At 44.2% G+C, this 144179-nt stretch overlaps 1 protein-coding gene across 2 annotated transcripts; it reads left to right on the forward strand.

Annotated features, from left to right (window-relative positions):
• Positions 1-41651: 41651 nt before the first annotated feature.
• JAG2 (jagged canonical Notch ligand 2) lies at positions 41652-111594 on the forward strand. Of its 2 annotated transcripts, XM_039552693.1 has the most exons (26): positions 41652-42011; positions 42292-42615; positions 68230-68284; positions 75157-75411; positions 76362-76422; positions 87205-87335; positions 87719-87838; positions 89823-89936; positions 90771-90884; positions 91443-91556; positions 92094-92140; positions 92409-92582; positions 94951-95101; positions 95391-95555; positions 96124-96237; positions 97246-97359; positions 97733-97846; positions 98792-98908; positions 99566-99593; positions 100455-100540; positions 102736-102849; positions 103042-103157; positions 104370-104615; positions 105046-105177; positions 106216-106372; positions 109264-111594. In XM_039552693.1, the coding sequence occupies exons 1-26, from the start codon at positions 41667-41669 to the stop codon at positions 109734-109736; spliced, it is 3981 nt and encodes a 1326-aa protein (XP_039408627.1). In that variant the 5' UTR covers positions 41652-41666; the 3' UTR covers positions 109737-111594. The 2 variants fall into 2 exon arrangements, with proteins under 2 accessions (XP_039408627.1, XP_039408628.1); XM_039552694.1 differs by lacking the exon at positions 91443-91556 and having other exon boundaries at positions 41916-42011.
• Positions 111595-144179: the final 32585 nt, after the last annotated feature.

Genomic DNA, 144179 nt, shown 5'->3' on the forward strand with positions numbered 1-144179 from the left:
TGGCAGCCCAGTTGCTCCCACTGTGGCAGGTTAGCAGGGTGTCAGCAGCACAGGGGAGCCCTGAGCCTGCAGGGCCTGAATGCAGCCACCAGAGCTGGGACCTTCCAAAACAAATCTCCTTGGTCTTTGGGACTGGCATCAGGATCTGTCCCATCTCTTCCTGTCATTTTTGGGGTAGTTGAGGGGCCAGCATCAGGGCAAAGCAGCCAAAATCACATTCAAGGTTTGTGCTTAGTCATGGAAATGCTTGAGAAAATCCCATTTGCTGCAGTGAGCAACCTTTTGTCTGATATTTATGCAGTATCTTAGAGAGCGGGAAGAGGAGTTTGCAACAGGCTGCCAGGGAAAAAAGGGAACAGGGTTAGGCTGGTGTGGGATGTGTATGAACATTGCACAGCCTCAGGCTGGCCTTCAAAGCAGCCACCACCCTTTACATCCCCGACCATCTGATTTTGTAAGGGTGGAGACTGTCCCATCTGCAGCAGCAGCATCACGCTGAGCAGCTTTTGGGCTGCCCAGAGCCAGAGCAGAGCACAGCCAAGCCAGGTACCAGCTTTGTACCCAATGTTCTCGCCTGCTGCATCTTCCCAGTCATGCTGCCAGCTTCATTTTTCCAATGGCTTTATTTTGCCTCTAATGTCCTTGTTCGGGGTAATTTTTTTACTACAATTTTTTCTTTGTTTTATTGCTTTTCCACGCAGCCTGATCCCAGCCTCTCAGATGAGCACAGCCAAAATCACACCAATACATCACCATAATCAGATCTGATTGCAGGGGCTCTCTGGGAGCCAGGGCACTGAGCGAGGGCTAACGGGTTTATTGATCACAGCAGAGTGACAGCTCTCTCTAGCACAGGATTTAGCTCCTAGGTGGGCTCTAATATGTACATGTGTTTTTTCTCACTGGCAAAAGCAATGTGTAAATATTCTGCTGTTAATGATACAGGTCTGTTCCTGGTTAATAAATGGAGAAACAAAAAGATTGAAGAGAATGTCTTGCCTTCTAAAGCCTCATGACTGATCCTAATGCCCTGTCCTTTTTCTATCAATCAAGGCTGATTGGCAAAGCTTTTTAATTCAAGTCTCTAAGCAGGATGATCAGCATTTACTTAGCTAGTGTTGATTTCCACTTGACCAGGCTGCTCTGGAGTAAGGTATCACCTTATAGTGCAAACCCTCTTACAAGGGATAAAGAAACTGAGACCACCTCCATCCTCCTCGTTAATGATCCTCCTGAGCAGCTCTTGGTGTGGGTTGGGGAATGGGGTCCCACAGGAGGTGGGCAGGCTCCCAGTGAGGACCGTGGCTCCGAGGGCAGAGGGAAGAGCACAGGGCACTCCTGTGGCCCCAGCCCAGCTGTGGTGCTGGCTCGTGGCAGCCCAGCCCCGGCCCCCCCGAATCCCCAGCGCTGGTTCCAGGCATGGTGCGTGGCCTGGGACTGAGTCCCAGAGCTGCTGCAATATAAAACAAACCTGGCAGCAGGAGCCTGCAGCCTGTGGCACATCCCCCCTGGCTATTTTTAGCTGCTTTTCCAGAGAAACAAGGCTTATGCAACCTGCCTGCAAGTGCAAGGGCTCTGGCTACTGCTCACCGTGGCACCTCCACCTCTTGGATGGGATAGTTGCTCCAGGATGAGTTTAACAATGCTACTGGAGAGGGAAAGCCTATGGAGCTGCAACACAAGCAACCCACAGAGCTGGACCATGAGCTCTGCCACTTGCAGGGTGATGAATTCCTCCCAGTGTTTCTTCTGTCACCTGTATCTGAGCAGGGAGACGGAAACATGGAATGCAACTAGGCTAACATTTTAAAAAATGACTCAATTTTATGGACTGAAGTTGTTTGCTTACAAAATATTGTTCTGTAAGGTCCTGTTTCTGAACAAGGTGGAAGCTGAGAGTGGTGGTTTGGCATTGCAGGGATGATGCTCCCAGGGCTGGTTTTGCCTCACTGGCTTCATAAAGCACATCCAGAATGTGCAGAGAGCACTGCAGATTTTACACAGAGCATTTTCACTTGATACAAAAAAGAGGAACTTTTTTCCTCAGGTACTATATTTAGATCTTTTATGTGGAATAAGAGTTTGTTTTGTCTCTTCAAGAAAAGTAGAGACTGCTGAGCCCCTGGGAGCAGGGGAGCCTGGAGCTAGGCAGGACCACTGTAGATGTTTCAAAGGGGTTCAGGACCCATCTCCAGCCAAGACTTCCATGGCATGAGGAAGCCTTCAGTGCCTGGGAAAAGCCCACAAGGCTGTTGGGGCAGTAGTCTGATGCCTTGTAACATTCCCTACTGCTACAGCCATGCTCCAGCTGCAAACATCCATCCTATTTGTACTTCAAAACAAAAGCAAAGCTCTTGTCTGCAGGACAGCAATCAAAGGCAGCTTGGGCCATTTCTCAGCCCCTCTAGTTTTGCCAGGAAGCAGCACACACTGCTGTGAAACTCCAGACTGAGCCATAGGGGTGAGACAGGAGTTAACAGGAGCCATCTGTGCAGGTTAGGAACCATTTCCTTCCCTTTAACTAGTTTTGGGACAGCTGGGTTGTTCTGAGATACAAGGAAGAGTGCCTGCCTCTTTGTGCCACCTGGAGATGTCAAATCCCACACAGCAGCATCCAATATGGAGTAGCTCAACAGTATTTCAGGTCATTAAACTGATGCAGTGCTCAGCCCTCCCACCAGCCATTTGTGCACAGATCACAGGTGCTCTAGATCCAATAAATTCTCCTAAAATTTCTGAAAAGTGAAAAGTTTCTGCTGCCAAACAATAAAAATATTAGACAATTGTTCCAAGCCTCTGTGTACACTGATATTCCTGCTAGGCTACAAAACACATTATTAAGCACAGAAAGGATATTGTGCTAATGCTACAAAAGCAATAAAACCAGCCTGAGTTTGAGTACTCAGAAAGCTGCTTATCTGCTCCTTTGGACTAAGAAGACTCAATGCCTTTCAGGTATTAAAAGGGCTGAATTATATCTCAGTCTAAACTTGGAAGTCAGAGAAGCCACAGACCTCTCCAAGACCTATGAAGGAAGTAAAGCCCTTTAAACCCCAGCTCAGCTTTTCAGAAAGAGCATTTGACTCCTCGTTTGTTTGTTTGCTTGTTTGTCTCCAACCAAGCTTATTCTCAAGCGATTTGCACTGACACCCAGCATGGACTTGGACTTCTCCAGAGCTTCAAGAAAGGTCCCATTCCAAAGGATTGTGCCATCCCGGGTGAGGACAGATGGACGTCCAGGGAGGGACTCAATGCCAACCCCATGCTTGACTCCCTCCCATCATCAAGCCACCAAACAGCCTTTTACAAGGGACATTGTTTTCACCTGAAAATATGGAGACTGGGAGGCTCCGTCTCCAACCTAATGACCAACCTAGTGCAGCCCTGGAATCTTAGAGGTCCCGGCATCAGAGCCAATCCTTCCACTGGCAAGCTGCAAAAGCTTTGTAAATCAAGTGTGTGTTTGTGGAACACCAGCCCTGGGTAACAGCCGAGGTCCTGAAGGTTAAGGGATGATATGGGAATACAGCAGACCTCAAGGATCCTGGATATATTTTCTATTTGCAGATTTATGTGCCTGTCCTGGCATGTGTTTTTTGTCATGCATGCAGCATGAGCCCTGGATTTGACACTTTAAATCGAGGAACAAAGGACTGTAACAGTAGAGGGGGCTAAATTGAATTGAATTAATTTGTTTATCCTGCAAATCAACATCTGCTCAGACGTATTTCTTTCAACTCTGAAGTTGTCATAACGGAATATTTTGCCTTCTGCTCAGTCTAATTATAGATGCATGAGCCAAAAGCTCTTAATTTTGCTCACAGCCATCAGTGGGAGCTTTTCTGTAACACAACTAAACCAAGGCTCTTTCTCGGGAAGGTGTTTTCCCCAGGGAGTTGTGTGTTGGTACCCATCTATGGGGACATTTTTGCACTGAATTCATTGAAAAGCTGCTTTTCAGCACTGATGGAAACCATTACAGAAGAAGACACAGCATCCCAAAGGGTCAGTTCTGCTCAAGCAGGGATGGGAGGAAGTGCTTGGAGGCACACAGCTCTGTCATCATCACTCTGCAGTGCCCAGGAGGAGATGGACTTGTGCCACAGCACAAAACAGAGCACCCCCAACCTCTGAGGGCCCCAGAAAGGATCATAACTCCGTAAGTGTCCAGCATGAAAACCTTTTCTCTATCCTCATATCATCATAGGATCCTAGAATGGTTTGTGTTGGAAGGGACCTTCACGATCAGCCAGTTCCAACCCCCTGCCATGGACAGGGACACCTTCCTCTAGATCAAGCTGCTCCAAGCCCTAGCCTATCAATTCCAGGGATATGGCATCCACAGACTTTCCTGGCAACCTGTGCCAGTGCCTCACCACTCTCACAGGGAAGAATATGCCAGGGTGGCTCCTGCAGGATGGAGGTGCCCAGGCTGGGGCAACCACGGGGCTGGCGAATCCCCCCAGCCCACACAGACATGGCCAGAGGTTCAGTGGCATCAGCCTGAGGAGCCTGAGCCAGGTGCAGCCTTGTCCCCACACCTTTGACTCCAGCAAGTGTGTGACCTTAGGAATCACAGTTGCATTTCTGATCACTTCAAACTATATATAACCTTTTTCTGCCACCACCTAAAGAAGTCCAGGTATCCCACTCTGTAATAATAGAGAATTGTGGTTTAATCCTTTCAGGAAATATGAGGCATCGCCACTTCAAAAGGTCTCTGAAAGCAGAGGGGAATTTTCAGCTACTCGCTGATGGAAATTACATGGTTTTATTTGCCAAATCAGGGCCAAACCAGGTTGGATGCAAATAAATACAGCTCTGTTGTTTCCAGAGAAGGGTCTCTGTTGACTTACTCTACACAGAAAGATAGAATGACTTTTCTTTGCCTTGATTATTTTGGCACAGCTCCGGGTGCAACAGCTTACTAAGAACTGTCAACACCAAAATCCAGATCTGCTATTGAGTAAAATGAGCACTCGCAGTGTTTCCAGGACTTCTGGCCACAGACCCCACAAGAAAAAGGACATGAGGATAGAAATGTGAAGAGAAACTACTCTTCCCTCCCTCCAGAGCCATACCTGTCTCTGAGGTCCCTGCAGGACCTTTTTTCCGCTCAGGAGAATGTCTCCAGCATCTGTCAGTGGTTGCTGCCAGTGCAGTCCTGCCCTGAGGCTCCTCAAGATGTTGTCTGCCTGCCTATTGCTGCCGCTGCTTATCAGCAGCCCTGGCTTGAGGCTTGAGCAGTGCATGGCCATTATTTCCTCTGTAGAGTTGCAGAGTTGGGTAAAACAAGAAGCTTTTTCCAGTGTTTGATATTCACAGCTGGGGATTGCAAAGTAATTAGCTCCCCTATCTGAAGTCATCTTCAGAGAACCAACTGGGGCTTCTTTAAGTAAGGCTCATTTAAAAAGACCATCATTAGCAGCACTGGGCCTCACACCATTTAAAGTATTTTTCAGAGAGGCTTGAGGAGGTGAAGAGTTTTTGCCCTTAAGTCACAGATTTGAGTGTTTTTCTCTCCTTTAGAAATATGGCCTGGAAAACACAGCTGCTGAGGGCAATCCCAGTGCAGGGTCTGTATTGGCTTACACAGAGGAGGGATCAGGATGGATGTTTAACTTCTCTCCATGTGCCTAAAGCACCTTCCTTACCAGCTGTCTCTGGATCCTCTGTCAGAGTGGTTGCCTCAGAGGTTTCACACTTGGGTATGATATATTGGACCAGAACTTACAGCAAAACTTTAATATTGCCACTTAAATATAAAGACAATATTAAAAAATAAAATCCCCTGAAACCAGCCCACCCATTCACACCAGGTAGCTCAGTTGCAGTTTCATCCTCCAGAAACCTTGGAAGGGCTCAAGACCCTGAGTGAGAGCAAATGCAGGGGCAGTCCAGATCCTGTAAAATGTGGAATAAGCAGCTGGAGGGCAGTTAGTGCTGTAGTTAACAGTACAGCAGATTCTGCCTGGTAAATGGGCACGAGAGACCCAGAACAAAGAGACATGGAAAACCTCCTTGTTCCTCCAGACACCGGAAAATCCATTTCTCTGACCAGTGCCTGGGTGGTCTGTTCAGTTGGATTTTAAGTTCTAGTGAACAAGGATAAAAGGTATGAAGTTGAGCAGGAATGTGCCTGGTGAAACCCTGGCCTACGCCAGACAATTCACAAGTTTTTGTGGGGCCAGGATTTGGCTCTCTGCCAGCTGGCCTGTGTCTGTACTCCTGTGTTAGGAGAGTAGCAGTGGCTGGATGTAACTGGTGTGCCCCAAATATCTGCAGGACTTTCTCTGCAAGTGACACAGGCTTTCTCCAAGATGAAAGGCTGGGGAAACCAAGGTAGCACTTAATCAGTATCCTCTCCCAGAGACTGAGCAGGAATTTGGAGCACTTGAATAGTCCATCCTCAAAGAATCCTTTCCAGGTCTGACTCTGATCCTGGTGCATGCTGAGACAGGACTATGTGAATTCGTAATCAGTGCTGTAGACATGATTTAAGGCCCTATAATATGTATCTCACTATCACATCACAATGCTTTGCATTGAGGAGCTCCAAGTACTGTGTTTTCGTGCATATAGCCTGCATCTCAGATAATTCACTCCACTGTAAAAGAACTGTCCTTTCAAACAATTCCTTAGCTAATCTGCATCCCCAGATAACCCAGGGGTCATCCCAGAGTATCAGTTATGTGTGTGGAACCATGGGGACAGGGTGGCAAGTATCCAGTCTCCTCCTTCCTTGAAGCCTCCACCATCCCTTCCTGCTCCCACTTCCTTCCACAAAATGCCAACTTTTCTGCAGTCCCCATCTCCCTTCCCGTGTGCAGCAGATGTGAGATGGCACAACAGAGCCGACAGCATCTCAAGCTGCTCACAGTTACCTTCTGGTCCAGTTTTGTTTCTACATGTAACTGGTGCTGAGCAGGGCTCATTGCAGGGACTCCAAGGGACAGTCAGTGTGGTGGCAGCCTGCAGCTGCCAGCAGCTCATATGGGGAGGGTGGAAAGATGGGAAAAGTCACAAGCTGGGCCCTAAAACTGTGCTGAAAAACTAAATAACTAATTCTTTCTCTACTGCTCATGTTGCCCTCTCAGAGCTAACTCTGTCCAGACGGTCTTCCTGAGTCTTTTTTTCTTGTTTCCATTCAGGATGCAAACAGTAAAGCCTTCCTGATGCCAATTTCCACTCCAGCCTACAGAAGCCTGGCAGAGAAACTGAGCATTTACAGGGATGCTTCCTGCAGCCAGGAGCCTAAAATTAGACTTTTAATGCCACTGCCAGCACCTGAGAGGTGACCTGGTTTTCAGAAGTGGGGGGAAATGTCAAAGCCTGGTCCATGTAAGGCTCAGTACTCCATGACAGCAGCTGAGTCTGCAGCTGCTCCAGATCAGCTGCTTAAAGCCTGGTCTGTGCCAGTCAGACAGGCCTGCAGCACAGAAAACCCAACTGTCCTCTCCTTAGGGGACCTACCTGCAGAGCTGTGTCATCTGTGGCAGATTTATACACCCACCTTGCCTCCTCCAACCCCTTCTCGCTCACAAAAATGTCCGATCATCCCTTTTAAGTTCTGCTGTTGAACAATATGGCACACACGTTTGTTCTGCTGGCGAGGTAATGGCATCATGTATTTGCAAACATCAGCTCATGGGCATTTCCCCAGCTATGGGGTCTATTTAAAACCATAAAATGTATTTCAAGACTTCCAAATGAGCCAAAGGAATAGCTCCCTGGCCAGCAGCAGTGATGCTGCTGGGTATACACAAGGCCAGCCAGCTTTGGCAAGACAGTGACACATAAAACCTCTTTTATAACAAAAAAACAGTGAGTGTATCAACCCCTCTGCACATGCTGCACCTTGGGGCCTGTGTTTGTTTTTGGCCAAGGTCATCACATGAGTTATGTCCTCATTGCAGGGTTTGTTAGAAAGGTCTTTGAAAGCAGATGGGATTGTGAAACACTCCTTTAATACACCTAATGCATTGCAAATAGCAGTGAAAAAACTGACAGCAGGCTGGAATGCTGAGAAAATTGCTTTGCTAAACTAAAGTGTTTAAAATAAACTTTAATGTTATTGATTTTAACCCATGTCGGGAAGCTGAAGCAAGAAACATTCTTTCTAGTGTAAATGAGTTCTGCTTCAAGTCTCTGTGAAATTGAAAAAAGCCACAACAGAGGGAGTAAGAATTAATCTGTGAAAAACTGGAGATGTGTGAGCACGTCAGGAGAAAATAAACACAGGCTGGGCATCCCTTACTTGCTCTGGTTTTATTATTTTCTTTCACCAAGAAATATGAGCATCCTGGCTTATACTAGGTGCCCCAGCTGGATGAGGCATGCGGGCAGCCAAAGCCCACTATCCACTGTCCTTTGCGCAGGGAGAGTTCATGTAAAGCTTGTGCCAGGCAGAACCAAAGGGCCATTGCCTGTCCTGGAACTAAGCCAGGACCCTTCCAGAAAAACACCTCGTTTGGTTTCCATTGCAAAGTCACCTCCCCGTCTTTGGTAGCTCCTGTAAATGCCACAGGGAGGTGGTGTCCCATGGCTCAGTCACTGAATCTGAGCTGGCACAAGCACTGTTCGCCCACCAGGGAAGGGCAGTGGGAAAGGGGGGGGATTCTGTGATCACATCAAATTGTCTGTTCAAGCTGTGAAATGAGAAATCAGCACTTTCTGGAGCAATGCCTGCAGACAGCTGCTAAGCCCCTGGCCTTCATCTCATCCCATCTCATCCCCATCTCGCTGGGGATGTGGGAGTTGTCTTTGCACCACTACAGTGAGGGAGGAACAGCAGTGACAATCTCGGTCGGTGGCTGAGGTAAGTGTGGGGGTGAGGGTTAGACCGAGCTGTACCGGGGGTTCCCCAAGCCGGGAACAGCCCCGGGCCCCGGCAGGTCCAGCAGCGAACCAGGCGAGGAGGGGGAGGTGCCGGGAGCACCCGAGGGAGATTCAAACGCCCCGGGGAGCGGCGAGCGGGCAAAACCGGACAGAAACCGGGCAAACGGCTAGCGGGCAAATGGTAAGGAATTGGGCTGATGGGAAATCGAGCGTGGCACATGGCCCAGCAGCTGGCCCCGCAGTCGGTGCGGCGGTCTGTAGGGCAGCTCGCAGGGCAGTTCACCCAGCAGTCTGAGCACGCAGGGCAAGCCAGAAGGGCTCCTCTCTGACCACCCTGCAACAGCCAAGAGAGGCAGCAAACAGACTCCCGGTGTGGAAGGATGAGCATGCAGAGCTCCTTTCAGCCCATCCCATTGGCGTTCTCAGTGTAAGCTAGCACAGTGCAGCTGCCCCATGGGCGCATGGCTGACGGCTGTGCCACGCTGGCATGAGCAGTGTGCCTGGTGGGTCAGGCCCATTGAACACCAGTCCTGCCAAGCAGAGTGGAGGGGCAGCCAGACCCATCCCTGGGCACTGGGAAACCCCCTGTGCTACCTCTCTGTGTCCTTTGGATCACCCCTCCTGCCCCTGAAGCTGGCACTGATGGAAGCTGCCAGGGCTTCTCCACCCGTGGCTGTTTCTTGTATAAGCAGGTAGTCACTTGCCTTCAGGGGTGAGAGTAGAACATATTACACTCTCCCAGGAGCTTTTCTACTTTTCGACCTTCCTCTGATCCCATACGCCCTTTCTGGCTGGGCAAGTTCCATTTCTGCTTAGGGACTGTGTTGTGCCCATCCACTTCCATTCAATGGTGACCCAAGCTAAACACACAACGTTTGAAGAGCCAAAGAAACTCTTTCAAAATGAGAGCTGGGAAATGCAGCCTGCTGCCCAGGCCGTGTCATGGAGCTGGCTGGGAGTGGGGTCTTTGAAGTGACCTCGCATTTGAGGCTACAATGCCCCATCCTGCCTCATGTCCCAGTCTCCTTGCAGGGGCCCTGAACTGAGCAGAGGGTCAGATTTGAAAAGGCTGCTTGGTCGCTTCTTTTTCCTGGAAATCTCCCAGCCAGCTGCTGCTGCGGCCTTGTCTTGTTTGGCTTACAAGGTCTGATAGGATCAGAGCCCAAGATAGTACCCAGATAGGCCAAAATGACTGGTGTCATCTGCTCCTTGCTTGTAGGAACAAGCTCCCTAAGACCTGATGGTGACAGGTCTGTGGGGTCCTCCTGGCCATAACACCCTTCTCTGCAGAGAGGATGTTGCTGACACATCTTCTAGACCCCTCCTTTCAAAAGAGCGGAGAATAACCCTGCATTTATCTCTGGGCTTTAATAGGCATTGTAATGCAAAGCAGCTGCTCAGCCCCTGAGGGATCTGTGCTCTCCTTTTGGCTCAGTCTCGGCACATGAAAGAAAGATAAAACCAAAATCTCCTGATGAAACATCCCTGCTGGACTGAGGAACTGGGGAGCCATGATGGGAGTGCAGAACACCCAGCCCCAGCCCCAGCCCCATCTTGGGTTGGACAGCACAGTGGTGTTATCCTGTATTGTGACGTGATCTCTCTCTGCCATAACCCTACTCCACTTTCCTGCAGCAGCTGAGGCTTTGGTGCTTTGCTTTTTGCACGTACCAATACAACCCTGCTGGATAGTAAATCCTACCTCAGGTCTGAGTTTTTAAAAATGCATGTGAGTGTGCATCATTTCTGTGAGTCTGTTTCAATCAGCAATGCCCCTGGTGTTGGATTACAGGGATATTTGATGGGTAAATAATAACAATAATAACAATAATAATAATAATAATAATATAAAAATAAACTTTTTTAGGATAATGACTAGTCTGTGAGTGGTCACTGCAGTCAGGACCCCACACGACAACATCCCCCCATCCTGTCCCATCCTAGGGTGTGCTGGTGGCTGTGGGACTACCTCCGTTTGGAATCAAAGTGCCAACTGTGGGCCAAAAATGGCAGAGCACAGCATAAAAAAGAGGGTGCAATTTGGCCCTGGAGATATATTTTTAGACTTTCTATTTTGGACTACTCATCTCTAGCATAACATCTGTTGGATCATTTTATAGCTGTGATTGTTTACTGGTGACCGGCTGACACTGACACTGCAGGGATTTGATAATAGTAGCTTTTCTGTGTATCTGTGGATACGTGTTACTGGAAGACACTAGGGATGGGTGAATGAGCTGTATTTAAGCACCACAGCAAAGAGAATGAATTTTTAAATCAATCATTTTCTTGCTACTTCTAGGATCGTCTTGTCTGCAAAAGACAAAAGAAGGGATCTCTAGGCTTATGTTTGCTGTTCAGAGATTACCTTGAATTTGACCCTTCTTCTCAGTTTACTCTGTTGAAGCTGCTGAAATTGTCATGTCCTAATGCCACAGAGTCAATTAATCCCAACTTCGCAGTTGCAACTCTGTCCAGGGACTCCATGGTTTCTGCACTGTCAGTTCCTGTGAAAGCCTTATCTGCAGGGCACATGACAGAAAGGAGAGTGAGGGGGTTTTAAATTATAAAATTGTGGTTTATTACAACAAAAAGGAGGGATAAAGAGAGAGAAAGGAAGAGAGGATGGGCAGTTTCCATGAGAGGAGAATCAATTTGGGCAGAATTTCCAGCAAGGCACATTTAGAGGCGGTGTGTAATTGAGATTACATTGATTTTCCTCCATTTACTGTAAGGTAACTGCGAGTGAAACTGTAACAGGAAACTTAGAAATGCTCTTCACAGAAGCTATATTTAGGCAGACACACTGACATGATACCACTGAATAAAATAAACATGCAGGAGACAACCAGTCCTGAGAGACTTTCAGCTCCATCCGCCTGACATGAGCTGGGGGAATGCATTATTCCCAAGCCATCTATGTGACCTTTACTGAAGGAACCTATAGAAGCAAGCAGGCTGCTGGGCACCTTGGGTAAACTGGGAGGCATCTCCCTTAAACACAAGGGGTTTGCCCTTCCCTGCTAAAACAAAATGCCTGCTAGCTGGCTGGAGCACAGCTCCTCTGGCTGCTGTTCCCTTTTATAACAGGATAATTTATGGCTTGTTGTCAGCAGAAAGAGCAACAATTTGTTTGCTGTGCAGGCTGGAAGAGATGAGTTTTCTCAGAAGTCTGGGTGATTTTTGGAATTAGGGGGCAGCTGCTTCTTTAAAGTCTCTGGCATGGTCTCCTGTGTGAAATTAAGCCGTGCATGAGGTACAGCTGCCTGGTCTCACTGATGCTATCAGAGGGCACACAAGGGCCTGATTTTTTGATGGGGCACCCAAAGCTTTACCCAATTGCCTATGCCAAATTCCCTATTGCTTCTCTACCCCTGGCAAGGGACACCATTTCCCAAAAAGCATAGTTCCCAAAGTCCCAGGGAAAGAGAGCAACCCTGTGCCCCAAGAACTCTGATGAATTTTAGGTCCTGTTATGATCCAGACCAATCGTGGAAAAGTCACTTAACTCCCTGTAAGAGGGAGTGATGATACTTTCCCTCCTCCCAGTCTACACATGACACACACTACGTAAATATTTAGTATTTGAGCCTACTAATGCTTGCCGGAGCAGCACGGGTGAATATCAGATCTGCAAACATTAAATCCAGGAATGCAGCTGAGAACGCTGTTTATTTTTATCAGCTAAGTGCACACCTTCTCCCCTTGGCTGCAAAGACTGCTCTGTGATGGGAAGCAAAAGCATAAAATATCTGAAAAAATTTCAAGTTATTTCTCCTGGCACAATGGCCACATTGCAGTTACCTTCCACAGGCTCCTCCACTAAAACAGCTCTCAATCAATAGTCTGCTTCTGCATCTGGAGGAAAGGTGCAGCAGCAAATCCCACTGGTGATACAGCAGCCCGATCTCTGTATCCAGCATACCCACTTAGGTGGCACCAGACCCCTGGCAAGGCTATAGGGTGACTGATGCAATAAAGGTAGAGAAATTCAGTAGAAATGAAGCCCCCATGAGTTCCAGCTCATCATGTGAGATAAGATGGGCAGGGTGCAAATAGCCTGAATTTCTGATTAGAACCAATTCAGCACAATGGGGCTGGTGGACTACAATAAGGACTTGCACAATCCAGATTCTGGAACCCTATGTTTTATTGAGAATATGGGAAACCAGGGATAAATGCACTAACTCTCCCTACTGAGGGTATCTTCTCTAACTACATAGTAACTACTTATCTATTGGTGGGGAATAAGTGCACTATCTACATAATAACTACTTAAACATGAACTACTCCTAATATATACAGATTATCTCATCAGGCGAGAGCCCCCACAGGCTCAGCTCTGTGTGTCGGGATTCGTCTCCAGGACTTTTCCTTGCCACAGCATTGTTTCCTTTATCGTTTGCAGTCTCATCCATGTTGCTGCTGGAGTATTTCTCCCGGCCACTGCTCACTGGCCCAAAAAAGAGGAAAAAGCACCACACCAAGAGCAGGAGCAGGACTGCAGCAGCAGCCCAGAATGGCCACTGCTTCAAGGCATCCCAGAGCGTGATTCCCCAGGAGTGCCACTCTGCTCCTGGGTTGCATGCTCCAGCTCCTGCAGCAGCCGAATCCTCTCCCGCTCCTGGCACTTGGCATGCACTTCCATGTGCAGGCGTGTCTCCTTCTCCAGCCCGTCCCTGACCACCTGCGGGTACCGGTAAGGCTGTGCACAAGCCACACCAGGAAGATGATGGCCACCATGGCCTACAGGACAAGGGAAACAAGGGGCGAGGGAGGCTCTGAGGGATATAGGAGGAGGAGGGGAAGTGGGGATAGGAGCCTCAGGGAAGTGGGGGCAGGAAGGAGAGGGAGCCAGGCAGCTGGCAGGCACCAAAGCCCAACTGCTGCCACAGCCACAGCAGCAGCTGCTGTGTGCTGTGCCCAAAGAGCTCCTGTGAGGGACTGGGCACTGGGTGCCAGGGGGAAGCACTATCTCAGATGCCCAAGTTTGTGCTCCGGCTCTCGTCCAGCTCAGTCTCCAGCGAGTGTGCACACTCGACATTTGCCCAGGCTGGACTGGGGCAGCATTGCCTGCTGCTGCTATTATGAGCTGCCCCTCATTTTGATGTCCCTTGTGATGGCACTGGTACAAGAGACATCATAGGCTGACCAGCCCTGCCCTTTGTCCCACCCCAGCTCAGCCCCTCACAATGGCCCTGAGCAACCACAGCCTTGACACCCACAAAATGCAGATCCACTGCTCCAGATTGGCCCCCAGGGCTTCCCTTTATGAAACAGGACTCCCAAACTTCTGTCACGGATAAAACTGGACAATGTGACCCAGAGATGCTGTGCTCCTTTATATCCCCTGTGATGAGATGGGATCAGTTCCCTTGGTGCTGATGCCTGCGCTTGTGAGGGTGCTCTTGGGGCCTTGGATACATGGCCTGAGGTCTGATACAAGGCCTCATGTTTGATACAAGGCCCCATGTTTGATACAAGGCCCCAAGTTTCATACAAGCCTCAGCAAGGCCACTGGCGAAGGCAAAGAGCCATCTCAGACACCTCTTTGGGAAAGTGGTGCTGTTTGTTCAGCACCAGAAGCTTGATGCAAGGAACCCTCTGATTAGGAGCCCACAGGAGCTGGTGGCACCTGGATATCTTGAAATAGGAGAAAGGACATGCTCCAGTGGTAGCACCGTCAGGACATGACGTGATGGGGCATGATGCTGCAGGAGGGAATTGGAGCCTGCAGAAGGGTGAAACAAGCATGAGGAGTTGCGGACACCACACAAGCCGTCGAGTGCCATCTGCTGCTGTCTGGAGATGATGTGAGCTCTGCAAAGGGCACGACACTTAGGGGTCTACCTAATATGGAAGAAAAAGCAGGAATGAGCTCAGTGGTGCTGCATCTGCTCTCCCAAGCTAAGGACGAGGAAGGAAGGGGTCTGGCAATTGTATAGATCCACCAGCTGGCTCAGCACAGTCCCAGCGCAGACATCAGCCCTGCCCCAGCTCTGCTTAGGAACATCTTTCCCGGTGGTGTTTTTCTCGCCACCAGAGTTTAATAATGTTTTGTGAGGTTTTTGGAGACAGGTGTCTGCTGCCCTTTCTCTCCTCACTGCAGAGCTGTGGGGTGACATTTTTTGCTGCTGCCTGGCTGGCTGGTTGTCTTAGCCCTCCTTGGCACCCTGCAGGGCTTTTAGCAGTGGAGAGAGCAGAACATTGCTGGCAAATGGCTTCCAGGTGCAAAGGAGGATCTATAGCTCCCAAAATAAGTGGATTGTGCCATTTTAGTCCCCGTGGACCAAACCCAGCTCCATACAGAGTGATTCTGAAGCTGCTTCAGCAGTGTTCACTGCTTGCACAATTCTTCTTTGCCTTCTCTGGATGGATGGCGCTGCTGCACCAGGATGTGACCTATGGGCCACCAAGGGAACCTCAATGGAAAAAGGGTGTTTGAGACACAGATACCTTCTCTCCTCCAGCACAGCCCACAGCTCCCCAAATCATGCCTTAAATCATGGCAGGGTTTTGCCCGAAGACAGAGGAGACATCCAGGAGCAGCCAAGCAGTGAAAATCCTCACATCCATGCCTGACTCAAGGAAATGCAACTCCTTACTTTGGTTTCCTTCCTGCTTGACCGTCCCATAAATGCAAAGTGAGGTCCAGCACTGGTGTCCATGCCTTGACTAGGGGCATGGTGAGCTCTACCTACAGGGCTGAGGCTGCTGGGTTGCTTTACTCTCAGGCAATGCTTGATGTGCAATTTTTGAACAAGTGCTCCAGTGATTATTTCATTACAGCATCATGTGAGTTTGGCCCCTCCTGCCATTCCCTTAAGAAAGACTGACTCAGTGAGGAGAGCAGGTTCATTTGTCAGTGGTGTAACAGCTGCAGTTAAACACAGTTCCCATTCCCACTGTGCAGCTGACCAGCTTGTTCACAGGCCTGCCCTGATCACCCAGCCATGATGCCATTGCCTGGTCTGTGCAGCACCTAGCACTGAAAACAGCGATTTCTGAAATATGGGTGCATCACAGAAACAATGTGACAGTTTCTGGATGGAAAATTCTTTGATTTCTTATGCCAGAACCCACCTTGTGCATTGCAAACACTTTTCTTCCTCATTGAGAGGGAAAGCAAACAGAAAAATTGCTTTTTTTCCCACCTAGATGGGTCTTTGGATACTGTGAGCTACTTCACGGTGTAATTTCCCTGGCCCCACCAGCAGCAGGACAGGTCTGGGCAGAATCCATCCCCAGTGCTGGGGATGGGGGATACCAGAGGAGCAGTGCTGGGGCTTGGTATGGGGGCAGGGGTAGAGGGACCGGCACGTGCCACCTCTGCCAGCAGCACCTGCTCACGTGTGAGTCAACTGCAGGGCGGGAGGCTCTTGAGAGAACATAAGAAGGAAAGCAGATATTTAAGAAATTAGTCACAAACATAATGGCTTAATCAAGAGCCTGTTGGAGGCATTTGGGTTCCATTTCACCAGAGGCTGTTCCAGCCACCTGGGCCAAGATGTGAGGATCAGGGGTCTTGTTCAACATCATGGCTGGTTCTTGACATTCCTGCATCCCTCCACACCTCATCCTGTGCCAGCACCGGGGAAAATCCCTCCTGACACATACCTGCCCATGCAGCGTGTCTGTGAGCCAGCCTAGGAAACTGATCCAGCTGGAAAATAACACAGGGAAGGAGAAAAAACCCCTACATTTTCCCCACAACCAACTCTGATCTCTGACATTGTCCTCACCAGACCCCAGTACCCTTCCAGGTGCATGACCAAGAGAATGGAGCAATTTGCAAGGAGGGAAGAGTGGGAAGGGATTTTTGGCTGAAACTCAGCATGGCCAGAGCTAATGAGCTCAGAGAGGCAGGTTGTCACACCACCCTGCACCAAGCTGATACCTGGGTCACCATGGTCATCCATGTGGGCATCACCTTGAGGCCTCCAAAGGCTCCAAAAGAGACAACACAGGGACGGCCTCCCCTCCCTTGCACTGCCTGATGCTCCTTTAGCTGCTGCTGTAGATCATAACTTCAGGTCATATTTGTCTTCATAATGACGACGTCGGTACCTTGACAAACCAAGGAAACAGAGGGATGAGATGCTGAAAAGCATTTGATGTTTATGCTGTTCACATTTGGCAACTTCAGTGCAAAACGAACATTGAAGGTAAACCAAGTGCAAGTACTGAACGGGGAAGGAAGGATTATTGCATGAACAAAAAAAATTCAGAGGGAATCATGTGAACATAAGAATTCAGAAGCTGAAAGGAGTTGTAATAATAGCTGTCTACTTCATTTCAGGTTCTGTCTGGAATATATTTTAGTAATAGATAGGAACAGAGGCACACTGCTATTAGTCAGTTTAGTCGAAACATTTCTGCTGAGACATTTTTGCTGTAAGAAACTAGAAATTTTACTATAAAAGCGTGTTTCTCTATTCCATAAAAGAAACTAGTTTTTCCTGAGGAAAGCCAAAATGTTTCACTGCAGCTAAAACTTCTTTTTGTCAAAAAATATCTCAGTTGGAAAAGGGCAAGAAGAGATAAGGAGAGGATTTTCTTAGTCTGCTCTAGCCATTAACCACTTTGTGGCTTCATATCTTGATTTCATGACCTCTAATAAAAAGTTAAGCTACAGAACGAGTCCCTGCATGATGAAATTATTTTTTTCTGTCTCTACAAAGCGCTTCAGTAGATGTTTGGCACAATGCAGGAAGTTCTGATAAGAGATACTGTCAATAAATTCCCAGCTGCATTAGGATGTAAATATAAAAGACAAGTATTACCAAAAAAACCCCCAAACAAGAGTAACAATTTATGTTAAGAGCATTCAGAATAAAAAAAAAAAAAGTAGTTGGTGTAAACAAAACTAGAGGTTTGAATTAGATCTCTAGTTTGGTTTGTCCAACTACTTCAATCTGGCTCAGGAAATAAAGGCAGAATCTGGCTTTTTCAGTGTACACCTACCATTTCATTATCAGGACTATGAAAATGTGCTATCAAACTTAAATTGTTACTTCTCATCTGTTGCCTGAATGCAAACCCTTTGCACAAAGAAGCAAGACTATGTGGCTACATTTTCCTTACAGTAAAACGAATGGGAACAAGGAGGGAATAAAAGCCACCAGCAAAACCTACTCCTTCTGTTTAAAATTATAGATGTAAGCAAAGAGCCCAGGGAGCAGCCCATATTAGGCAAAGTGCACTCTTTTCTTGTAAAAAGTTTGAAGAATTGAAGGTCTGCTCTCCCCACTTACGACCGTCAGCATGCTTGTGTACTGGGAATGAAAACAAGAGAAGATGTGAGGATACGGAGTGGAAGGAGGGGCTGTCAGCTCCCGGCTGCAGGGACTGAGCGGAGGATGGGGCGATGAGACCTGCACAGGGGGAAATCATGGGGCCACCCGGGCTCCAGCATGGTCCTCATGGCTGAGCTGGCGTCAGCATCACTGGTGCACCCACTCTGCAACAAAGGGAGGACCTTCTGGCCAGGGGGGGTGCAGGGAGAGCCCCATCCCAGGGGCTTGCCCACGTTGCCCACCTCTGTGCTGCTGGTGTCAGTGATGGACCATGCTCAGCCCCATGCCTCACGTCGCTTTGCTTGGCAGCTCAGCAAAGAGTCCCTTGTGCTCCTGAAGCACACCAGACAGACTGTGCCCACCCAAGACAGAGCACTCTGCCTGTGATGACAAAACCAAAGCTTGTTTTAGCTCTGGGAGCCTCACTGTACCGGACAGCACCGGGTAGCCTAGCAAGGACATGGCAAGAAATCCAACCTGTCCGAAGCACCATGTAATGCTACACCTGCGTCAGGCTCCCAGGTATGATTTCTGCCAGCTCTGCAGCTGAAAATGTGCTTTCTGGTATCTGGTCTCTATCAAGCTTCAGGGATCAGATTGGTTTATGAACCTGCTTATATTAAGAGCAAACAATTTATCACTGTGGATTTTCTGTGGAGTTGACTCGCTGTTCCTCTGGTTCCACAGCTACCTACTCCTGAGAGCTCAAACCTCAACCCATGGCTTCTGGGAGCTGTGCAGCATGTGGTGACTCTGTGGGTACCTCTCCCTCCTTCTGCCCTCAAGGCACAACTCAGATCTCGCATTTTTAACCTTTCTTTTTAATTTTCTGTCATGCAAGGTGGATCACAAACATCACATAAAGGGTTCTGGTGTATAATATGAGTGAGAATGGTGCACTCTCTATGCTTTACACAATATCCTTCTTTACATGCCATGGCTTTTGGGTTGGTTACACCACTATCAATAAGGTGTGGTTTTTTCCAGATAGACTCCACATGGCATAGGGTATGTTTAAAATTGCTGCATCAACAAATCAAAGTAAACAACCTTCTCTCCCCTGTGAGATGATGAAAAACATAAATTATGTAGTCTTTAAACAAATGGTAAAGAGTTTCCTTATTAGGCTTCAGGGTCCTGTGTGTGTATATGCCCATTGTAAAATCCTTGTCATTCCTGGGTCTGTAGGTCTGTATAATGTTCCTCACAGGTTCAATTGAGTGGTCAGCATACCAGACTTGGGCTGGGGGATTTGACATTGACCCACACACACACACATCCATGCGCATATATATATATATATATGTGTGTGTGTGTGTGTGTGTGTATATGTGTATATATATATATATAAACTACAGTGAAAAGTGAAAATCTCTGCTGTTTCTTTTGCAAAAATATTCTTGATGGTGAAAACTTGCCTTGCTTTCAGGAGCATTTTTTCTTCCATTTCCCTTCTGTATTATTTTCGCCATTTCTTGGCTTGCATCTTACATTCAACATTTTGCTTTACCAGGTAAGAAAAACACATCATCCCTGGCTGGGGACACAACTTTGTCCTTCTCATCCATGTGAGCTCTAGTCCACCTCCATGTCCCTCAGACAATGGACACAGCCACATCCTCACCCACTGCTTTTCCCAGCCCACCACTTTTTCCTGGCCACAGCCACCAAAGCACCTGGAAATCAGGAAAGATCTTGGTTGAAAACTGAAAAAGGACATGGAAAACACTGACTAAAATGGTATCAGCTGCTTTGCTCAGTCTCCCCATGGCCAGCTGGGCTGTGGGAGATATCTGGGTGAGCTTCTGAGGGGCAGTGGATGGGAAGAGCCCTGTGGGGCTGTGCTCACTTCCCCAGGCTGGCCATGGCTGTGACCATCACCTACCTGAGAGCACCTGCAAGTGTGAGAGTCTCAGCACCAGCCATTCCCTTCATAAATAATTTTGCTTAAGCAAATAGCACCAAGTTCATTGTACTCATTATGGGAATTATCTTGAATAAGGCAAATAGTGAGGTTATCAGAGAGATATGTCTTATCTAAGGCAAATGGCATTTTTTAGGGGGGTCATCACTGTTGACTAATTAAACATGTTCCTGATGGGATGTCTGGCATGTACTTATCCATGGAAATGCCTCACTTTTTCTGGGTAGCCTTTGAGAACCAAAGCACGTCCTGGTCTCTTGCCCAACTTCTATTTCCCATGCAGTTACCTGTTATCTCAAAGCAAATGTGCAACAGAGGAAGAGAACCAACAAGAACTCTCCAAACTGGGGTGCTGGACCACAGCTGGGCCTCCAAGTATTGCAGCAACACAAGTAAGAATTGTGTGTAGCCAAATGGACTCAATATCTCAACATCCTGGCCATTCTCCACCTCCTTTCTATAGAAGCTTTCAAGGCCACCATTCTGCCTTGTCTCATCTGAGATGTAACTGACATTAAAGATAGAAAATCTTTCAAGTTACCTTAACTGAGTCAATGGACAGCCATCCCAGGATCAACCCATGAAACTGCAATCTGAGGATGATTTTTTCCCCCCCCTCTTACTTCTCATGGACTGGTAAGGAACAGTTTCTATCTTTGAAACTATAAATAGGACTGGAAAACCCTGTACTGCACAGGTAAATCAGCAGCACTAAGGATGTCTTCAACTACACCAACACCTCAATTTTCATGACTCATTCAGACCAGTTGCTATTTGCAGTAGCTGAGCGGGTTGCCAGCATTGAGGAGCCCACCTGCATGACTCCCTGAGAGACCTGGTGACATTACCTCTTTTGAAAAGCTGAAAAAATGAGAAACTAGGATATTAAGATCGAAATTGCTACTTTCCCAAATACTAGGAGTGCTCAGCTTGAGATTTTTCTGAATGTTCCATATTTCATAGCACCAAGCAGATACTGTCTTTTGAACATAAAGACTTTGCACTGCCTGTGAGCACTCAGACATCAGGACATCTGCAGGGTGCCCTTACATCCCTGCCGAAGCACAGCCAAGTCAGTGGATGTCACCCACCTCCCCCCTCTCTTCCCGCCCTTAGTGCACCTGTACACACCCGTTCAGCAGACCCATGAAGGGACAGGAGAGACAAGAGAGCAAAAAGCAAATGACCCATGCCCAGGGACTTCACCTCAGCTCTTCATGTGGAAGGCACTCAGATGCTACAAAGTGTGGTTGCAATGTATCACAGTAAAGTAAATGAGTGTCTCATGCTGGGCATAGAGAAAATGAGGAATACACCAAAAAAGTGCATGTGAGTAATTTGCCACATACTTTGTGCAGCTTGCATGAGGGAGGTGCAGGGAAGAGATAATTTCCCCAGCCTGGTGTTGGAACACCCTCCTCACACCATCTGTTCTCCCTCATCTAACCCACCACCTGCTTTCTTCAGCAGTCACTGAAAGAGCCCCCCAGAGCCCTGTGTGCTCCCAGTGGGTCCCCAGCCCCTCCTGGAGTGTAAAGACTGAGAGCTGGAGGGAAGTAGCACAGAGCACAGCATGTGAGGAGTGTCCCACCTTCTCTTGCAGCTGGAATCACCTTGTGTCCAGGAGCAAAAGAGAAAGAAATCACCTCTGTCACTGCCACAGAGCAGGGTTTGACCCTGTACCCCCTTTGGCTGCCTGTCCCCAGGCTGTGGCAGAAACCAGGGAGCACATGGCACATGGACACCAAGTTGTTCACCATGCCATAGGAACACTGGCCATGTGGGAGACATCCCAGCTGATGAATATAGCCTTGGCCAGATGGAACAGTGTCTTGATTAAAACAAGTCTTTGAGTTTAGTTAAGGAGATTGTTTTCAATTAAATGTGCATTTCCTAAGGTGATGAGTAATTTGAAGGTGATTTTTGGCTTTGATGTCTCAGCACATACTTCAGTTGACTTCTTTAAATCCCTGCTCTTTAAGTGCACCAAGGTAAGACTATCCACAGTTTCTTCCCTGCTTCTGGCACTATCAGTCTTTCCTGGTGCCACAAAATTTTTATCTGATTACTCCTAATCAGATGTCCCTACCCAAGGCAGGGGGGTTGGAACAGGATGAACTTTAAAGTCTCTTCCAACTCAAACAGTTCTGTTATTCTGTGATTCTAATTTTACTTGTCCCACCTGGTGAGAATTTTCTGGAGTACCAGCCCTCATGTCCTCGTCCTTGGCTTTGAAGCAGAAAGGCTAATTATCTGGAAAAATGAAAAAAGTTATTTACTGTGAAAAAACAAACAAAGAAACAAAGCAGCTCATGCAAGGAAAGCTAGAGATAAGCATTTAAAAATCCTAAACACCTGACATTTTACCTGAGTTGAGATTTTTCTGCCTCTGCTAATTCAACGCACTTTGACATAACATTAGGGACCTGACTCCTGTTCCATTTATCTCACTGAAATAAATAAAAAAGAATAAATCCATTCTACTCCGAGGAACGAAACCATTGTTAAAAGGGCTGGAGGTCACCAGTAGGCGTATCAAATCCAGGCAAATTTACATGGTGTAGGAGTCCCCAGCTTTTGAGCCACAGTGTAGCTATTAAGTGAAGGATCAGGGGTTCATTATTTTAATTTGGCACTCGATACAAGGTAGCAGGTGACTGGGGAGCACGTTCAAGCAATCACTGTGAGTCAGATTTAACTCATGCTTTCTTTGAGGGCTGCTTACCATTATCTCCCCCAGAAACCTTTTCAGGCATCAGGGTCAGGGAAACATGTGCCGAAACGTTCCCTCCCCGTGGGTGTAGGGACGGAGAGTGAGATGGAGCAGGACGTCAATGCCTGCACACCCACAGCCACAGCCGCAGCCACACCCAGCCGAACCAGGCTGGGCTCTGCAGGAAGCAGCCCCTCCGTGCACCAGCAGGGCTCCAAAGCCCCCTTTCAGCATCTCCTACCCAGGAGGGAAACCGCTGCCCATCTCTGCCCTCCCAGGACTGCTCATGCTGGAGCAGGACCAATAAAGAGATGCTGTTTACATCTCCACTTCCTCACTCTAAATCTCAGGAGAGTTATGGGGTATATTTTGCTTTCATGTGCTGTGTTCCTGAGGTGCATCCTACATTTCCTGCTCTTGCTTTTGCCTGTGCATGCATTGCCTCTGTGCATACTGCCTTAGCTTTATCCCAGCTAAGCTTTTTTATCTGGACTCTGCTGTTTATTGCTTAATACATCCCCATATAGTCATTTGGCTGCTGAACACAAGCCTTGTGAAAGGAAGAAAAGAAGTGGAAGGACACTTAAAGTAGCTTTAAAGACTTATTACAGTAACCAGCAGTTTGTGCCAGATACTATATAACCAAAGCACTGAACAGGATTTCAAAACCTACCATAACCAAGAGATTTCAGGCTGATTTTTCTGTTATTTCTCTATTCACCATCACTAGCTCAAAAAAGTGCTTTTCAGTGTATAGGCCTGTACCAGTACTACTTTTGCACATGGGTTAAAAGAAAGACCCCAAGCACAAGGGCAAAAGCCTCCAGTGGAGATGTAACTTTGCAGGTCTGCCCTTCCAAGCAGGTCCCTGGCAGTGCTGGTGGCTGGAGGAAATGCTCTCCTGAATGCTCAGGGAGGAGGGGCAGCACCCATGACCTAGCAGTCTGCCACAGAGAAGAGCTGCTAATGGCATTTCTTATCCCTTGGCAAAAGCTGCTGCTGATAGTAATTTCCATTTCCACCCATTCCCACTTCCTATTAGGCCGTTTTGTCTCCTGCAGCAAAGCAGAATAAAATATTTGTGCTGGTGGAACGCAGTCACCTCAGCGGCCAGCAAAGCAAGCCCTGCAGTGCAACTTACTTAGAAGGTTATTGTCATGATTTAGAGACATTCTGGTATTTTTTTTGCTTCTTCCTCACTCATCCTTCTTCATCCTTCTGTTTTTTGCCACCAGGACTGCTGTCATAATTTCTGGTTTCCACCACAGGCAGAGGCACCTGTAGTGACCAGCTCTATCCTGTGTGTGGCTCAGCCTGAGCTGACACCTGAACAGCTTTTGGAGAAACAACCTGCTCCATCAGGTCACAGTGCTTCCTCCACAGTCATGGGAGGGCTTGGAAATAGTATAAATATTTCTGTGTCCAGTATTCAGATCTGGGAAGGGGGCTTACAATCCCAAATCCGGCACCGTACCTCTCCAAAGGTCTTTCTCAACCATCCCAGCTTGCAGACCCTGCCTTCCCAGGAGGTCCCCAGAGGGAAGCCAAGGATTTGCATTGCTTATCCTACAGATCCATGTCCATGTTGTTTGGTGTTAAGTCAGGTGTGCCAGCTCAATGGATGGATGGAATGGTGAGAGCGTTAGGGACGCCTTTGGGGTCATGGTGACTCTTTATAGTCACACTGTAGTCACTTCTCCTGCACTGGGTGAGCCGCAGCTCTGAATCTGGCCATGTACCATGTTTTCTTTATCTCCCACAAGGTGTGTGCAAAAGACAGCTCTCCTGATGCAGCAGCACTGTTCCTTGCCTTCTCTTCCTGGGACAGAGGGCAGGCAGACAGGAATCAGCTGCAGAGCCAGGCTTGGAACCCCTCAGAGGGCAGTGGAGTTTAGATGTCTGTTCATTCAGTCTGCAGTGAAGGCAGAGCCTGTCTGAAAACCTGGATTTCAGCAGGGCTCAAAAAGTCAAAAGTGAAGACATCCTGTGGTTTAAATAGGGCATGTCTAACTTAAATGTCCTCTCAGAAAAGAGTTTACCTTTTCATCCTTCCGCCACGAGCCAGAAGGCAAGGATCAGTCCCCTCCATTTTCCCTCTATTGTACAGCCCCCTCTGAAAGATTATTAGACCCTCAGGGATGTTTAGATACACTGGTGATGGGCACATCTTGAACTCCTCACAAAAATAAATTTGCTATGACTGTTATAAATTAGTTGGGGATTTATTATCTTTACAGCCCAAAGCTCCGCCTCTTTGGTGCCTGTGTTGGTTTGAATATGACTCGGAGGCCCAGTGTCAAACCTGAGCTTTGAATAGGATCCCACAAAGCATTTGCTTCCTTCTGATCCCAAACATGATGGCAAGTGCCCAACAAGTGAGTCAGTGAGGTTCTGTGAATCTGTTTATCAGACAGCAACAATCATTTGTGGAAGTGTCTTTGGTAGCAACAGAAGAGTCTATTTGATGGTAGCACTGACTAATGTAAATGAGGATTAATTAATGTTTTCCTGCAGTGATGTTGGCACTGATAGTGCCTTATTCATGTAATTTAATTTCTATTGACAGGCTGCTAATGGAAATGGATAGCAATGGGTGTCTCTTCCATCAGGCACGATCTGCCACAAAAATAATTCTCTGAACTGGCAGTTGGACTCATTCATTGCTGGAAATGTGAGGCAGTAAAAGAGGATGAGTCAGAAATGGCAAACAAAGGGACTTATTGTCTAATTCACAGCAGTCCTCTCCCAGGTATCTGAACCAGGATAAATTTAGGGGTTCAGGTTTGTTTTGGGCTTAACTGCTCCTGACACTTAGCTTCAATTTAGCCCCAAAGCATGGATGCGCAGCTTCACAGTGGGAAGGAGCACATTCAGAGTGGGCAGGTGGATGTGCAGGCAGTCCCACAGCTCCGGGCACAGGAGGGGAGAGGCTCAGCTCCAGATCTCTGGCTCCCTGGCAGCCCAGCACAGGGGCCAGGGAGGAAGGATCAAGCAGGGTTAACACGCACCAAGTCGGGTCATTCCCTCCCCCTGGAGAAATCCGAAGCAGTCACTGCTTTGAACAGGGCCCCAGGAAAGCCACTGGTGTTATTCTAAAGCAGTACCCAGAAACAACTGCTGGTGTTCAGGGATGGTTTGAGTTCAGCAAAAGACTCAGGTTGGGACACCCCTATGGATGAGAAAAACATGCCAGTTTCCTTCCAGTGTTCAACCCCACACTGTCCTCAATTGCTCCCCTCATTGTTTTGAAGTTGGAGACTTGCAGCTCATGAGAAATCATGGAAGTAGGAAAGCAGAAAGAAATACTCCTGTGAAAAAACATCTTCCCTCTTAGCTAAGTAAGTAATGTACAAAATCTAATTGTCCTGGGTTGAACCGTGACACACATACAATTTTTTTATTCGGTTTTATGTAATTAATTTTGCATATTGCTTACTTTTTGAGCAAAGATACACTTTCTAAGTCTCCTTTTGCCTATGGGATAAATTTCTAAGGGACTGCAATTTTATCCTGTCTTGGGGAAGCTCCATGCAAGGCTTACTGAAAGATCTCCTGGGAAACTGGGGAATTACCATCCCATCAGAGCCTGACACATGCCATCACCCCTCTCCTTGCAGAACTGAATGGCAGGGAACCATCTTTCAACATCTCTGTATCTTCAAACCCCACCAAATGTCTGACACTGAAGAAATTTTAGCTGTTGAAGGTCTTCCTATGATCACCCTGAAATATTCATGACCCCATTTTCTCACACTCTTGCTTATATCACGGTCAGTAGAAAAATACTTTGAAATATGAAATGTGCCGTTCATAGTAAGTGGTAGGGCTGGAACAAGAGCAACACAGCAACCTGCCACGACCAGCCTGGAAACAAGGCACAGCATCACCACTGTGAGAGGCAGGAGCAGCCCCAGGAAGAGCCCCGTGGCCGGCAGCTGCCCCACAGTTCTGCCTGTCCCCACACGAAAGGGCCTGCAGCTCTCCCTCTAATCTGATCACCCATTTACCTGCTTTCCATTAGCATTTGCTTAATCCTCATGCCTTCACTGCACTCCATCCTTGTCCTTTCAAAGCAGAGCAATAACCTCTCCCCTCCGGGCATTCTGCTGCTGCTATCCCCGTTCTCTGTCCAAACCGGAGGCTTTGGTTTGATGCTTCTGCTGTGCTGTCATTGCAGCAGGAGCGAGGAGAGTCTGGCACCTTGGAAAATGAAATCTATGCCATCTAAAGTCAAGCATCCAGAAGCAGGGAATGCTGAAGCTGTGAGGGGCTGTGATGCCCAATTGAATCGCAGTGGTACCCCCTGCATCAAAGTCTGGTCTGGGTGAGATCAGATGGACTCAGAGCTGTGCCCTGGGTGGTGACAGCACAGACGTGGCAGCCCAGCCTGCACAAAGCCTTCCCAATGCCCTGGTAGCTGAAACCATTGCTGCAGTATAATTTATTCCCCACTGCCTTCTGGGGTCTCTACTTGTTGCTTTGAGCAGGGAGCCCCCAGCTGTGGGGATCAGAGTCCCTGTTTGCCACCATGGCACACTCAGATGAGGAGCCAAACCTGCTGAGAGTTCCCAGGAGGCCATCCACACCGGGCTGGGATGCAGTGGTGTTCCCCATCGCTTCTCCCACTGACGCTGAAACAATGGTAAATGTGCCAGGAGGTGGGAGTGGAAACAGCTCCCCAGCACCATGCTGAAGGCACTCCTAAGGAAAGCCCTCTGCGTTTATAACTGAACAGATGTGGAAAGATTTGGGGGAACAGTGACAAGAGCACAGGGCTTTCTTCTCCCTGCCATTACACAAGGCCAGGGTTGTGTGGAAGTATAGTGACCCTCATCAGACAAGCTCACATGGTTAGAGAAAACAGGCAGTTTAAAGCTCTAAAATCCCTTCTTTGGGTTTGAAAGAGAAGGAGCAGTTCCAGTCTAGGTATATCTGAGCACAACTTATGGAGTTTAATTTTGTTAATTACTCAAGGTAAGTGAAAAGAAGGGTTAGCACCTGCACAGAAGGGAGGACTGTTAACAAGATGATAAGGCTAGGGGGAAAAAAAAAGGCAAAAATTACTGCCTAAGGAAGGGAGAAAGGTTAGTTCAAGGTAAGACCTGAGGAAAAGTGTTAATAACAGCCTGCAGAATCCTCGGCCTTTTGCAGTCAGCAGAGCTATGGAGGCTGGCTCCCAGGCTCACCTTTGTCTCAGAGGTATTTCTACCCTTTGCCCTCCCTTCCTACAAGCCCCTGCCTGCACAAAGTCCTGAGCGTGCCAGCTGTGACCGGACACCTATTGTGCTCCCTAAGGGGCAGAGGGGATGGCGTTTGGACCTGTCCCTCCTCTGAAATGCTCTAATTAGGTGACTACGGAAAGTGACTTCAGTCCACCTCCTGCCCCTCCCTGCCTGGGGCAGGGAGCCGAGCAGCAGTCCTGGCCCCTTTTAATGGGAATGCCAAATGAGGAGTGTGCACTAGGACTTCTCTTTCCTCTTTCAGCATCTTACAGCCACATGTTGCAGCTGCTGCCTGGATTGGGGTCCTCACTGCCAACAACATCTTAAACCTCCATAGTGCTCTGGCAGCAGGCAGGGGCAAGCAGGAATTCCATCCAAACTGGAGGCATGCAGGGGATGTGTGGAAGAGTGGTCAATGCATTCATGTGCTGGACAGAAACTCCAGCTGTGTGCCATAGGATGCTGGATGCCCAGTGCTCAATGCTCCCCATCTGTGCTCTGGCCATGCCTGCACGTTCTCCTTCTCTGTGGATTTGGCTGTGCTGAGGACTCATTGGCTAATTTTACAGGGCTGCCTGAAGGTTTTGTGACAGGGTACAACAGCCATGGAACCTCACTGCTTGGAGATCTTGTGCTGAGGCTGAGCATCAACCTGTTCCTGCTCGAGCAGTGGTGGGTGCCCAGCAGCACCTCTGTGAAAGTGGCACTGCTATGGAGGCTAGGCAGCTCTGTGGTGGGCAGAAGAGATTTAGCTGTGGTGGTTCCTCTTATTTTTATCACCAGTATCCCTTGCGGGACAGAGCTGACAGGGGCTCTGCAGCAGGCGATGTCCCACTGGAAGCACAGGGTTGCCCAGAGGCTGGCAGATGCCACACTGCTGGAACTGAAATGGTTGCATGGATGATGGGACATGTCTTCTGAAAGTCACTTTTGCACTGTTAGGTGGTTCTGCATTTTGGGCATTGACAATCATCTTAAAAACCACTCCCACACATTTGATCCCTGAGAGGCTGAGCACTGAGCTTCTATCTGCAAGCTCCAGCATTTTCTGCTGGGGTACCAATAATTTATTCGTGCATTTGGTGCTTGATAAGTCCATGTACTGACCTCTATGAAAAGGGTCATTTAGATCATCTGTCAAGGGGATGTGACTCAGGACTCACTTTTTGCTGGATCCATCGAGAGCACGTAGCAGCGTCTAACAAGCACGCTTGCTGATCTTCTGATAATAATACCATGTCACCCTACATCTTCAACACTCCCATCCCACACAGGCTTTCCATATCTGTTTCACTTACAGAACACAATAATTATGTGTTTCACACGTGAAGTTACGATGGCAGCCCAGCATTATTCAGCTGGCGGTGTTTCAGCGCTGGTTGTAGTCTACTCTCTCCGCCTGAGAGGTAAGCAAACAGCCTATTTAATGAGTACCAAATTCTGTCAATGCTGGTAGTTGCTATGGTGAGAATTCCCAGCACGACGCTGCAGCCCTTGGTCACTCCAGGCAGAGAAACGTGGGCGTTTCGGATCACAACACTCTGTTTACCAAGGTAGGTCTGAAACGCATCGGAGGGCAGGGGTGGAGGCTGCTGGAGCGGGGAGCCTGCTAAGGAAACTGCCAGAAACAAACACTCATGGATGGGAAGATGCAGGAATAATCAGAAAACCAGCTCAGGTCAGCAGTGCCAGATTCAGCGCTGGCTCAGAGCTGCTCAGTTGCTGTTGCATTGGTATTTTTCAGGGCAACCCGGAGCGTGCAGGGATCCAGAGCACAAAATCCCTGGGCACAGCAGTCAGCAAAGGCACCAACCAGCAGCTGCAGATGGAGGAATATCTGCGCTTTCAGCCCTCGGGGAAGGCTGTGCAGAAGAGATGAGAGAGCTGATAGCACTTAGCTTGATCTGCCTGCTGCATCCTCAATGCTCCAGGAAGATTGCAGGCTCCAGGGCTGTCAAGCCGTCAACTTTCACTTGGTTTGACAACAAACTCACTTCACATACATGGTTACACTTAAAGAAAATAAGAGGAAGAAAAAAAGAAAGCTGTTGGAGCTAGCAATGCCCACAGATGCTTCCTAGAAGTAGAACGTTATTTTGTGATCTGGCACCAACATTTTAGCAGCCTATAAAAGGTAAAGTTGGTACTACAGCCAGCCATTTGTACTGTACAAATAAGAGCTGTGAATATATTCTGGAAGCAATGTCAAAGAGGACCAGATGGGAAATGAGCAGCATTCATTCTAATTTAACAAAGACAGCTAACCCAGAATATGCATTAACATGTAGCATTTTTCATCTGCCTCCATTCAGAACAGATTCTCAGTATCATTTCCAAGGAAAGGAAATTGAAGGAATACTTACTCCTTGGTGAATTACTGTTCTCTCATAATTGGAGAAGTTTGGCATTCGAAGCTAGGTGTAATATGTTTTCCCTGGAAATGTATGCAAGGACACAATACACCCACAAACCCTGTGTTTGGGCATGCAGCCAGCTCCGTATGTTTTGGTCCATGCTGGATGGATCCAGGGTTTCAGAGGCCTTGGGCACGTTGCTGGCCTGCAGAGAGAGTTTTCATAAGGCAGGGCGGTGAGGGGACGCTGTGCCAGTCATACAGAGGGTCTGACACCGCAGCTAGGGGGGTCTCTCTCCAACCTCAGGTCAGTTTGCACATTTCAGTGACAGCAGGTCTGATTCCCCATTTCTTTGCATATGGACAACATGGCTTGTGTGTGACATATGCTTTAGACACATGCTTTGAGGGCTGAACCCAAATTTGAAGGCTACCAAATCCGAGATGTAGATTTAACAAATGCAAACTCATTTTTGACTCTTCCAGGAGGCATTGAGTAGGGTGAGCCTGTTTGAGGGGAGGGATCCCAGGGTACAATATGCTGAAGCATTTCTTCATGTGTTTAATAAAACCTCCGATACTATTTTTAAACAAAGCACTATTTCCATTCCCTCTTTCATTTTTCTTTAAATATTTAGAAGGGATTAACCACAGAAAACAAGCCACATCCTGAATTTTTTTTCCTGCATAAATTAAATCTTTTTATTCAAAATTGTTCATTACTGGAACCTCTCTCAACTTCCTCAACTTCCAAGTTCCTTTGTGTAGCCTTTCTCTTCTTGAAGTCCAGAATTGCCGCAGTTTCCCCAAACCCCCCATCCTCACACATCACAAAGCCAAAGTTTTATGCCATTCTGCTCAATGGAGCTCTGCATTTAACACATACCATTAACTTACAATGAACAAACAGGTAGCAGCTCTGTTCCACAGCACTCCTCCCTTGTCTGGGAGAAATGCACAGACACAACCCACACTGGCTCCTGGAGCTTTCTGCTGCTCAGCAGTGTTTTCTCAATATTTTTGGCATCCCCTGGGCCGAATTCTACCCCATGAGCAGCCTGTCCAGATCCAATCATGGGGAGTCCTGCTGCACAGCCTCTCTTTTAATAACAGCAAGCAGAGTGAAAGCCTGAAAACCAGTTGAGGTCAGACCAGATCACCACCAAGTTCCTGTCTGACCTTGAAAACCTGATAAAAATGCACAGCTCTGGCTGCAAGTTGACACTGTACACAAAGTGCTTTCAGTACAGCTGCAGTACCTGGTTTAATGGATCCCTTTGGTCCCTCAGCTTTGTCTATGCAGAATCCCATTTGGAGAGACTACTTGTAACTCCTGGCCAGTGGTCTGCATCTGCACAAATCCCCTTCCTATCTCTCTCAGTAATACTCATAGTATGCCGCTTATGGTATGTGAAGAAGTCACTTTCAGAAGCAGAATAGGATCTCCAACTTCCCAGGCTAAGGTTTGGCCCTCAGTTCCAGGGACAGTTGTGCTGGCTTTTCTTGGTAGGAGACCCTGTGCACCAGGGACTGACCAAATCCAGCAGCAGTCCCTGGCTAAGGTCTGCAGCCAGCAGCACATCATCCCCACAAATCACCCCAATCTCTGCTCCTGCAGCTCTGGGATTCTGCCCCTGCAGCCCTGGAACAGGGTCACTATATGCCCTGTGTGTGCTGTGCAGTTTGCTGTGAACAACACAGCAGAGGCTGCTGGAAGTGCTGGCAGCATGTTTCACTCCCTGCTTCATCACTGCTTTGTGTGCTGAGCAGGCACAACCTGGTTATCGGTGAGGGAAGCGAGGCACAGGCTTTGAGAGTTTTATAAAGCAGCCCTGAACACTGTGAGACTGCTGCTGTGTGAGTATTCCAGGAATTGTCACTACCAGGAACAAATACAGCTGGAAAAAAAATCTTAACCTGTAATTACATGCAATATGGTGCACCAAATCCTCCACACTGCACAGCCTTTTTTTCCTACGCATTCAGCTTCTGCAAAGCTAAGGTGCAGGTTGTCCCCTGTTCATTAGGGCTGGGGTAATGACTTACAAGGGCTCCTGAAATCGTTGGCTAGGGCAAGGGAAGCAGCATGAATTTTATAGGCAAGAAAGACTAATAATCTTTCTCCCTTCCTCTAAAATCCTCCCTCACCCCTCCCCTCCCGGAACAAACACACTTTTTAAAAGGCTTTTAAATAATCTCGTGTTCCTTAACAAAATTACAGCAGCAGTTTCCTCCTTTAATAGCACTCTTCTCCTTAGTAATCTTGTTTTAGCTACAGTTTTTGATGGAGAGTGCTGGTAGATGAATCATCTCTCACCCCTCTTGGGTTATTTTGCCTGGCTTCAGGAAGAAGGAATTCTGTTTTGGAGCAAAGTCTCCTGTTCAGAAGAGGAAGCTCTCATTTATTTGTGCTTTTAACTAGAAGTGATAAAAAATTTTATTTGAATGGTTAATTGGGGCCTAAATAGATGAATTGTGAATGTCAATCTGATCCATCCCAGTGGATGGCATGGTCCTGTCTCCCAGTCACTCATCTCAAATGAATTGAGCTGTCTTCTGCAAGCTCGAGGTCTGCTCCTGCACATCACCTTCTTATGGAAAGCACTGGAAGGCACTGGCTGAAGGACAGTCAGAGACTGACTGAGATCCCAGTGTTAATGGAGACAGGGGCACGAGTATTTTAGTTTAAGAGCTATGATATGGACAATTACTTCTCTGACAACCTCAGCCAGAGAGAAACCCAAATAGAAAATGTTTATAAAATTTGTTTTGCAAAAGGTAAAAGGCTGGAGGTGTCAGTGAGAGAAATGGAGGATTGCATGAATATGTGATTAGATAAAATTGCACATTGAAAAGCAATTCAAATAAATTAATTAGTAACTGGAAAGAAACTATAAGAATGTTATAGTTACTGTCCTTTTTTTTTACCTTCTTTAAATCAGTGTCACTGTGTAAGTGCACTAACAGATCTTTGCACAGGAAGAGCTTCTCTGGTGCCTCTCTGTTGCTGAGGCTGGACTGGCACAATGCTCACACTGGCTCATCCCCAGGTCATATTCAGCAGTGCTGGGTACAGATCTGCACCTCCTCAGGTCTGACTGCTTTACCACAAATTGTGTTACAGTGGTCTCTATGTGACAGAGGACGCTAACAAAAAGCAATCCCTACTCCTCCTGTGCTGGCTAGGTTTTCCAGGTCACCAGAAATAATGAACATTATCAGCTGCTGTGAAAGAGTCTAGTATCAGTGAGGAGTGCATGAACCCTGCTCTACTGACAGTGAGTAGGATGCTCTCAAAAAAGGTGGAATAATAATTTTAAATAACTCATATTTTTTATTCCCTCATCTACCATACTCTCCATCTTACTCACGTTTCAGTTTAACAAGGTGTGAGCTGGTCAAGCCCAGCCACATGGCTAATGTGGAGAAAGGAATGCCTTTGTATGGAGAGAAAATTATCATTTTATCTATGTAAATATACCACAATACATTGCACCATAGAAAATTATTGCATGGACACATGTCTGCTTTCCTCCCTACTCACTGAATATGTTCTTTCCACAGACACAAACATTTTATTGCATTTTCCTCAATTCTGCCACTGCCCCTTAGCAGGAAAACAGCACCTTCTGGTCAGCAAGAGCTTCTGCTCTGACAAGTGGTCCAGACACAGAAGAGGGATGCCAGACCTCCCTCTTCTCACAGCAGATCATCAAAGATGCCAGTGGCTTAGTCTGAATCTAGATTAGGTTTCGATTAGATAAACTGCTAACTGCATCCTGGGTAGTTTCCTATGATTTTTCCATGGGAATCAGAGATCTGATATGCTGGCAGTTGTCTAGACTCAACATACCCAGAGTGGTTTTCTTAGCATTGGTCAGGCCAATTCATGGATTAAAGGAGGAAGGGAAAATTCCTTCCATGCATAAAAAGCACTAGCTACTTTGGTCACGAGTGGCATCAGCTACTTATAACTCTATTCCTGGAAATGAATGCATGGCCGTCCAGGTGGTATCATCAAGAAGGTTTTGGCTTGCTTGAACCTGGATGGATGTTCCAAGAAAAAGAGCTGGTCATCAGAGCTAGCATTCAATGCAAGACAGGAAGAGCATCTCTGTGCCCTGACCTCCTGAATTAATGCAACTAGGATCCACAAGGACTGATTTCAGAAGGGAACAGGTAAATACAAGCATCAAGGACTTGGGCAGAGCCATTATAAATGGGGGGAAATACCATTACTCATTAGAAAATCATTGGAGGGCTGCTAAAGAGGTTAAGGGATCACCTAATGGAATCATACAAACAGCATAAGGAATAAATAAGAAGAGATTAAAATCTTGGTACATTATCAAAATTAGGACTAAGTTTGACCAAAGAGAGCGACCACTTATTTCATGCAAGAGGAATGCAGCTTGGGTGAAAATTACCATGAAACAACATAGTTCACAAGCCATAGGAAAGGAAAAAAGGAAACCAGCAAAATAAATACAATGGACTTCCAGAAACCATATTTCAAAAACCACAGTACTGATAATAAGTCTCAGAGAAAAGAGAATTCAGGAAAGTTTGCAGCACCTTAAAGAAACAATAGCAAGGATATCAGTTCAAACAATCCCAGTAGAGCAGGGAAAGCAGCTTTTGTAAGAGACAAACTATTTGCTTAAAACATGACCACTTCATTGACTTGTAATGAAAGAAATGGTTTTTTCAGAAAATTGAGAGATTCACTGACATGGGAATGTAAATGCACACGCTGAAAAATGTAGAGACCAAACAAGAAAAATCAAGGTGCAAAAAGAAATGCAACCAACAGGATCAAGAGCACATCAAGAAAACATAAAATACATTATCAGGGATGTAAAGGCCATCTATCAGAAGAACTATTCAACAGGGAAGAAAAGCACCTGCCTTCTTCACCACAGCTTTCAGTAAAAAGACAATTGTACTGGAATAGTTTACACTGTTGGTGCCATGGATGACAGGGAAAGATCTCAGTCTGGAAAGAAGAAAGAATAAGTAAAGAATACTTGCCTTGATTACATACAGTGTGCTTAGACTGCTTGTTAAAGCAATCTCACGGCTGTTGACAGCTCTCTGGGATCCCACAGAGAACCAACAAGGTGTCAGAATACTGCAGAAGTGAGACATAACTCCTTTTTAGAAAAGGAAGGAGCTTAAGAAGATGGCACAAGCAAGCACCATTAGAATTTACAGAGAAAATTGGAATAAAGAAATGTTCTATAAACATCTGGAAAACAGGGAAATTAGTAATGGCTAACACAAATTTGTTAGATCACCTAGATATTTTTCCTAAAGCTCCAAGACTAAACAGATGCTCAATGGATGGCAAACCAAACAGAAGTCAACAACACTATGCTGTTGCAAAAAAAAAAAAAAAAAAAAAAAAAAAAAAAATTATTTAAGCAAGCATCATGTGGCATGTACAGCCAGGAATGATTTCTGCCTGGTCTGTGACGTGCTCCTCTCATCTCATCCAGAGCTGCAAAGATCTCACTGGAACTCTGTGTCCAGTCTGGGGCACTGGAATTTAAGTTAGTTGAGGAACCAGGGCAGAGGGACTGCAGTGGGACCACACAAATGATGAAGGGTCTAGAAAATATGGTCAACAATCATGTAAGACCCCAAAAATATTCTTTTTTTCAATTGTAGAAGAGAGACATCAGAGAGAGGCACAACACTAGTCTTCAAATATATAAATGGTAGCAGCAGAGAGGAAGGGAACTTGCTGAGCTCCACATCTATTGCAAACAGGTCAAGAAGTGGGATCAAGACATAGTGATGCAGCAGCATGCATTTTCTGATGGTTAACCATTAGAACAGGTTATTACAGCTAAGAAATTTCTATCTGAGGATGTTTTTGCAAGAAGCAGGCACTTTTTGTCCTTGTGGAATGGGATAAACCAGACAATCTCTGGACATCCTTTCTGAGCTTGCTTTGTGTGATTCATGCACCAGGAGAGCCATGGGCAGGTGTTTTTTTGAGGATGACTGCAATGAACCTGAGGAGCAAAGGCTGGCTGTAGGTAGCAGACACATGCAGCATGGTTCAGCCAGTTTTGAAAAAGTCTTCTCTGATGGGTTGTTTTCTGAAAACCCACAAAGAAGACAAGGCACTAGGAGAGCAAGAACTTCACTTTTAAGATAGTGGATTGTATCTCAGAAGTGAGCTGAGCTGGTTTTCTAATTTTTTTTTTCCTGAGTCACCAGTTAACAATTCCACCCTCACCCCAAGTGTTCCCATTTAAGCAGGGCTCACACACAGGTGGTGATGAGCTGGGAAGAGCTCTTGAAGGCTGTGTTCAGTGGCTCTCCTTCAGTTTATCAATATTGCTGGCCTTTAGTACCCAGCTGTACAAACTGTGTCCAACTGTCTTCTCGGGCCAGACTCAGCACATGCTTCTGCTGGCAGAAGACCAGGCCCCAAAAGCAGAAGGCATGCCAGCTGCAAAGCTAAAACGATAGGAAACCACCTCTTTTCTGCTCTAAAGCCCACAGAGACCAGTGCCAGATCAGAGCTGGGCAACCACTGAAATAGGAAAGGGTGCTGCCAAGATCTCAGCTCCTTTCCTGGCACAACTTCCATCAGGCATAACTTTACTTTCCTAGTAGTAGTCAGGAAGGAAGACAAGTATAAGCACTACGTTATGCCTTCTCCACCTGATCTTCTCTTGGGCTGTACAAGCAGCTCAATCCTAACTAAGAGAAGCCACTCCCAGGTCTTATACTGGATGATATTTTAAACCAGCATCTTTGCAGTTCAGGTCTGGTTTGCTTCCATGAAGAGCAAGCACATCCATGTAACACACTTGTTAAAGACATTACACGAGCCATACAAACCCAACAGGACTCTTCAGTCAAAGTCAAGGGACATGTCTTTACCCTGCCAAGTCCAGAGCAAAACTCAAAATACCTTGCTCCAGCCAAGTTACACAAAGAAGAGAGAAAGAAAATTCTTCTCAGCTGGTTACCGTCTAACTCTGTTCTGAGCAGTATTCTCCATCCATATCCTTAACCCTGGCCCACAAGGCTTCACATGGAGAAGGAAGGAGAGAAATTAATTCTTCACAGCTGGTTCTGTCCTGCAATGCCTTGCTCTCAAGGACAGGCAGCTGTAGCCTTTCTGGCCACAAAGGGAGGGTTAACTCCTACCCTGCCAATTTTCAGATGGACATCATCCAAAGTGATCTTCTTGCCTTTAACTTTCCCAAGTGGACACATTCCGGCCTAGGTAAGTGAGATGTATGTCCATGTCCATATGCATACAGATAAATGACATCCCTATACCTCTAAGGCACATGGATAAACCCCACCACTTCCTAGCTGCTGAGATCCTCCAGGGATATTTTATGCAAGTGATTTAATGAGCATACTTGCAAAGGATTTGCATACAGGCATAACCTTAGCACAAGTGCACGGCTCGAGCACAAAAGCTAAAATCCTGTCCCAGAGGGCGGGGAATTAGGAGGTGCGGGATGGCGGCACTCCACCCTGCCTGGGACTGGCGGTGACTGCATCCCTCCCCTGCCACGGGGACCGATGTTCTGCAGTCCTGTCCCCTGTGCAGGATGAGTAACTGCTGACTGCACGTTCAAACCCCTGTTAAAAGTCAAGCGTGAGTTTTCTCAGCCTTATTTTCACCCCTCTTTCATGCACAGCCCCTGTGCTACAGCCATCAGGAGTTTCCAGAGAAAAGAAAAGGAGCAGCAGCAGGAAGACGCAAGAGTACAGGAATGGGAGGATATTTGTGGGTTTTTTTATCTGGATCTTGACAGCCCTTGTTTTGGTGAGGAGGGAGCAAAAGAACAGCACCTCAAAGCTTGTGCTCAGCATAGGGAAATTTATATCAACTCCTCCTGAGTTGATGCCTGCTTGCATGGGGCTGCATGGACAGCCCCAGGACCCAACACAAACGCACAAGGACCTTTCTCTGGGAAAGATGAGGGGACGATGACCCCACAGAGGGGAAGCAAAGGTCTCAGCCTCACCCAGTGGAAGAAGGATGGCTGCTGGCACAGGGTGCAGCCAGATGCAGGATGGCCGAGGGAGGCAGCGGGTTGGGTGACAGCAGGCTGGGCTGCAGGTGTGGGTGTAAGAGGAGACACTTGCTTGCTTACACTTGGCAGCCGGGGCCTTGAGCAGGCCTGGGAGCGTGCAGCTGATTGGGAATGAGTTATGGAGCCAGCCGCCTCTGGCGTGCTTGCTCAGAGAGGGGGAAGCCCAGTCCTGAGAGCTGTCCTGCGCCACGGGCCCAGAGCCCGGGAAATGCTGGAGGAAAAGGGGGCAAATCCTGCCACTGCACTCCTGGATGCAGGAGTTTGGTGGCCTGTTGGAAATGACCAAGGCACCCAAAGACTGCATAGGGTGTTTTGCTTTTCATCTTACCTAACTTCATCTCCATCCAAATGCTAGCAGGAGGCAGCCCTGGTGGGAAGGCTGGGACAGTGCCAGGGGCTGGACTGCCCTTTTTCAGGGCTGGCCGCACATGGGTCATCTGATGCACATTGTCCAAGATGCAAGGGATGTCTCCTCTTAACCTTGCTCAGCATTCACCTCCAGATCTGGCCACTAGGCTTTTTTAAAAGCTCAAAATTCATTTTTTAAGAAATAATTTTGCTGCATTACCTGAAAACCATCACTATCTGTGTGTAACTGTAATGAACCAGCTTTCTGTACCCAAAGAAGAATAGAGTGAAATTCCAGAGCACTCAAAAAATAATAACCACAGCAAGAGAACTAAGGAGTTCAAGCTGAAAATGGGGCTGCAGCACCAAGAAGAATAAAATGACAATTTCCCCAAGCAGAGAGAATGGCTGGAAATAGCTGCACCTCCCCTCTCTGCTCCTGTGAAGTCAGGTTACAGTGAGAAAAGGCATTTTAAAATGGCACCAGAGTTTCTGAGTACTGTAGAATACTTACAAAGGCAAAACTAAAGCAAAAAGAGAGCACGCAGTGTGCACAAGGTAACAAAGAAATTCTGTGATACAGCAGGTAACTGAGCTTGGCTCTGTAGAAACTGAGCATATGCTGTAACAACTGGATCATCTTTCTTCTCTATTACATTTGCTTAGCTCAGTGATAAAAATATATGTCTTCCTCCACAGGCATATTGACCACATAGTGCTGAAGGTAGACTATGAGGTTTTATGTTTGTTTGTCATGATACATGCAAACAAAATACCTGTCTTGCAAAATATTTTGGCTGCCATCCACCACATAATAATCTTTAGGCAGAAAGCTCGTCTAAGAAACTCTTTCCCTTCAGACACCAGAAGAGTAATTAAAAACTAAAAAGCATATGCCTGTCCATTTGAAGGCCAGCAAGAAGCTCAGCTGGGCAAGGAGTATGGGCTCAGTGGAGTTTCTGATTAACAAAATGTAGCAACTTTTAATATAAGACCTCAACCCACCATAACAACCCTCCCTCAGCTCTCCCCGCTTTCCCTCTGCCGCCTTCTAAAGGTGGTTATCCCAGAGGTTATCTTAACCAAAAAAATGCTTGAATGCAGTTATCTTGGGAGGCACAGTTTCAAAGAGAGGACACATAAAATAATTAAAAGCAGTATTCACCTATCCACTTCAGAGAGCTCCTGTTTGAGCTCCAGAGGGATGAGAGGGAAAGTAAGGGATGCTTCCGGGAGAGCAAGTAAGGTGAACCAGGACAGCACAGGGGTAGGCTCAGGACAGTGGGGAAGATAGGAAACTGGAGCAGATTGTGGCAAGTGGGAGACGTGGTGGGGAAGGAGAAGCAGGTCTGTAGGTGGGGAAGCAGGAAAGCAAGGGGGGCGGGGCGGACAAGAGGATTTTGGAGAGCAGCTAGCCAGCTGGCACACATATAGCAGCTGCTGCTGTGTCAGCCTAGGAGAGTAGCTGCAGCTGCACGCTGGCCATGAATAGCAGAGGAGCAGCGTGCCGGCTGGCTGCTGGAGGGACGGGGGCAGCGGGGCGCTGAAAAGGCAGGGGGAGGCTCTCTGAAAGCTTTTCTGCTCAGGGGAACTTGACAGCCCTTTGATTTCTGAGCTGTTTGTTCTCCAATTGTCCACTCCGGTGGATGATCAGTACGAAAGAGTTAAATGGGGAGAGAGGGGAGGGAGAGAAACAGTAGGAAAACTTAGGTCCTAAGTGCAGATCTGGGCTTTGATAGTGTATCCATAGCATGCAGTTGTCTGGATGTATAGCTTTCATAGCTGTCAGCGGGGATCAAAATCACAGGGTGCTTTAAACTAAGCGCGCGGTTACCCTCATATTTGCTTCAGCCACCACTGGAGGAGGACATGATCCACCACTTGGCCATCTGTTCTGTGTGCCGCACATGTCACTCTGCAAGCCCTCCTGTGTGAGCTCCTACGGGGCTGTGGGTTCACACCCCCTTTGTGCCTCCACATGAGCGTGGGCGCGCACACCCCAAGCACTATTCCACAGCCACATGTGGTTCTACACAGCTGGGGGTGCGTGCACCCCACACACTCCTCTGGGGCTCTGGGTGTTCCCAGCCTCAGTGTTCCTCTGGAACCACGGGTGCATCCACTCCACGCACGCCTCCACAACTGTGGGCACACACACCACGCATGTTCTTTCACTACCATGGACGATCCCATGCTCTGTTCTCCTCCATGGCTACATCTGCACACACCTTGCACTTACACGACTGCAGGCACGGCCAACCGGGGCCGCCCTCCGCCACTGAGTGCATACTGTTCCTCCGCAGCTGTAGGTGATCCCCCCTGAATACTACCCCACAGCTGTAGGCGATCTTTACTTGAGCACTGCTTTACATCTGTCGGCGTTCCCACCCTGAGCACTCCTGCACAGCTGTAGGTGATTCCCCCCCAGCACTCCTGCACAGCAGTGCCAACTCCTGCGTTATTGGGGTACTCCCACCCCGAGCATTCCCTGGCTGCTCGTACTCTTCCATGCATGTCTGCACACTCCCTGGGCAGTTCCACATCTTCGTGGGCGCACACACCCCCTGCTCCCTCGCAAGCAGAGGTGCACCCTACACCCTCCTCCTCCGCACACATCCCGTGGCTATTCCTCCGACACCGCGGGTTGGGTGTCTACCCCACACCTATCAATACACGGGTGCGTGTCCCCCATCCGCACTCCTCCGCGCCTGCGGGAGTCCCGCATCTCTCATCCCCCTCCACCACCTGGGGCTGGCAGACCCCGCTGCGGGCAGGGCGGAGCGAGAGCCGCCCGCCGCCCTTTAAGAGCCGCGGCGGGAGCGGCGCTGGCCCCACCCGCCGGCCGCGGGGCCGGGCCGTCCCCCTCATTAATATGAAGGCAGCGGCCGCGGCGGCGAATGGGTAATGAAGCTGTCACTCCGGCACCTACTTGTTGGGTGTCCGCGGAGCCGAGGCGCACAGAGGGCGAGCGGAGCCCGCGGGAGGGGAGCGGCGGCGGAGCGCTCCGGGCGGCCCCGCCGGCAGCCCATGCCCTGCGCCCCCCGGCGCGCTGCGGGCGGCTCCCCCACCGCCCATGCCGCGAGCGGCCGCCGGTCCGTGGCCGGTGGGCTCGGCGGGCTCCTCTGAGGCGGCGGCGCGGAGCAGCAGTGGGAGCAGGAGGCATGCGGGGCGCCGGCCGGCCGAGCCGGGCCCCCCGCGCCGCCGCGCTCGGCCTGGCGCTGCTCCTCGCCTCCTGCGTGCAGGTAGGGACGGGGCGCGGGGGGCTGCGCTCCGGCCGTGGGGCGCCGCGGCTGCCTTTTCCCTTCTCCCCGCTTCCTTTGCACCTTGCTCGTTTCTTGTTCATATTTATAGCTATAACACTCTGTACATATGTGTATGAATATGTACACGATATATATTGCCGCGGCGGGGTTAAACCCGCAGTCGGCGAAAGTTGTCGTGGGGAGCCGGGGACCCGCAGCCCCGCGCTGCCCCCGGCCGCGGTAGTAACGAGGTTGTTTCCCCTTCGGTTTTTATTTTTAGGTGTCCCGGTCCACGGGCTATTTCGAGCTGCAGCTTAACTCGGTGCGGAATGTAAACGGCGAGTTGTTCAATGGGGAATGCTGCGATGGCACGAAAAGCCCCGAGAACCTGGACTGCTCCCGGGACGAGTGCGACACTTACGTGAAAGTCTGCCTCAAGGAATATCAGGCCAAGATCACCCCGGTCGGACCCTGCAACTACGGATTCGGATCTACCCCCGTTCTCGGTGGAAATATTTTCTATTTAAACAGCAACAAATACTCCCACCAAGGCAGAACCCCCGAGACGGGCAGGATTGTTATTCCCTTCCAGTTCGCGTGGCCGGTAGGTTGTTAATCGCGCTCTCGTTATCACCCTTTTTTTGTGTGCTGTTCCCCCCCGCGCCCGCTCCCGTCGGTGCTGCTCCCGCTTCCCCGTTATTGAGCGGGGCCAGCTGCCGGGGCGCTGCCTTGGGCGCGGCCGCCGCTTCCCGGGGCTGCGGGGCACGGCCGGCGGCGCGGGGAGCGGAGGCGGCTGCGCGGCGGGGGCCACCGCAGGCGGTGGGTGCTGCGGGAGCCGGCTGCAGGCTGGCTGGGTGAGGGGCCGCGGCCGGCAGTGGCCGGACCGCGAGAGGCTGAAAGCAGGAAAATCACAATAACGGGGAGAACACCCTTTTCTCTCTCTCTCTCTCTCTCTCTCTCTCTCCCCGCCCGCGCAGCGGAGCCCGACGGCGCGGCCGCGGCGCGGGGCTGCCCCCGGCAGGGGGCGCTGGCGGCGGGCGCAGCGCGCGGGCCGGGGCGCGTGCCGCGGCTCGCGCAGGGCGGGGGCGGGGCGGGGCGGGGCGCGCGCGCCGGGGGGTCCCAACACCTGCGCGGGGCGGGGCCCCCGCACCTGGGCCGGGCGCGCGCTCCCGCCGCTCCCGCCGCTCCCGCGTCGCGGACCCGCCCCGCGTCCCGCACCGCCGGGGATGGAGCCGGAGCTGCCCCCTCCAGCAGCTTTGGCTCGGCGGGGAGCAGCCGGCCCCGAGCCCCGGCCTTGACCCCGCGCACCCCGGCTGCGTGCCGGCGTTTTGTGTGTCGGTGCGTGCGGGACCCGCGGCCGCCCCCGCTGTGCCCTCCGCTCCGCGTCTCGGGGGCTGCAGTGGCTCGCCCCCGCAGCGCGGTGTTGCCTCAGTCCCCGCCGCCTTGTGCGGCGCACACAGAACGGTCTGGGTTGGAAGGGACCTTAAAGACCATCTCGTTCCAGCCCCGCTGCTGTGCGCAGGGACGCCTTCCACTGGCCCCGGCTGCTCAGAGCCCCATCCAGCCTGGCTTGGAACACTTCCAGGGATGGGGCATCAGCGGGGGCTGCAGGCCAGTGCAAGTGCTTGTCCTTGGAGACTGAATGCTTCCTCCTGCTTTTGGGGGTGCTGGACGTGGACAGTGCCCGGCGCTGGGGAGCGGTGGGAGGGAGGGAAGGGAGGCTGGGCTCCCTGCCCGGCTGCAGGCAGGTAGGATCCTGCAGGGAGTTTTACAGCTGTTGCCCTCAGCCCTTCCAAGTGGGCCACGGGGTGGAAGCTGCCAAGCTGCGAGGTGCTGAGGAATGGGGATGGTGCAGTGCCCCGGCTCGGTGGGGAGATGTGTATCGGAAGCCTGGGTACCTGCGCATTGCATTTGGCACCTGGTGACCAACAGATGAAATGGCCCTTGCTGACCTCTCAGGCTGTAGCTCAAGGGGTCTCAGTTACTTGAAGAATGCCTGCTAGGAATGGGCATGGACAAAAATGCTTTATTTGCATTTCAAGCTAAAAGAAGCCAGTCTACATAAATCATTTAACTTTCTCTGCTACCAGGGACCCTCCAAGCTGATGTTCATGCCCCTCAAATTAAGGACTGAGTTTGCTGCAGTTAAACGTTTAAAAATAAAAAAGGTACAACAGATACATTTTTCCATGCAGAGGCACTTAAGTTCTGGTTGCTGGGTTGGGGTGTTTTGATGGCTTTTGGTTCTGTGCCCTCTTGAACTTGGAAATGTTCCTGTTAACGGGTATAGTCGATACCATAAACCCAGGGTATTTAGAACTGTGTTCTTATGTTATAAGATCAAAGAGAAAATTCAGATTCTTTCTCCTCTTTATTGGCCATTTAATACAGACTTGATGAAATTGTAAACTCTTCAGTAGGAGATTTCAGTAACATTAGCACCTCAAACTTTATATGTTATCTGCATGAGGAAGTAAAGGTAACTTAACTCACACTTTTATTTTGCCAGTTTCTAGTATTGCTACTTGAAACACGAGGAGAGTTTGATAATCCTTGTGCTGCAGGTCCCTAAGCCCAGCCTTCTTTGAATTTTTCTCTGTTGGAATAAGCACATTCTTACCTTGCAGCTGCCGGATATTGTTGTTCTGCACTCACCCAGTCCTAAGTAAGGCCTGTTTGACCTGCCTCTTGCAGGTGAATTAATGCAGTGTCCCCAGCCCACACTGCCCTGTCTGCTGCTGTTTCTTGTACCATTGCCTCCAGCATTTTAAGGGAATTGAAATACTTGGGGTATTTTTTTTCCCCACCGTTTTTTCCTGCAGTTGTTGCAAAGCAGGCTGTAATTTTATTTAAACAGTGCCACTGCAGTCTAGTGGGTGGTTAGTTGATTTTTGGATGCTTTACTGAATACTCTCCCAGCCCACCCTGGTTTCTAAAAATAAGCTGTGGAGTAGCTTTACTTAAAACAGTCTGTGAATGCACCTTTGGAAAGAAGCCCCTCCTGTATGTTGCAGTTAGGTCTTGAGCTCTGTGTGTTCAGTCTGTTGATGGGGAACGTGGCATCTTTGTTGGAGCTGTGCAAAAGCTGGGTAGACTTTGCAAGGAGAAGCTTAATTGTAGTGCTAGTTTATCACAAGGGGTTTCTGAAGTAGATTGAGTTTCTGGGTTATGTTTCAACTCCCTGGGGTAATTTCAAAATTATTCTCAAATAGTGTTCTTTCTCTATTTGAGTTTGCAAACGAGAAACAACAATATGGACATAGTCTTTTCATATGACTTTTATTTTTGCTGTACAACAGTAATGAAGTTACTGTTTCTTTAATATCGTGGGAAGGAGCAAGAGTAAAGAAAATTGGAAATTTTGTCCTTCACTTAGGAAACAAATTTGCTTTGGTGTTGGCAGTGAGCAAAGGGGTCTATTTCAGTAGTTCTAGCTTGAATTTTTAAGCCTCACAGTAATGAAAACCAGCATGAGTATATGCAGACTTCTTGGTGAACCTCATCTGAATGATAACTTCCTCACTTAAAGACTAATGTAGTAATGTATAAATTGCTTGGGGGGGATGTTCTTGAAGTCTGTGTGATACCACAGTGTCCCAAGCTAGCAGTAGCTGTAAAGCAAGTAATTTCTTGGACAGTGATTTGTTTTGTTTTGCTGATTGTCCTTTTTAATTTTATGAGGCAAAATTTTTCAGTTTGGACAAGTGTCTCTGCTGTAAAGCTGCAGTACCAGAGTTCAGCAACTTCCAGTGTTTGAAACAGTGTCAGTTATCCAGTTTATTCCTATTTCCTGTCTTTTTTTTTTTTTTTTTTTTTTGATATCATTAGTCTGATCTCTGATTTTCAAGAGGGAGCTTGGGATAGTGCCAGAAAGTTCTTAAAATTGCTACCTTGGGATACATCATCCACAGAAATCTGGCAGTGGGAGAGGCTGAGGAACAGCTAGAACAATACAGCTGTCTTCTTCACCCACCTACCTCACATTTTTTTCTTTGCCTCCTGCTGTAAAACTTGAAGCTTAATGCTTTTTTGAGATTGTTAACAAACAAATGATGCAATTAAAATTTATGTGCAACTTTAAAACAAAGAAGTCAGAAGAATTCAAGTAGCTTTGAAGAATTGATTCTGATCAGTTACAGTTTTGGCTTGTTAGTCTTGAGCATTTTTATTTTTTTCCTAGCACAAAGCTGTTTGTTCAGACACTGAAGCTTCAGAAATACCTGGCACATTAATATTTATCAATAGCCATTGGCAGAATTTTAGATTTGGGGTTAATTGAAGGTTGCTTCTGACGAGGGTGTTTTAAAGTTAGTCGTTCTGCAGGATGGGTTATGTGGAACCATTTCTTGTACTCCTTTGCAAGATGGCATGAAATGGAGTTGTGTGTGGTTTTTCCCTCCACCCTGTTCTTTCCCTCAGGGAATTCAGAGTTTTTCCTGTACCGTAAATATTGGTTATGGCATCCGTTACTTCAGTTAATTAGTCATATAAAGGAATTGTTCTGACTAGTTGTGGATGTTGAAATCGTGTATTACAGTATGCATCATTAGCTCCTCTCAGCCCCTCTGTTTTTGAGATCCTGGTGTGACTGACAGGCAGTGCAGTGCACCCATGGGTACGGTATGCTCTGAACTCCCCAGGTGAACTTCAGAGTTCAGGGCCTTGGAGATAAGAAGCAGAAACAAGCATTTTCTCCTTTCCTTTCCTTGGTGCTTAGCTAGGAGTCTGTGTAACCAATCTGACGGAGAGGTGGTAGAGGTTCAGGCAGCCCTTGTAAATTGCTTGGGTAAAGGGTGCCTTAAGGTTTTTTCCTATTTAGAGTGTGATTGTAGCACCTCTCTCTAAACTTCTGAAGTAATGTTAATGTCCAAGTAGATAAAAAATGTGTGTAATTTTAATGTCCAGGCTCTGTGTGAGTTTCATCCATATGCAGTCCATGCGTGAGCCTCATCCAAATGCCTGGAGGGGTTCAGTTTTGATTTAAAACATACATAGGAGTGTGAACCATCAAAAATTTAAAGCTGTTAAGAGGATAGCTTGGCTACAGCAGTAAATGTTAAATTTCTTAGAAAGCAACCCATCCCCTACCCTGCCAAATCCTGAGCAGGAATACTTGACCTTACAGCTTTTATTAATGGGTACAGCATTCTGCTTGGCACTTTCACATGTCTGCTTAACTTTGGGAATCTGCGTCAAGCTCTCCCAGTCCTTTTAATTTGAGAAATGAAGGTTGTTGGGCCCTGGAAGACGTCTGCTGTTCCAGCTTATTATCTGGGATCCTTGTGCCTCTAGGGAACTAGATAGCCTGGCTGTAGGAAATGCTCTTGTCTATTTTTGTTTGGCTGATAGATCCACAGTTGGTCTACCTCCTGTCTCAACACAGCCATCACTGCTCTCTGATCAGGATCTTGAGGCTTTGTAATGAAAATATCCTGGATTAGATTACTCTCTGCTCCCTGATAGAGTAAACATGCATCCTGTCATCTTGGATGACACCCCATCGGGACAGATATGCTTAAATTAGGCAGGTTAAAATTAGGGCATTTAGCACTGGAAAAGGTACTTGTGCATGGCTGTACTAGAGGAACAGTAGGTATGGTTTTTCTCGTGAAAAAGATTACAATTTGACAAATGAAACCTCAAGGGAGACACAGCAAGCTTTACCTGTAATTAGTTGTTCTTTGCTCCATTGAAACTCCTTCTCAAGGAAAGTGCTTGCAAAAGCACAGTTCCAAGCAGGGAATAAGAAGTGAGAGCAAGACCTTATGCCAGAATGTAAATTCATCTGGTAGTGATGGACCATAATGTACATGCATCACACCTCATTAGCACAGGAAATCAGCACGGAAAAAATAATGTAGTTGATAGCTGCATATTGATGATCTAATAAATGTTTAATGTCTTATTTACCAGTAGCCTTTTTTCCCCCAGGTGGAAGGCTTGGCTGACTATACTTGACTATTTTTTTCCCCCACCTGAACTTGGTGCATGCTTACTACCTCTGCCTGATGGGCTTGTCAGCAGACTCTAGGACTCCTGTGGAGCTGCCATGCCAAAATATTTCTTATTGTCCAATTCATGGACAAATACACTGTGAAGTAGAAAACATGGATCCATGTTTCCTCAGTTTTGGGGAGGTAGATTATGGAATTTGTTTTCACCTGCTCAGTACTGTATTTGTCTTGCAGCCTTTTTGATCAGAAAAAAAAGGTTGAGGAAATGGTTTATTATAAAAGTTATGTCCCTTTGCTCTCAAGTGACACAAACGCAAAGGGTAGTTTTCAGGTTTTGTTTTGCTCTTTCTTAAAAGAAGAAAATGGGGTGATGTTTTAGAAAGTGACTTCAGCAATGCTGGGTAGTGACAACTCCAGTTGATTTCAATAGCAGCTGCAGGTGTCACCTCTAAAAAAGAACCAAGGCCTTAATGGTGACCACTTCAGAACCACTCTTTGAAAAAGGGATTTATTATTGGCATGCTGTGTGTGCCAGCAACTATTTGCAGCTTGCCCAGAATAGAAAGTCTAAAGACTTAAGTTTCATGTAACTATAGGAAATCTGTCTTCTAATTTTAAGCAGAAGTGCTCTTTGCACTCTTAATCTTTCATGCATTCATGTCACTAAATCTAGAATTTCTTATTCTTTGAAATAAATATGCCTCAAAGGACAGTATTCTGCTAACTATTTAAACTTTAAGGTATAAAGTTCTGGGAGTTTTTTGAATGTCACAGAGATGGTCAGATAGTAAAGAACACTTCTATTTATACTCCTTGAAAGCTTCCTTAAATAAACATGTGCTTATTTATTGGAAACACTGAGGCTGAAGTCAAAACTTGCAGATGAAGTCCCTCATCTCCCAGCCGCTGAGAGTGTGCTTGTACACCTTTTGTCAGCTTTCTAATCTTTATTCCAGAAGGTGCTCCAGCCAGCCTATCTATGAAATGCTACACTCCTAGCCACACAGCTGGTGTGGGCATTAAATCCTTGACTGAAAATGGAATAGGTATTAAAGTAGTCAGGATTACTCTTACACGAGAGGATGTGAGCTGGAGAAGCAGAGCATGTTTGATTCACTGCAGTGCAGTGGTGTCTTTGTAGCACTGTCCCTGGGCTGTTTAAAGATGTTCCAAATGCTATTTTCTCAGTTTAAAAATCTGCATAGGAAAGGTTTGCTGGAGACATGACCACTTGTAGCTTTAACCTTAAACAATCAGGATTATCTTGGATGTAGTTGGGGTAAAACTATAATTGGTTGTGTTATATCAGACTTCTGATATTTGGGCTAATTAGGCTGTGTTCCCACTGTATTTTAGGTGGCTTGAGTGATCCTGTGAGGTTCAAGTGTTAGTGTAGATGCTGAGGAGCTTTGTGTGGCAGAAGCTGCCTTCTGTGTTTGAGGCTACTGCTTGTATTTCTTGTGCAAATGCAGCTTGCTTTGAGAGCTATTTGGGTTCACTGTTTTTCGTCACAAAAACTGCAAAAAATTAAGCTTTAGTCAAACAGTAAATGATGTGAAATAACTACATTTTCTGGATGTAAAAAAAGCCAAAACTTATGTAGTAAATTTTTAGTGTATTTGGGGTTGATAGGTATTTTTGCCACAAAGTTTTTCTTGTATGAGAAGGAGATTTGAGACAGATGTGTAAGGTAAATCGTGATTTTGATTTTAAGCTTTGAAAATTACTTTTGTATTGTCCCCTGTGGGCTAGTGGTTGTCTGGCCCCTCTGTCGAGCAATGCCTTCGAGTTACTGCGTGTAGGTGAGATGAGAGGAATTCATCTTTTTTTGTGTAGTCTGACTCCTCCTCTTGTTTTTCCTCTAGGTGTTGCTTTGTGTTGGCTCTGAAATACATGCTATGAACATACTTTAAAAACTACCCTAAGTTCATAAAGCAGCTATGATCATATCAAATACTTAGTCATCTGCAGGAGCTTTAGGTTATTGTGTGCCAGAAAGCTTCCCTCCCTGCTCTTCTGAAAACAAGCCCAGTGTTTTGTCAACTCTGTGTGGGTCCTGCTTGTGTTGCCTGCTCTGTTTCAGAGCTGCTCAACCTGGTGAAGAGACTAGAAAGTGACCCTGCCTTTTCTGCCAGCCCACCCATTTGCTTTCCCTTGTTCCTCTCCAGTTCTAGCTGCAGTAATCCTCTGATCTGGAAGGAGCTGGAGAGCATCAGTTTGGAAGCAGAGAGGCTGCTTCAAGGAGTGAGGAGTAAGGGTGTCTTGGCAGTGTATCTGGCTCCTTGATGTTTATCCATTTGCCTACCTGAAGGATAGTTGCTACTGTTCCTTGGCAGTGACTCCACCATTCCCTCCCTCTTCTGTGCTGTGATAAACCTTTGATGGGCTTTTTGCTAGAAATCTGCTCTGGCTTTGGTTAGTGGGTGTCTAAAACGGGTCAATCTCCGGTCAGAGGTGACTGCTGGCAGTCGTGTGCTGTGTCCATTCAGTGCTTTGGAGCTGCTCAGCACTCACAGGAGCAGGAGGTGGAGGTGTAGCCTGACCACCCCCACCCTGCCTCTTCTCCCAGGGCTGGGGGATGAACCAGTGTGGGTAGCTGAGAGCATCTTTGCCCGTTCACGTTGGGCAGCGCTGACCTTCTGCTTCCCGTGGGGTGGTGGGGCTCCCTTAGAGCTGCTCCTTCCCCTGTGTGCACCCAGGGAGACCTGCTGGGAGGGAGAGAGCTGAGGAGAACAGTGAGAGGGCTCTGGTGTAGATCACCTTGAGTCAGGGAGGGGTGGCCATCCCTGATTTAACCACAGTCTCTAGTGCCTTTGCTTACTGTACAGGAAAAAATACTCTACGTAAATGATTTGAGCACTGTCTTCAGCAGAGTCTGTCATGTGCCCATGGATACTACGGGCAAGGAATGATGCTAGGCTAGGAGTGAACAGATGAGTTTATTTTTTGATTACTCCAGTGCTTTTGCCTTCTTTTTTCTGGTTTGATGGCCAGATTTTGCTTGAAGATAGTTAATTTTAGAAATCCAATGTGTGCAACATAGCAGACACATTTCAGCATCACCAAAGATTTAAATACCATTCAGCTCTAAGAGAAATGCTTGCTATTTGCCTGAAATATCTCTACTGCTGCTTTTGATATTAACCATTTTTCTTGTAATTATATTTAGGGAATGATTTACAGTTATAAAATGTTGTTTAAGAGTTTAGTTATACCTTACTCTCATTTGTTAAACCATTCCCAAGGGTTTTCTTTATAGTTATAGCTAGCCTTTAATTTGTATATAAAGGAGAAAAATTAAATATTTATTATTACTGTTTCAGATGCTAAATAAAGTGTAAAAAGCATATTTAACATGAGGATCTTCTGATAACAAGAACTCTGAGCTGAAACATGTAGTAAGCCTGGATTTTATCTGTGGTTGCAATGACTGTTTGCTCCTCAATAGAAAGCTACATTAGATGGAAGGGACAAGGCATTTCAAGGCTAAATGAGAATCTTAGGCTTACTTGATTAGAGCTTGCAGAGGTTGCTAAGAAACAGCCTAATAGTCCTTGAGTAACCAGTTATATGCCCCTTGGACAGATGCAGTGGTGCTCATTCTCTGAACTTGCTTGGGTTTTTTTGTTGGTTTTTTTGTTGTTGTTGGTTTTTTGTTTTTTGGGTTTTTTTATTTGGTTTATTTTTTTAAATCTGAGATAAGGCTGGAGTATTAGTACACAAACTGCAATCTGTTTACATCCTGCTTTGGTCTTGGAAGTCCTGATTATATATATCTTGCTCCCAGCAGGATGTGCTCTGGTGGGCTTTGTTTAGTATGTTACTATTTGATTATTGTGACATTTAAATTATTCTTGCAGTGCCTCTTCTAGTTCCACAGAGTTCACTGTGTCTCTAGTCTCTCCAGTGCTTTCTACTACTATGAACATACCAGCTTGAATAACTTCAAGCATATAACATTCAGACTGGATAAATTTTACATTTTCAGACTCTTATTGAGTAGTAAATACTAATACTGATGCAATATCCTATGGTAGGTAGAAAAATGCTTGCTTTTGGGTAGAGCTAGCTTTCCTTACCCCTTCATGCAAATTGGAGAGAATTTTTGTGTGAGCTAACAGTTAACTAAAACATCAAATAGAGTTATTTCCTTTTTCCTTTTTTTTTTTTCTGAATATGTATGATTCTGTTTATAGCATTGTAAAGGTCAACAGTCTACTTTAAGACAGAATCTACACTTTTAGTGTAATAGGTCCTAGATTCCAGCTGGACAACTTAAGATCTAATTAGGGAACTTCTTCATACTTGGAAGACTTGATTGACACGTGCTTTAAGCAGTTAAGTTGAGAAATATTTAAAGAGCTTAATTATTGATCTTCAATTAATCTACTGAAGTAGAAGTTTTTTAGGATGTGCAATTTTTGATTCTATTTAGTGTTCTTCCTATTGACTGAGAACAATTTTAACAGCACTGGTCTGGTAACCTGTGCTACTGCTTAATAGTTTCAGTTACTGTTCCTTTCTCTTACACCATTAAAAAAGGTGGTTTTAATAGGTCTGACTTATGGTACAGTGACATGATTTTCCTTGTGTCACAACACGGAATTTTTACTGTAACTGCCTACATGTAATCAGCAAAGTCTAAAAGTCAGACTGTGCTTACTTGGACTGTGAAGGGCAGGTATATCCATGTGCTGCCCCTCAGTAATGACTGGTTTTTGCACGCCACAATGACCTGATAGCACCCCTGTGTTGGTTATAAACTGTTGTTTAAATCCTACGTTTATATGTAGGCCCAGAATATTTTAGTGTTGTGTTTGGCTGTTGGATACCTTTGTAGAATAGAGTATTTTTCCATGATTCATCTACACGTATTGGTGCTTTCTCCTATCAGAAAGTGAGGAAGGGAGGGAAGTAGGGAAAATGAAGTGCTTAGACTTGCACAAACATGTAAGGTGTAGGTTGTCAAATATTTAGTACTCCTGCAGTGCCTTCTGATGTTTGCTGTTCAGCTGTGATAACTTCAGGGTTGTGACTACCAAGCTATAAACCACACATCTCTTGTTCTGGAAGAGGTGAAGGTAAAGTGGTTGCCCAAACCCAGCTGGTGGCAATTCTTCAGAGGTTAATTTCCAGAATTCAGGTTCCCTTTATCTAACACTGTGTGTCCTGGACTTGGACTGAGGGCTGTCAGAACGTTAATTGTCCCAGGGCTCAGGCAGAAGTGCAAACCGCTGCATGTCACCAGAGCTTGTCAAGCTGCTCATATCTACTCCCAGATCACTGCAAATATAAGGTAAACAAAATAAGCTTGGCTTAAATAAAAATAATAAGCTTGCTATCAGTGATAATTTGTTTGTCCCTAAGTCATTAGGATGGATTTTCAAGATTTGGTACTCTGTGAATCTTCAGCTTGCCAAGGAATCTGGAGAATTCAGAACAGCAGGGAGTTGGTGGCAGATGAAGTGCTGAAACTGTAAAGTGGTCACTAGGACGTACTCTTGAGTTATGACTCCAGCTTTGGACTAACAAAATTACTCTCTGGCTTTTTTTAATGTTGGCCTACTTTCCATGGCTTTGTTCTGTTCTCCATTGATACTCATCCTGATGAGGAAAGCTGTAACATTGTTACCCACCAGAGGAATAACTAGGGGTCAACAATGAAATAAATTTGAAGACATCATCTCCCTGTCATAGCTTCCAGATCCATGGCAGTGGGAGGAGAAGGGAAAAAATAGAGAAGCATTCTTAATTTACGTGCTTAGAGTAAATTTAGAGGGAATGTGCTTACTTTCAAAGGCTGTTTCATGTACTTTGCTACCCTTGTTACAAAGCTCTCCTTGCTAAGGTGTGCTCATCTGTGGGCTTTGTCTGATTTGTAATAATATGAAGCTATATCAGATCCCCTCCAGTTTACATGAATCTGAAAGATATGGTTGGATATTGAAGTTCTGATGCTGCTTTGTTATGGTGGGATTGATCATGTCTTGGTTGTCATATATTCAAGTAGATAGCTTGGAATTGTGGCCTACATATGCTATTTTATGCTGTGTTTCTTTGCACTGTAAGCAATTAATTTTTAATAGTAATTAAGTCCAGTGTAGTGGCTGGTGCTGCAAACATGTGATAAAGATTTACTGTAGCCACTGTTCAGAAGATTCAGTCCTGCTCCTGGAATATGATAGAAGCACTTGTTTCAGGAATGCGTTTATAAACGTAGCTTTTTCACAGCTAAACTCTGGCTCTACCATGTATATTTAACTGTGTGCACAATCCCTGTTTAATCCTTTATTCAAGTTCCTTGCATGTGTTGATCTACATGAAAGAACTTGCACCTACTCTGAGTGGCGACTCTTATTTTTTTGTTCAACTGATTCCTGTAAATTTACAGAGAACTAAAATAAGGTGTTTTATTTCTGTTTGCTTCCCTGTCAACATCTTTAGCATGTGTAGAATTTGAAAACTGAGCTAGTGTTTCGTTTGGGGCTGAAATGAAGGACAGTTTAGGTGTGTTATCCCTTTCTTTTGGATTAATGACACTTCTGTTACTAGCCATGAACAGGTTTACATTGTTTGAGAAGTCTCTTGTGGAAATGCGAAGTTCAGATTGACTGAAACTGTTGTGTGACTCATGTAGCAATAAAATAGAAACATTTGTGTTTCTTAATGTTGAAAAGGCCGGTGGTGATACCTGTGCTCAGAACCAAAGCCATGGGAGGAAAATGATGGATCTTGTTTAGAGCTGCATGAGGGTTCAGTCTGTCAGCTGCTGCCATCACTGTGGGCCAGTGGAGTCTTGGCTTCATGTCCCCTTTCAGCTGTGGCTGCTGCTGCCCAAGGAGCTCTAGGGGTGACTCAGTTGGGTAGGACTGATGAGGGAATTGAAGAGGACTTAGAAAAACATTGCCACAATCTCTGCTCCCTTAGGAGCAGTGGTTGAGTGTGGGCCTCTCCTCTTCCTAAGGCAAGACATCTAGGGCTCATTAGCTGGAATTGGTTTTGTGGGCCTTTGCTTTTTCAAAAACAAAGGGAAAGATTGCAGTGCTATCAACAACTAACATTATTTAAAGGGTTTAAGATTAAAACACTATTCCCTATTCCTGGGGACTTTGCATACATAGAACTTGGGGGCATATCTGGTTTTTTATAAATTTGCTTAACTTCTTAGTATGCATATTTCCAATACAAAAGAGAGTGCATGCAGGTGTTCTGTGTTCAGAACAATAATTAAAGTATGTTATTACATAGTTAGTTTAATTCCCTCTTGACTTCAAGTTGAAATTATAATGATGCATGGCTCCAAGTGCCCAGAGGACACTAATATCCATGCCACATGGAGTGCAGAGGGGAGGGGAAGAGCAGTATTAATTACTAGTCCATCTTTGAATTCTAAATATTAGCATAAAACAAGCCTTGCACTAACCGTTAATGGGTCTTCATGGTTGTTACATACACTTCAAAAGAGACAATCTAGCTACACTTTCATTAATGCAACAAGAAAGTGTGTGTATAATGGGCTTAATTTATCTTGGACTTCTTCCAAAACTTTAGGAAAAGAGTAAGACATGGATACTTGGTTAATATCAAGTTTGTCTAAAACAGTTCAAAGGTGGTAGCAAGGCTGAGAGCTTCCACTTAAATCTAACAGAGTGATGTTCAGATGGTCCACAACTGTCTGCCTGGTACTGTACTTGTACATGTCTATCTAAACGTCTTTTCTCTCTATTCTCTAATTTCATCAATATTTTCTTCTGTTCTTTGCTATTGGATTAACTGGGTGGATCTCTGGATACTCTTACTGCCAGCTCCAGCTGTGGGGGAGAGGACTGGAGCTTGTTAACTGTGAAGTCATGAAAGTATCTGAAGATGTAGCTGGTTTATTTCCTTTAACGAAATGATCAGGCAAAATGTCTGTTGACACTTAATCCTATGATCCTCTATCTAAAACAGTGGATTCTGATTTTTTTGGTCCACTAAAACCGGATACTAGCAAAGAAACATCTACTGGAATTGCTACTCTGTTTCCTAGTATGTAATTTCTGATTCAATATCGATTTCTAATCTCAAAAATCAACACCTTGTGTTCTCCCTGAATAGGATGGAAGGCTGTTATTTAAGGTTCAAGCGCATTTTCAGGATTGATGCACGTGGGGTTAATTTCATTTTCCTTTCTGCTGTTTTTGCTCTAGAACTCTCAAAAAGGGAAATGTAACTGGGGGATGTTAACTAGGCTCTCCTGTTTGAGAGTGAGAATACAAACTGATAGCTGTTTGGCAATTATCAGGTAGACTACTAGGAGGTTTTCTCTTCCTTTTGTATGGTTGTAGTGTTCCATACTAAATCCTATTGCTTTGGATGGTAGCTGTTATACTTAAAATAGTGTTGGTAATTGGCTGGCTTCTCTACTAATTTCTAACTAATCTAATTTCTTCTAAGGTGTAGAAGGAAAGCTTGCTGATCCTATTTTATATTTCAATATACTTTCGAGAAACCTCACTGGGACAGGCACAGTAACAGCCATATCAAAGGATACCCAAATATTTGTTAACTTTTAATCAGAGTACATAAGGTTTAGTGTATGTAGATAGCTTGGGTAAATTAGCAGAGGGGAGCTGTGCCTGTAGGAAGGATGACTAATGGTTCTTCTGTAACCCTTTTGTATTCTGTGCTCACCATTAGCTCTGACCAGCTACTTGAAACAAAGCAAAGTGATGAGCAGGGTGGTTTAAGACTGTTTTCAGGTGGATTTTACTTTGTGTACATGTCATCCTTCTTTATGGTGTCAGTTTTTCTTTCACAGTGGTAATGTGTGAACAGAGCATTGCTGTGCTCAGGCTGCTGGGACAAGCTGTCCTTTTTTGAGGCCACATGCCTCAAGCTTTTTATGGGATGTCAGGCCTCTGCCCAGCAGATCCGAGGATCATCTCCAAGATTCTTCTGCCATGTTCTTTGTTACAGATTGGAATAGGAATGGTGAGCTGGGCTTCCTTTACCTGGAAGAAAAGCAGTTTCACAGAGTTGTCAAATGGTATTGAGTTTCTGCAAGTCTTTTCCCATGACTTGTTAGAGACCTGCAGGAGGTCTTACGTGCATACTGACCAAAACTTTAAAGGCATTTTTTTCCTTACTGGAGAGTGTGAAAAAGTACAAATGAGAAAGATTACCAGCAGCAGGTTTACCTCTATATAGGTATGGCTCCAGAAGGCCTGTGATGTCTTAATTCCTGCTTCTCTACTCCTGTTTATTTTGGTCTAAAATGTGTTTCCTGAGGTCACTAAGGATTTTGATCTCTGCTCAAATTCTGAATCTGTATCATCTGAGGCCTGGGCTGAGCCTGTAGCAACTGTCAGGCACACAGATATTGAGGCAGACCCAAATGGCTAAAAGGATATATCTACTGTTTCCACTTATCAGGAGTACTCTAGGGATCCCTGTAGAGTATCTAGAAGCATCTTTTGGAAATCTAGATAATTAACCTGGTTTGCTCTGAAGAGACTGATTCTTCCAGTAGTTTGTGTCTGGGATCTTGTGTAATGATGAGGATTCCTTACATTATTTCAAGATGTGTTTTATGGAGAGTAGTGCTGCATTTTGGGTGGTTCAAGCAACAGCAAGTCTGTGACTGGTTTTTGCTTTTTATTGCCTTTCAGCTTTTAAGTTGTAACGTTTTTTTAGCTGTTATTTTCAGACTGTCACAGATGCTCTTGCCTTCACAGCTTCTGTGCCAGTCATGCTAACCTAATCTTTGCCTTTCCTATTCTGTTCCTCCCCTAATTCTCCCTGGAGAGCAAAGATGATGTTTTGAAAGCTGTTTTGTTCCTTAGACTGGTTCCTGAGTGGCTGAGAGGCCCAGATTTTAATTTCTTGCTTGCTCTTCAGCTGGTATGCAATGACATGTCTGGCTGGTGTGACACTTGGCTCAGTGACACATGTAGACGGTGCAGAATCACTTTCTTAGTGGAGGAAGGTTAATTAGGAATAGCACCAGCCTTCTTCTGTGCCCCATAGAAGCCAGTAGGGGTTGGTTTTGGCTAGTGTAAATAGAACAGCTAAAGTTTGGAGATGAATTGTGAAATTATTTCAGTTATTTTCCTGTGTAAACCTTGGTTTACACAAGTTTCCCCAAAACAAGTACTGGTTTTCTTATAGTTAAACCAGGATTTTTGTCACAAATGTGCTGATGAATTTTTGTGTGAAAAATTGCTGTGAAATCATTAAGCTTTGTATTTCACTTGACACTTGTCAATCTTCCTCTAGTGAAATAAGTGCTTGCTGTATTTGAGCATTTCTGTTGTCTTGCTTTGAATGACAGTATGTTCTGCTTTGTGTCACCTGACTTAATCACTATTAAAAGACTGTCTGTCTGGATTAACTTTTCCTCAGGCGAAGTTTCAGAAGCCTATGGTCCTCTAAACCTTTATTCTAAATAATAAGATCTCCCAGTTAGTAGCTTTAGCTCAGCTTGCCTTTTTTATCTGAACAGCGTTTGTTGCATTTACGGCAACAGGTACCTGACTGAATAGAATGCATGGGTTGGTGATTTCTGCATTTGTCCTATTTCATGCGACACTTCAGTATTGCAGAAAGGAGAATCTTGATTAGATTTTTCAATTATGTCGTCTTCTGTCATGGTTTTCAAAGAGGAGATATAATTATAAATCTGATTTAGAACTGCTTTGTTTCTCCTGGCTTCCTTTTCTTCCTCAGACATTCCTTGGTCACAATTTTCGTATTCGTGGGATAGATGGTAATGACTCAGGCAGGTGTGCAAGATTCCATAGTGTAATTGTGTTATTTATTCTAGCACTTTGTTGTTTTAATGTCAGCCATCAGTTCCACACCTGTGCTGGAACTGGAGTTCAGGGAATGTGAACAAATGTTCACTGGAGGTTAATGGCAAGAATATAGAAAACTGCTTGTCATTGTCCCTAGCTTTGTCTTCAGCCTGCGAGCCTCCAGAAATAGTCTCTCTGAAGTATTTGTGCCAGTTTGCCCCAGGACCCACAAAACTCTTAAAACCACTTTTCCCTGGGGCCACCTGTGTAGCGTTCTGCCTAAAATGCAGTCTTCTCTCTCTCATTTCTCCTGGCTGTGATTCCTGTTAGCTTATTTTCTTACGTTTTAGTTCTTGCCAAGACCATGGAAACAGATTATCTGCTCCTGACCCATCCCCAGGGCTTTTTGAAGCATTTAGGCTTCTGTCACACACTCCTGTTGTGTCTTTTCCAGACTGAGGAGTTTTGGCCAACATTTTCATTTCTCTGATGGAAATAACTTGATTCTTTGTTCTTCCTTCTTGCATTTCTGTGGACCTTTGATTTCTGCAGCCCGCCTCCTGGAAGATTTTTGTTTTTCTTTAACTGCTTTTCTTATCCAGGGTGCTCTTTACAACAGACTTCTGAATATTAAGTAGTCAAGACATGGATGAGAGTGGGAGGCAGATCTCTTACTGTGATCAAAGAACTTGTGTTGAGTTTGTGAAGGGAACTCGCTTAGCTAGGAAAAGCTAGATGGCTTAGGTGGATTGAAGGAGTAGTTGGTTATGGAACTGGCAAGTCAAAAGATGTATTTAGTGAAACCTTGCTTATCAATACAGATTTGCGCAGAAGAACAAGGTCACAGGTGTCATTAACCCAGGGTTATGAAGTGCTCTATGAAAATTAGTTTACATTCAACAAGGTTGGAAGTTAAAATGAGATTTGCAACACTGTAATCCTTATTATGACAGTTGGTACAAAGAATTCTGAAAGATACCATGGAAAGAGAAAAGAATAAGAAGTTGTTAAAAGACCATCTATAATGTCATTGTTCTAGTAACAACAATAAAGTTACTGGTCATTTATCTAGGATGAAATTGATTATTTTTTCATAAGCATTAAACTTATTCAGTTGGGAAAAAAATAATCTCTTTCCTCCTTGATGTACTGATTAGTTCTATAAGCCAATACTTTTGTTGAGACTTGTGTCACAGAGGATCTGCGTAGAAATGGCATAAACAGAAGGCATTTGCAGTAAAATAGAAGTATTTCAAGAAAACTGACAGCTTATAGCATGGATTGGTATTAAACATTGATATTCTTGCTGGAAAAATCTCAAGAAAGGCAAGTTATCATGGGAGTCCTGAGTAGCTGAATTTTCACTGATGCTTTTTTTGCTTGGTTCTGAAAGTATATGGAAAACAGATGATTTGGAAGCCAATCCTATGGTGTTTGCTCAAATTTAAGTGGCCACAGTTGGCAGCTCGGACTTCATGGTTGGAACTTAATCTGCTCTTAACACAGCAGAGATGTGTACATGCTGGAATCAGGGGAAGGGGGATGGATGGGGTGGGGATGAATAGCAGACAGCTAAAAAAAGCAGAGGCAAGCATTACTTCTGCTCCCTTGGACTAGCATTACTGCTATGTGGGTAATGGTGAAAGGCGCTGCTTTAGAATAGGGAGGGGCTCTTCTAGGAGCTGAGAGCAGCCAGCAGATGAGCTCTTCTTCGGATGAAATCCTCACCTGACTGCTGCCTGGTCACATCTCCTGCCGGTTTTCTAAATGAGAAGCTAATGGCTTGCTCCTGGTGCTGTGAAAACTGTTACTGGGGTGCCTGTTTCCTTTTTCCTCAGGGATGCTGCTGCCCTGGTGCAGCAGCTGGCTGACAGGTGCTATCAGAGGTCAGGGCCAGTGCTGAACCAAATGCCTCATCTCTGACTTGCCATTTGTCACAAGGTTGACTTGGCTGAGATTTGCTTTTGAGTGTCTGTCTAGGGTGCTAAGTTACAAGAAGCTTGTGGAGTCTTTATTCCCATGGTTTAGCTTCTCATATATAGATGGATCTCCAGAGGGCTCTCACTTTGCTTTTATGTGGTCTGAGGTGACTCTATTAACGTCCTGCCGTGAGGAGCTCTAGTCTGTCAAGGCATTTAGGCCTTTTGTGAAAATGGGTCACTGTTTCTACAGGCATTAGCTAAAGCTAGTGTGTGACTTGAGATGATTTTAAGAACTCCACAGCTGAAATGTTTGCTGTTCCATGATATATAAAGACCCCTTCACACTGAGAAACTCCTGCTGCATTCTGCCGTCGCAGGAGGATCAGATCATCTTCAAACTCTCACCTGAAGATCTTAGTACAAATGTATCCTCTGGTAAGGTATGTCAGGATCCTGGTAGTTTGATCACCCTGGAGTGAAGCATACTGCTCCCATTTCATAAAACACTAGGCACTGCCAAATAGGTGTTGTGATACCCCTTTGAGTTCCTTCTTCAAGCTGTTTTATCTTTCAGATGCATGCAGCTGGTTGGTAGGATTCTTCCACCTAGTTGCCGGGTAATTTTCTTTGCCTGAAGTGAGTCTCTACCTGGGTGTTAAATTTGATATACTAACTCCAGGACTGACTCCTATTCACCTGTTGTTTTTATTTGTGCTCTTTTTGCAATGAAATGATCTTAATAGTCTAGATTTCCCTCTGCCACCCCCATATGCACACACATACACACCTCTCCAGCTTAGGTTTTGCTTAGTTTGGTGGAGGAGTGGAATGAGTGTTAAGACTCATGTAGGTGGAGATATTAGCCTGTTGTCTGTTAACCATGGCAAAAAATAGCCCCTCTCACCCCTCCCTGGTTTTGCAGACTTCCTAAAGATTGTCAGGTGGGGCTAATTCATAAAGAGTTCCCCTCACACAACATTAGGGCTCCAGAGTTTGTAAACATCATCCTGCTTTTGTGACTGGGCCAAGAGGAGTATAACTGCAGTAATTGCTCTCAAATAGAAAGCTTCAGCTTGCTCAACTGCTTTCTGCTATCTGCTGCTGATGTTTGCAGGACTCCAACCCAGCCTTCCACTCCTAGCAAAATGGGACTGTTTGGCCCTGGTTTACAAAGGGAAGGCTTTTGTTTAGGACTCACTATGCTTGCTCCTTAAATGAAAAATGAGGATTTGGAGGATGGGCATCTTTATGATTTGCATGGTGGATGGTCTCTGAATTCAGCAGACAAGCTTCTTGCATGCAAGTGGCTGAAATATCCTTCAAGTTTCAAAAAAAGCCCCTTACCCTGTCCCCAAACCCCCATGTTCACCCCAAATGGGGATGATTTATTCCTTCAGTAAAGGTCCCTATTATGACTTTATAAAGTCTGTTTCTGAAAGATAAACCTTCAGACTGTCTGTCTGTGCTTAAGCCTGTATTGACAATGAGTCCTGGATCTTCTCAGAATCTTTCTTCATTTCTTCCTTATTCACTTTCCACCTCTGGGTTATTCATGAGGAAGTTGTATGAATTCACTGCAGAGTTCCTGGGGAAGGAAATGGAATATGCTTGCCTTGAAGTCAGCTTTTTCCATGGCAAGCAGGCTGCCTGGGGGAGGGGAGAGGTGCTGAAACAAAAAAAGGGGGGGGCAAGCCCCCCAGACCTGAGCTTGCCTCACTTGACTCAAAGTTCCTTAGGAAAGCAAGTATGAGAATTGACTGTGCTGATCAAGACTTAGTGGACTTAGCTGCAAAAAATATTGGTGGTGGCTTGTTCCAGAAGTTGCAGAAATTAACCTGCAGTGAGACTAGTGATATGCTATCCAGTGTTTGGACAGTTGAAATGTTTGAGTACAAATGTTGCCTGTGCTTGATTGAGGTTGAAAAGAAACAGTATTTCCTGGTGATGAGACCCTGCATTTACTGTGTGACTGTGGAACAGGAAGATAAGATGGGCTTGGGATTTGTTTAGGAGCCACACTTTTTTAATACTTCATAGCTGATTCTTAAAACATTTTTCCCTGTAGAAAATCCACTCAGTCCTTTTATTCATGTGAAATTAATAATTTTTTGTCTGTTAACATAAAAGTCACCACAGAATGTTATTGATGCAGAAAACTTCAAGTATTGATTTCAGCTCAACCTTCACCTTTTGCATTTTTCAGACTGTTGGTTGGAGAATCTAAGTTCTATACCTGACTGAAAGTGTTGTCATCAGATTGTTCATCTTTCTTGGGATGAAAAGTCTGACATGACTGGTTTGCCAAAAAAAAAAAAAAAAAACCCTACCTCTTGAATGTTGATTTGCAGATATCAAGGTAATAGTAATAGGTCATGAAAAGACAGTGCCAAACCAATATTACAGGTCTTGTTTCCCCCCTCCCCAGAAAGGAGGTCGCTGGGATAGTATGGGGAGTGTTTTGTTTAGTGTAAACAGTGGAATAATGCTTTGAAGTTGCTTGTGTCAACACCAGTCCTGAGAAAAAAAACACAACTGAGGCAGCATCACCAGGATAAACAGACTTAATTTGTATCTTTCCAAGCTACTTGGCATATCTGTTTAGTTAACTCCTACGAAGTGGCTCTTGCATAAGCTGTGCTCTTCTGCAGAAGTGTGCTGATACTCTTCTGACTCGTAGCCTTTAACATCTTCTGAATTCTGGCTTGATGAGCACAAATCCTGTTGTTCGTGTGTTTAATTCTTTCCAGAAGATAAACCTAGACACCAAAATCAGTAGAATCGAGTCTCTTTTTCAGTACTGGTGCTCACCCCCATCCCCTCCCCCTCCAATGTATGCTGTGGTCACTTTAAAAATATTTTCTAAATATTTTGCTAGTATTGGTTGAAATGAACAATAGATTCTACTTCACACAGCTTTTTGTATGTATCAGAACAGACTGGAATATGGATGTCCTGCTGTTCTATCAGCCTGCAGCAAGAGTTGTGTGCAGGTTAAAGAAGCAGGTGTGGTGGTGTGTGTATTCTGCATAAGGCTCAAGATTTTGGGGCATTCTTAGGATACTTGTGTAGCGTTTTTTGTTAGATTTATGCATGAACTTGAACGTGCATTAACAGTCTCTGTGGAGAACATGTTCTTAAATAACTTTTAAGTGAGTCTGTTAGCATTAAAGATACATCAAAGAGCCAAGACACTGCTGGATGATGTGAGGGGGTTAAAGATTTGCTGTATGGGTAGTCCTTAGGTTCTGGACAAGAGCTAAATTAATGCAGGTTCTGTTGCTGTTTTCTGTAAGCACAGTTTAAGAAAGATGTCTGCTGTCAATGTCTCTGCTATAGATGAGTTACTCTCAGTTGGTGTTAGTATGTCCTGGGTAGTCTGTGTTAGACTTTCTGTAGAGGAGTGCAGATGCTTTCATAAAATAAGTATGGCCATTACAAAGCTGAAAATATCCTTAAAAATTTATATCCATTAGTGTTATTGAAGTTTAGTTCTTACTCTGGTTATTGGGTAAGGTTACTCTCAGGGTGAGCCATATGGATGTTAAAATTTCCACTAATAAATCATTTTGGTAGTAAAACGTGTTTCTGATAATTGAGCCATAACTGGGAAGCTCTCAATGCAGCATACTATGAACATATTTAGTAACACAGATGCTTTTTTTGTAAGTTTTCAGCTGTCATTTTAAAGTGAAATGCAAAATTCAAAGAAACATAAGCAGATCTAGTGCAAGACTTGATGCATGTGGTAGTGGGCAAAACTGGTTTTTTTGAACGAGTGGGTTAAGAACCAGTTTTCTCTTTTGAGGTGTATAGCTGTAGTATGATGATGCATTGCACTACCACAGGGAGGAATTCCTCTTTGAAGTTATTGACCAGCTGGAGATGAGGAAGGGTGACAAGCTGGGTTGGTACCTTGTCTAGAGGTAAAATAGCCATAAAAATCAGTTTTATGGTTGCATTCTTGCTGTGTCTGTTGGGGTATTTGAAGGGTGGCTGTGTAACTCAGTAGAGACCAGGAAGTTGCACAACTGAGATCTGTCACAGATGATATTGATGGTCCAGTAAATACACATTTGTCTATCAATACTGTGTAATGCCATTTGATTAACATCTCTAATCTCCTGCAAGTGTGACTGCAAGCCTTTCTAAAAGGTTACCCTCCAAGTGCTTCTTCATGTGTCAGCAGCCAAATGCCATAACAGTAGACACAGGGAAGTGAAAGGATTTAAGTCTGTGTCTTGTCTTTGCTGTGTAGGTTCTTTAAACTTGTGGGTGGGCTTGTGGTTCTTGGTGGTGACCAGTGGGAGGATGGTAAAAGCAAATGCTGGAAACCAGACCTGGAGCTTGCAAAGCCACGAGGAGGCAGCACGAGCTGTGTGGGCTCCTCCAAATTTTGGAGGAGCAGCTCTGCACCAGAGTCATAGTTGCTCATAATGTGACACTGAACCGTGCCATAAATCAAGTCCCTCCTGATGGGAGAGAATTTTCTAGAAGTCCTTGCAAGGAGTTTCAAAGATAAACCGAGACTTTTCCTTGAGTTTCAATGCTGCTTGATAGTTGTTTATTAAGCCTTATCAGAGGAACAGAGCCACTAGCGAGACCCAGGTACAGCATAGAGCACAGAAAGCAGGAGTGAAGTCTCTAATTACCAAGATTTACACAGTCTTTTAAAGATAATTTAACCAATAGTTACTACAAATGTATATTATTTTCCCTTTCCTACCAATTATTCAGTAACATGGGCAGGAACTGCGGAATTCTCTATCCAATCATTCCAAACTACTTTTACTGCAGAACATGGAGTAGTAGAAGAAGGAGAAGAAGGTTTAGAGAACAACAATTCTCCATTTTGATACTTTTTACTCTTATCTATTTACTACAAAGAGAAGCCCAAAACCTCTATATTTTTTACCCTGTGACAATCTTACAGAGTAGTCTACCACCTAATTCACACCACTAGTTCCTGTCTGATCATTGGTAATTTTTTCCAAGGTTGGAGGTTAAAACAGTGTTGTTCAGGGGGGTAAGAACCCTTAAAAACAGGCAGAGAAATATTCTCGGCACTCTAGGTTCCTACAATAATATACTATTAAGTTTTTATAAGATTGTAAAGCAATATTTTCTGCTCCAGAGACTATGCCAACTTAGACCATGAGATTTACCCCTAGAGCTGTGGGATTTCTTGTTTTAAGCATCTTAAAATGAGTAGAGCATCCCCATTGACACTGTCCAGCATGATCATGCTGGAACAGTGTGTTGCATGGAACTCTCTTTACCCACGGAAATTCCTTAGCATCCTGGGCAAGGATACAAATCTGCTTTCAAATGGTGTTATGGGAAAGCATAGATGACTGGTCTGTTTCCTAAGACTGCAAGTCTAGCTCAGTTTTTTTCTGACTTTTATGGGCGGTCAGGTGCAACAGCCAATTTGCAATAGGAAGGACCAGCACTTACATAAGATAAGTAAATGAGCATCTGGAAGCACTTGAGCACTGGTCTGTACTTCTAGTAGAAATCAATGGAACATAGGAAAACTAAGGGATATGTTAGAAGGTAAATAGTTAAAAGTGGAAGATGTGGATAACTTTGGACCTTTCACTGATTTGCAGAGTTCTGCCTAGATTAGTTCATAATTTTGATGCAAAATAAGGAGACATGCAGTTGCTAGTAGGGCAGTACTATATAGAACTTATTTTCTCAACTATTGAATATGTGGGTGAGGTAGCAGTTAGGAAGAGGGGTAGCAGGTAGTGTTTTCAGAGTACAGTAGAATCCTATCCTGCTTCCCTAAGTGCTGAGGCTGGGGGTGGGGGAGTGCAGGGAGTTGGAGGGGGAAGCTACTAAAATGCTCCACTAATATTTGTCTTCAAAAATTGGGCGGAGTTGTGAGCTGTGCTGTCACACCTCAGAGGCAGAGGCCTTTGCTTTCTCAGCTGATCTCTCTCAGTTGTCCATTCCCAAGGGCTGTACGAGCTCAAGTATGCCTCTGTCCAGTATGGTCACTGCTGAGCTCCCTTTTCCCTTCCTTTCTTGAGTCCAATCTAAATAGTCGCCACTAAACCTGTTTCTGTTTCAGTAGTGTAAAATCATTTTCCCTAGGATATGTCTGAAGCTGAGAATACAGTACAAAGTTTCAAAGGCTGAGTTGTGGTTTGTATGTTAATGTAACTGAGCAATAGGAAAATAAGCACTCAAGTGCATTTCTGGGTAGAACAAACTCTCCTGTAGTCATGGAAGACCTCAAACAGCCCTTCTGCTTGGGGTGCTGCACTGATCTTATTGTTGCTGCTGTTCTAAAATGGGGAGGTTTCAATGTTATGATTAACCCTCCTTGGTGTGGAGTTGAGGGGTGTATAAAGCACATAGGAGCCATCTCAAAATAAAAACACACATCTCTTGATGTAACAGTAAAATAGTCCTGATGATTGTGTGAAAGGTGGCTGAGTTCTTACGTAATTCTCTTCCAAAGAAGGTCCTTGCAATTTCTTGGCTGAATGTCCCCTTATCCATGTGAATTTATAGATCATTAAGCTGTGAATTGTGCACACATTAGGGCTTGGCTCTGCATGAAGATGTCTATAGGAGGGTTTTAGGATAGTGGTGCAATAACTCTTTTCTCTTCTTGATGGTTTTTCCTTGATTTTGAATGTATGTGAGGATCTCAATGTTGCTTGTAGCAGTTGGAAGCTATCAAAGCTGAAATGGTTGGACAGCTATTCTTGTTAAACTCAAAACAGTTAAGAATTACCTGTATGCATAAGGTAACTTTTTTTCTATATAAGTTCAGTATTTGAATATCAACATCTGTCCTACATATTTGATCATAAACCAAGTGAAATGCCTGCAGCCTTGGTTTAGTGAAGTAAAGCCTTCATGTTTTTTTTCTAAATGGTTTTAAAACTGTCTGAAATCATGGGGTTTTTTTCTCTCCTCAGGGGAAAGTACAGTACCAGGTGTGCTTACTGTAATAATTGTTTCTGCTGTGTGTTTTGTAGGTCTATTTTTCATGCTAGCCTTCCATGAGTCAGAAGTCTAAATTTTTGATAGATGCAGGGTGAACTGTTTCTTCTTTAAATATGTTTTTCTGTAAAACAGATCTGGTATAGACTTTTCTTTCATGTGCTCCCTAAAGGATGGCTCTCATTCCTTTCTAGGGGAGGTGGTTCATTTGTTTAAGTCTTAGATATCCCAGCTGTTTCCCAAGGTTCAGAACCTCATTTCATTTAAACCTTTTAGGACTGCTTCTGAAAAGGATTTCTGTGGCTAAGCAAAGCTGAGAATTAGATGCAGTGGGAGGAGAGTAATAATAATTCAGTCCTCAATGTGTGTGTGTGGAATGTTTTTGTTTTACTGTTAGCATGGCTTGTCCCACAATTTTTAATGCTGTTATATTTCATGCTTTTGATAAGATGCCTTCAAGGGCTTTCACACGACAACAGAGAAATGAAATTTTCAACTGCTTCCAGTTGGCTTTCTTGTAGCAGTAAAATCTGCTTATTTCAAATCAGTTTGTCTGGTTATAACAGTTTTTTATTACTGTCTAATTGGTGTCTTGGTTTTTTTTCAGAGATCGTTCACATTAATATTAGAAGCGTGGGATTGGGATAATGATACGAAGGCTGGTGAGTATTTATGTAAAGCTTGGAGCTTGTGCTTATTCTGTGCTGTATGTGTGCAACAGGATACAGTTTTCCCCCTCCTCAATTTGCAATCAGCCATCCCTCCAAATCAGCTCTAGGCAAACCTGTTGTTGGGTAAAGGGCATGTACAAATCCAAATTAGTGAGGAACCGGGAAAAATTATTGCTATATAGGAAAAAGAATGTACAATTGTAAATGAAGGGTGTAATTAACACATGGCTTCTGATAATTAGCTCTAAAAATGTTTACAAATCATGGTAGTCGCTTTTTTTTTTTAAAAGAAAAAGGAAGCTAATCTGTGGAGTTGCACTTCAAATTCTCCTCAGTCTGCCTGTGACCATGCTGTGCAATAATTTCCATGATCAGGTGAACAAGTAAATATTCTTGCCCCCCATAAGGGAACTGTGCTTCATGTTCTTGGTGAAAGTGTTCTAAATCATGGTATGATCCCTCTCAAGTACTGGAACTTACCTTGCATTTTCAGTCTGTAAATGCCAATACTCTGTGTCAAAGCAGGGTTATTTATCTGAAGTGAAAGCAAGATTATTGTATAAATACTTGAAAATCATATCAAGGTGCTGGTTGCCATAATGCTGCCAAAGGAGGAGTCCAGCTTGAACCTACTCTTTGTACATGGTTTACAAATATGTCTTAAAATAATTGATGCCTCTGGCTACAAGAAAAAAATGAACCTCAGATTTGCATTGTGGTTATTGATGGACTATTAATTTTGGTTGGGATCAATGTATAGGAAGGTAAGTGTTTGAACATTAAGGTAGCAAAGAGGTTATGTATGTCCCAAATCATCATCATTTCTAATTCTCAATTCCATGCTCTGCTGCTTCACTGACCACCTTTATCAAAATGCATCAAGCATAAAAACATGGCAAAGCTGAATTAATGTTAAGGCTGTGTTAGAGTCAGAAGGTCCTTTTTCTTGAAGACTGTTATCAGTCCCACTTGCACTTTCCTAATTCAGAGCTTTTTCTAACATACTCTAATGATAGACAAAGTAATGAGTTTGTCGTTTGTTTCTGAACCCTTCTTCTGTTAGAATTAAGCTTATTTTGTCTTGTTAAACAGCTCCTTCAGCCTTTTTCTATTGGCTGTGTTTTCTTTGCATCTCTGGTATTAATATTGCTGCAACCCTTCAGCTGAGTTGGTCCACAGCCTTCTTGAATGGCACTTCCCAAAGCTGCAAGTAGTATTCAAAATGAGATCTTGTCTGCTGAGCAGAGTAAGCCTAAATCTTGAATAAGTTTAGATACCCTGCATTGTAACAGATTGGAGGAATCCTCTTGAATGCTTTGTTAAAAAAGTACTATGTGATGTGAATTTAAATGGTTTCCAGCTTGGGAATAATTTAACTAGGGGCACCTAATACAGCAAATATTAGAATATTCATGCCCTGTTTACAGAGGGCAAATCAACTCATGAGATGATGTAGGAAGGACTGAACATGAAGAGCCAGCCTATCCTGCATATCATCTGCCTGCATTTAAGTGCTGGATTTCATTTTTTAATTAGCTTTTTAGTAAATAATAGTATTGTAACTTTCTGTTTATTTCTTAGAATTTGCAGAAACCTCTTGCTTTAAACCCCAGATTTCTTTTCAATACACTTGATAAGAGGACAGTCACCTCAGGCTTGTTAAGTCTTTGTTATGCTTTTTAGTTTAACATGCTCTAACAAATCTCTTTACTTGCATTCATTTTTTTCCCTCTGAACTTCAGGCCAACAGGATATAGAATGTCTTCTGGAGGCCTAGTGTGCCATCTCCTTGAATTAGCAGTTTTTATGAACTCTGGGAGGGTATATAAGTGTCAGATTACAGTTTAGCTCTATGAGAAACTGCTGATGGAAAGTGAACTTCCCTTTAATTTAGGCTGCCAGAGAGAGGTACTGCAAAGTTGTTTTGCATCTGAAATCTAGAAGGCTTGTCAGGTGAATTTAGGAAGGCTTTCTTGCCCTGTAATTTGGCAGAAGACTAGCTGAATGCTTGTCTTGGTTAAGTGTTTTTATAGTTTGTTTACTGATTCTGTGATAGAGATATGTTGCTTTGCTGTGCTTCAGTTTAGGCTTTCAATGTAATATTCCTAGGAAGAACTCAGAATTCTCAATGCTGAAGGTTTGCTTTTTTTTTGGTTTTTTTTTTTTTTCTTTTGAGTGATCTTGGCAGTGAGCCCTCCAGTGGGTTTTGCCTTGTGAATCTGTCAAGACGCAAAGATGCTACACTTATATTTTTGCAAGCACCACTGAACTGCCAAACAGGCACAGATCAGTAAAAATTCACATGTTAGAGAAGAGGAAAGGGAATACAGCAACTGCTCCAGAGAAAAGACAATATCTGATCCTGGAGGGGTGCAGTGAATGTCTGTGGAAAGCTTAACTCCCTGTCAGTCCTGAGCGCTGTGCTGATCTGGGGATCAGGTTACATGTATCTTCTGTTGCTACTGTAAGAAAGATTAATCAAAGTAATTGCCAGAGTCTGTTTATAAGCTGATTAATTAGTTCTAGAGTCAGATTTTGCTTTCCTTTAATGGGGATGAGTAAGGCTGAAAGTTAAATGTAGGTTCTGTGTTCCAGTTTAGACTCCCAAGTGGGTATTACAAACCAAAACAACCCAAAAACCCCCCATCCAAAACAAAACAACCTCCCTAACAGAATAAAAACAGAACAATAGCAACAACAACAATAAATAACAAAACCCAAACAAAACAACAGGCAAACAAAAAACTCCTCCAAAACCTAGAAAGAGGGGCTGGGGCTTCCAGTGAACAACTTGAAGGTTCTAGAACGTTTGTTATCCTTCCCTCCCTCTGTGTCCAAGCATCCTGTATTCTTCTTGCACTCAGAGCAAGGCAGGGGGACTCGAGCTGATCTGTGAAGTACCATCTCAAGAGCAAGTCTGCCAGGGCAAATGTTTCCCTGAACAAATTCTTAGAGGATCCTTCAGCCCCTGATTCCTGAGCTACTACTGTGTTTTTCTGCTCCTCTGCACAGCAGGGTTGGCCCCGGGGCAGTGTAGTGTAACCACTTGTTTGCTTTGGGAGGGTGGAAGAGGAGGGGGAGAGGAAACTGGCGTAGATACAAAGTCACCGCGAAGGGCCTGTTCGCTGTCATCTGTCCCAGCAGTTCTGCTTTCCAGGTAAGTCAGTTGACTTGGCACACTTCAGAACTCAGCAGAGGCCTTGGCAAGGCCAAGCCCATGACAAAGCAAGCTGGCATCTTCACGTGTGAAGTAACTTTCCGTTTGACCCTGTCTGCTGCAGGGATGCAGTGCTTGCTTTCTTCCTTCCCATTAATCTGTGGGACACTAATCATCTGTCCTTAGGTTTTTGGAAATGGGGGCTTGAAAAAAAGGCTGAGGAGAATGTGCTTTCTGAGATGAGCATCTCCTGCTCCTTTTGGATGTGAAGTTTGTGTGATATCCCTGTGTTCCCTTACAACTACCAGCATCACCTTTTATACAGCCTTGTTGGGGATGTCTGACCTCTACTAAGGGTCAGGGTGCTGATGGGCAGAGTTGCACAGTTAAATACCCTCCAGATAAGGCTTGCTCTTCCAAAAATCAGATGCTCCTAAAAATCAGATGCTCTGGGAACATTAAAGAACTACCTTTTAGCCATCATCTCATTTTATGCAAACATCTGTACCACTATCTGCTTTTCTAGAGAGACTTCTAGAAAACTTATTAATCAAGGAAATTGCTTGGGGGCTGTGTCTATGTAAGTTTGAGTAATGAAAGATGCTTTTTTGACCAATAACCAGAAAAATTCAGCCCTTTTCTGAGGGCTAAAAGTAATGAGTGTGAATCCCGAAGGTGAACCTCTATGGCAAAGTCAGATGCAGGGAGCAAGCTTGTGTCATCAAAACAGTTACGTGAGAGAGACTGAATATCTTCAGACACACTTTGGTATTGTGGGGGAGGGAGGAGAAACCTTGACAAACACGTTCCTCCCTGTGTTTACAGATCACTCTGGAAGATGCACCTTCTGCCTAGGATCAGTGTTAAATTTGAAGTTAAACAGAACTCTCATACTTACTCTGGTACTTAAAAATTTAGTATTAGAAATGAAATGGCTTGGAGCTGCTTCCCTGATGCCTTTTGTGGTTCAGGGTAAATTATTTGGCTTGCTTATTTAGGCTGTTAAGCCCTGCTTACACTGATAGAAGCTTGAGGAAAAACCCTTAAGACTCTGAATACATTCCTTTTCAGAGGAGCTTGTGAAGATAAAGTTTGAGTGTTCAAAAAGATGAAAAGAGCACTCTTGGGTTATTTCCCCTGTTCTTGACCCTGGGTATCAAGAGGTCTGTTCTGCATAGGTATATTTGCAGTAGCTGTAATGCTTGTTCCAGTTGTTTAACTGGGTCTGATGCATCTCCATTAGCCTGAAGATGTCTGATAAGAGTTTTTTTTATATAAGCCACTCCTTTAATCTCAGGACCTGTTCTTCAGTCCATCTGATGCACTTTGAGGAAGCACTTTCACATCAGTGGCTGCTGCAGCTGTTTTTAAGGAGCCTCTGTTGCTTATAGCAGGAAGGCAGCTCTATAATGTGTATTTGCTATTTGTTCAAATTTCCCTAACCATCCGGTGATTCAGCATGTTTTCCTTTATAGTTTTTCAGGTCAATAGTCATTGAGGGAAAATAAGATTATTAAAGGAGGCTGAAATCTGTCCAGGGAAGTGGTGAAGTCACCATCCCTGGAAATATTTGAAAGACATGTAGATGTGGCACTTGGGGACATGGTTTAGTGGTGGCCTTGGCAGTGCAGGGTTAATGGTTGGACTTGATGACCTTAAAGGTCTTTTCCAACCTAAACAATCCTGTGACTGTATCTAATCATTAACATTTCAATGGTGACTGGTGTGATAAATATCTTATTGGTCAAAAATAAAATGCAGGCGGCCTTTTCTATCTTGCATGTTCTGCTGGAGACTTAAAGAAGAGGGATGGGCTTCAGTGTGTCTTGGCCAGCCATGAAATGTTTTATACAGTCTAGTCCAAGCAAGCATGCAGCTTATACATGGCAATACCACTTTTAATAATAAAGCTGAGAGTTACTATGAGGTCTCAATAACTGGAGTACCTTTCAATGCTTTGTTAAAAGGGGTTCCTTTTAAGTTCAATATTCTTTCATTTCAAGAGGAAACATTTTTATTGAAGCAAGCTTGGAAAAATATATAAAAAGAGTAAAATACTTTGCACAGCCTGATACTTCTGTAACTTTTCCCTTAATGTTGGAGGGGGTGAAAATTGTCACTTTAGTCCTTTTACATGCTGAAGGGAAAATGCCACTTTGGTAAGAGATGCACAGGATACTTCTAAACTGTCAATAACTTTCTGGTTGAGAAACAGTCACTCCTTGGGTTTTGTTTTCTAAACAGATGAGGTTAATGAGTTCTAGAAAGCAACTAGGTAGGTAAAATGCATTTGCTGAAGGAGATAGCTTAGTATTACTTGCTACCAGCTTGGCATGTTCTATATTATTAATAATTTGAACTTCAGGCCTTTTCTCACTACCATTTCAGCCTCTTGCTGTGTGCAAGTTTTTGGTTATTAATTTCTTTTAACGTGTACTTTACAGAATCTTTATTTAAAGAAAATGGGTGCTGAAGCTCTGCACTGGCAATATTATAGCTATTTTATAAATGGGTATGGAATTAAAATGTGCAAGTGAAGCTTCTGTACCTTTTTCTCATCCTTAAATAGTGTTTGGAGTTCCAGATGCAACTTGCAGTCACCTAGAAAAGCTGTAGAGTAGGGTGGTACCAGATTTGAATGGTGAAACCATTATAAAACTCCTGTCACTGGGGCTACTCAGTGTCTGCCCTTACCCCCCCCCCGTGCTTTGCTTATTCTCAGTGTTTGCTAAAGCAGTTGTATAATTTATTGTACTGGCTATAATTGTCTCACCTCCTGGTATTGAAGCTTCTATGCAAAGAATTATATGGATGAAGATACAAAAGGATATTCATATAAATGAAAATACTTTGTGTTGGCAGTTTCTATACTCTTACAGCCTAAAATCTTCCTGTCCCCTGGGACAGGTAATGCTTTGTGCAGGTTTGGCCTCAGTGAGTGGAGCCTGGCAGGAAAGCTGCTGCTTTCTGTGGGGATGAGGCAGGATGCTCACAGAGTGTGCTGCAACAGGGATCACAGTTATCAGGAATTTCACTGGGAGTGAGGATAAGCAGGATACAGAGATGAGAATGGCTCTTGACAATCCTGGGTTCACTTGTTTATTTCTTCTCGAAATGTCAAATATGAGCTGTGCAGTGTTCTATGGAATGGTTGTTAAAGATGTTTTGCCTTTATTTTAGAGAGAATGATAAAATGGAAACAAGCCAGTTTATGTACATAATGCAAGCATACCAGAGCAGTCACTATTGCTCAGTAATTTCACAGCAAATTGAATGTATTGTGTTTTGCTTTGTTTTTAAAATTAAACTTACAGCAGATAACTTTATCTCAGCTATGAGATAATGCAGATCTTGCAATTTTATAAGAACAAAAAGGATGCAAGAAGAGCCTCAGATCAAGATAAAGCTGCTAGTTGTCAGCATGTGGGTGTGGTATGTTTGGCTGCCTTGAAAAATAAGCTATTTCCTATGGATTATGTTCCAGGGTTTTTTAATATTTCCTTTGGGACACTTTTTTAAATTGGCCTTCCTGTAATGAACTTTGCAAGGCAAAGGAAAATTCAGTTATACAGTAGATCTTTATCATCCTAACATTTTCTTTACTTGGTTTTCCCTTAACCGGTTGAGTACTTGTGTTTGGATTCCATATGTCCTCGTGTGCTATCAAACTTAACCCCCTGTTTAATTTACCTTTCTTTCCAAAAAGGTGAAAACTTGTTGATAGAACGAGTGGCACATGCTGGCATGATCAACCCAGAAGATCGATGGAAGACCCTACAAATCAATGGCCCTGTTGCCCATTTTGAAGTGCAAATAAGGGTGAAGTGTGACGAAAATTACTACAGTGCACTGTGCAACAAGTTCTGTGGCCCCCGAGATGACTTTGTTGGTCACTACACGTGTGATCAAAATGGAAACAAAGCCTGCATGGAAGGTTGGATGGGAGAAGAATGCAAACAAGGTAGTATGTTTCTTTTGTCTTGGATTAGCCCTGGTGTATGTAGAATAAGTGTAAACTGTAGTAGGTATTTCTGTGGTGTTAATGCTGTAGCATATTGATTTTATCACATATAGCCTTTGTCCTTTCAATATAAATCTTTATTTAAAGCATGCTCTGTGAAGAGTGGAGCACAGGATCCAGTGTTGCTTCTGGTGTGTGCTGTGGACACACCTAAACAAATTTAGTATTCAAAACAGTGAAACATCTTTTTACTAATTGTCTTTATTCAATGGTGGTGTTTCTCCAAAGCAAAATGATGTATTACATCTGTTAATATAAGATTTTATTAAAGTGAGATCATCACTAATACAGTAGACTTTAATACTATAAAAATGCCCTCATAACACTGTTTCTGCAAATGAAAACGTTTTAAGTGTAAAGTGTGCAAAGCTGAAAGCTTTTTGATAACTCTTAATGGGAACAGAAATTCAAGTGTAGTTGTCTCTTTTAATGTACCACTCAATCAAATCTCTGCATTTTGCCTTCAGTAAGTAATTAGTGCTAAAATTATTTGGCATACTCTTCTTTCTGCTGAGGGCTTCTTGGTTTTGTTTTCTGTTCCTTTTCAGTAAAAAGTTTGTTAATGACGAGGAGGACCATTTTTAGGGCTTACTCAAGGTCATGTATCACTTAAAGTTTGGGATTTCTAGCATTATACCAGGTTTTAAAACAACTGTATTTTATAAAAGTTTTGCTCTTGCTGCAAAGCCTTTTGGCTGTAATGGCGCTGTGTTTTGTGAAATAATTGTCTGGAAGTAACAACTGTTGGAACATGGCAAAAGGCAATCTGCTTTGCACACACAGCAGACGGGCTAAATGACAGGAGCCCTACCTGAGCTGCTCCAGATTGCTGCTGTACTAATGGATACCTGGCTGCCCAGACTGATGCCTAAATCTTTTTGTGTCTACAGCTGTGTGTAAACAAGGATGTAATTTGCTCCATGGGGGCTGCAGTGTACCTGGGGAATGCAAGTAAGTCTGCATGCTTGAGTATCTTCTTTTTTTTTTTTTTTTTTTTTTTTTTTTGGAGCACTGATTTCTCTGGTGTCCTCCATGTATGATGCTACTTTTAAAAAGTCTGCTTTAAAATGGAAAAATTCTGTACCAGAACATGGATGGAAATGGATTTGAAGTAGATGTCATGAGTGTAACAATTGCATATACTCTAAACTGTTTGGTGATGCTATTCTGTTTTTTTGCCTGAACAGATTTGTTTTGTGAAGTTCAAAACTGTGCCATCAAATGAGAAAAATCTATATTATTATTATTGTTTTCAAAATCTTTAGGAATTTTAATCTCTGTATATTTGTCTCAAATGAAAGAGCAGCTTGTTCTTTGGACTGTTAGACTAGGAGATGCTCACAGTCCTAGAGCACTCAATATATATTTTTATCACCAAAATATAGTAAATTTTCCTATTCCAAGAAAAAAAGGGTTTTGGTGGTAATAGAGATACAGTAGCAACCCCAACCTAAACTTTCCACCCCAGGTAATTTTTTTTGGTCCCTAAATATGAGAGAACAGAGTGAAATGTTCCCTTAACTTCATGATGCAGCTGAAGTAGACTGTGATAGCAAGGGCAGTTGATTGTTTTCCTGTAAAGGTTCAGGCATTCAATGTAGTAGGTCAAGGGGAAATGGGTGTTATTTTTACACTAGTTGTTGAAGAAATGGGACAGGTCTACTTGCAAGTTTGGGATCCTGTGTAAGTTGTTGAGTTTTTGTGGTTAGAGTGACATGCACCATTGTAAGGGTGCATTCACACAGACGTTCCTTAGCATTCTGTGTTGAACCTGCTTGATTGGAAGGATGTGAAACTGAGCTGTGGCTGCCAGAACCCCTGAGAGCTGACAAATACCACTTTGTGGCAAGCTGTGATAGTTTAAGGCAATTTGGCTTCATCCTTCTGACTACTACAGCCTCCACAGAAGTGGCAGAAATGGGATGCAGATAGTTCAGCTTTGCTGGGCTTAGAGCGAAGCTGGGGTTGAGGTGCCAGTTCATGAGCTGTGGTAGGGTGACATGCAGACAAGTCCTATCCTGCTGCAGAGCCTCCTGTTTTTAACAGTGGGGGATGGCTGATAAAGTAAGCCTTAAATCATAGCACCACAGAGTGGTTTCTTACTGCCCTGAAACTTCCATCAGATGCTGCTGACTTCTTGGAAGGTATGTTGCATCGTAACTCTCTGATCTGACTGAAATCTGCAAATTTGAGGTGCAGTGCTTCAGTTTGTGTGTGGTTTCACTTCTCAAGCTAGAAAATTTCCTTTAAAAAATTTTTTCAAGGCAGATGATGGCTTCCTTTTTGTGTAAGAAGGAATATTTTGTTAGTTATTTGTGAATTTTTTTTGTATCACTAAATATCTTCCTTGTGATTTCAAGTATTGGGTGCCCCTATGGTCAGGCATCTTTTTGTTACAAGTAGAGATTGTGGTTGAGAGCTGGGCCAGTATCATTTCTGCCTGAGGAAGAAGCACTCCTTCCCTTAAGACTTCCAAGAATGCATTTGTTCCACTTGAGAGCTTATTTTAATGAATTTTGATTCATGTAAGGGTTTCTGGTGTCCTGTAGGTGTCAAAGTAGAATCCTAGGAGCCTGTGAACATTTGCTTTTCAAATGCAGGAAGTCTTTGACTAAATATGTAAAAGAAACAGATTTAAGCAAATACAAAGCAGTACCTTTATTTGGTTGGGGTTTTTTTTTTTGGCTGGGGGTGGGTGGGTCAGAGGGGTTGGCAGTTTCCTTTTTAACTTCCATTTCTCTGTGATATCAGCTGTGTCTGAGAAGGCAGAAGCTGGAGAGTAGCAGGGAGGTTTCCAGAAGGGAATATAAAGCCTTTGAAGCTGAGGGGCTGGGTGGCTGTTACCTTTTCCAAGGTGCCTGTCAATAGGTGGTCTCACACGAGCAAAGTCTTTCCTTGCAGCCTGGAGCTGATGCGAAGAAGCATCTGGTGTTGTAGGTCCAGGTGTTCCCTTGAAACCTGCCCAGCTAAACTGAGCTCACAAAAATAACCCTGAGTCTGTTGAAGGACTCTGTCCAGGTATCTTCTACTTTGTTGGGTGGATTCTCTCATTTGAAAGTAAGTCCTGAGGGAAGGAATAGTGGATTGTATGCAGTTTACCTTGTTTCTTGATGCCTTGATGCTCAAATCAGATCCATGATCAGCAAGCTGAAGGAGAGCAGTGGCTTTTCTGTGTGTGGCCACTCTTTGCAGTATTGCAGAAAGTTCTCAGCTATCTCTTTAATGGTGATTTGGTAGCTTGAGTGTGTTCACACAGCTGTCTTTAAATTGTATTCTGTCATAGCTATTAGACTATATTGGAAATGTTGCTTTTAACCAAAATGGATAATTACTTTCTGTAGAAAAATGATGCTGGCCTAAAAATAAACAAGGCTTACAGACATGACCTTTATCTTTAGCAGTACAAAGGAAGCTGTTATTTAAAAGAAATTGCTATGTTTGGTGCTGTTGAATTTTAATCTAGATGCCTTCATCCTGGTTTCTGGACAGCTGCCACTGTAATTTAACAGGTGAAAACAATGTCCTTTTTTAATTCAGAAAGAAAATGAAAATGTGAGAAAAAATATGGGTGTGAGGTATTTGGGAACCAGCTGGTGCCAAAAGCTACTTAACTGCCAAAATTTGCAGTGCTGTTAGTAAATAGAAAAGCTGGAAAATGGTTTCCATCTTCAACTTGCATGAACATGGAGGTAAGTTAGGCAGAGGCTCCAAGGCCTCAACCAAGGTCTCAGGAAAAGATCTACCCTCCATTTTTTATGTTCCAATGTAATTTAGAGCTGTTCTTGGATTAAAAGTTGCACTAAAATCAGAAGTAGCTAAATGACCTCAGGCTGTTAATAAAGGCTACGTCACTGGTTCTGGTTGTGCATCATCTGTTGGTCAAGTTCATGCACCCATTTGCTCTGAGAAAGTTAGTGTTGAGATGTTTTTCCATTTCTTCTGTTGAGTTTCTATCAAAATGGAAAATAAGTAGGGATGACCAGATGTTTCAAAATGACCTGATAGAGGAAATGATTTTTTGGTGTAGCTGTGTCTAGGTGATGGGTTTTTGTCATTGTGGAGGCAATTCAGCAAAAACAAGAATTTCCTCAATAAAGATGAAAAATACGTCCTTGAGGATAGCAAAAGCAACTCATCTGAGTCTTGCAAGCATAGAAAATGCTGCCATCCTAAAGAGAAAACAAACCAGTCTTTATCCATAGTGCATAAAGAAAAACAATAAACTTTGGTCTGTAGTGGCAGGCTAAATGGTCCTTTTCTTTATTGACTTCACCAGACCAAAGTAGTAGGAGGGATTATCAAAGACACAACAATTGCAGAGCCCTGATGCTGGTGCTTTTTGTATGTTTTTATATCATTTAAAGTACTTTGTTAAATTCCATTAAGCTGTCTAGAGGAAAATGAAGTTTGATCTAATGGCTCATATCTGGCTTGGGTTCAATGACCATATGAAATTAGCAAAGTTGAATATAGAGAAACCATCAGTGACAGTCTCTTTCCTCAATTAAAACTGCTGAGCTGGGTATGTTTGGTACCTCTCGTAAACTGTCACTAGGCTTAGCAGCTCAATCTTTCACTTCCTTGTTATCCAGAGTGGTATGGCTTTGGTTGTGGTCCAGATATGCCTCGTATCTGGCCTACACTCTCATAGTCCTGCCAGGATGATGGTATTTTCAGAAGTCTTTCTACTTTTCCCATTGCCTTTGACTGTTTGTTTCTCATCTAAAGCAAAACAAAAGGAGTGAAATCCCTAACAGTGCTCAGCTTGTGTTCTGGAGCCATGGTAAGAGCTGGGTTTTGTCCTGGGAAATGCCAGTCTTACTTTCCACAACTGGTACAAAAGTTTCTTTAGAATGTGCAGACTAACTGAAATGAGTTAGAAATGGGATCATTAATAGTACTCTAATGTGAATTCTGTGCAAGGTGAAGAAAGCAAACGTACTTCTATTAAAAGAACTTCTAAAATTAATTAAGGTTGGTGTGTTTTGAACTGACTTGTTCTAGAACTATATGTGACAGTTTTAGTTCTACAGTTTTGGTGATTTTATGTTTGTTTGGTTTTGTTTAAACATGTACCTTATCTTTGTCCTATTGGAAAAGTTCTCTCAAGATTTCTGTCCAGTGCCATACCTTCTGTAGTCCTTGTATTCCCCTTCAGCAGTCCAGCAGTGCCTTCAAGGGCTGTGGGCATCTCCCAAGTGATTTTGCTCCCTTCATCTGTCACTTTAAGGGCCAGACCCTGCTCAGCTATTATTTAATACTTTCTTTAGAGTTGCAGGGACAAAAGCTGGAGCTGCAAAATGAGCTACAGCTACCTGGAGTATTGGGGGTATAACTGTTCTGGAGAGTCTTTGTTAAATCTTCGACTTCTCAGAGGTTATCCAATATCATCGATATCTCACTTGTGGTTTTGTGATGGTTGGGTGGATAACATGTTTAACATCAGCACTGGGGAGCTCTGTCTAAATTTAAAAAAAAAAAAAAAACAAACCTGAGCAGCTGGATTTTTGTAAACTTATTCTTGGGTATAAGGTGATCTGGTGAGGCTTTTCAAAACAGGTTGTTATTGGAAGACTGTAGAGGACTAGCAAAAGGTCACAGCTGAAAAAAAGAAGGAAATAAAATTCCTGCTTCTAAAAACTGGGAGAAACTAAGAGGTGGGCATCTTCCACAGTTGTTCCAGAATGGAATTATGAGAAATCTCATAGGCTGCTCTGAGCAGTAAACTAGAAAACAAAGCCTTGTTTAGGCAGTGTCCTTAGCTGCTTTGGCATCTGACCACTTCAATTCCTGCAGCACTGGACTGCCTGAAGCCCCTAAAGAGCATGAGGCTGCTGTTTGGCCCCGCAGGAATGCACTTGGTACCAGGACTGGGACATCTCCTGTCTCCTCTTTGGTGTGAGATATCCTATCACAGCTTCAGGTTTCAAAGATCTTATAAAATTCTTGCAATTGCTGTGTCTTTCGTCATATTAAATTCTCTTGCCTGTTGTTATAACCAGTGTGCTTTTATTATTGTTTCTTTTGTCCTAATGGTGAGCCCTTAGGGAGTGTTGGCAGGAGTTTCACAAGCAGCCACCTTAAGTTAGGCAAAGAATTCCATGTTTTGCTTCTTTATTGGTCAAGGAACTGAGGCATGCTCTGCATTCACGTGCTTGTGAGTGGGTAGGAAGATACAGAACATATCCTAAAGGTGTGAATCTGCATCCAGGAGATGTGAGGTGTGCAGGAAGTAAAAACATGTAGTGCTTGAACTTGTGTCTACAACAGTGTGGGGAGTGCAGCTGAACTAGAACAGTAGATCAAAGCAGCACAGAGAACCCAGTATCATACTCCAAACACTTCAGGGCTTTAAATTTTAGACACTCTAGTCTGTTCTTGTGGCCTGAATGCCTGTTTGCAGCTGGAACATGTTGGGTGTGCTCCTGGCATACATTGTCTGACATTACCTTAGTTTAACCTCAGAGGAATCCAATTCCTTTGTTCCAAAGCAGCTCTGTGATGTGAACTAACACACCATCAACAGGAACGATCAGGCAGTTCAGGTAAAATGCATGTTCCTGGTGTGAACTAATGCAAATACAGGCACACCCTTAGAGCCACTTATGTAAGTTAACTGAGCAATGTTCTGCCTAAAAACATTTGAACCATCCCCTCTTTTAACTTGTTCTCAAAAACTCTACGTAGTAATAGAGTGACACTGTTAGCTTTCAATAACTTCCTTTATTAGAGGAGAAAAAAGTTTCTAGGGAAAGGTTTGTATCTTTCAGCATGATAAGAATGCTGGGGATGAGAGGAAAAGATAACAAGCTTTCAGGTAATGAAATTATTTGAGTTCATTAATGAGCATGTTTTCCTTTGCTATTCACAAAATTGTCTTGCCTATTTAGAAGGTAGGAAAGTGGGCAAAGTGTTTCTGTGACAGTATTAATGAATGAGTACTGTACTACTTATTAACCTTGAATCCAGATGCTCAGAAGTGTAGGACCTAACAGCTGGACAGTATTGCTGCCTGCTGTGCAACAAGTAATCTCCTAAAAGTTTAAACAGGCTTTCTTACGGTTATTTTAAGTAAATAACTAATATAAAGCTATTGTTCTGGCCTTTGCAACACCATCCTGTTCACGTCACTAGAAAATTTAGTGGTTTTCTATTTAAGAGGGTTATTTCTCCCCCACCCCTGAATGATGCATTTTGCTTCTGCTCTTAATGTCACTGTTTTGCTTTGTTTTCCTGTGTGTTAAGTGTTTTGGCCCCAGCTTCCACTTGAAACATGATTGGGAGAAGCTCCCTCCAAAAAGTCTGCTTATAAAAAGGTGTATGAATACGTCACAATGATGTTCTTGTCACTCCTTGCAGGATGTGCAATATATCAGTAAGGTGTAACCTGTGATATTTAAAGGCTTACACCACATTGCCTACATCATCCCTAAGATTTTTAAAATTTTTTTTAGGCCCCATATTCTGGTGTTGACTTCAGAAATAGATTTCACTTTGGTGGCTTAGGTGTATTTATGCATGAAGTGCTGACAAAGCTCTGTAATTAGGTGTAGAACAGCATTTATTTAGGTATCCCCTCGTTCTCATGAATTACAGAGCTTTTTGTAAGGTTTACCAGCATAGATTAGTGACTGGATGAGATGTGCAATGTGAAATTCCTCAGCTGAACTTTCTGCACAGAAGGATCAGGACTCTCAAATAACCAGAAGTGATTGAACCAGGAGAATAAACCATGTGGGAAGATATTACCAAAGAGCTGAGTTTAAGCTGACCATTGAGAGAGCACCCTGACTTTCTGCTGTTAGCAGAGGCATCCTCCTTTTGGATAAGGAGGAGTTAATCATGCAAGGTGCTGAGGGGCTGTGGTTCACAGACCATCAGGATCTGGGGTACATCTCTTTACCTTTCCACATCCCTTCTATAACTGCCACTGTAGGATTTGACATAAAGTCACGGAGTCTGGACAGCATTTCCAGGGTCATCTAGTCCCACCTCTTTGCCCAAGGAGGTCTAGTCAGACCATATTGCTCAGGGCCTTTCCTCACAATGATGTTCCTGTTTTACATACAGCAACATGGGACCTTTTGAACAGCTTGTTCCATCTGATTTGGAAATGCTCAATTTCAACTAAGCTCTCAATAATTATAACACAAACTTCCTCAGAGGAAAGCAAAGGCCAGTCAGCTTTTTCTGTAATTATATCTCTTTCAGAAGAACATAAGGAAAACATATTTCTGTAGAAAAATCTGCTTTATTGGACTTGATGAATTTAGTTTTTTACTGGCCCCAGGAAAAATTAAACCCTCCAAATGTTCCGTTTCATTCTCTTTTTCCCACTTCCCCCTGCCTCTGGTACATATGTACCTTTGAACTGTGTATAGTAATGAGTGTTTTTGTAGGATTCCCTGTTGCTAAATTTACTATTTTAAACACACTGAGATTTACTGTAGAAAGTCTTTTTTCCTTATCCTGAAATTTAGCTGTTTGAAGCCCCACTGAGCTGAATTATTGTGGCTTTGCTTGTCAATGACAGCAGTGTGTTTTCTGCACAGTTGCAGTTTTTCTAATCTGAAGATTTGAAGTCTTATCTGAAATTTTTTGCTAATGTTAACTCCTGCCACCTCCACTTCCTCCAGCCTTGTTTGAGTTCTCATTTTCCTATTATCACCAGGCTTTCATCTAAGGAAAATGGAAACTGTGAAGCATGCCTGTAGAATTACCAGATCTATTCTCTAAATTCTTGGTTTCAAGATAACCAACAATTGTTCTTCTCTCCCTATTACACTTTGTCTGTGTTAATTCTGACCCAAAGGGATGCTTTGGTCTGGGAGCAGTTGCCTGTGCTTCAGCCTTCCATCAGGAAGTTACTAAACTGTAACAATCTATTTATGGTAGCTTCTTTGTACTGCTAATAACCCAGGCAAGGGCTAAGATTAAGCCAGGTCTGATTTTGTTTTGCATGTGCTGGATTGTGAAGACAAGTTTGAGCTGATGAAGTCAGCAGAGGGGAAGGACAAAGGAAGTAGAATCTTGATTCCAATAAGAATTTTCTTTGTCTGTTGAACAATGAGAAGCCTTATAGATTCTCTATATTTGGCTTTCTTATTTTGTCAGATGTGAAATATTTAGAATTGGAATTTAGTTGATGCTCAACTGGGATGGGAGGGCAGGGAAGAAGTAACTTTAGCCCCACTATTAGCTGCACTGGCAGTTTCCTTTTGGCTTTTGGACAAGTGGTTGGTACATGAAAAGGAATTCTGCCTTGGGTTTTTTGGGGGGCTTTTTTCCTAAATGATGTTGAATTTGTGTTTGTACCACTTGGGCTTCTCATAGTGAATCATTAACCATTTTCATCCTTGTTTTTTGTCTTGATATTTTTGTCATAAATTACCCATACCCATAAATGACACACTTACCCATTTCTGGGTTGGTTTACCTTTATTGATCCCATCTTGCTCTCAGGGGGAGCTGAGATCCATGCAAGCATTATCTTTTCAGAAGGAAGTGGAATTAATGCTGCTCTAGCACCTGTTAATGTAGGATGCGACCAGACTTCCTGTTCAAGAGGAAATCCTAATTTATTCTTCCTTGTAAACTGAAGGCTGATCAGCTTACCACATAGTAACCTTTTGACTTGTAAACACTGTGTTCCTTTGGACTGCTTTTAGCCTCTAGAAGTGATTTCCCTCAGGCTTGGTGGAAACTTTAACAGTAAACTTTGGCTGTGTTGAATATCACGAAAAAGCAGCAACCTTTTTCTGATGAAGTAATTTTAATGCCATCAAGCATACCTGCAAACTCGAGTAGGTGCCTAAGATGCCTTCAAGTTCTAGAAGGGAGCTGTATTTTTCTTTGTACTCTTAAGCACCGCTGCAATGTTGAACAAAGTTTTTATCCATTGGCTGGGGAGAATAAATTGAGTTATTGTGATTATTTGCTTTGTGATGCAGACTTTCAGCTCTTGAAAATGCTTGTTGTATGTGGGTGGGGAGTTGGCTCTGGCTGGGATAGTCATGGTGAATCACTGGCAGTAGTGCCAGGTTTGGCATGGATGAAGATTTGGGTTGAGGCCAGTAAAGTGAGTTGCAATGCTTTTTTTATTGTTTATTATCATCCTCTGAAAAGATTTTTCTTGAGGATGATTTGTGCTTGAGGAGGAAGGAAGAGATCAAATTTAGCAGGAGCAGTATTTGTTTCCTCTTGCTGCTGCTGCAGCCAAAGAAAGAGGCTTCCAAAATATGAGTGTTCTCCAGGCTTCCGCCAGCCCAGCTCAGAGGAGCAGTCGAGGCCTCTGGGCTTGGCTACTCACCTGAGGCTCTCCTTGCAGGTCTGCAACTGGGAGCTTTTCAGGGCAGGAGCAGGTACTGGGACATGAGCTCAAAGTAGTTCTAGAACTTCATATGAAAAGAATGGTCTTGCAGAGATCTGCCTCTGGATTCCTTCTGCCAATGTAAATAGTAAGAATTTAAATGCTGTGCTGCCAGCACAGCTTGTTCTGTTCCTCTGGCGATTTGATCCAGCTTACTGAAACAGTGGAAGAGGATTGATTCACAAGGAACCAAGACTCCTCATTTATACTTTTCTTCCTTGTCTTCTCACTGCCCCTCCTTCCCTTCCCTCCAAGACTTAATTTATTTTCTGTTCTTTTATACTATTCAAATCATGTGGGTAATAGAATGGTAGTGTTTAATCTAAAAAATGTAGTTTGATTTCTAATGTTTTTTCTTCCTCTAGGCAATAGGGCTGCACTGTTGTGTGTGGGCCCAACTCCCATTCAGTGTGATTTTATGCATCTTTTTGTTGCTAGTATGTCTCTTGAATTCTGTATAAGAAATACTCTCTTAACAGGCAGAACATTTCTTTTGTTGGCCCAAAAGAACAAGCTTACTATTTCTTGGTACTTAAAATATGTGTGAAATATATTTATATGTTAAATCATTAGCCTATCCTCCCTCCCCCCCGTAAGTTCAAATTTTAATACTTTTCTGTAGCATAAACAGTTGCTTCTTTAGGAGAGTTCTGTTACAGATTAACATAAATATACTGGTCTCAGAAGAAATCTTGGGGAAAAAATTCAACTCCAAAACAAGTGAATTGTTAATGGCTTTTGTTTCTGTTCTCGCTCCTCCTTTCTCCAAAGAGTACTTTTTCCATAGTGTCAGTAGAGAACACTGAGGGTATAAGGGAATAAATCTGTGAAAAAAGGTTTTCTTGAGAAACCAGGCCTTGAGAAATTTGTCAAGACTGCTGCTTCTCTGGCTGCCCTGGTCTTTTGAGGCTGTAGCACTCTAGAGCAAATTGGCTGTTCTTTTGAAATCTCTCTTCACAGAAAAACACTATAGTGCTTGATGCAGTAAGCCAGCAGTCTCCTTCTGAAAATCAATTTCAGCTTTCTTGTATCAATCACAATTTTTGTCCTAGTGTGAGAGGATTATGTGAAGATGGGACTTCTTGTGAAAGAACAACTAATTCATGTCCAGTTCTCATAACGTGTAGTGCTTGGTGGTGTTTGTTGCCATGGTGTGTAACACATTTGAGCAGGATCAGTTCCTGTAAGGATCAACAGGACTAGTTGTGCCCCTTCTAAACAGGATAAATAAAGTTTTGTTATCTGTTGCACATTGAACAGTTGACCTTGTTCTTGAGAATGGTAAGTGTAGTGTTGTAAATACATGTAATGCTGATCATGAAGCATCATGTTGCTAACTTTTAACATGTGAACTTACATCTTAGGTGTCATTATGGTTGGCAAGGACAGTTCTGTGATGAGTGTGTCCGCTACCCAGGCTGTGCTCATGGGAGCTGTAATGAACCATGGCAGTGTAATTGTGAAACCAACTGGGGTGGCCTGCTCTGTAACAAAGGTACTTAACATTAATGTACAGGAAAAATAAGTTAAGTTGCATGATTAACTGATAACTCATTAACCCTCTTTTTTTCTGCTAGTGTGCAACTACCCGAGTGTTTCTGTGCCTTAATTCTTGTGTGGCAGATGGTGCCTAGGTATCAGAAGTATAGGAAGTTCAAGACAAAAGGCTTGGAATTGTCCTGACTCTTCTAACTCCTGCAGTTGTCTCTTGTTCATTCTTCCCTGTTCTGTGGATAGTTACCAGATCACAGGCTAGCCATTGGAATATGGGGATGATGTGGGTGAAGGATGTTCGAGCCAGAAAGGCATCTGTGTGTCTGACTAGGGATTAAAATGGTGAGATCTGTTCCCTGCTGACTGACCCCTTTCTCTGTGCAGATCTGAATTACTGTGGGAATCACCACCCCTGCCTGAACGGCGGCACCTGCATGAACACCGAGCCCGATGAGTATCGCTGTGCCTGCCCCGACGGCTACTCGGGAAAGAACTGCGAGATCGGTACTTTGGGATATTGCATCTCTCTTTGCAGATCTGCAGCTGGTTTAGGCACTTCTACATTTCAGTCAGGATATGCTCCATCTCTCCTGTCTAGTGCCTTAGCCTGGCTGTTCAAAAAATCACTAAAGACAACAGAAATGCTGCACCAGTTTCCCTTTAGATAAGACTGAGAATATTTGGCTTCTCTTTCTTAATCCAAACATGCAGTTGGGCTGTAGTCTCATGAAATAGGTTACACATGTGGCTTTCCCTGTTGCCTGTCACCCTGCTGCCCATTTTCTTGTCTTCTGGCTTGCTGGCAAACATGCATCTTTTCCAAGCTGGGGACTAAGAAAGGTGGAGGTGATGAACTCTTCAGTTTCTACTCTGATGTGGGGCTTTGGCCCAATTTTTTAGTTGTCTGAATGTCTTGACTGTCCATTTTAATCAACTGAAACATAATCTTCTAATATGGGACTTCTGATACGTTTGGATTAATAATGAAAGGTTAACTACTATGGAAATGTGCTCAAACCCTCTTACAGAGTCACCTTAAACAGTCTGAACAGAAAATGTCTTCCTTGTGCCTGTTGGCTAAATGGAGGAGAGCATTTAAACCACATTTGTGATGAAGTATGGCTTTCACTTGAGTCTAACAGATCTGTCTCTTGAAAAACTGCTTCCTATCTCAACCACAGTATGAAGATAGCATGTTGCTTTTTTCTATCTGTATATGTATTACACAAAGACCAAAATGTTCATGTTCTGGGGATGATTTTGGTCTTTGGTGACTTTTCTTGATTATTCTCACTTTGGAGGCAAATGAGCAAGTGTGCAATTTCTAGTTCTTTCATATTTTGCTTTAAAGATTTGATGTTTGGAGAAGAATTGAAACTTTTGATTCTACTTTTTCACATGTATTCAGTTGGGTGTTCTGGTTCTTTGTCATGATGGGTTGTTAAATCCTTCTTTTAAAATATGATATTTAGTCTTCTCATGATGAATTTTGCTGTTCCTTGATAGCTAAAAGTTTAGGTGGGAAGAACCCTTGCTTTTTTTCCACCTCAGTGCTTGGCCTTAAATTCACTAAACTATTATCAGCAGAAGGTTTTCAGAGTTAATCAGGATGTAGATCTTTGAACCTCATAAAGTGCTATGTGGTATTAAAGATACCATCAAAACTTGAATTTTGCTTCAGCTGGTAGAATGTGATGTAAAGTTTAGGCTAAAATGCATGAAATCTTGTCATAACTTGCCCTGAAAGCTGTGGGGGAGTAGCTTGGCTTTTCAGGTGAGGAGGCAGTGAAAAAAGGAGCCATTATACTTGCTGAGATCTGCAGTGATTTTTAACAGTAGGATGGTATGTGAGCTGCTTTAGGTACTGGTACTAAAAGCTTCCTTGGCTTCTGAGAGGGGAAGTTACCAAAAAGAAGTTTCAAAAAGGTTGTCCCTCCTCAACCTGATGGTTGCTTCGTGCAGCCTCTGCAGTGTTACAGCCCTACATGGAGTGACAACGAGCAGCCCTGCCTGTAAGCACCTCTGTTCCCTGCCGTTTCCAAGGAACGGTGTTAGAGTGAAGCTAAACAGACCTTTGATACTTAAAACTGCTACAAATGTTCAGAGCCTTGCTTACAGCATATCTGTTTTGTATCACTGAATTTAAAAGAAGTGCTGGAGTACTCTGGAAGTGCCTGGCTGGAAGCAGAGTGTTAATGGGGAATTTTGCTGGTTCCTGGGATATTGAAATAGTGACCTGTCTGTGCTTAGGCTTTCTAGTCATTAGGTAGGAAGGATGGTACATCTTCAGTAAAATCCTGCTTCAGTTTCTTACTGGGAATCTTAACTCTCTGCAAGGGGGAGAGGAAGGCTCCAAACTTCTGTGCTGGCATCTCTCCGGTGCAATTTTCTTGGTTACTTTTAGCCAATGCAACTTTTAAGTGCAAGTTCTCCTTAATTGGTACTGGAAGAGTATTTAGCAGGAATTTCTTTCCTTCTTTCTCCCCAGCCGAGCATGCTTGTGTATCTAATCCCTGTGCTAATGGTGGAATTTGTCACGAGATTTCGTCAGGCTTCAAGTGTCACTGCCCATCGGGGTGGAGTGGACCAACATGTGCTATTGGTGGGTATGCTTTGGCTGGTGACTGACCTGTTGGGTTGGAAGGGTTGATAAAGCTTACTTGGTGATATCACACTCTGTGTGTTTGGAATTTGGTGGTAGTTTTTTGCTTTCCCTGTCTTTTAACAGCTGAGCATTGGCAGAGTGAAAAGAGGAGGGTTCTGTGCAGCCCACAGTATTGACTCGATGCAGTTGAGATCTGTTATCAGAAAGTTATCAAAAGCATAGCTGGACCATATCCAAAAGCTTGTTTGACAATTCCTCACTCCTTAGCCACTCTAAAGCAAAATACAGAATGGTTTCATTTTGAGAAATATAAATGTGAAGGTCAAAGGTTCTCCCCTTCTTTAGTAGTAGAAGTGTAGATTTGCACACTTAAATGCTTAAGTGTCTGATTCAGAGGACAGAGAAGTGGTTGAAATGTATTGTGGGACTATAATTAGTTTACATGTTGCCTGTGATTTGGAGCACAGGTGGCTTGCCTGTTTTTAAACAGCAACTGTCCTCAAAAAAAAGAAACAACCCCAAAAAACCCTGAAAATTACCAACCACAAAACCAAAACTGGCTAAATTTGTGTCATGAATCTAGGAATATAACTTTCAATGAACATGCAAATCATAGGTAGCTTAGCTGATTCTTCTTTGCTGTTTGCAGATCTTCTCTCCTCTCTCTCAAGGAGGTGAGAAAAGCCTAAGTAAAAATTAGGTTAGAAACGTTAGTCTGTTCCTAAGCTTATTTGTTTGAACATTCTCCCCCTTCATCTCTAACTTTGAAGCAGAACCTGTTAAGCCAAGCCTTAGGTCGTGTAATGGAAGGCCCCTTTTTTGACTTTGCAGATATTGATGAGTGTGCCTCGAACCCCTGTGCTCAAGGAGGGACCTGCATTGATGGTGTCAATGCATTCGAGTGTATTTGTCCACAACAGTGGATTGGAGCAACTTGCCAGCTTGGTAAGTAATTCGAAAGCTTTGGAGACCACTGGAGGTTATTCCTAAACAGTGAATAACTCTGTGTGGCTGGCATGGTGTTTATTGAAGAAAACATGGAATGTGTGTGTTATTAGTATCTTAGATCCTCTTTAGCAGATCTTAAAGCCAGAAGTTTCAAATGGATCTGTAACTATTTAAGCCCCAACTTCAGCTGACTTGTAACAGTTCCTTTAGAATGCCCCATAACTTTTCTGTTGCAAAATGCAGCGTTGGTGATGGTAGCTCCTTCTCCATGGTGGCAGAACAGTGACTAAGCTTGTGGAGGCCAGGGGAGGGGTTTGCCCTGACTAACAAATTGCCTTTTTGAGTTTTGGCAAAGGGAAGAGTAAGATAACGTGCATGTGCTACTATAGGCAAGAGTGCATTCAAGTCCTGTGATATGTAAATGGTTTTAGTGCCCTACCAGTGTATAATATGAACTTCTGATGCTTGGATTGCATGGATGCTTTGCTTGGTGCTGTGGTAATCTGTTTCTGGGTTTGTTCTTTATTCTATTCTTTATTTTCTCTTCTTTCACAGATGCTAATGAGTGTGAGGGGAAACCCTGTGTTAATGCTTACTCTTGCAAAAATCTCATTGGTGGATATTACTGTGACTGCATTCCAGGATGGACAGGAGTAAATTGTCATATCAGTTAGTATTTCTTTAGTATGTATGTTGACAGTAGGATGCTTTGTTCTTTAAAAAAAAAAAAAAATCATGATGAGTGATGGTATACATACTTTTAAAATAAAAAAATACCTGTTGTCAGGATTTTTCTAACTTCTAGCAATGTAAATTGAAAATACGGTTTGAAAATTTATTTTTAAAGGTAATTGGTATTAAAGTGAGCTTAGATATACGCTTAACTAATAAATCTCTTGACTCTTACATGTTTCTGAATGATATATACTGATTCAATTTAAAATACTTTAAAATGTTAGATGCTAAATTAACTGATATTGATACCTCACTTTTAGTACACTGTAGCAGAAATATAGAATGTAATTTTCTATTAGATATTTTTTAAAAATAGAGATCTCTTAAGGCATCAAGAATCCTTCCTTTCCATTGAAACATCTTGAAAAAAACCTTTTTGAAAATCACTTTTCTTCATTTTTATGCTAAACCTATACTTTACAGCTTAGTCTTCCAGTATAAATTCTAATGCTTTGCATATTTTATCCATAGATATAAATGACTGTCATGGACAGTGCCAGCATGGAGGGACTTGTAAGGTAACTCTTGTTCATTACATTCCATGTTCAAAATTAGTCTTTCTCTGACTGGTTATGAGTTCTGTAGTTTGCAATTACAGTTTGGTTAATTGAGTTCAAATGTTAGAAATGCAATGCTGCACGTGCAGACTCTTGCACCCATTTCACAAAATAAAATTTTGTGGTGCTACTGCTGTTCGCAAATCCAGAATACCAAACAACTTGAATTTTTGTGTGCAAGTTTCATCAATAAACAAATGCTTCTGCTTCTTTTCCCTGCTCTGTGAAGGATGAAGTGAATGGTTACCACTGCTTATGCCCTCGTGGTTTCACAGGAAAAAACTGTGAGATAGAAACCAACGAGTGTGAAAGCAATCCCTGCCAGAACGGGGGCCGGTGCAAAGACCTGGTGAATGGATTCACTTGCCTGTGTTCCCAGGGATTCTCGGGAGTCTTCTGCGAGGTGAGGGCAGCACAGACATTACTGCAATGCTTGGCATGGATTGAATTCTTGAAAGAAATATATCTCTGGGTTTAAATGGGAGTAACCCAAGGCTGGAGCATTGCTGCCTATCGTAGCTGTTACCTGATACTCTGAATAAGCAAATTTGTTGTGGAGTGCTGTCATAGTAGCTGTAAAGCTTGAATTTGCAGCCTGATAAACTGCAAGTTGTTGCACATAGGTATTGGCCTTCCTAAGTGTTTTAAGGCTGCAAATATTCCTTAAGCTTGAAATGTTTCCCTTTGTAATTTTCAGGACCTGTGTCCTTTCCTTACACTAGAGTGCTTTAGGTTTTCATCCTAGTAACTCTGAGGTACATAATTGAATTACCCTTCAAGTAATCCTACTGCTATTGGTAGGAGTATAATAATTATGTATCAGTTATTTATATATAATGGTGATAATTAGCATAATTACTAAAGGCAGGCAGATAGGCAAGTATTGGCTCTCAGAACTTTCTGTTTGAGATCATTTTAGGAACATGTAGTTCTAGTGCTTAAGGATTCAGATCTGAAATATTGAAGTCTTAGTGAGAATTCCTAAAGTCCTTAATGGAAATGAAGATATTCCTCTTTTTAGGGAGGACATTAGGCTTTTCAGTGTGAAATTATTTTGCATTAAGTATTCACTTTCTGGCTTTTGCTGATAGTCAAATCCATCTGAATCTTATGCTTACTATCAGCTGGAGGCATTAGACTAGAATGTCGTTGGATTTGCTCCAGAATTTTTTTGTGGAGGATATTAGAGTGATGTCTCTTAAAGACTGAAGTAAGTTCATTCTATGTCATTTGCATCATTAAAGAAGCAGTGCACTCATTTTATTCAAAATTTAAAAGGTCTGCAGATACCAACCAGTTTAATAAAACTGGTGCAGCACCTAATAGCTCATGAACTGTTCCTGCATAAGGATCATAACTTCAGTGCTCTACTCTGGGCTGATTTATACAATACTGTGTAATTAAAGTTTTAGCAAATGTGCTTGAATAATAGGGGAGAGTTGGCTGCTTGCCTTGTGTGTTGCAGGAAATATCTACCATTGATTCCAGATGCTAAAGTACCAGCTACTGAACTTGCATTGGGAAGGGGAAATTTACACTAATGGAAGGAAACAAATGGAGACATCTGATAGAGGAGATCTGAGAATCTTTCTCAGACCATAGCTATTCTTTTATAGCTTGCTTTGAATGTTCTGTATGAGAGCACGAAATGGTTTGCTGAAAATTTTTCTGTTGCAGCTGGAATTGTATGTGCTCCTCTGAATTAAGTATTTAACACCATTTGTGTTCCTTCTGCTTTGGCTAGCTTTGCATTTTTCTCCTGTTTAGCTACTGAACTGCTAAAAATAGGGATCAAAACCACTATTGGACTTAGCTTTCAACTTTACAGACATAAAATTATCTTTCTCCCAAGAGAGATGTGAAGAAGGAAAAACTGACTTGAGGGAAGAAAAGCAATCCTTAAGAATAACAATTTGGAGGAAAGATACTGTGATGTAAAAATATCCCTTTTGAGGCTGCTTTGTGGATTTTGATACCAATTTAGGGCATCACGAATCAGTGATCTTGTGTCAGTCTAAAGCGGAAAGCAGCAGAATTGTTTTGCCACAGCAATGTCTGTGTTAAAGGTTATATATTATGAAGGCAAGCTTTGAATTTTGCTCTCTGGATCAGATGGTCAGAGTTCAAAATGCATCTCATGTTTCTGTGTAAATTGGTGTGGTGATGGTATTTGTGAAAATAAGGCCCTGAGCAGCTGGGTCTAACTAGACCTACTTTGAGCAGGAGGTGGGGAGTAGCTGACCTCTAGAGGTCCCTTCCAAGCTGTGTGGTTTTATAATAAATTCTATGTGCTAATTGAGATGGGAAGAGAATTTGCTCTAGGGGATGGGATTTTGTTCAGGTTCTGTGCATTTTAAGTATCTTGCAGACACAAAGCTGACAAGTGCACTGGTATTTAACTTGCCTTGTAGCACTTGGTACGTGGGTGTGAAGGACAGAGAAGTAACTTATAATGATCCAGAGAAGTTTGCAGTAAGACATCTCCTAATGGCTTAAGTAATTATTTACTGAGTTACTGCAAATGTGCTTATTCAGACTCCTGCAAAGGAGTATTTTTTAGCAGTGTCAGAAATGCTTTGTATTAGGGTAGACTAAAGTAAGCTGAAGTTTGTCTGTCTTGCAGGATGGAATGCAGTATTTATGATTCATAAACCTTCTTAAAACTTGAGGTTCCTTGTACATTAGCTTCATCTGCATCTTTGGCAAAGCAGATAATGCTGCTTACTCCTGGGAAATGAAGCAGCTGCTGCTAACTGTGGTCTCTCTTACAGATGGATATTGATTTCTGTGAACCTAACCCTTGCCAGAATGGGGCTAAATGTTATGATCTGGGAGGAGATTATTATTGTGCCTGCCCTGATGACTACGATGGAAAAAATTGTTCTCATCTCAAGGACCACTGCAAGAACAATTCTTGTAAAGGTACCTGCTGTTGTTCATAAATCTGTCTTGATGGTGGTGCATTAAAAAAAAAAATTAAGGCATTTTGGGGAATAGTGTAATGCAGAAATGTTTTTGTTATGTTCTCTTGGACTTCATAAAATAGTGAGGCACTGAGAAGAAATGCTCCTTATTTTTATGAAGAGCTAGATGGTGACTTACAGCTAACATGAAATTGTGATTGGTTTTAATTTTTGTAAAACTTCTTTTAGAACTAAAATCTGGTTGGTGATACAGATCATTAGTCTAAAGACTACACTTCTTTTTTTAGTAATAGACAGCTGTACAATAGAAGTCTTCACTAATGCTACCCAAGAAGGAATCCGTTTCATTTCATCCAATGTTTGTGGGCCTCATGGACGGTGTATTAGTCAGCCAGGAGGGAATTTCACTTGTGCCTGTGACAGAGGTTTTACTGGAACATACTGTCATGAAAGTAAGTAGGAGCATGTAAAAGATTATTCTTTTTGCTCTACATTTATTTTAAAGTTAATGTTACAAAGCTTTGCAACATAAAATAAAACATTCAGATTTCAGTAAAGTTGCATAAAGCACTGTTTCAGATGTACTGCTTAAAGTTGTTTCTTCTGGTAGCAGTCTTTGTAGTGGTTTACACTTCCTCTGTGAAAGAAAACTGGTTTTAATCCAACTTCGATGTAAATGTGTCTGTACCCACTACCTTTATGTACAGTCTTATGAGTCATGGATTTCTCCAACAGGAGAATGGTAAAAAAGGGACCAGAACATGTATTTCTGGTCTGAGTGTTTTTTAAACCCCTGGATATTTTTGCTGGGTTAACTTAGTGCTCTGGTTTGACTTGCTACATGAGAGACAATACAGCCAGAAGCCCCACCAGGCTTGAAAACAGATGTTTGAGCTTTTCTTTTGCATGTACAAATGCAGTAATAACTTTGTGCTGCTTTTCCTAGAGACACAAGTGTAGAGCACTCTTCGGAGTAGGTGAAAACAACCTTGAGCAATAATTGTTGACTTTCTGTTGTAGATATCAATGATTGTCTTGGGAAACCTTGCAAGAATGGTGGGACATGTATTGATGAAGTTGATTCATTTAGATGTTTCTGTTCAAGTGGCTGGGAAGGAGAACTGTGTGATACAAGTGAGTACTGCTCCGTGTTGCAGGGCCAAATGATGCACGTTTGTTGTAACAGATGGTTGGTATGCACTTAATAATGGGTTAGTTTCTTTGTTCTATAATTAAGTCTTGTTTGCAGAAGTATTTTCAGAAATAACTTCAGGTAGCTGCTCTAAAAGCCTCAGTGCCTTTAATAAGAGCAGAATCTGATTCTCTGGTATAGTTCATCATTTATCTCAGGAGAAGAGAACTTTTTGTCCGGGGGATAGGCAAAAGTGTTGGCCAAGAAGTGAACTAGACCTGTTCATGGTTAAGACACCTCAGAGGAAACTGCAGTAGTTTCTTTTTCTGGTATGAATGAAGTCTCTTCTACAACATGATGGCAAGGACTTGCTGAGACTTGTTACAGGACATGCATCAATTAAGATGTGAAATACAGACTGAGCAGTTTTTGGCAGCTATTGCTGTCAAAAGAGCTTTTGTGTGGTCTGGATGAAGTTTGTTCTGGAATACTTATGTTCCACCCATTAAAATGTTTGTCTCAAGTGAAAGGAGCTTTCTCTAAAATCCATGTTTGTGAAAGTATGTTTATATGCATATGCATATATGTGATTAAGCCACCTTTGATGGCTGTAACTCTGTGCTTTGAAACATAGAACAGAAGAAAGGAGCCTTAACTGTCTCTTGTTGGTGTCCTGGGTTGGGGCTCCTTTTCAGGACATTGTGGTCCCTACTAGAAAGCTCTTTCTGAAGTTCAGAATACAGCTGTTTGTAAAAACAAAGCAACTTTGGTGCTCTACTGAGAAGCCACACTGTATGGTCCTTCTAAGCTGTCAGAAAGTCATAACTCATGTTGTTATGTATTAAATCAGAGTATTTTCCATGCATGTATAAAGATAACCTCATAATAATTAGGACTGCTGTCTTCCTAAATAGTACAAAATTTATTTTCTTTTTAAAGAAATATTTTCTGTTTTCTCCTGGCCTTGGCTGGGATAGATCATCTAATCTGAATAACTGGGTTTTTTTTAGATTTCAATGACTGTTCTCCTAACCCATGTCACAACGGTGGCCGATGCATTGATTTGGTAAATGACTTCTATTGTGAATGTAAGAATGACTGGAAAGGCAAAACTTGTCATTCACGTAAGTGTTCCTTGCTTTGATCTTTAGATTACCCAAAGATTTATTCTCTTCTTGTGGTACTGAAGTTCCTGAAATTTAAAATAAAACAATTGCAGTGAAAAAATAGGTGCTCTTTCATTACCCCTTCCAGTTTCCCAGTCACAAAATGGAACATTTGAAAAATGCATCCCCTCATGTAGCAAAACAGTTTCATGAGAGATGTCCTTAGAGTCCATTCTTTGGGTTGTTTATTGTAATACAGAAAATGGAACAATGTGTGTTTGATACTGGTGCATTTAAATACGAAGCCTCTTTAATTTGTGATTAAAAAGTCCCGGTTTCTAACATTCAGCCAGACCAATGGCAATTAAAACTGCTTTGTTGTGGTGTGCAGGTGAATACCAGTGTGATGCAAACACTTGCAGTAATGGTGGAACATGCTATGATGATGGAGACACATTCCGCTGCTCGTGTCCTCCAGAGTGGATAGGAAGTACTTGCAACACTGGTAAGCTTTTTAAATTGTCTACAGATGAAGCCAGAAGAAGCAGAGAAGTATTTAAATAATCAGCTGTTTAGTAAACAGGCACACTGTTCTGGCTGGCTGGTTCAAAGCTGTTCCAGTTGGGTGGTGACTGAAATATAAGTAATTTCTTCCACTCACCTGACATGATACTGATTTTTAGGAAGCTATTCTCCTCTGGCTGCTTATATGGTCTTTTCCATAGCTTCTCTCCTAAGCAGTTTTAGAAAACTTGGACTGGTGTCTTGACTTCTCTATTAGTGTTTAGAGGCCCTGTGTAAAGGTTTTCCTGGGAACTTAATCCCCTGCTTGGCTTGCAGAGCCATAAGATTTGTGATCATGAGGTGTATGAGCAGGAATGCCCGGGAACAATGAAATGAAGTGGTTCTTCCTGGGGCATTTGCAGAGTTACTGCCTGCTGTAGGGGAACCATTTGTGATTTTTTTTTCTTTGGAAGACTGAATGTAGTATCTGTGGTGTATCTTTCTGAAAATGAAACTTCCATTTTGATCAGGAAGTCGAATGAAGATAAGTTAGTACAGTTTTTCTACTTTTTAGATGCAATTGCAGCTTTTAATCAAAAACTGAGATTTTAATACTAATATTTTATTGTAAAGAACACCTCATGGCCTGGGTAACTCAATGCCAAAATAATAATTTAGCAGTACTTGAAGAATGCTCACACAGATGGGGCAGAAAGGAGGTAATTCTTTGTTAATAAAATCTCATGGTTTGGTTAAATGATTGAATTGGGATGATGGTGAAGGTAGGTGAGAGACTGTCATGTGATGTATTTTAGGAGGTTTTTGACCTCTTTTTAAGTTTTTAACTGTTGGCTTAAATACTGTGTAGGATTGTGATATTGACACATCCAGATGATAGGGTACTCTTTGTCTTCTGGGCTAATAGAGACTTTTTCTGTTTTCAAAGCTAAAAACAGCAGCTGTATTCTAAACCCTTGCATGAACGGTGGAACATGTGTTGGCAGTGGAGACTCCTTCTCGTGCATCTGCAAAGAAGGATGGGAAGGACGCACATGCACACAGAGTAAGGCTTTTCTCCTTTCTTCCCCTGCATCCCCCTGGGATATTGGGAGTGTCTGGCAGAGAGCTGTTCACTGAGACAAAGCAAGTTTATGGGGTTCATGTGCCAAAATATCTGAATCATTCAGAGTGGGAGGTAGGTAAAGAAGACGATGCTCGAGTACTGAATGAAGGGTTTGTCATGCTGCTTTTTGCATCCAGTCTCTGCCAAAATAAGACTCTCAGCCTTCTATAAAAATACAATTTTTGGAAATGTGTGCAGAGCAGAAAAAATACTCACAGAAATAATAATTTTAATAATGAAAAGTATCTGGAAAGGCAGGCAGTGGAGTATAAGCCATTTTCTCTGAGGATAGCAGTTAACTACTTTGACATACCAAGACAATGAATTGGTTAGGTGGAGTAAAGCCTGAAACTTGGATTTCCCCCCCCCCCTCAGGTGTAACATTGGTAGTGGGAGGGAAACTCTTAAATTTGAGTTCTGTTTTTACTCTGCCTACTGTTGATATAAATGATAATTGAACTTCCTTTGCAAGCGTGGAAGAAAACGTTCAGTTCTGTATACTTTTCTTATCAAATATATTGTCTTCTGAACTATAGTGTTGTCTATTAGAAAATAAATTGTGCCCCTATTTACACTAGTCTATATTCTTTTTTCTAGACACCAATGACTGCAACCCTCATCCATGGTAAGTGCATGAACTCCAGTCCTGTACCTATTGTGAAAATAAAAATGAGCACAGTAATATGGATTTACATTACAGATTAGAACTATTTTTACTCTAAAATAATTGAAGCCAGCCTCTGTAAAATATCTTATAACCATTTTTTTTGCTATGCCTTATCTATTCCTTGACAGCGACAAAGATTACAAAACAATCCTGAGTTGATTCACGTATAAACAAGTAAAAGTATTTTAGTGTAGTCTCCATGGTGGAACTGATTAGTAAATTACAGTGATATGAAGTGAATCACATATGATGACATTTGAAGTATTTGTAATTGGATAGGATAAAAAAATGAGAAATCAAAACCTGTTCGTTTACAGTAAATAATTTTAAATAATATAAAAATGTCCTGTTGGACCAATTACTATGTATAAACGCGTTTAAAAAAAACCTTGAATTTTGGAAGATAAAATGGGAATATTTTAAATATAGAGATTGATATTTATGGTTGAAGGGGAAAAAACTGATGTGTGGATGAAACAATCTACCTTATCTTTCTCAGTTGTCCACTCTGATGCCATAATCCGTGCTTCATGTATTAAAAAAAGAACCAGATTTGGAAAAACTTGGGCTTTCTTTGTGTTCACTTGAAAGTGCTGTTCCACCTCTGAGTTCTGTGAATGCACTTCCTCATGCACCTGTAGGATGTTGCTGTTTTAATCTCTGACTTGCTAAGCAATAATGATATTTATCTATCATTACACTTTCTCTATTGATAGGAATAAATTGTCCCCCTGAAGAGCAGCAGAAGCTTTAATTACCAAAGCTTTAATTGACCAATGAAACAATGTAGGCTTGTTAACTAGACTTTTTTGTTTACAGTTACAACGGAGGGATCTGTGTTGATGGAGTGAACTGGTTCCGATGTGAATGCGCCCCTGGCTTTGCTGGTCCTGACTGCAGAATTAGTAAGTACCTGCATGGGTAGAGACCTGGATGGGTGTACCACTGCACAAATTGGAAAGAACACCTGATGACCCTTTTTACATTAGCTCAGCTGAATTCCAAATAATGAAGCAGAAGCCACCTGTTAGCTAGGTACTGATACCTTGCAAGTAATGGCAGGTTGTGGTCTGTTACTTATTTCATTGAATGGCACTGAAGTGAGTTGGCTTTTAAATCATGCTTAAAGACTTCATTGCTGGCTTTTCTTGGATAATTGTGACATTTCTGTGGTGCTGGCTTCATAGAAGCTTAAGTTTTAAATATTTCTGTTGATAAACATCTTGTTGGTAAAGATGACATATCTGTATGTGTTTTACTGAACATTAGAAACCAAAATCCCCTGAGACATTGCAAATGGAAACAAAAACATTGTGAGTGTAGTGCTGGCACGTGAATAACAGAAGTATGATAAAGGTCTTCCAAAGCTAGAAAACAAACTTGTTACACTGCAATTATTCTGAAGGATAGAGGCTGAAAAGAAGGGAGAAAAACAGACCCTAAAACTCTGTTGAAGTGTTGTGGAACAATCTGGTGGGGGAGTTTTGTTGTTTTGTTGGTTTTTTGGGTTTTGTTTTTGTCTTTTTAATGGAATTTTACCATTTTGACTTGAATGGATATATGCTTTATTTTTACTTTCTGCTTTGGAAGATCAGACTTCAGATCTTCTGTAGCCTCAAGGCTTTTGGGCTTGGTCCTTCCACTCCATCAGTATGGTGATGTGCTTTCAAGTTGAGACTTCATCCTCATTCTGGCATAGAGAAGACAAACCAGCACCTCTGGTTGGAGGGCAGCTGCAGCCCTTGTGGAAGCATCAGCTTAGTGGTGTCTCGATACAGAACCAGGGATGGCAGATCATTGTGTGTCTAGATCCAGATACCCAGAAAGGGATATTGAATTCTCCTTGGCTGCTCCTCTTCCCCTTAAGGCTAGGATGTCACAAATACGAATACTGCGCATTTGTAATGGAGCTGCAGACATTTTTTACTTGTTTAGACTGGTCTAGATGGAAGGAGTAGCTGACAAAAACACCTTTTATGGCTAATGCAGAAACAGAGTTAAGTCACCTTTTTCAGCATACAGAGGCTGAAGAATCTTAAATCTATATAGCTTGGAGGAGGAAAGAGTAGTTAAACCCTGTTGAAGTTTAGATCTTGTGTGTTTGCTTAAAACTTCATCTTAGTGCACTTTTGAAGGAAGCAACAATTGGGTTGTTTTCCATTGCCTACATGTGCAACTGTCTCACTACTGCCATTTATTCTGTTCACTTTCAAACTCCTGTACTTTAAACTGAGCTGATGCTGTGTATGACACAAGAACTGGTGTGTAAACAGTTTTTGAGGGGTTGGAAAGGGCATTTATATTCAGTGGAAGGAAACCTTTCCAAAGATGCTTTGGAAGAGAAAGTTTCTGGTTGAAGATGAAGCAGTTGGTGCTTATGGCTCACGACTTGATAAGTTGGTTTCTGTTGCATAAATCAGTATTGGTCACTTCCCCAGAATAACAAATGGCACATTGCTGTCCATCTGAATGGATCATGCTTCCGTGCCTTCTTCCATTGGCTTCTGTGGCTAAGCCTCTGCATCTTTAAAGGGTTTAAGAGGTTTTTGTGCTAAGTGTCTGTGTACTAAATTAATCTACTCACTATTTGAAGGTTATTAATGTTCAGCAAATGTGTGTTACAAAGTAAACTGTTATTGTTCTGCCTTATGGTCATTTGTATTGCAGTAAATCACTTTTTTGAGCATTGTTGAGCAAGTTCATTGTTCAGCTCCTGCACTCTGATAACTTCATGAAAGCACATGCTCTTGTATGAAGCCTAAATGTCTGAGATCAGTGCCAGAACAGGATGTGGGACTTGTTCTGTAGCTGAATGTGGAGAAGGCATTAACACCTTCAGCTGTCCAACACCTCTGCTCTGTGAGATGAGTCAGCATATGACTGCTATTTTGATTACCAGAACTTCAATTAGCGTGCAATTACAAGAAATCTATTGCAGGTTATTGCTGAAATGGCAGAACTGTTTAATTACAAGATTAATTCTGAAGCTACAGTGTCCTTTGCTTTAAAGAAAGGAGGTATTGTTAGATTACACCTCAGTAAATTATTAATTACAATATTTTGTGTCCTTGTCACTGATTTTTACCTGTTTTCTGTCCAGATATTGATGAATGCCAGTCTTCTCCTTGTGGATATGGTGCCACCTGTATAGATGAAATAAATGGATACCGATGCACTTGTCCCCCTGGAAGAATTGGTCCTAGATGCCAAGAAGGTATTCCTATATCTGCTATCAACCTTTACCCAGAAAACAATAGGGCACAATGTAGCCCATATAAAGTTTATGTACAGTAGTCTGATATGGAAGGAACATTAGCTAATATTTTTAATTTAAATTTGTATAGTATTTATAACTTGAAGAGGTGAAGTGTCTGAGTGTGCCTTTTTTTTGTTTTTTTCCCCTTAGTGATTGGAATTGGAAAGCCTTGCTGGCTTAAAGGAATGACCTTTCCCCATGGCAGCCGGTGGGAACAGGAGTGCAACAGCTGCCACTGTTTGGATGGACGTATTGACTGCACCAAGGTAGGTATTTTGGCCTATCTTCTTAAATTCCTGTGGCTGGAACAAACTCATTGTTCTTCATGCACAAGTTAGTCTTTGTCTCCTCTAAATTTCCTCTGTTTAAAAATTTTTTTTTAAAAAAGTGGCTTCCTGTAAAAGTACTTATGGATTGTCTTATAATCATAAGTTACTGCCCTGCTCCCTACCTGCTAGAACAGGCTCTCTAGACCACTTGTTGCAGAAAATGAAATGTGAGCTGGCATAGAGTAAAGGGTAAATAAATCCCACTGCTGAAGCTTTGCAAACACAGTTTTAGAGCTCCTAATTTTGTGAAATTAGGACATGTAGGAAGAAGTTTTTTCAGTGGGTATTTTTGTATTGTCCTTCAGCAGCTTTATGAATTGACAGATTTCAACCTTTGTGTATGTATTATGGACTAGATCCTGGTGGTTTTGTGACTGAGGAAAAGTAAGACCTAGATGCAGATGGAACATGTGCTGTAAATGCAACTCATCCATGTGTGATATTTGGTTTCTTCCATGTAATGGCACAACTGCACTTTCTTGCTGACAATTGTGCTTTAAGAAAGCTCTAAGTTCCTGCACCAATAGCTGTAGAGTGCTATGTAGGATCTTAAAGGCTACATGGAATTGTAGAACATCCTGAATTGGAAAGGACCCACAAGGATCATCCAAGTCCAGCTGCTGGAATGGAGCTGTATTTGGAAACTTGCTGCACCCCAGTAATTTGTGGGTACCAGCAAACTGTTTTCTTCTGGGAGCATGGTTGGAGTGGCTGTGCTTATCACCAGTGTGCATCAGCTCTTAACATATTCAGCATTCTCTGGCAGGGGTCTCAGTGTAAATATTGAAGAAATTAATCTTTGTGGGGATACTTCTTTCTAGATTAAAGACGCCTAGAGGACTAGATTAAAATAAATGCTTAAACTTCTGTATAACTCAGTTATGTGTGACAAATTCATAAACTTCTAAGGAGATGTGCCCAGTCAGTGGTTTCTTGGATTATCTTTGCACAGTTTTTTACTCTTCTGTCTGCACAAAATGTCCTCATTTTGTGGAAGAGCAGCTCCATCTGCTACTAAGACTACAGCAGTATCAAAACACAGATATTCTGCAGGCAGCAGTAGCTCATGACCATCCTATGTGAATTGCTCATTTTGATTTGATGTGTAAGAGCAACTTGCAACAGTGCTTTGTTCTTTTTAATTTCTAGGTGTGGTGTGGAAAAAAGCCTTGTCTGTTACACAAATACTGGGATAATTCAAATAACCAGTGTCCCATGGGTCAAGAATGCCAGGAAAAGTATATGAAATGCTTTCAGCCACCGTGCACGGACTGGGGAGAATGCAGTGCCTCTGAACCTCTGCCTATCAATATCAAATGTCTGCCTAATTCTGGGTACTTGGACAATGACTGTGCTAGAATTACTTTAATTTTTAATGGAGACAAAGTCCCCCAGGTGAGAATGGAATTCTTAATGAAGTGTGGCACTATATGTAGGGATCTATTCTATGTCACAGCATGCAAGATTAAGGTTTCTAGTATGACTCCTTGCTATTATAAGCTTGCAAATTTTATTACTAGACTCCTCTGTTGCTTTTAATTGTGCTTTGTCTAAAGGGTGAGGCAAAATTAGGGTTTGTACTGAATATTTTATTTTCTTGAGTCTTGAAGAACTATTTACACTTCAAGATGGGCTCAGACTGTACTAACGTAATCATGCAAGCTCAGTTTTTTGTCTTTCATTCCAAAACACTGTTCTTCACTTTTCTGCCCTTTCTTGCTGCCTTCATCAGTTCCTAGCAACTGCTAGAACTCTGAAGATCCTTATTTTTACATGCTATTTTTTACTTGAACTAAAATTACGCAATCTCCTTTGCTTCTAACAGGGCACTACAACAGAAAATATCTGCTCTGAAATCCGATATTTACCAGCTACTAGGACTGTTTCTAGGGACAGAACTCTGATAATATTATGTGATCCATCTTACTCCACAGAGAACGCGGTGGAAGTTGCTATTGTAAGTATGAGACTTGTGTGTGTGTGTGTGTATATATATATATATATAAATGTGTTTTCTTAATAGTTTTTTCTGGGGAAGAAGTTGTTCAAGCTTGTTTCACTTGAATGCAGGTGGAGCAATCTGTGGCTTAGTCTTGTCTGCAAAGCAATTTTGTGATCTCACAATTTCCTACACTGCCAGAGAGCTGAAACTGCAGGTTTTGTTAATGACAGACAGCTACTACAGCCTCATGATAAATTACTCTAAAGACTAGTTCAGCCCAAATTAGTGAACGGGTGCCTACTTGTTCTGTCAGAAATCTGGAGCTATTGACCTTCTCAGTAAGGAGATAGGGTTACAGGTGGCTGGATTGTTCTCGTGGAGAGGTTTCTGCTGTGCATTTAGAGTATGGCTGCTTCAGGGATTTCTTTACATATAAGGTACTAAGTGAGAAGTGGAAGAAGGTGGAAGTTGAGTAGATAAAAGTAACTATTGCCCTAATGAGCTAAAGACTTGCTTTAGATGCATTTACAGCTCAATCACGCGATGCTTGTGTATAGCTTAGTTTTCAAGCAAGAGTTAATTTTTGTGGTAAATGGTTATCCAGGCAGAAGCTGGACTGTCTGTCTCTACTAGTGCTGTAAAGAGCATGCTGAGCCACAATGGGAGCAAAGTGTAGGGTATAAATAGAGCAGACTGTTATTAGTCCAAGCTCCTATCTAGATAATCCACATGTCTTGAACTGCTCCAAACTATGACTAAGTTTAGCTCATCAATTTAAGTAACTTGGAAGTCACTGCCTTTCCTTTGAGGTATGCTAAATTAACAAGTAGGTGTGCTACCCACCAAGTCTGACACTGCATCTGCAGTTGGGGTAGAGCCAGCCATGCTGTTGCTGTGGTAAAGGTTGATAGCAGTTTTAGAGAACTGTTTGTAGCTACTGTCAAACAAATTCAACTGAGTGAGCTCAATTAAGATGTTGCTGGATTTAAAAAGTACATTTCCATGGTTAGGTGAGTGCAATAACTTCTTGTTTTCCCCTGTCACTCCATGTAGTCCTTTGTCCCACACCGAGATGAACAAGATAACAGCCTCATTCAGAATGCTGCTAATACAATAGTGAATGCCATCACCAAGCGACAGAACAGCACGGTTATGTTGGCAGTAACTGAAGTCAAAGTTGAGACCATCGTTGTTGGGAATTCATCATCAGGTAAGGTTCCAGTGCACACCTCCTCTGTTGTGTTTTCTGTTCCCCTGCTGTCAGGCTTCTCGTATCTTTCTTTACACACTGGAGAAAATGATCCACCAGATTGTCTTTAGTTGCTGTTACTAACTGAAGAGAAAGCAGCTTTGAAATCAAGATTCTGTGCTTGTGTGCTAGTTTAAACTTAACCTCATCCCTAACGTGATGTGCCCAGATACTCTTGCCATAGTTTTGGCTCTGACTTCCAGCCCAGCTCTCCAGCCTAAGCACACCTTTCACAAGATCAGGAGTTGTTCTCATGTGAAGTTCCAATCCTGTCTAATTCTCCTACGTTAACCTTAAGCCAACCTCAGCCCTTGATGCTGCTGCACTGAGGCTGCGAGGAAATGAAAATATGGGGAGAGGGAAGGTGTGGTGTGATACCAATCTCTTATGAAGTGCTTGTGTGCTATTTATTTACCTTAACAAGAGTTAAAGTTGTCTAGTTTCTTCCAATACTTGGCCGTGATAATGTAAAACTCCACTCTCTTTTTCAACATGTGTTTCTCACTAGTGCACAGCTGGCTTAAAATGTAGTGTTCATTCCTCTTAAAGAGGATACAGTGTGATTGGAGACCTTTATCTCTGAATGCTGGCTCTCCAAGAGCTGTGCCAAAATAAGCGATTGAAGATTCTGCATGCCTGTGTTCCTGCCTGGGGGAGGCAGGAGACAGGCTTGTGGAAGACCGCTGCTAGGCTCAAGTTCAACTAAGCCCCCGAGTGAAAATCTTACAATGGTAGGAGGCTCTCCCAGCTTTTTCCTAGGCCTCCCCAACATAATCTTCTGGAAGATCTTCCACCCATAGTCCAAACAATTAGCAGATTGCCTGGTTCCACTTCCCTTGCATTTTCCTTCTAGGAAATGCCTTTCATCTGTTAAAGTCTTGGCAAATGTGCTGTTTCCTCATCTCTCCTGAAGGAGTGTGCCTGCTTTGTGCTTGCCTTGAACAGCAATTGTGTAGAAGATAAGGAATTGAGCTGGGGTTTTCACATACCTCAGCCTCTGGTTTTTCTGATTGCATATTAAATTCTAAGGCTAAAGGGATGCAGATTATTTTGCCTCCCACCTCAATAAGATTTAAAGATTCTCCTAAAATAGTGGATTAATTTGGGTTCTCTTGCAAAATGATCTCCAGACTCGTCATTTTAATATGGATGCTCAGTATGGACCAATGGCCCCTAGTTCTTTAAACTGAGTTGTTACAAGGCAAACTGTAACCTGGACACTCACATTTTTTTATTTGGTTTGCTTTATTGCTACCCCTTAATTGGGTGAGGTGGGTGGAAACCTATCAGAAAATGTGGTGTAAAGCCCTTTGCATTGAGAATCTGATTTCTGTGGGATGCTCAAGTGTCTGGGTGGAGATGATCATTTAGATGCTTCATTGATTTCCTCAAGCTTTACGAAAAAGTAGTCTGAATTTGGAATCTGTATGCCAAAAATTCTGTATAAAGAACCTGTTACTAAGTAAACTTGGATCCATGGTCATATGATGAAATAATAGCTGTGATAGCAGTGAGAATGCAAGCTTTGTATCTAATCTTGGAGAAGCTGTTACGAAGAGCTCCTTTTTCTTTGAAGTATTTCCCCCCTTCATGATTTAATGTTAGGTTGCTTATGAAAAATCAGGAGAGAATAGCAGTTGCTCATGTGAGTGCAATCCTTCCCTGAACTGTTAAAATACAATTTTGAGATCCCTTGAGGCCAACAGTGTTGGCAGTTTACTCACCCTCCTTTACCAAAAGGAAATGTTTGAGAATGTGTAACATTGCACATAAGAATGTGCTCAGAAGACACTTGAATGTTGGAGCAAATGACCGTGGTGTCAAAACATTGGTTGTTTTTGTATAGTCATTTCCAGGTTATTCTGCAAGCAGATGTCTTAAAACTGCTGAGGGAGTTTGTTTGGATCAGGCATTAGAGTGGTGGGTTGACAGCATTTGTCTACAGAGCTGTTGAACAATCATGTTACTCTCTAAAAAAACAAAGCCCCTCATTTTCTGTTGCCTCTTCAGGTGTGAACTTTTGCTTATCAAGAAGAATAGAAAAAAGTTGTTATTCTCTCCTAGCTGTACAGCTCTTGAGGAAGGGGAGCAAAAGTAGTCCAAAATTTTCAGAAATATTTTCCTAGAGAAATAATCTGTGTCTGTGTGGCTGGGAGAACACTGTAGTGAGGTTTGCTTTGGGAGTGAAGAAAAGCAATTGCCACAACAGCTTTTGTTTGTTCATTGAGTGGCAAAGACTCTTCTCTCCAGGGACAATATTTTTGGTATTTCATCCTGAGATAGAACAGGAACATGCTGAAGAATGCATGATCAATTTGGTTATGTAGCTCTAACCTGAATGTTTTTGGAGATCATTGATGCAGAAATGTCTGTAGACGTTGATGGTAAAGGACTGTTCTTTCTGATGATAAATGCAGGATATATTTGTGGTGCAAGTGCCAGTACTTCTAGAGCAACTTAAAGGCACAGTACTCCACTGCCTGCCTCCTGCTAGGATAAGGCTTTTCTTAGGAGTGATTACTCAGGTTTTCTGGGCCAACTTTGCTTAGATGCTTGAGAAAGATGCTACTTAATAAAACCAGTTTCTGTTGGAGGGGAAAAAAGACCTCAAATGGAGCTTTCCTCCCTCATCATTAATCACGTAAAACTGAACTAGTCAAGAGCACTTCCAGATGGACCTGCTGCATTCAGGCAGTTGTTATTGTGCTGTAAAGACATCTTGCTTCCTTTCTCCTAAAAATGGTTCAGGGGATCACCTGTAGTTGAGTATGAATACTTTTCTTGAAAATGTCCAGCGCTATATATCTTGTTCTGTTAACTCAAGACTTTATTTCTTTCCATTTGCCCTCTAGATTATTTGGTTCCAATTCTTTGTGCGGTATTTAGCATTGTGTGGCTGACTTGTATAATCATCTGCGTGTGGTGGACTCGGAAAAGAAGAAAAGAGAGAGAGAGAAGCCGTCCTCCCAGAGAAGAGGGTGCCAATAACCAGTGGGCACCTTTAAATCCCATAAGAAATCCTATAGACAGATCTTACAGTAACAAAGACATTCGTTATGAATGCAAAAACTTCATATCTCCTCAAAAGAGAACTTGTGATGCAGTAGAGGAGTATGTAGAGTATGAGGAAGAGGAGGATGAAGAGGAGGAAAGAGATGAGGAAATGGACAAATTCCTCTCTCACAAACTCGCCAAGCCTTTGCCGACAAAGGTGTCTGACACATCAGAGAGCAGTCCAGTAAAGAAATCCCATCAAATAGGCAAAATGGACAACAGATCTGTAAAAAATGTGAATGCATCAAACTTTGAAGGCAGTAGAGACTAACCTGTATTTGGGATGTAGGCAGACTGCGCCTGCACTTGCTGGGGAGGGGAAAAATTGACATCTCCACTTTGCATTAAGGACTAAAAATATCTGGAGTCAAATGTTCATAGTTTCTTTATTTTGCGTAAAAAAAATAAATAAAAATAATAAATAAAATTTATTTTGTTTCTTTAGCCTTGTATAAATTATTCAATGACTGTCAGATGAAAAAAAATGAGTAATCTTTGATAGTTGCTATTTTTGTAAAGTTTACTTATAATACACTCGCTGTGTGGCAGAGGAGAGGTTGTATTTTCAATATGTGTAAAGTTTATTACAAAAGACTGTACACTGTTTACAGAATGTATTTCTTTTTATTACTTGCTCTAATTTAATGGTGGCTTTAAAACCTCCTGGTTGAGGAAATTGTGTGAACTTTAAACTGCTTTCTTGACTTTGAATCTCTATTAATGGCAGCTCACTGCACTTGTTACGTTAGTAGCTTCTGTAAGATTTTTTCCAAATTTGCCTTACACACTTTGTAATAGGAACAAAAAAAAAATTATAGAGATCTTTCAACTGTGGTTTAAAAGTGGCCTTTTTATTTCTGTTTAATTACTTTAGAATTGCAGTATTGAAGCATGTGACAAGTGCCTTGAGATTAAACTTTTTCTATAGCAACTGTCAAAGACTGCCATATCAATATAGTAAAATTGTGAGAACTCTAGGTTCCCCAACTGACACAGTTTATTTTCTAATAGTGAAAGTGCTTTTGTGTAAATATGTACATATTAAATGAATCACTCTGTATATTTGATTTAATAAGTTAAATATTTTGGTCTTTTTTTTTTTTTTTTTACATGTCATTCCTTTTAATTTATGTTGCAGAAAAGGAGGTTCTATGGCAGTTTATAAGACTTTTTTTGGCATTATGTCCAGATTAGAAAATGATGTTAATACAATCAATGTTAGGAATCTGTTGGTCATTTGTATTTACATAGGAACATAACCACTTACGTGTAAATAGATCCAGAAATGTTTGTTTATCCCCATGTTCAGCCCATCTCAAGAACACTAACGGGTGCATCTACTGTACAGTACCAACATAGAGAGGCATTGTTTTTTCTTTTGTGAATATGTTAATTACATGTGGTATTACTTTTTTTTTGCGTTTAAATACAGGCCTAATGAAGGGAACAATATTTTCCTCAATCTTGTTTCTGTTGTGCTTTATTCATCTTTCGCTCTAAAGGGAAAAGGCTGGCAAGCTCAGAGGATGGGAGTACCTCAGCAGATATTGGTTAAATGTTGTGGAAAGCTTATGCTTTTTTTTTTTTTTTTTTTTTTTTTTTTTTTTTTTTTTTAAGGCTTTTATTATTGCTGTTAACTGGGCAGACTATAAGTTTATTTTAATTACTGAAGAAGCATAACACTACGTACACCTAGTTACCCTACCACTGAGAGGAACGGATGTCTGAGAGTGTAAACTCTGGCCCACGAGCAATGTAAACATGAATGTTTTGAAACCAGTTACTTTATACAGGAATGCAGGATTTGCTTTGCAGGATCATCTGTTTTAGTACATTTTTTTGACATGTTCTTAAAAAAAAAACCTTTCAGAAAAGAAACTATTTATTAAAGCATTTTATAATGATGTTTGTTGTAACTTTTTTACTTGTGCTAAATATTCAAAACTTATTTTGATAACCTGGTTAGGAGTTAGTTTAGAAAAGGGTACTATCCTTCTCATGTTCCCCAGTATAATCCTGAGTATTTAAACCAAAAACACTTTTTTTCTGCTACTCTTGTAACTTTTTGTACTGTAATGCTGCTGTCTTCCATAATCTAATAAAATGATTCCCTCATTGTGTGTAAGATACTTCAGATCGTTGTTTGCTTTCTAAGCTCTTGGAGCTCGGATGTGAGCAGGCTAAACAGAGGAGGAGTGAAAGTCCTGCTTTAATTCCTGCTACTTCCCGTAACCCGAGCGTGCAGCACCGAGCGCCGACGCTTCCTGAGCCAGCTCAGCGGCCTTGTCCCACAGCCCTGCCACTGCCAGCCTGCGGAGGAGGTGCTGTCCACATGTGCCTTAGAGACACCTCTAGCTCCCAAACTGGAGCTCTCCCTGCACAGCACCAGGGCTGTGTTCAGCTGCCAGGAGCTGGGCTGGAGGGTCCGTGTGGGTCCCATCCAGCTCGGGATGTTCTATGATTGTGTGTTCCATGCGCATGCTTTGCAGTGGTCCTCTCTCTGGCTGCTCAGTGAAGCCTTGTCTGAGCAGAGTTTGCTTCCTTGGGTGAGAAGAGGGCTGGCTGAGCATGCAGGGGCCCGAGGAAGTATCCTTGCCCAATTGAGTTGGATTTTGAAGTAATATCTTTCTCTACACTGCAGCCCTTCAGATCTTTTGCATGACATGCTCCAATCTCAGTTCAGAAGGTCTATGCCTGTTTCTGTAACTGTTCCTTTGTAAAGGATATTTTATGTAGTAAAATATGGATTCCTGTGAAATAATATGGAATATAAAAGTTGATTTTTTTTTCCTGGTAGTTATCAGCCTATGCGGCAGAATTCTAGATTCTAGCAGAGCTTTTATTCCAGTCATCATATAGCTACTTTTTATTGCTTTTCTTGGAGTATTTGCTGTCTTTATCTTGATAGAAACAGCTCTTAGCTAAGTCAGTTCTCAAAATCAAGTTCTGTTTCTCAAAAGGAGAAATAATAGGTTTATATGCATATAGAATAAGGTCAGTGTTGTTCTGTCACGGAGCCACGAGCTGGCTCACTGCTCCCAAAGGTGCTAATTCTGCTTCTTCCCAGTACTGAAGTAGCATGTAAAATAAAGGGGGCACAACAGTGGTCATCACCCACTGTTCTAAGCCAAGGGTCTGGTCCCATGTCCAGGACTCATTCCCCCTGTGGATTCACAAAACCACCACAGGCAAATGTTCCATTTTGTAGTGTTCTTCCCCTGCCAAAACCAAGAATTATTTGATGCCTCCTTCATGTGATAGGTGAGTTATGTACTTTGAGATATGTGAAACAAGATGAATAAGATCAGGAGGATAAACAAAAAGTTAACTTTCTGACTTCCACAAGTTAACCTTGATCGATTTTATGCAGATTTTTTTATGCTGCTTGTAAATTACTTGTATGTCTCCACATGCCTCATCTCACCTTATTCAGTAATTTTGTTTCCTCTTGATTTATTTTTACAGGAGATGTTGAACTCTTACATCTCGACTTCTTGCTGATGTACATGTGCTAAGCATTATGGTGCTGCCAGAATCCTCTCTGTTGCACAAACTACATAATGAGGCAAACTAATAAATGGGCTCTTGTGATGTTTCTAAGCAATGAGTAGTTCTGGGTTAATTTTTCTTGTCTGATGCTCTTTCCAAGACCTGATGTTAACCTGAAACACCTGCTGAGCTCAACTTTTTTTTGGCCATTTGCTGTTGTCTGGTTTGTTCTCCAGCAGGCCACGTAATTATTCCTCTTCACATCAGACTGTGCTTGGATGGAAAATTAATGTATCCAGCAAAATAACTCACTCTGCCCATACATTTTCAAGAACAATCTAAGGGTTGAAAGGCATTTCAGTCACTGCCTTGAGAGCTGCAGAGGACACCAGTTGCAGTTCTAGTTGTGAGGAAACTTGGACAATAGGGATGGGGTTAGAGTGTAACAAACTTGCCAAGGAATTTGTGTTAGAGGTACGATATATGAGACTGAATTGAACTGCCTCATTGTTCTTGAGTGCTTTTGCTACACTGGAGAAAGGATGAGCCTGAAGAATTCAAGTAGCCTGTGAGCTCTCCTGGGCAGTTGGCATCCCTTAGGCAGTCTAGCAGTGACCTTTGGAGGAGGTTCTTGTGGGTAAGGGGGTAGAGGTTGTCTTTGCTCTTCCTCCATTCTCAGCGTGAAAGTAGGTGCTTGTATTGCTCTTAGAATACTGCTCTTGCTGTGAAAAAATTATGTGACTCTCAGACTCCCTCTGTTCAGTACTGCAAAGCACTCCCTGACTAGCCCTGTGTCCTTATTTCATCACAGGTGGTAGAATAAAGAGTGGGCTTATAAAACAGTAAAGGAACAAAAGGTCCCCTTGAGAATGAGAGATGATTAAATCCTTCCCAAGTTCATCCTTGTTTCTATATGAATATGTGGAACTTTTTGCTTTTGCTATCTATGCATTATGCTATGTTTTTTCGGAGTCACAGGCACTTAGTCTAAGTGCAAAAATATCTCTTCTTCAACCACTTGATTGTAAACATGTGCTTGCAATCAAAAGTTTATAGATGAATGTCATAGGTAATATCCCTAGGTAGGAAGTCCTTTTTTTTCATGAGAGTCATTAAGTTTCATGATTCATTGGGTCACCTTTTCCCTTGCAAAAGCTAGATTGCATCCATCTAGGGAATCTGGATGGTTTAAATGAATCTCCTTTTTACATTGTATTTATAATTTCTAGAGCAAGAAGAAACAGACAATCTATAAGGCAGTGTACATTATAAATGAGCTGAACAAGGACCCACCTGTTCTGCTTCAAAGTGAATAATCTGGGGTTTTTTTGCAGGCAGTCAGCATGATTTCATTGAAATCCTTCTCAAAGGGCACTTTGGGCTATCTTTATGAAAGGAGTACATAAATCAACAATCTTGAAGGACCAATGAGCCAGTGTTTGGAAGCTCAGAAGAAAAGCTCTATTTAATTTCTTTCCCTGGCAACAAAGCTGCTTCAATTTTTTTTCTAGATGGGAAAAAAAAATCTTGGAGAACTTTTGCAATATTTAAGAGATGTTACGGTTTTTCTCATATTAATGTACTCAATCCATATTACTCTTTATAACCACTGAGACACAAGGAATGAATGTGTGCTTTGCTGAAGTCAAACTAAGATTTCTTGGTTTCCAGTGGTGGATAAGGCAGAAGGATTACTTCGCAGGTGTAAATGTGACACCCTGTAAGGATGCAAGACTGTGAATAGGGAGGCACAATGTTTTCTGACCTTTGGGTTCCCAAGAGAGGCTGTTGCTTTCAAATGTTCTGGCAAAACAAGAGCCACACAGCCAACCACACGCTAATCCTTCAGCCCTGTTTCATAGAGATAGACTTGGTAACTTGTGGGTCTTTTCCAGCTGCTATCCTATCTTTTCTCCCACCCATCTGAAGGAGGCTTGGGTTGGAGGGGACTTCTCACTGTGGCAGATTTGCTGTGCTGATAGGCTGTGAAAGGAGGTTGGGCAGGGAGCTGTGGAGCAGGTTTGGAAACTGCTGTGGCAGCGGCCTACAGAAGGCACTTTGAAGGCTTGGCCATCTGCCTGCAGGCATAACTCTGGGCATAACCCCACCTATTCATTAATGAAGCCCCACCTGTGGGTGGAAGTTGCTCAGCTGACAGCTGTACTGGTGCAGATCAAAGGTCCATCTACTGTAGCATCCTCAGTCCTGCAGTGGCCGGTGGAAGATGCTTACAGAAAGTGCAAGACAGCAGCATATTGCAGCAGGAGCCCTTCTCACACCCATCCAGCTCTTTTGGTCAGCAGTTTAGGGACATATTTGATAAGCAGCTCTCCTCTGCATCATCATATGAAGCACATTTTTAAGCTTCAGGCCGCCACAACATCATGTGGCAATGAGTTCCACAGCTTGCACCATGAATTGGGTGGAAAAGCGCTTAATTCTGTTTCTTGTGAACCTGCTCATCCATAGGTAATGTGAAAACAGCAAGCAGTTGTTCCCTCTCCACCATCTCCACAACATGTGGGATTTACAGTGCAGACACCACTTTCTCCTTAAATCTTGGGGTTCAAAGTCACAGTCTCTTCTGTTTCCACTAGCAGAGTGCTGTTCCATGTTTCCAGCTGGTTCTCTGATATGACCTCTGTGCCCCTCCAAATTATTCTTTGTCCCTTTGGAGTCAGGTTGACCAAACTGAACAGCATCTGATGCATGGGCACCCCAGACAGGCCAGCACTGTCTTACAACCTGTTCAGGTCCTTTCTTGACCATCCCTGGTGGGCTGGTTACTTTTTGGCCCATGTTGGCTTCAAGACTGATTAGAAAGAAGACGTGGTTGTTTCATGCCTTGGCTCTGCATACTCCTGGTTCTTGTTAGAGTAAAGCTGTGTGAATCCCACTCTTCTGAGGGGCCCCATGAGAAGCTCGGTCTACCATGACTGTTGGCACGGAGCAGCACTGGGGTGTGGGGTTCCACACTGGGCCTGAGCATTGTGATCTTGTTTGTTTGGGGCAGGGTGGGAGTGGAGGGATATGTCAATGACAAGGATTTGTGCACACCAAGCAGTAGAGGAATGAACCCTGCAGCCTGGCTAGCAGGAAGGAGGCTGAAATGGATGTGGGCATCGGTGAGTGTGGAAGAAGACTGTGTTTTGGGGAGTGCTACATCAGTAAGATCTAGAGGCGAGGGTTGGGTAGCTACCACGTTGCATTGGTTCATCCCTCTTCGATTTCTCTGCTGCTGAAAAGCTGTGCCACAAGTCACAGCTGACACTGACTGTCTCAAAAGTGGTGTATCCACAGCCCTGCACTCTTCAAGGTGAGGCCAAAAGTGCCACGTTAATGCTGCACCACCAATATTTGTGGTTTGCTGCTGGAGACGCAGAAGGGAGAAGGAGGAAGGGGTGGGTAGCTGGTGGCCATTGTCCCATGCCCAGCCCTGGGCAGATATGTGGCTGCTCAAACCATGAGGAGAGCAGCCCAGGAGGCTTCTCCCCACCATTATCAATCAGAGAGCATCAGCTCTGTTTCATCACTGGGCTGCCTCTTATGAAAAGCTTACCCGTGTCTGAGAACTGCTTCAGACAGCTCATTGTTTTAAGACCAGAAGAAATCCTCTGGCAGGGCTTTTCTATGTCCTGATACCTGCAAGTGCTGGGAAAAGCAGCTCAAAATTAGTTTTGTGTATATTGGAGTTATAGTTTCAAATAAACATGTACGTGTAGCATCATTTCAAAATAGTGTGTGATAGCTGTTGGGGAGAGGGGGATTGTCCCTGCTTTTGTACCCTTTTTATCTGTGGATCCCAGACCTGACCTCTCCATGCATTAGAAATTCAGGGACAGTTTGTTTCTCCTTTTGCCATGTGGCTTACCTAAGTGCTTCCCTCTTTGGTGGTCCCCTCACTGATGTATGTCTACATGACTGGGCTCCACTCCAAAATCCTCCATGTGTTACTTGCAAGGAGGTGCAAAGGGGTGAGAGAAAGGGCTGTTCAGTGCTGAATCCCCCAGTCAGCCTATGCAGGGAATGTGCCAGCCAGCCCTTGCTCTGGCCAAGGTGACATCCCTGACCTGCTCTGCCTTCCGTCTGTCTCCCCCAGACAGGGCTGGTCCCTCCACAGGGCACCACAGGATCAGCTGCTGCAGCATTTTCTCATCCCCACTTCCCAAAAGAAAACAGAAATGATGAGTGCAGCAGCTTCTCAATGGGAGGCAAAACTGCTGGAGTTGAACACTTGGGCAAGTTAAAAGGTGAGCATGGATCAGCAGGCCCTCCTCTCTGTTTCTCTTCACTTTTTTTTTTTAATTCAATGATAAGCAAAAAGAGAAAGAAAAGAAAAAATTTGACAGTGAAGAGCTCTGCTCTCTCGAGACATCCTTGAAGCATGCACTGGGAAGTGCCAGGGTGCTGCCTAGGCTCCCTGGGTTACTGGGATGTGCCTGGATGCCACCCTCAGCCTGGTGAGGCTCCCTGGCACGGTGGCACAGAGAGAGCCCTCATGCATAGTCCCAAGGTCCCAAAGACACAGCAGGTCCCCCAGGGACTGTTCTGACAGTCTGCTGACATCACTTTCAGTGCAGATAAACCAGTGAGGTTATCTCAAGTGCAGCAATAGCCTCTAAAAAAGTGAGGAGGAGAACCCTCTTTGCACTGTGTGACACTGGATAAAAACCTGTTAATGGGCAGTGCTGGTGGGAGCAGAGACCCAGCACCTTCTACGGGCATCGCGTGGCAGCAGCCTGGGTGTGTGGGACCCGCAGCTCAGGGCAGTGGAGGGAGCACATGGCCGACATTTTCCAGCCTGGGTGTTTGAATTTTGCTCTATATTTAGTGCCCTGAATGAGTGCTTTGATTCGCAGTGTTTCCAAGCACCTGCTGCTTCCATTGACTCTGGTGGTCTATATGGGTCCCAGCAATCCTCGGGGTTAAGCTGCTCTATCTACATGCCTAAATTTGGGTACTAAAGGTTGGGAGCTGCGGGTGCTATATTCTGCTGGGGTTTGTGTTTCTCCTGCTGTGGGGCACGGTGCTAAACTGGGGTTTGTGGGCAACGTGTTTTCAAAACAAGAGTGGCTTTGATTTGCCAGTTTCTGGTTCGGCTCACCCGAGCGATTAATTGTTTATCAGACCAGAGAGAGATTAAAACTTCTAGAAATAAAAGCTGAATATAGGCTGGCTGCAGCAGATGCCTGACATGCACAGTGTCCCTGCTGCAGGACCTCTCTCTTGCAGTGGGAGCATTTTCCAAGGCCTGTCCCCTGCACACCCAGTGGAAAGGCCGAGCTCTAAAGCTGAATGTGACCACCCCCCTGTCAAAACCTCCCACTGACTGTGAGAGCTCAGTGGGGTGCTGCTACCAGTAGAGCCGGGGCTGGCCTTTTAAGGAGCCCTGGTCTGGAGCTGGGCATAAACACTTTTCCCTTTCATGCTCATTTCCAGGGCAGGTAATTTATGTGTCTTGGTAAGCACTGGCAACCATGTCCATGCTTCTGTCCCTTTGTAATATCCTGTTGTTGCTTTCCAGAGAAAAATACCAGCAGACATTCAAGGTTACTTCCTTGGCATGCTCTGTGTGTTTTCAGCCTGATTGTATCTGCACTGCGTAGACGTTTCCTGACATGCTGTATCTCCCCCGCTCTTGCATCACAGGCTGAGCATTAGCTGTGCATGCTTTGCTGCAGCAGACCTTTCCTTTCTGACCACAACCCCAGCTGTCTTTCAGGGGCTTGCTTCCAGCCACGTTCCCTCCTTTGTCCCACTCCCAGATTGCTCCTCAGACACTTCCTGGTGCTCAATAAACCTTGAAGCAGGTCTTTCTCCAGAGCAGGAGATGATGAGTGAGCATGGCATGGATCAGATGCTCACACAGGTGCTGGAAAGGGCCCCCACCTCTCTTAGTTCAAGACAAATGACATCTCTCAAAGGTGGCTTTAAAGAGTAACCCTCATGGCAGGCTGACTGCTCCCAGATGTTGTCCTGGGTCTCTGCAGCACCTGGACGAGGAGCAGCCCCAGGATCCTCATGTGTGCCTGGTTCACTGACCTGGCACTGCTCCTTTTGCCCATCCAGACCTTGAGAAGTGTGAGTCCAGGTTTGTTGTTCCTCATTGCTCCAGGATGCCTTGACATTCCTTGAGGAGATCAGAGCTCATTCCCATCTCCACTGTGAGGCCTGGGCTGTGGCAGCGTGGTCCAGCTCCAGCACAGAGCCTGTATCGCGCGTGATGCTGCAGATGAAAGCTGTTGTTTGTTTACAAGCTTTCCTCAATTAGAACTCATTTGCTGCTCACACACTATATTTAAAAGCTCATGTTTAAATCAGCGCTGGTGATTTAAGAGTGCCTGTTTTGTTTTCTTTGCTAGATACATACGATAATTCCTCCACCTGTTAAAAATCTGTTGCTAATATTTGCTGTCAGGTTTCTTTTTTTTTTTTTTGTCCCCTGCCAGGATAGCTGGAGGCCTGCAAGTGTTTATTTAACTCTAGCTGTTTGCCTCTCATAAATTTCCCTCCCTGAAAATCCATTTGGGATCAGGCAGAAAAAAGCTCTGCAATCATGCTGGATTTGATTAAAATAGACAGAAATTTCAGTTTGGGCATTTTGGCAGCTCTGGGTCTCTTTGGAGCCACTCTCAGTGAGGCTTTCCAACATGCAGCCCCAGTGGTGTGGAGGGGATAAGTTCATGTCCCAGTGTCCTGGCCAATGCAAGTGTCCCAAGTGATGGGGCAGGGCAGGAGTTCTGCCCATGGGACGCTTCCCTGAGCACCATCCATCCTCAGAGACCTGCTCCAAGAGAGCCACTGCACCATCCCTCTGGGGTTTATGTGACCTTCTAGCCTTAATTTCTGCAGGTCAGCTGAGTAGGGAAAAGTAGGATTTGAAAAATTTTTTTCTCAAGGTTATTGTTTTTACAACTTTCCTCTAATTGTTTTTCTGTTCTCTTCATTCTTCATGAATTTTGTTAATTTGTTGCAAACTTGTAATCTGTTGTCTATGTATACCTTTCTCAGAATATCAAATCAATCAGATTTGCCCATGGGAGGATGATTTTAGTCTTTCAAGAAAAGTTTTGTTCAGATTGCAAAACTCTTGATGCAGAAGTTGTATTGGGTTTGTGTGCACTTGTTTTACTGCACCTTTCCATGAATGAAACGTGTGAGAGCTCCTGAGCCAAATTCCGGTGTAAACTTAGGAAACACAGGGGAAGCCCAGGATGAGAAGACAAACATCCTTGCCATGCAGATGAGCTGATCCAGCAAGTTTCCAAGGAATAGGAGCACAACCAAACTTTGAAACCTATGGCTTTGGGTTTCATCAGGCATTTGTTTTAACTAAACCCTGGCATGTCATGGTATTATTTGTATAATTATCCCTCTTTATATTTTTTTGTCCACCGAGTGAATTTTAATGAAATAGAATGTTTGCAGAGATCAAGATGGATTTTCCAATGGGCTGTGAACTGGGATGCTGATACAAAAGTTCCCATGAATGTATCTGACTGGGGGACACATTTGTTTCCTCCAGACCTCTGGGCCTTCCCTGTATTTCATGCTTTAGCCAAACGCCAAGTGGCGATCCCCATTTCCCTCTTCCACACTTTGGAAATCAGCAGAATCATTCTGGATTCTCTGCAATGTGCACGAAAATATTCTTTTGTTCCTTTCATAATTTTTAGAGCAACTTGAATGTCTTCAGGGATTCAGTCAGGAAACATAATCTTGAATAAGATAGAAACAAGAAAGTCAAGTCCTTGTTGTATCTTCCATGCTATTTCCATCTCCAATGTATTTCCTCTCTCAAATTGCTTCTCTCCAGAGTCACACTCTGCCAGAGATAACTAGGTGGCAGTGAGTGAAGAAAGGAACAGCATTGTCTACAGCTTTGAACCATGAATAGCCCTTGGAAAAACAGCAGCAGAGAGAGATACAAGCTCAGGTTGATAAAGCAGGTTGCCAAGTGACTGAAGACTTGATCCTGTTTCACTGAAGTTGGCGGTGAACTCCCACAGATGTCACTTTTATCACTGCTCCCAGCCCATCTTGGGTGCCATCCACCAGCAGCCTGGGCAGAGCGTGGGCAGAGCGTGGCTGTGAGGAGGTCTGTGGGGATGGGGCTGGATTTGCTGGTGGAGCCTCCTTCTGCTGCAGCTGCAGGGGCCAGAATATCCAGCACCCACATGAAGCAACTTGGGTCATCTGAGGTTCAGCATTGTGCTGATGCTGTGTAATGTCTTTTGGCTTTGTGCTGCTGGCAGAGTGAGCACAGATGCACACCCATATATACATTGTATTTATGTACATCAGGGTGTCAAAGTTGTAAGGAAAGTCCCAGCAGCAGCTGCCATTGACCAGTCCCTGTTGATGAAGAGTGAGGCCCTGAGCTCTCCATCGATATTGAAATTCATCCTCAGTCCTGGTTCCATCAGCAAAAGCCACCTGGCTGTATTGATCCACCCCTCAGATGGCACAACAGGCTGATCCCATGCAAAGGGGTCACATCCTTGGCCCACACGAGATCGCCAGGTGATGGAAGAAAATGAAGCAGTTTAAGGCCATTTCAACAGCAGCCCACTTCCCTACTTCCCTTTTCTGCCCCCTTGGTACACACGACATGAAACATCGGGCAGCCCTGCAGCACAGCCCCTCGCTGCTGTCACCGAGACCAGTCCTCAAAACCCTGCACAGTGTCAGCCAGCAAAGAGAAACCACTTCATTTTGGTGCCTCTGAGGGGGCTAGATGAATAGCTGAACTGCAGCAGCCTAATGGATTTTGGAGGGGGGCGGGAAGCAGGACGGGACATGCAACAATTTGCAGGGAGGCGTGTGGGGAAATGTTGTTGCAGCAATGAGGAGCGGGAGATGGAGTAACAATGGCTCCAGTTTACATTGTGCTGTGCTGGTGCTGTGATCTGCTGCCAAGATCAACCCTGGAGAGAGGAACTTGAAAATAACACGAATAGTGTGGCAAGAGAGATACCCTACAGCATATCCTGCTCCCTCGGACTTTGCCTTTGAGTCAGGAGTGAAATATTGGAGCTATTGTGGTGAAGTGAGACTTAAAAATAGAAGGAAAAATTGCCGCTTTCTTTTTTTTCTTTTTTCCTCCAAGGGGACATTAATTGTTTTTAAGTTGTGCTACTTCTAGTTTGAGTCAAAGAGGAAAACACTTCAAGGCATTGAAAGGGCTAGGAACCATGTCACTCATCAGCTGTGCTGTGAGGGCTGCCCCTTATCTCCATCGCCATAGAGATGCTGCTTCTCTGGTTACTCTCCCTGATGGGTTTCACGCTGCTCCTGCAGTACCCTCCACGCTTGAGATCCTTTCAGAGGAGGCCTGGTTCATACCATGAGTCTTACAAAAAAACTAATGCTGAAACTCAGGTGGGTTAGCAACATTTCTGGCTGCGCGTCTGTTACCTGCAGGGAACAGAGAGAGAGCTGATGCCTGGGGTTCCCGCACAGGAGGTGAAGCTGAATTCCAGACAAAAGCTGGAAATTCTCTTCTGTCTTGCAAGAACAACAGTCTGGAACCAACGTGGTTTTGGGGAGTTACAAAGTTTATATTTCTTGCAGGGTTTTACCTCATTTGGATTTTTTTTGTTGTTGTTACTTCAGGGATCAGCGGTCTGGTAAAGCTTAGGGCTCTCTGGATTCTCTAAGAACTGCATTTACATGAATGTGAGATGAAGCAGAGCAGCATCAGATCTGGTCCCAGCCATGCGGATGCTATTTATCTACTGTCTTCAGAAACAGCACTCCCATCTGTGTTAGGCTCCTGGCTGGGTGCTTCAGGATGATGCCAACACTGGACCTCTTTCAGGTGCCTTCTGGGAGCACAGAACCCTCCCTGTCTGCCTCTGAGCTTCCTTGGGAGCGGAGAGGCCAGTCTGGCATGCCAGCACCACTGCTAAAACCAGACAGCTGTGGACAGCTTCCAGCCATGCTCCCAGGGATTGTCCCCCCATCCCAGACTTGCTGCCACCCTTTGATGAGTGATTGCTGCCACGTGGGGACAGAGCTGCTCCCCTACAAGGAGAGAGCTGCACTGGTTTGTATAAATATAGCATGCGACATTTATGTCTGAGTTTATCAAATTCGGCCCTTTCCCACTGGTAAACTGTGAGAACCAGCAGGGCCATAGTTTTATGGCCAGAAGGAATTGCTAAATCTGGATTTACACAGGTCACTGAGCTCAGTCACTCGAACCCAGTAGCTCATTTCACTGAAGCCCATGCTGCTCTGAAGGCACTGGGAGATGGGGCACTTCTTTCTCTTTGTCCTAAAAACTCATCACCATCACTGTTCACTCATGTGCTTTCCTCCTGGTTCAAAAATTCTTGTCCTTCCATGTCTTGGTAATGTTGCAGACTCCAGAAGAACTGAATACTTTCACATCTTCAAAGTGTATGTATCAGGCTGTCTCTCAGTCCTCTGTGGTAAAATTAAGGAGGCTCTAAGCCTCTAAAGTCTGCCCTCCTCCCCTACCTCTTACATCCATGATGGATAGCATTTGTCCCAGGCAATCAGCATCAGAAACCTGGTCTCCCACAAACGATTTCCAAAACTCAGGATGTTTCATTCTTTCCTCAGGCTCTGGAAAGTGCCTGTGACCAAACTTTGGGATAAGGCCCTCCTCTGGCTGAGATCCTATAGGCAGCAGCTGCAGGGCAAGCATGTCCATGGGAGGTGTCCACCCTGAACTGTGGGACAGCTGATGGTTTCTGTGGGACGGTGCCCAAGTGCAGGGTTCCTCCAGGAGCTCAGAGGAGCCACCATGCAACGGCTCATTTCTGCAGCAGATTCAATCAGCAAAAGGAAATGAATAAAGAACAAACAACGGGTTTCAAAAGATGGAAAGAAAAGATAGTTTTTAATCTATGGGGAACCTGACAAAATACCCATGCGCTGTTCAGAGATGGCATGACTTGATAAATGTGATGAAAATACAACATGGGGGAAGAGAAATAACTCAGGGCCCAGTACTGCACTGGGTATGGGTGTTGGCATCTCAGAAGTTATCTCTGACCAGCCAGGACAGGTTTGATGACAGTGCTGTGGGGAGCAATCTGTGGTGCTTTGAGTCCATGTTCGAAGGAGGGGTATTGACTCAACACTGAAGGTGGAGCAGGCTCTAAGCATTAGTGTAGGGGCTTTTCTAGTGCCATTAAAAGGGAAAAGGAGAAAAACACCAACAGCACTCAAATGCTGGAGGAACAATATCTCACCATCGAGAATCTGGACTGTTTGTACATGGTTATGTCAGTGCTTTTAGGGCCTAAATCTCTGAGGGATGGAGTGAAGAAGTTCAGGATGTAGGACTTGACAGCCAGAGCTGCTCACTGGAGAAAAAGGTCTCTTTTCCACGTGTTTTTTAGCTCAACACCAAAGGGAAGCCTCCCATGCACCCTTAATTCTGTGTTCAACTTGGTGTGCAGAGTGGGCAGACAGGTTCCTGCTTCCCTCCATCCCAAGGCAAAGCCCAAGAGCTGCACTCACCTCACTGTGCCTTTGGCTTTGCCCTGGGTGGAGAAGAGCCAGGAGCACTGGTGGTTTGCACAGGGGAGAGGGAGAAAAGACCCCTTGCTCTCCGGCCAGCTAATGCCTGGCCTGGTATCTACTAGGACAGAAAAATTAGCATCTCAGTTAATGTCCCTGATCCTATTCCCTGGACACAATTATTGATCCTCACTGAATTGTCCTTGCTACAGAAAGTCCTGTCTCAATGAAGGTCCTTTGTGAAGTTTTATTCAGTTCAAGCTTATCCTACATCCCACGTTTCTTGTCAGAACGCACCTGAAATTCTGACAATGAAAAAAAAAAAGCCCCAACAAAACTCTCCACCCACAACTTGCCAAGAAAAACCCAAGGCCGTAGTCAATAGCTCCAAGGAGTTCTCGGCGACCTTGCTCATGTTCACCAAACAAATTCCTTCCTGGGAATTATTAGCTTGGTTGGAAGTGTTTCGTTGGTCTCTGTGCAGTGTTGGGTCTCAGGTGACAATTTAAGAATCCTTTGCCCACAGCTGGCTGACACAAGTGAGGAACATTTCACCATTTCCTCCACCAAGCCACACAATGTCACTGGAAGGGGGCATTGCGTGGGGCCTGTTGGGTTATCAAATCATTCCTCCTTTAAAATATAAATCTTTGCACAGGAATACTCACACTTACCTTGCTGTGAATCCTTTGGTCCTCAGAAGAAGAAACATTTAATATTTGTTACTTTCAATCTGGACAGGAGGCCAAGAAGCCTTCCCTTGCAAAGCTGTTTGGATGCCACAGAGCAGCCCATGGCTTACAAGCATGACAAACATATCTTCCTTATGAGTAATAAATAACAAAAAAATACCCATCTCGGGCAAAGGAGAGAGGTGATTCAGCAAATGCTTCAGCAATGGCCTGGGTGGCATTAATCAGCTCTCATGTCAGAGATGTTGTGTACAGTCATCTCACAAACCAAGCTCATGGCAGCAGCTCCTGCACCTCTGAGTCAGACACAGCTTCAAAACCTCCGGATGCCAAGTTTTACAAGTGACCTCAAAGTGGTTTCCCAAATGGGGAGTGCAGAGGATTTGGAGCCCACACATCTGCAATGGGACTGGGGCACCATCCAGCTGTCGAGGAAGGACTAAAGGGTCCTTTGTGCAGGACAGAAAGGCACAGGAGAGGAACATGTGTTAAAAACTTATCAGATAAGGCCAGTTTTTTGTACGTCTTCTTTCTTCTGCCTTCCCCATTTTATCCAGGAGCTGAGTTCTTGATGGAGAGTTAATAAGAACTTCTGAGAGCACCTGCTTGCCTTCTGCCCATACACAGAAATATTTCCAGGCTTGCTCCCTAGGCCTGGGCTCATGTTTGGGTCTGGAGACAGCTGTCAGGGAAGGATGCCCAGCCTGCCTTTGACCTCAGAGGATGCCCAGCATCCCAGCTCAGCGCTGCTGGTGTGGACCAGCCCTGGGCATGGGCATGAATATGGTGTCTGCACACCAAACATTGTGGTGTGCAGACACCATATTCATGGAAAGCCCTCAAATTTTGGTAGTGCAGATGAGAGAATCTGTCTGGCAAGTGTTCCATGGCCCAGAAATTTGGATCCCCTCTAATCTGATCTCCCCTGTGTGCCTGCATTGGTCCTTTGGCTGCTATCCTCTCTTCAGAGTCTCCTTCCTTCCAATTTGTGCTGGACAGCCTGCAGTGAGGCTTCCCAATGCCGGTCTGACATTTCTGGGAGTGGAGCCACTCCAGGAGCAGCTAAAGAAAAGCACCTCTGCTCTGAATATTCTGCTTTTCAGCAGTTTTTTCTCCCTACTGTCTTGTGCCATGAAAACTGATATCCCCTAGGTCCCTCTCCAGCCACCTCCTGCTCCCATTTCTGCCTGCACCTCCCCAGGGACTGCAGCCAGGTTGTCTCCTGTCAAAGGTCACCAAGCAGCAGGGTTAATACAGCCACAGACCTGCAGCACAGCCCTCCTGAGCCAGAGCCCAGACCACAAACAGCCTGGGACACTGTTTGGAGAGAACTTGGAGAAGGTGCTGCCTGCAGCACCTCCCTCACCAGGGGATGCTCACAGGGTCTCTGCACGCTGCTGCCTTCCACACTTCCCACACATGTTCCCCAAGCAGGCTTTCCCATTCCCCACTGCCAATAAGTGCCTTTCTGCCAGCTCTGCCTCTCCTTGTCCCTCTGCCTCATAGCAGTGCTGGCAATGACACATTTCACAGGTCTGTGGGAGAAATGAGTAAAGCTACACAGGATGAGAATTTCCTTTGGTGACTTTGTGGAGGGAGGAGAATTTACATGATTTTGAGACTTATCTGAGTTTGAAATATTGGTACCAAAACATAATTTAAAAAAAAAGTTTGAAATCTCCTTGGAAAGGTACAAGTGGGACTTCAGATGTCAGAAGAACATTTTCCGTCAATACAATCAATGCTCCTTACTCCAGGCTCAGTGTTTTCTGAAGTACATTGCTGTTTGTAATAGAATATGCATTAAAAATTAATGAAAAGTTTCAAAAAAAAAGAAAAAAAAAGACGAAGGCTCTTAGAAAAGGCTGAGAGATTATCTTGACCTTGGCAAGAAAGTGCCAGTGCAACTTCCTGCAAAGTCATTTTTGGTGAAGAGCTACATGTTCCCACAGAAAGTCTGAAAGTCTGAATTTATTTAAGGAATGGCATTTTCTTTTCTTTTCTTTTCCTTTCCTTTCCTTTTTTTTTTTTTTTTAATGTTACTGACAGAATAGGACTCAACCTGATTATTTGCAGGCAGCTGTCTAAATTAGCTATGACAAAAATGTCTTCTTGTGACACTGAAGAACAAGCAAAAGTATTTTTGGTCACTGAAGTGGATGTACTTAATATCACACATTTTCCCCTCTACACTTTTCCCAGTGCATTTCCCAAAGCTGCTGGGCAGCGCATTCCCTTCTCAGGAATTTCATCCCAGGGTTTTTTCTCTCAATCTTGGGCCCACCTGAGCATCCTGCTGCCATTTTGTCCCATTCTCATTCTCTCTTGTCTGCCCCAATGTGAGTTGATTGCTTCTTCCCCCTCTTTTGTCAGCCTGATAACCTTTTCAGGATCCCAGCCATTTGTTCACAAAGTGTGTATTGGTGCCCACAGGCAAACTTTAAGTCCCTAAATCCTCTCTTAGATGCCTCAGTGGTGCATTGAATCTGGTTCAATAGCCTCTTAAGAAACAGACCCTCCATAAAGAGCCAGGGGACAGTCACATCCCTTTCTTTCCGCTGCAGTTTGCCCTCCAGGATGAATAGGAGCATCCCAGCTTGCAGCTGATTATTTTTTTAACACTTGGAGACATCTGCCTGGGAAAGTAACTGCCTCCATGGGATCCGCACATGTTTGTGCATCAGACATAAGTCAATGGAGGGCAATTTTCCAGAAAAGATCCTGGGCATGTGTGTGAGAGAAAGAAACTGCAGGGAGGCCCTGATGGAGAGAGGAGAGAGGCCCATAAATGACCTTTTCCAGAGGAGGGGGGGGGGAGGGCAGTGAAGAAGATGAGGAGTGGAAGCCAGTGCAACCACAGTGCCCTTTCTCCTTCTGCAGAGAGGAAAGGAAAACGAAGATGTGAGTGTGGGGAAATCCTGCATTCATTCCCAACGATGGGGCAGTTCCAGTGCCTGATCGACCCAAGCCCCAAAATTCTCTCTCCATCCTCGTGCAAACAGCTTGTCCCTTGATCACCACGTCCCCCTGTGGCTTGGCCACGATGGCAGGGCCTGGTGGTGGGCAGGGCCCACACGGCTTGTGCTCACACACAATGCCACAAAGGAACCTTGTAAAGCCAGGAGCAGGGATGGTGTTTGGCCCTCCAACCCCTGACCCTCCAACAATTTAGTTAATGATTGTGGTTATCAGATACACTGGCTCAGCAGTGCATCCATCACCGGCCTGACAGGGATTCAATCCTGCAAGGGGAGGGAATGTGCAAACACATTCAATCTCGGCTTGGCCAGCCCCCAGCATGCCTCTGCCCCTAAATCCAAGAACAAACAGAGAGTTTCCATCGGGTAAGAGCTGCTGTGATTTATTGTAAAGTAATAGACAAGATGGACCTGTGGATGCTGGCAATGCCTCAGATGCAGGACCAGTCCATGAGATGCTGCTTAGCTGTTGATGCTCCTTGCAGTGCACTGAGAGGAAAGCAAACAAGCAGTGGTTCTTTCCTTCCCATGACAGTCTTTGCCTGTTCCTCTGCAATATTTTACTTGCTTTTTTACTGGATTCAATCCTGCAGCCCAAACCTGAAGCCAGCAGCTTGCTTTGCTGTACCTAAGGCTTACCCCGTGCATCTGTACTGTTTTGATGTCCCAGCTCTGCACTGAAGACTCCTGCCCCATTGGTTTTCAGTCCCTGTCCAGGACACCATGAACCCCCCTCCCTGTTCTGACAGTTCTTCCACCCCTTTTCAATCGATTGTTCTGCAATAAATCACAGCAGTCCTCACATGATGGAAAACACTGTTTGTTCTTGGGTTTGGGGGAGGTACATAAAGATGTTGTCAGCCACAGCAGCCACAGAGGTACCAAAGGGAGGAAGATACAATTGGTGCTATGACAGCAACAGCCCAGGGTCAGTTTGCCCACCCTTGGACCCAGACCAAAGCTTGCAGCTCCTGGCTTGTCCCTGTATTTTTGAATATCACAGTATTTTCATGGTGAGCAAGGTCTGAGGCAAAATGCTGGAATACGTCTACTGAGCTCAACATTTTTTTAAGAGGCTTGGAAAAATCTGGAAACATTTTCTTGCCTTTTTTTGCATGGAGTTGGCAGCAGGGGGGCACTGGGCATGTCTGAGAGTGGGAGTTTTCACCCTCACAACAACTCCATATGGAAAAGGAGATGTCCAGATGAACCACCACCAAACCCTGGCTGCCCAGGAGCACCAGGAGACAGCTGACCACAGAGCAGGGCATGCATTAACCAGCCTGGTGTGCATCTGTTCTGAGTAGCAATTATTTCAAATATGGCCAGGGTTAATTAGCTGCTTCTGGTTGCCATTGTCTGAAAGAGGTGACCCTCTGTGCCACGGGCTGCAGTACACAGCAGACCTGGCACTTGCCTTCACACCTGAGCAGAAACTGGGCAGGCAGAACCATGCAGGATTTGGGGGGCTGCAAAACACCGTGGTGAAATTTGTATCTTATTTTGCATCCCTCAAGCAGTCCAAAACAGTGGCTCAGCTTTCTCCAAGCTCACTCCTAAGCAGATGACTTGAGCACAGGAAGGCTGGCTGCAGGATAAGGCAACACAGGCAGATCCTGGCCAAAGGGTGCTCTCTAAAGTACCCGATGCCAAGACACTTGTTGCTCCCTGGGCAGGCTCATGGGTAGCCAAAACCCACTTCCCTGGGGTTTACAACATGACCAGGTCCAGTTTCTGTGTGCAGTGCTGCTCAAAGGGAGCAGCTGGCCTCAGATTTGGAGCTGCAATGAATGCACACGTTTTCCCCTGCACTTGTCCCTTCCTCTCCATGCTTTTATGGGATCCTCAAGGAAGCAGAACACAGCTGTCAGCCCAGGGAGGACAGCCTGATCCATTTCTGGGTAGCGATGCTGCCCCTGGTCTCACACTGGCAGGGTCCCGGAGGATCCGCTGTGTTAGGGAAGCTGCACTGCAGCACTGCGTGATACAAACAGATAAGAGAGTTCCTGCTCTGATTATGGCATGACCAAACAAGTTCCCTGATCCCATACCTACACCAGCCGCTCCTTGAGACAATACTGTTATCCTAGGCGGGAATGTGCAGGCAAGCAGCAGCAAACCAGAGCCACAAGCCCTGACACCCTGTGGCAAATAAACGTCACTCTGTACCCTCATCCCAGGCAGGGTGCAGACTTAGGGACTCGGGCAGGGAGATTTCCAGTGCAAATGTCCTGGCAGGGCATCAGGCTTGGAAGAGGCAGGGAGAGGGGAGCTACAGTGAAAAGACAACAGGATGTGAACCAGTGCGGAAAGTATGACAAAAAGCAACTGAGATTACAGAGCAACAGTTTCTCTTTGCCTTGCAGCAGTTTGCAGCTTGGTGCCACAGGGCAGCTGAGGCTCACAGCAATGCAAATGTTCTTCACTCCATCAGGTCTCTCCAGCTCCACCAGGGGTGCCATGACTGCCCCACTGGGGTGGTCCAGCACATCCCGAGTAGCTCCAAGCCACTATGGCCTGACCACCTTGTCCAGAAGAAACAGACATGAAGAAGCCCTCTGCAGCTTTGCATGTGTGCTATGGGCTTTGTTGGCTTGGCTTCCGGAGAAAAAAAAGCCTGTCTGGCAAACTGGATCAAGCTCTGTCGCTCCAGTCCCTTCTGTCTCAGGACAAGCAGGTTTGGGGAGCCTGGGGAATGATGTTTTCCCATGGAACTGTCCATTTGCATGGGCACTGACCTGGGAAAATGCTCTTACTCAACATTAGACACATCATTATCAGGCTGATACCAGTATTTTAGGGTAGATCATATGCTGACCTGTGGGGAATGACTTTGATGAATTGGGACCTCACTCACAGGGTTTCACCTGCCTGATTTCCCTCAAGTCATTGAGGGAAATCATCACCCTCCTTTTAAGTGATCACATGGGTTTCTGGTACTTCACAGAGTGCTTAGCTCCGGTCCCAGCAGCAGACCGAAGCAGAGAGCTCCAGATCTGCTCAGGATTGTGCCCCTCTGATCTTTTCCATACAGTTACTTGAAGGAAACACACCTGAGTTTAGAAACAGACCTGTTGTGCCACTGTAGTATATTCAAGCCCTAATGTAAGGACACAGTCACTTACCATGGGATCCTTATTGTGTTTATATGGCAGTGAAGCCATCAGGGCTATGCCAGGGGGAAACTTGGAGCACAAGTGTGATAAGGAGCAGCTGAGGAACCTGGGGTTGCTCAGCCTGAAGAAAAGAAGGCTCAAGGGGGACCTTATTGTTCTCCATAACTACCTGAAAGGTTGTAGATCGGGGGGGAGTCTCCTCTCCCATTTCACAAGTGATAGGATGAGAGAACATGGCCTCAAGTTGCACAGGGGAGGTTTAGATTGGATATTAGGGAAAATTTCTTCGTTTAAAGGGTGACCAAGCACTGGAACAGGCTGCCCAGGGAAGTGGTGAAGCCACCATCCTGGAAGGAATTTAAAAGATGCGTATGTGTGGTAGCTGGGGACATTTTAGTGGTGGGCTTGTCAGTGCTGGATTAATGGTTGGACTTGACGATCTTAAAAGTTTTTCCCAACTTTAATGATTCTACAGCTTTATGAAACCAAGACAAATGCAGCCCAAGTAAAACCCATGCCCCTGTGACTCGATGTACAGCTGAAAGTGGTTTATGAACCTCTTGTTTTTGCAGGCTCATTGTGTGCTGATTTAATTTGGGTGCCCAATCTGCAGCCTGGACTAACAGCACCACTTCATGCCAGGGTGTGCATCCAGCACATGCAGCCAGTACAAAGGAGCACATAAGGGCCCGTTAGACCACGGTATTTAGCAAAGCCCACAAGAAAGATCTTTCCAGCTATCTCAGAGGGCTCATTTGCATCAGAAGAGCTGGTTTGCTCCTCTGAGCTCTTCCTGGGCTGCCTGAACAGTGCCACCCCAATGGCTCCCCAGGAATGTTGTAATAGGGACCACTGGGTAAAACTTTGTAAACCAGAAAGGTGACCAGGAAAAACACTCGGAAGTTATCTTTTTCCTGCATTAAGAGCTAATTTGCATAAATACAGAGGGATCACCAGAGGGTTCTGCTGTTCTTCAAGCCAGCTTCTGCAAGGGACTCATGAGGCAGAGACAATCTCTTCCCCTCCAAAGCAGTGAAAGTGCTCCGGTAAATACCTCTGCATCTGTCCTGAGGTGAAATGGTTCAACATAGGCATTTTCATGAATCTTCATGGGTTGCTTAGTCCTGTGAACACCTGCTGGGTGAACTATCTCCTTTCATCCTGAGAGCTGGGTCAAGTCAACGACTGTGGTAGACCTTCTCCTGGTGTTTTGTCTCTTGGGAATTGCACCTTGGCAAGGGGCTGGGAGGTCAGAAGAGAAGAAAATCATGGTGTCATTTGGCCAGCTCAGAACCAGGAGATGAGGAGGTGTGTGGAAATAAAACACATTAAAGATGGACTCAGATGGTGGTAATGATTTATACTTTACTGAGGAACCACCTACCGAGTCTCCTGATCCCTACCACTGCTCAGCAGACAGGCAACTCTAGTGTCAGAAGCTTAGCAATGGTAATTCATCACGTTTGAAGGTGCAATAAGTCTCTCTAGATATAATTAAGCTCTCTCTCAAAGGAAGGGACTATTCCTAAACCTTGCAGGCATGTTTACCTGACCACAGAGGGCTCTCATCAGAGCATCCAGTACTAATATATTATCACTAATGATGACAACCAGCAATTTCTTCTCCACATGAATTACAATTACACATTCTTACTTGGCTGGAGAGTCCAATTATCCACAAGGAAACTTTTTCTCTCATACAGGACAAGAAATATTAGCAACATCTACAGGTTGTTCTTTCCTACCTTCATTTTTTTTTAATTTGACTCTCTGTTTTCCACCTCTAATTTGTTTCAAATTATTTCCAGCATTATTAGAGTGGTATGAATGATCACCTACCACTTTTCTCTTTTGTCAGCCCCACGTGCCTTTAGATTCTCCACATTTTTACAGTCAGCCTGAAGGCGATACTTGATCTCTCAAACCAGCCATCACAACAGAGTTTACCCACCTCTGTTTCATCACCAAACACTTCTTCAGCACGGCATTTGACATCTGAGCTACATGTTCCTCTCACCTCAAGTTCACCTTTCAAAGTGTTCCTCCTCCAACAAGCATATTTTAAGGACCACTGCCCTGGTGTCCCATGCAACGTCCTACACTTGACATAACAAATTGCTCCATAAAGATCCCAGGAGGCTGAAGCAGTTTGGAGGAAGGCTGCTTATCTCCCTGCAGTCCAGTGGGCTGGAGGAGGCTCTTCCCCATAGTAGTGATACTGTGACAGAGCCTCCAGAAGCAGTGCCTTAGGAGACCTGTGAACCAAAGGATCAGCAGCAGCTCTTACCACCATTGGAGGTGGAAGGTATTAAGAGGCACTAGTGTGAAGTTGTTTTGACTACACCCCAAAATGGCTGAAATGACACAAGAAGGAGGCCCTAGGAAGGCCTGAATCTGCAGGAGAAAGTTATGGCAATCTCAACAGCCTCTGACAGGCAGCACTGATTCCCTGAGCTGATGTGGAGGGATGGGAAGTGTTGTGTTATCTGGGCTTAAACCACTTCCCCACCTCCCCTGTGAATCGTTTTTTGAAGTGCACAGCCCAGAGCTCAGCAGTGCCTGCTGCCACATCCCTCTGGCTGGATGGCTGGACTGCTCCTGAGGGAGCACAGAGGACTGGTACCACCCAGGGAGAGCACATCAACACCCAGCATGGCAGCCAGCACCTGGCACAACCTCACTGTCCCTGATAATGAAATTCCTTCTGAACAAGATTTGCGTCCCTGTATCTGCTAGACAATCTCCAGGCAAGTCAGGCTTGCTCTGGGACACTGCTCCATCTCTCATCTGTCCACCAAGGGATGGAGACACAAATGTCTCTCCCTGTGACAAAGTTGTCTTCTGCTGTGATGCAGAGCCCACACCTCAGGTGTGCTCTGAAATGTAAACCTGCCCTTAGGTTTTGTGGATGCTCATTCTAGGCCTCTCCTAGAAAACCTCCTCTTCTATTTCTATCTTCCCCACCACCCCCAAATTGTTACATGGCCAAAAAGTGCTTAATCAAGGAAACTGGAGCGGAGCCAGCACCAGGCCCGTTGCTTGTTTTGCCCCACACACTATTCTGATGTATTGCAGAGAGCTCAGCTCTGAGGGCAGAATGAGGTTTATGAGCCCCCAACATCCCCAGCCACAGCCAATATTCCAGCCAGTGTTACACCTCTCTTCTCTAATCATTATGCTGCATCCTGCTAAGTACCTGCCTATTTAACACTTCCTTGATTAACAAAACTCTGCAGCCACTTCCTGCCATCATTCCCAATTTACTGCACTGAAACCTGCTGGCAACTTGTCACCGATTTCAGCCAGGCGGCTGGGTCTGACCCTCAGAAATCGGGGGATTGCCATCAGTAGGGTTTGTTGCCAACAAAACAGACATGAATGTCACCCACTTTCTTCTTGGAGTCTTCCCTTGGCTCACAGGCCCTGCTCCAGCCCACTCTGGAGCTTGTCCTGCACAGCAGTGCCCTCCTTCCCGCTGGGACGGGATGGGGAGTGCTGGAATCTCATTCATGCATCTGCTGTTGCACCGCTGCTGCCAATCCAGCCCGGGCTTTAGGAGAGAAGAACATGATCACTTCGTGAGGCGCTGCTGGAGTCACCGCACAAGCAGAGGAGACCATCTAATCCTTGCATTCCTGCAGGAAAGAAAGCCCCCAGTGAGCTAAACATAAATGCCCAACGGTGTATGTGTTATTTTTAAGTCCAAAAGCCTGAAGGCAAGGTTTAAAGGAGAGTCTCATGGCATATTTTTCATGAGCTGTCTTAAGTCCCCCTGTCTCTCGCCTGGATTGCGTCAGCCAGCAGTGACATATTTTGGTGCAGGACCTGTCTCTGTCCCTGTTCTCAAGGCACTTTAAGCCTGGCTGGAGCAGGCAAACTGAGACATGGAGCAAATGCCAGCTTCCATCTACATATCTTGTCATCCAGGATTGACAGAGACCACAAAGTGGCCTCATAAAGGGATAAAGTCAAATGATATGGCTGCCTGATGTTCCACGTTTTACCCTGCCTCTCCTCTCTGAAGCTGAGAGGAGGGCCACTGTGCCTGTGGTGATGTCTCTGCCAGCAGCCAGCTGTCCCCCTCCAGCCAGAGGCACTGAAACAGCCCTGCTGGGGCACACCATGTCCTCCCTGCCACCCTGAGCACTGACTGGGACCCGCAGATGTGAAAGTTCAGCACATATCCTCCTTCCCCTCCCAGCTTTGCTGGCCATGGAACAGCAGGGCTACACCAGTGTCCACAGAATCACTGCTCCTGCTCATGCATGCTCAGCTCCCATAGCTGCCAGAGCATTGTGCATATCCTGGCCAAGAAAAAAAATCAATGAATTCACAGTATGGATGTGTCTAAGTCCCATGTTAAGAAGCTTGGTTGCTGTGTGGGGCAGCACTGGGTGGCAAAATGTGAGTTGCAAGTGCAGAAGGCTGAGGGAATGCACTCAGCCTAGGCAGCAACCTGCTGTCCTTGTGCTCACTCAGCCATAACTGGCCATCCCAGGTAGGCACTGGCACTGCACGGCATTGAGTGATGGGCTCCTGTTCAACCCTTTCTCCGCTAAAAGCAGCTGCAGAAGCAATGGAATGGTCCCCAAAACTCCACACTCTCTGCTGCAGTGGTGTTTCCATATCCCAGCAATCATTTCTGACAGCAACGTTATTTTTGTGGGACTGCTTCAGCTGGCTGACATAACCATAAAGTATAACCAGCTTTGGCTTTTGCAATGTTTCCTGCTCAAAAATGAAGATGAATATTTTTGTTACTGTGCAGATGACTTGCTGAAACAAGCAGCTATTCCAGTTTGGATGAAATCTGGAAGGTAGCTGGGTTTTTGGAAGGAGAGATGACTTCTGGGGACAAAGAAGCCCAGGTCTTTCCCCATATAGAAAGGATTGGGGCTGAAGTCAGCAACCGTCATGCCCCAAAGTCAATGAATGCAAGAGGTGACGGGAGGCAGCCTCAGGGCTGGAGGGTGAGTGTGGTTTCAGCCCATCTTTCAGGATGGCCTCACCTGTGCACACTCAAGCATGGGCTGACACTTCATCCAGAAACCCCAATATCCCTGGCCTGTGCATACTGCTCCCATCTGTACTTCTCAGTGTAAAGAAAAGAAGACATGTGACACAGAAAACTACCATCAGTGCTTTGTTTTCATATGACAAACCTGTTCAAATGAGCTGTCTTTTTTGATCTTTTTTAGCTTTGGCTGTGACATCCTCCCAGTTGCTCCTCTTTTCAGTGACCTCATGGGCATTTTTGCTTTTCCTAATCCATGAGGTTTTTTTGTCCTGTCTTCTGTCACCTGAAGACCTTAGCTCTCACAGTCAACACAGATTAGGGAAATAAGATACATATTGCTCTATCACCAGACCAGCTTCCAAAATTCCCTTTCCTCCTCTACTGCATCAGGCTGGCACCTGTGGGGCAATTGGCACAAGAAGGACTGATGTGAAAACAGCATCCCCTGCATAGGCAGGAAAAGAGCCTGATCATATGGACCAGTCCCTGCCTCTCTAGAAGTGGATCTCTAAAAGCTGGAGTGACTCGGGAGTGGCAGCACAATGTTGTGCAGAAGCACTAGAGCTTCTAATCATGGCCTCATCCCTGCTGGGTGAGGCAGACCCTGTGTTTGGACATCATCTTCAGACTCCCTTGGAACAGAGGACTGCTTCTGATATGATGAAGAAAAAACAAAAGAAAGGAAACACCAGAATAATTTTGGGGATGGAGGTGAGGAGGCCGTGTGTCTGAGTGTTTTAATTAGTTGAGTGATGAGAGTGAAATAAAATCAGTTTAAAGGAGCCAGACTGATTTAATTAGCAATATGATTATGAGTGCACTGCCTTCCCAGGCATAGGAAAGGTTCTCATCTTCACCAGTTTCATTAAAATAATGACTCATACCCCCTCTTCCTCCCCGCCACCCTCACCACAGGTCCTCCCTCTCCCATGCCTGCAACTGTGCTGGGATATGCCCTCGATAATCTTCTGCTATCCTGGGGCCCTGGAAGGCAGGAGGGCCATGGAAAGAATCCCTGCATTTCCATCTGTCGAATTCCCGAGAGACAGAAACCTGACCCCGCACGGAGCGGGGACGAGCTGCATTATTGCTGCTGTGGCAGAGCGAGCCCTTGTCATGCATTATTAAGTGAGCTCAGAGAGGGAGAGACACCAGCGAGAGGGTGAGTGAACCTGAAAAGTGGAAAAGTCAAAACTATCCCCATAATAAAAAAGAAATTTAAAAATAAATCCAGCCCTGAGCAGCCTCAGCAGCCGATGCGGCAGCTGCTCCCTTGGGCAGAGCGGGCCAGGCACAGAGACATGACAGCCATGCTGATGGCTTGCTGCAGTAGCGTGGGGTTTTTCCACAGTTTTAGCCAATTTGTAGACAGGGAAGGAGCCTGTGTGAAAAATGAGGCAGTAAACGTTAAAGCCTGCAGTACACTTGTTTCTGTCCTGATTAGCTCAGTGCTGAGGGAGTGGGAGTACTTTGCCATTGGATGAGCTACCCTAGAGCCAAACCCCACAGACATGGGGTGGCACTGCTGTCACCCAAGGCTGGTGGACACCATGGTTGGTGCAAAGCAGCTCAGCCTTGGGTCCCCTGCCAGCACATCCCCTTGGTCCCAAAGCACATGCGGGAGTGGTGGCAGGGCCCCTGCCCTGAGCAGAGCCCTACCATGGCCAAAGCACCCCTAAACCATCTGCTGAACCTGTCTGGGACCCACATTTATCTGTGCAGCCCTGCTCCCAGTCAAACTGCTGCATTGTGAAACTGCACAGCATGAAACACAGAGGAAAAGTGTGGATGCAGGGTTTGCCTTCTGGGACTCCATCACCCACAGAGGTTGATGGGATCAGATGTGGGGCAAAAGAGAGACCCCAGAAGTCACCTTCTTTTGCTCAACTGAGCAGTGTCACAGCAACAGCAGGAGAGCTTCAGCCAGCAACCACCTCTGAGCCCACCTGAGGGGAAAGGCCACCCACCAGTGGCCTGGACCAGACATGTACATTCGGGCAGGTATGCAATCTCTTCGCAGTCTTTTCCTGAGCCTGTTTAGTGATGCTGTTTGGGTTGCTTTTGCCAATTTTCCAGTCCACTGGCAACTATTCCTTATATGGACAAACAAGAGCATAGAGAAACTTAGTGTGTTTTTAGCTGCTTTTAATGAAATTTAATAAATTTGTCAAGGAGGCAGAAACAGGCCAACTAATTCTTTGTGAATCCAGAGCATGTAACTGGAAGGCCTGTCTGAAGCAGAGCAAAAATGGCCACTCCTGTTATTTGCAGAAGAGGCAAAATTGCAGAGGGCCAAGTATTGCAAAACCCCAGGTTCTGCAGAAGGTGATTTATAGTTACCTGCAAAGATGTGACTACGGAGCTCAGGAATCCCAAGCTGAACAACAGCCCATTGATAAGCCCCAAGAGACTGCAGGCCAAACTCTTGGCTACCCCCCAGCTGACCCTTGGCAGTGTCCTGCACTTGCTTGAAAGGCAAATGTGTGCAGGGGAGAGGCAGTGGGGAGCACAGGAGGGCACTGCTGCAGACCAGGGGTTCCACAAGCCAGGGACTCCACATGCCAGGGCTGGTTTGCTTTTGACAGCAGACGATGGACCCAATCCATTGCTGGAGGCAAGTGACTACATCTCTGTCAAGGGGCTGAGGGTCAGACCTCTGCTAATAGTGTTGTGAGGTTTTTCAGGGATGTTATCTTTCCACTTGTGCTCCTGGAAATGCAGAGGCACACAAATAGAAAAGGATAAATCAATAAGCATTTATGAGCCATGAAAAAGCTTTCTTCTTGTGCAGGTAAAATCTTAGTTGTGCTCTTTATGTGGCTGGGATGATTCATTGAGCTTCCCTCTCCCCCACAGGCAAGCAGAAATAAACAGGAATGCTTTCCAAATTCAGGAAGGGCACCCTCCCTCCCTCTCTTTTTCCCTCATTTCCCCAGTATAAGTAAATTTTTCTGCAGACAACTCAAATGGTTATGTCTGAAAATTCCTTCTTCTAAATTCCTGAACCTGCTTGGTTTGCTGCAGCACAGCCTGGAATATAGGTGGATGGTCATCCTGGCCATGGATGTGTGCCTCCATCAGCTCATTTCCCTGTGTGCCAAAACACCCCAGCAGTACTGGCCCCTGAGCTTCACTTTTGGTGTCGCTGTGGTCAGAGGCAAAGCTTCCCCTGGCTCCAGCAGGAGCAGGAGCACGTTTCACCCAGCAAACCCACCCATATCACCATCTGCTGCTTTCTCTCCGTGTTCTGTTTTCCTTTCAGCCCTATCTGCTCCATCAAAGACGGGAGCTGGTGGCGGTGGCCGCACGGGTGTTTTCACAAAGGCGGTAATTCAAGCCCTGGCGGGAGCTGTTTTGGCAGCGTAGCCAAGGCACCGCTCCTTGCTCCAGCTGACCTCTCCTCTGCGGCCCTGCCCGCCCTCCTGGCTGGGTGCAGGGCAGGGTGCAGGTGGCTCTCACCCCAGCCTTTCCCCCTCTATGCTTTCTAAAGCCTTTTCCTGTGACTCATTTGTGGATGGAGCAGCTCCTGCCCTGCTTAGCAGGACACCTCAGGGTGCTACCACAGGACAGTTTGCATCCTGAATTATTTTTAAGATCCTGCAGGGCCAAGAGGTGCTGGGCAAAGGCAGCGAACTGAGCCATTAACGTAACACACATAACAGCACTACGAGCAGGTGCTGACAGGGATTTGACTGGTGTAGGTCTTTGCTTGGGCAGGAGAGCCAAACACTGCTCTTCACCCTGCTTCACACATCATGACCAGCTATCAGTGCCTCTACCACCTCATGCTGAGAACAGGCATTGCAATTCAAAGGAAATCATGGCTTTTCGTCATGTCACTGTCCCATTTGTGTGAATCCTCACATAGATGGCACCCAAGCCCTTTTGCTCATGCTTTGCAATGGCCTGGAGCAGTACTCTCCAGCCTTGTCTTTGCAGACACTTTGCTTCAAGCCTGTTGCCTCCCTCCAAGGTCTCTGTAGTGAGTTTGCTGCTCCCAATAGGCTTGGAGAAAGTGCAGGGTGAAATTCCCTGTAACCGCACATCTCAGTTCAGTTTCTCCCTGCTGCAAGAAATTCCAGGATGGAGAACAGTCAGATCAAAGAGAGACAATCCCAGCTGAAACATGCATGATTTGCATATTCCATTAAAAAAAAATCAAAGAGGAGGGTGTGTAAAATATTTGCGCCCTGGAGCATATACAATGTATGCCCCAACAAGATGCTCCGTATAGGGCTTATACTTATTTACTCTGATGCTTAATAACAACAACAAAAAAAAGAGGCTGTTGTAATTTGCACATCCCAAAAGATTCTGGCTCATCTGATACGCAGACCATCTCCTTGAAAGAAGCACAGATACCCCTAAAAAACTCGGGCAAACTTTTGGCAAAATGCTTACTTTTGAAGGTCAAACTAAATTCATTCCTTGTGCAGTGGGAGGTCCCCATTGATAGAAATCTTTTATTGCTCTGGTTCTGCTGCTTCATTTAGCATTTGATAGACTCCAAACACAAGGGAGGTGAGTGGAGGATACGCAGACAATTCTCTGCCAAATTTTAGAATGGCATTGTGAAAAGTCAAATTGGCAAAGCTGAGTTTGTTTTAGGCTGAGGAAAGGATAGGCTAAGAGTTTAATTCTGTGGCTGGTTCTGCTGGCAGCCAGCTGGATGACAGTGACAAGGGCACTGCTCTGTGCCACTGTTTCTCCATCTATTAAAAAAAAGTTATTGATCCCTTTTTTGTAGTATTTTGAGACCAACTGCTGGAAGAAGATCTGTGTGGGCCAGACACCGCTACTGTTAGCATTAACATTCTTGCTGCCTTTTATTACCCCAGTGGTGGCTGCTAAGGCTGCCAGCCCGTGTTGCTCCACCCAGGCATCTGAGCACAAGGTGGGCAATACTCCCGAGTCTAATGACTGTGTTCTTCTTCCTACCTAACAATTCCAGCTTCTGAGTCTGCAGTGAGTGGTGCTACCTTCCAGAAGGAGACAAAAAATAAAAGGGGAGGTTTATTGGTGAGGTGGGTCACAGGGCTGCTCTGCTGACCCCCATCTCCAAAGCCTTTCTTCCAGCCATGGTTTGCACATCAGCAGGCCCTGGAGGATGCAGGAAGGCTGCAGGGTGGCACGCAGAGAGGAGAGGCAGGGGAAGATGATGAGTGCACTCCCAGGTGGAAAACATCGCTGGCAAGAGCAGAGCATCTCCTCCTGCCTGTGACTGCCTCAGCCTGTCCCCAGACAGGAGCACAGCCCCTGGCTGTCCCATGCAGAGCTTTGGGCTGAAGGAGACACACTTCCCCTTTTCCCTGTGCTGTTTTCTCATGGGTAAAGCGCTCCTGTGCCAACGCCCCACATTCACTGAAAAACCCACAGTCCCTCCTCCTTCCACTCGAAGGGACCAGGCACTGCAGCCATGCATGGACATGCCCTAAAAAAGATGCTGGCTACCTCCCATGGAGTATTCCTGGCTGTTGGCACACCACAGCAGTGCTGCATTGATTTGCTTAAAGGCGACAGTCGAGTCCCTCATAATTTATTGAGAACCAGCCGGGCGGTTTTTGCTGACTCCCACACCTTATGTGGTTCACGTTAATCTGGTGCCAGAAACAAGTCATTTTTGAGAATACAATTCCACTCACAGAGCATCTTCCAAGAAAAAAATAATACTCAGGAAGAATGCAGCTTGAGACATCAAGCGTTTTAGCGCTGGTTTGTTTGCCTTTTCCCAACAGCCTGCCTTTAAGGTACATCATTTCTGGCATCAGATTTCCTCACGTAGAGACCATTTAAGTACTTAAGGTGCTCTCTATGTACTCAGCCAAATGTTTTGCCAAGAAACCTAGAATTTCTTTGCTTTAGAGGCATAAAGTCTTCCATCTGAGTCTTAATTATAGGGTTGAATACACAATGAAACTGCAGCTAAGCCCCTACATGTATGGAATGTAACACCACTTCACTGTGCCTCACCTGAAAGACAACTTGTAAAAAAGCCACAGATGACTAATAAACTGGAAGGACGCTAATAAGAAAAGAGAAAAGATTTAAACATGAAACCTCCATCCAGTAAATAATTAGCTTTTCTTTCTGATTACACTCCTCCTGATAAAAGACAAAGAGCCCCATCAGGAAGTGACTCCATCTGAGAACCTACTTCCAGAAAACGTGGTTTTAGTGGTCTAGACCATCTGCTCATGGCCAGGGGAAGGGTGAGTCTGAACCCGTCTGCATTCGAACCACTCCGATGTGGCAGGTGACGAAGCTCTCTTGAATCATGCTGCTGGGCTGGGTGTCCCAGGGGAAGCAGAGGAGAAATGGAGTCCTAGAGCTCCCTGGGGAGGAAGAAGCCCAAAAGACATTGCTGCTGGGACATGTCCTTGGTTCTATTAATGATCTGCAGTGCTGGAAGTCAACAGGAAATTTGCCTGGGTTTCTGTGGGCTGGAGGTCAAACCAATCTGCAAATCTCGTTCTGCATCTGGGCAGGGGCTGAGATATCCTTGGGGATGTGGCAAACACAGATGCTCCTTTGAGGCTGCCCTGGGGCTCTGTAGGGCACAGCAAAGCTGTGGACAGTGGTCTCATGGCCATGCTTGGGCCAGCCCTGACCATGGTGGCCCTGTGCCCACCTAACTCTGGCTCCCCCTCGCACTATTTCTGTTGCAGGGGCTGTGCCACAGGGTTTTGGTGTGATAAAACACTGTGGGTAAAAGGGATTGCCCAGCTCCAGGGAAAAGGAAGGGGTGTAAAGAGTCTCCTTCCTGGGAAGGAGAGAGGACAGGCTGAGCTGAGGAAGTGCATGGGGTGGGAAGCTCTGGAGAGGCAGGTGGGTTCCCTGTGCCACAGCAGCTGGCTTTGCCTTTACCCTCCTTGTGGGTGCTGTGACACATGCCACAAAGAGCCCAATGCCAGAGTGAAGCCCCCTGGATAAACACCTGGAGTGGCTGGGCCATCTGCTCAGAGTCAGAGCAGGAGGACAACAAACAGCAAGATAAAGCTATTGCTTTGACAGAAACATGTGCTGCATTTCTTAGCAGAAGAAGCCTCATCAAAGCATACCTGCAAGCAGGGAGCATGTTTCACCCAGATACACAGTCTTCATTTTTAACCTGTAATTTATTTTTTTTTTTCCATAGAAAGATCAAATTAGCTGCTTTAGCTCCATCCCTAATTAAATGTCTTTCCTTTTTCCTTTTTCCAAATGGCAAATTCCTGCGAATTCAAACAAGTTATATCACCTGGCAGAATTAATTTTTAGTCAGGACATGCCTGTCATTCCAAACAAATTAGATATCTGAAGGGGAGTGTTTAGCTGCATTTCTGTGCACTAACCAAACCAAGCAGTTGTGATCCACACGGGGCCAAAAACTATATTCTTCAGGCGACAGTAACCCCTATGCATACCAGCACCTCGCTCAGTCAGAGAGTAAACACCCATTGTACCCAGGCATATGCTGCTGTGGGTCTCTGAACCCATGTTTAATGACCTTGTCAGGGAATGTGTGTGCTGTACTCTTACATTTTTAAGAAAGCATAATGGTGCTTTTGTCTTCTGTTTTTTCCTGTGTAGCAAGTTGCAGCTAGTCTTCAAACTTAGCTTAAAAACTTCACTTATTACTTCTGGACAGTTCTCTAGTCACTTCCGTGCTTTCTTTTTTTGCTTTTCTTTTTTTTTCTTTTCCTTCTTTTTTCTCCTTTTTCTTCCCTTTTTTTTCCTATTTTTTTTTTTCCTCTTCAGCTGTGTGTCTTAGAAGATATTGAACTTTCTGTTTTAGTGCTGTAATTGATAATTTGGGAACCAGTTGTGTGTCTGTGCACATGTGTATCTGCAGACTCACAGTCTCCAGTCCATTGGACAGCCATAGAACAAGAGCATAACCTGAAGACCTAAAATAAACACTAATGCTCCATTCAAAGGGCCCTGGTG

The sequence above is a fragment of the Corvus cornix genome, chromosome 5 (assembly GCF_000738735.6).
Source record: "Corvus cornix cornix isolate S_Up_H32 chromosome 5, ASM73873v5, whole genome shotgun sequence".
Taxonomy (NCBI): Eukaryota; Metazoa; Chordata; class Aves; order Passeriformes; family Corvidae; genus Corvus; species Corvus cornix.

Bases quoted from the DNA above. Each gene is read 5' to 3' on its own strand.
- JAG2 (XM_039552693.1), top strand. From the start codon at position 41,667: ATGGGTAATGAAGCTGTCACTCCGGCACCTACTTGTTGGGTGTCCGCG. The intron at 76,423-87,204 runs GTAAGTCTGCAT...CTTACATCTTAG, and splicing joins AGTGTACCTGGGGAATGCAA to GTGTCATTATGGTTGGCAAG. The intron at 90,885-91,442 runs GTAAGTAATTCG...CTTCTTTCACAG, and splicing joins TGGAGCAACTTGCCAGCTTG to ATGCTAATGAGTGTGAGGGG.